The sequence below is a fragment of the Antechinus flavipes genome, chromosome 6, assembly GCF_016432865.1.
Source record: "Antechinus flavipes isolate AdamAnt ecotype Samford, QLD, Australia chromosome 6, AdamAnt_v2, whole genome shotgun sequence".
Classification (NCBI taxonomy): Eukaryota; Metazoa; Chordata; class Mammalia; order Dasyuromorphia; family Dasyuridae; genus Antechinus; species Antechinus flavipes.
The window spans coordinates 220,376,167-220,520,345 of NC_067403.1; the positions used below are offsets into that span (position 1 = coordinate 220,376,167).

The following is a 144,179-nucleotide window of genomic DNA, read 5'->3' on the forward strand; positions in this document are numbered from 1 at the left end:
ATACTGTAAGATATTGCTGAATGCTAATGCTTGGGTTCTGAACTGGTATACTATTTTATAGAAGGGTATTTCTAATGACAGCTGCCACCAGCCCAGATCCTGGAAAACTTCTATGCAGTTTAAGGGTTTTTACTGAACTGTCAAAAGTTTTGGACTTTGATTGATCCAATGGAGGAGTTCTCAGTTAAGATAGCTTCTTTCAGTGGAGAGTGGTGGTTAATAAATTCCATTAGTCTAGTGGAGTAGGAATAGCCACTAGGCTAGTCTTTATTCATACCTAATTCAGTACTCTGAATGATTTCATTAATCCAAGGAACCAAGGTGACCCCCAAATACCTACTAACATACATATAAACAACCAGGAAAGGCTTCAGGTACCATCATCAATTTCCTCAGGAGTTTCAAGTTTAAGTATGACCCGAACCAAATTAAAACATAATTGGAAGATATTTTAAAATCTGTATAAAATAGGATAAAACAAGCATAACATTAATAATAGTGTCATTCTGCAACCTACAAAATCTTTATCCAAAATTTAATGTTTCCCCTCCCCTCAATGCAATTTGACTTAGAAATCCCTGCTTTTCATGAAAACTTTTCTGCTCCTTCCCTCAAAATTTAGTGACTCCCACTACTCCTTGTCCCCCAAAAGGACACATTTTAATTTTCTGTATATTTTCTACAAATATATGTGATGACCGCATTAGCACCCTGGATACCTTAGAATCAGCTTGAGTCAGGATAAGCAAAAGTCCTTGGCCTTTATTCTGGGTCTTTAGGGGTAGGAGTGAGTTAGATAGAAGCAGAATTTCCAAGGCCTCCTTCTTCCTCATCTACTGCCAAAGTAACCCTGGCTAGTCTTACTCCACCCCCTAGTTCCTCCTACAATTCTCTATATACACCAATTATCGAGCCAGCACAGGATAGTGGGAAGGGCCATTCCCCAAGCACATGTCTATAGAGTATTATCCAATTAGTAGTTAGCCTCAAGTGCTCAAATTGACTTCAATGCATGGACTCAAGACTTTCAGCCCTCTACAGATATATCTTTTCTTTCCTCAATATAATGTATGACAATGAATCTTCCTTCATTTCATTTTAATCAAGTGACAAGGATAGTAGAGAAACAAATAAGAGTTGATCAACGGTGGTTACTGAATTATAAATTAATTTTTTAAATCCTAGCAATCTGTATTTTTCTCCCTGTCTCCTTACAAATGTTATAAAGCTAGAGGCAATAGTGATTCAAAAAAATCTGGGAGACAGCTTACAATAGGAATGAATTTAGAATTCAGGATTTCAGGGATTTTCAGGGAAATAGAATAAGTAGCTAGAGAACAGATATTTGCATAATGTCTGTGCTGAAGGCTCCAAGTGCTTTGAATCCCATTTAGTTCAACAAACATTTATTCACATTAAGAAAAATCTTTTGGACAATTTTATGAAGTGGGTGAGGGTCAATTTCTAACCCCATTTTTTTTTAAATAAGTAAAAAATATTTTCCCTCTTCTAAGCCACAGGGATCTTGCTTTTTTACATAACACTGAATAGATAAATGTTCCCACATGTGATTTCAAAGCCAGCCCAGGGGAATGTCAGGCATGTTTCTGCTACCAACTAGGCAGATGGAATATAGTCCTGGCTGATGAAAAGAATGTGATAGAGGTTGCACTGAAATTGGTTTTTTCAAAAGTTCTATCTGAAAAGAAAAGTAAGTAGAGTTTTTCTGTGCTGTGAAAGTCCAGCTTGGCTCTTTTGTAACTGTTGAAAACAGTTTGCCCTTTGGTGAAATTCTTCTGAATTGTTAATGGAAGGATAGAGGGGAAATTTGGCATGTGCAAAATGTAACTCAAAGCTACTTCTCTCTTGTTGTTATTTTTTCTTAGAGTTATGTGTAGTACAGCCAGGTATATGAGTTAGGAGATTATAGGACAATGACCTTGACTTCATCCCTCAGATTTGCTTCTTGTTCAACTTTATTTATTTCTACCAATCAAGAACTTATTATGGCCAAGGTTTTTTTTAATAATATTTTTCTATATTACTACGATCATGTCATCCTTCTCATTTGAAAGTCTACTGCTTGTTGAATAAAGTATAAACTCCTTAAGCTATCCTGCTGTGCCCTGAAAAATTTCGCTTGAGTCTATCTTTCTAGACTTAAATCACTTGACAATATTTTCAATATGTTTCAGGAAATTTCTTTTACTAACATTTCTAAGCTTTCTTTTTTCTTTTCTCCAAACTCTTTGCCTTTGCTCATGGCTTCCCCCATATGTATGTATGTATCCCCAAACTCATCTTCTTCTTTAAAAGTTTTCTTTCTTCTGATAGAGGGTCTAACCTCCATGCAGATGTTGTGGATTTTACTTTCTGGAGTATCAGAGCCCCTGAAATGGGATTTAGGGCTAGAGATGCTTGTAGGGAATAAGTAGAAGTTATAAATAATCTTTAATCTTAAATAACTGAGAAACAAAAGAGTCCTTGGGAGAGAGAGCTGATATCTTCAGAGAAGGGATCCAGGTTCTGTATGAGACACATATTGGCTTTGTAGCTCTAGGCAAATCATTTGATCTTTCAGTACTATTGAAAAATTTGTACCACTCCAAGTTGTACAGCACTTGCTGATTTGAAACAGTAATGAGAATTTCCTCACTGAGAATTTCTGAATCAATGATATATCAAAAAACATTGAAGGGCTCTAAATGCCAAATATAGAAGTTTATATTTTATCTTAGAGACAATAGGTAGCCTTTGAATTTTCTTGATCAGGGCAACAATAGGGTCAGATCAGTGCGAGGAAGATCAACTTGGTAGATTTGTATAAGATGGACTAATGAGAGGAAGATTTGAGAAAGGGAAAATATTTTCCTTCAATAGTATTTTAATTTCCCAAACAAACATAAAGATAATTTGTTACATTCACTTTGTAGAATTTTGTGTTCCAATTTTTTCTCCCTCTCTACATACCCTTTATCACCAAGAAGCAAGCAATCTGACATAGAGAAAATGTCCCTTTTAAACATATTTTTCATGTTGTACAAAAAAATTACCAAAAGGAAAAAGGAAAGATGAGAAAGAAAAAGCAAACAAAATTGAAAATACTATACTTTGATTCACTTTCATTCTCCATAGTTCTCACTCTAGATGTAGATGGCATTTTCCATCCCAAGTCTATTGGAATAGTTTTGAAGAAACTAAGAAGAACTACATTACTGAGAAAAACTAGATCCTTCATAGTTGATCATCACATAATTTTGCTGGTTGTGCTCACTTCAGTCAGCATTTGTTTATGTAAATGAAAGGGAAAATAATTGAAAGAAGATAGGTAATATAATGAAAAATTTAACTGTGTGGATTGTGGTGGGATATATTGAGAAATGAGACATATTTTAGTAATATTTGAGATAAATTTTATAAAACTTGGCAATTGATTAATTATCAGCTTCTTCATAGACTTCATTTTCTATCATTAGAAACCTTTTTTCACTAGTTTATCCTTGCACAAGATAATGACCAATCTACTAATTGTTGCCACAATCCTTACCAAGCAAGGGTTGGAAGTAGGGTGGAAAAATACTTCTCACAGAAGATAATGGGTAGCAAGATTGTATTAATTGAAACAACTACTTCCAGATCTCAATAAAATTCAAGACTAAGTTGTGACTGGGCAATCCAAGAAAAATAATCCTAGGAAACATGTTTGTTTGTTTCCAGTCCAATTTGGCACAGGGAGACAGTTTAAATCTGTTAACACTGAGAATGTTTGTAGCCAAGAATAAGTGATCCTTTTCTAATGAGGTGACTGAACAAGGTTTGCCTCAATTCAAGAGATGGACCTCCTGATGTATAGAGTATAATAATAGGTGACTCTGTTACTCATTGTCCAGTTTTAAATCACAGATCAGAGAAAAATAAGGGAGAAATCTGAGCATCAAAGTGATGCTACAAAGTAATAAATGACCATAGGCTTTATGTGAACTAATAACAAAGTACAGCAACAAGTAGCAGTTATGTGGTTCCAAGCCAGGAGTAGAGGAAAATTCTCAGTTACAAATTCCAGTCTAGTCTGAATCAGCCTTAAGAGAAAAAAAAATGAAGCAACAATTCAAGAGCAAAATAGAGAATATACCTCTGTCACTTAACCTGAACATTTGATTAAAACTTTAACCAGAGGCAAGGTCATAGATATATTTCTAAGATGCAAACCTGAGTCAGGAATTTGAAGAGTTCATAACACAAAATCTTTGAAAATTTTGCCTTAGATCTAACCATTTTGAAAGCTTTCAGTTCCAAAGCCTGAACTGTCCCTAAGGAAAAGGGAAGGGGACAAACATTTGTAAAGTATCTACTGTGTGTTAAGCATTTTCTAAATTTTATCTCAAAAATAAAAAGAAAATTTTTAAAATTTAATAAATCTTATCTCATTTAATTTTGGACTAATGCAATACTCAAGGAACAGCAATAGGACCATCCTAAACCTTCTTTAAGAAATATGGAAAGTAAAGTCCAAAGTCAGGAAATAAAATAAAATATTTTTTAAAAAGAAAAGAAAATGATTCTCAATATAAAAAATATACAATGGCAAGGAAGATAAAAATAATTCAACAGAAAAAAATGGATACAAAAAATCTAAAGCAGAATTTCAAAGATAATGACAGCATGAAGACACGTTAAAGTACAATTGCTTAAAGAGGTGGAAGAACAAATAAAATTTTAAAAGAAAAATATTTTATAAAAATGTATATATTTGTATATGTATATATAAATTTATAAAAATTTATGTATATTTTATAAAAATTATCACAAGACTTGAGAAAGAGAAAAAAATAAGAAAAATTTGAAATAGGAATTAAGTTTGGCAATTAGATGTGTAAAACTTTATCCAGTATATATATGTATGTCTGTGTATAAACACACACACACACACACAGAGAGAGAAAGAGAGTAAGTGAGAGAGCCTTGCTATCTATCTACTGTTTAGACAAAGTAGATAGTCCCCCTCCCTCTTTTCCTCCTGACTTTTTCCTTTTCACACTCTTTCTTAGCCTCTATGTCATAAAGTCTACAAATAATTTGGACTTTCAGAGTCCACTCAATTCCTGGGATCCCTTAAGAACACTGATGAATTTTCAATCTAAGATATTTAGAATTTCCCCATCATGTTGCATTTCCCAGAAACATTGTTAACAACAAATATGTATTGTATCTTTAATTTTTTTCCCAAACTCCTTTGCATTTGTGACATCATTTCATTCTTTTCACCTGTAGTAAGCTGTGCATGACAAGTTATATATACTAAAAGCACTTGCAATTAGAGAAAGAGAGAGACAGAGTTGGAGAGAGAGAGAGAGAATGGTCTGACCAGTTCAAAGCAATTATTAGGCTGGTGACATTAGACCCATTTTTCATGAAATAGTCTTTCTTTTTAAAAATTATATTTCTAAAACTTTTCAAATATTTATTTTGAATATTTGAAATTCAAATATTTGTATTTTTGTATATTGTATAGAATATATACTCTTTTCCCCCACAGCTTCCACAGAAGCTGAGTCAGCACAGTCCTGGTCCTGGCCTGGTGCCAGCAAAGCAGGAGGGGATGCTGGAACCTCTGAACCAGTGATAGTCCTGGTGGTTTCCAGACCTCTAGGACAAAGACACCAAAAAGACTTGGAATGTTGATGGGAAGTTTTATTTATGAGAGGGCCTTGGGAAAAGAGCAAAACAAGCTACTGAAATATGCAATGTTTCTATATTATATTGCATATTTCAGTAGCTTGTTTTGCAGGCTACAGAAATAAGCTTAAGCTGTTTTTTTTTTTTTAATTTATTTCTTGGTCATTTTTGTGAAAACAATTGACTGTCTCTTACCATGTACAAGTATTCAATTTGTTTTGTGTTCTAAAAGAAACTTTCTATTAATACTAAAATTTTAGTAACCAGTTTTTTTCCCCATTATTCATACTCAACTATTTCCCTTGAGATAAAAACAGTGTTATTCAATGGAAAAATATTTAAATTAATCATCAGATCTAGATTCAAATCCTAGCTTCAGCAGCTATTACCCATGTAACAGTAGATAAATCAACCTTTCTCATTCTCAGATTTTGCTTGTATAAAAGAAGAGTTTTGGGACTAAATAGCAACTACAATCTTCACCCCCTCTTGGGCCTATAATATAAAATTCAATTCTTTGTTGTTCACACCATACATAAAATTGTTATTCTACTAAAACTATTACACACAAATACAAGAAAAACCAGGGATAATATTAGCATAGTATCTCGATGTGGAGACTGCTTCTGTCCAGATAAATGAAGGAAAGAAGGAATTTTATTTCTGAAAGTTAGTAGGGTAATAAGTGTAGCAAATAGAAGACTAAACTGGATTAAAATCCCTGTCTAATTTACAAAATAACCCCTGGATAATTTCACTTCCAAATGAATAACCTCTGCCTCATTTTGTTCTAAAAACCAAACCTGAAGGAGACAAGATTATTGAGTAAAAGGAGTGTCTCAACTAAACTCTCTACTAAACCCATCCAAATTCCTTTAAATAATGCCTCTAGAGCATAGAGCATCAAAACCCAGAAAAGAGAGAGTGGAAACATTTCCCAGCTGAAGCAATTTGGAAGATCAGCTGGAAAGGTCTGTGCTGCCATAGCTCCCACAGAAGCTGAGTCAGCACAGTCCTGGGCCTGGCCTGGTGCCAGAAAAGCAGGAGGGGATGCTGGAACCTCTGAATCAGTGATAGTCCTGGTGGTTTCCAGACCTCTAGGCCAAAGACACTAAAAAGACTTGGAATGTTGATGGGAAGTTTTATTTATGAGAGGGCCTTGGGAAAAGAGCAAACCAGGACTAGGTAACAGTACTCTTAGCTTGCAGAGGTCTCAGTCCCCAAGAGTTCTCTTTACGAGCTCTGAGAAAGGACTCTAATACTTTAATACATTGGAACTTATGGACAGGATGGAGCAGAGACTCTCTTCACAGTTGCAGGGTAGAAAAGGGTGTTTGTGTTCACATCCCTATAAAAGTCTCTATCTTAAGCAGCTATACAAAACCAGTGAAGCTTGGGATGTTATGCCATCCATCCTAGAAACAAAACTCTACTTTAAAAAAAGAGTTAAAAGCAGAGTAATAGGATGGGAATATGAGCAAACAACAGAAAAAGATTCCATCTATAGAAAGTTACTGTGTTGACAAGGAAGGTCAAAATACCCACTAGAAGAAAGATAAAAAACTCAAATGTCTCCAAGAAAATTCAAAATTACTCTCAAGCTGTGGAAAAGCTTAAAAGGGATTTTGAAATTCAAATAAGAGAGGTAAAGGAAAAATTGGGAAGAGTAATGAGAGTAATACAAGAGGAAATACAAAAAGCCAATGAGGAGAAGAATGACTTAAACAGCAAAATTGGCCAAATGGAAAAGGAGCAACAGAAGTTCACTGAGGAAAATAATCTCTTAACAATTATAATTGAACAAATAGGATCTAATGAACTTATGAGGCATCAAGAAACAAAACAAAACAAAAAGAATGAAAAAATAGAAGAAAATGTGAAAACTCACTGAAAAAACAACTGATTTGAAAAACAGATCTAGAAGAGATACTTTAAAAATTATTGGACTACTTGAAAACCATGATCAAGAAAAAAGCCTGGGATATTACATTTCAAAAAATTATCAAGGAAATCTTCCCTGATATTCCAGAGAGCAGTGGAGCAAGGATTACAATCTAGAATCACCTATCCAGCAAAACTGAGGATATTCTTTCAAGGTAAAAGGTGTCTATTCAATGAAATAGAAGAATCTCAAGGATTCATGATAAAAAGACCAGAGCTAAATAGGACATTTGATTTTCAAATGCAGGATTCAGAAGAAGCGTAAGGAGATAACCAGGGAGAGGAAATCCTAAGGGACTTCATATGTTTTTTCTTTTTTTTTTTTAATAACTTTTTATTGACAGAATCCATGCCAGGGTAATTTTTTTACAGCATTATCTCTTGCACAAACTTCTGTTCCGATTTTTCCCCTCCCTCCCTCCACCCCCTCCCCTAGATGGCAATCAATCCTTTACATGTTGAATAGGTTACAGTATATCCTAGATACAATATATGTGTGCAGAACTGAACAGTTTTCTTGTTGCACAGGGAGAATTGGATTCAGAAGATATAAATAATCCAGGAAAAAAAACAAACATGCAAGAAGTTTATATTCATTTTCCAGTGTTCTTTCTTTGGGTGTAGCTGCTTCTGTCATCCTTGATCAATTGAAACTGAATTAGCTCTCTTTATCGAAGAGATCCACTTCCATCAGAATACATCTTCAAACAGTATCGTTGTTGAGGTATTCATATGTTTTTTCTATTTTCATTCCTACATGGAAAGATGATACTTGTAACCCATGAGAAGCCATTATTGTGACAGAATGAATATATATAGACATGGGACACAAGTGTTAATTGGATATTAAGGGATAATATCTTTTAAAAATTTAGTTAAGGGGTGAGAGAAGAATATGCTGGAAGAAAGAGAAAGGGAAAGTGGAGTGAATTATTTGCCATAAAAGTGATAAGAAAAAGCTTTTACAGTGAAGTGGAAAAGCAAGAGGGGAAAAGAGAGTAAACTAACCTTACTTTCATTAATTGATTCAGAGAGGAAATAACAAAGAGATCTATCTTACCCTGCAGAAAAGTAGGAGGGAAAGCGAATACTAGAAGGGAAGAGATGAAATGAATATTGGGGAAGGAGGTAGTCAGAAACAAAAAGTCTTTTGAAGAGGGGCAGGGTAAAAAGAAAGAGAATAGAATAAATGGGGAAGGAGGAATGCAGTTAACAATAGTAATTGTAAAAAGAAGTTTGAAACAAGTTTCTCTGATAAGGGCCCTTTTTTTGCACATGTAAAAAGAACTGAGTCAAATTTATAAAAAAAAAAGTCATTCCCCAACCGGTAAATTATATCAATTGATAAATTCATATCAAAAGATATGAACTATGTCCAAAAAGCTATAAATCATGGTTATCCTTTGACCTAACTATATTACTATTAGGCATTAATCCCACTAGAGATTAAAAAGGGGGGAAAGACTTTTATAAACAAAAAAAATTTATAGCAGCTCTTTTTTCAGGGCACAAGAATTGGAGGTTGAGGGGATGCCAATCAAGAGGGGAATAGCTGAATAAACTATGGTATGTAATTATAATGGAATACTATTATTCCATAAGAAATGATGAGCACTGATATAAGAAAATGCACTGTGTACAAAGTTAACTGCAATATTGTGAGATGGTCAATTGCACATAAAATCATTATTCTCAGCAATACAATGATCCAAGACAACTTTGAAGGACTATGATGAAAAGGTCTAAACATATCCAGAGAAAGAACCAATTATGTCTGAATGCAGATTGAAGCATACCTTTTAAATTTTTAAAAAATTTTTTGAGGATGTTTTTATTTTTGTTTTGTTTTGTTTTGTTTTCTGTGTGGAGATGTAATATGTTTTCTTTATCAATTTGACTATTTCAGAAATCTTTTTCATGACAATACATATATAATCTATATTGAATTACTTGCATTTTCAATGCAGGGGAGGGGAGGGAAGAAGGGAAATGATCTGGAACTCAAAGTTTTAAAATGAATGTTAATTGTTTTTACATGTAACAGGTGAAAAATAAAATACTAAGTAAATTTAATAAGATATAAAATTTAAAACAAACCCTCCCTAACTTAAAAAGGTATTGACAATGGGGACTAGCCTGAGAGAGCCCCATTCCTAACTTAGGATATTTTGAATGAGTTCATATGCTTTTAGACACTAGGTAGTGGATTCAGCTATTTCTTAATTGCCCAGGAAATAGGCATGAAATAGAATAAAATGAAACATTGAAATGGAAGACTAAAAAAATCCTCTTTTCTCACACCCATTTTAAAAAATGTATTGAATATTCCTACCTGACTAACATCATACAAAATTAGATAAGGTCCATTGTCCTCTGGTTTAAATTCTAAAGCTAAAAAGGATCAAATTACTACTTTCTTTCAATCTCACCTTTGATGACCATCATTCTCTATCTTGTATTATTTGTGTGATAATAGGTTATATTGCATGTGACAATCAGTATGCTGAAATACAGAAAAATGGCTATTGAAATTTAAAACACATTTGTTTTAGACATGCTCTAACACATATTGTATGTCTTAGATAAATCACTTCACCTCAGTGTACAGGCAACTTTAAAACTATAAACTGTAGATGAAAAAGTGATTCAGTAATTCAAGTTCTAACTATCTCTTTGACTACTAAAAGTCTCCTAATTACGCCTTGTCTCAAGGTTCTCCCCATTCCAATCCACACTCCATGTTGCACCAAAGTGATTTTCCAAAAGCAAAGTTTTGACCATGTCATTTCCCCTGATCAATAATCTCTATCAGATCTCAGGATTCAATAATGTCATTCCTTTAGCATTTAGAGCTCTCTACAATCTGGCCTCTTCCTATCTTTCCATTTTTTTTCTCCTATTTCCATAATCTGATTCAATCATCTTGTTTCTTGTGCCTAGAATTTTGTTTCCAGTCTTTGCACTGACTATCCACTAAACAGGAATGAAGAAATTTTGAATGCTGTGGGTTATCTTATCGTGACACTATACATTGCCGATATGTACACATAGATGATGGGATTGACGCACATATTCCCAGAGCTACCTCAGCATCTGGATGGGGGACTAATATATAGAAGAGAAGTGGTATTAGACACATTCCAATCTGAGGGTCTACGAGACCATTGTGCTGAGTTCATCAGCTCAATTATATACTTGTGAAACATGGACAGTCTACCAGTAGTACCATGTCAGAAAATTACTACTACTTCATTTGAATTGCATCTTCCTAAGATTCTGAAGGTCACCTGGCAAGATAAGGTACCAGACACCTGAGGTGCTTTCTCAAACTAAACTGTCAAGCATTCAAACTTTACTGTATGTTGTTCAAATACTAAATTTATATTTGCCTAAAGGGCTATTTTACAGGAACTCACACTAGGCAGACACTCACATGATGCTCAGAAGAAGTGATATAAGGATATTCTCAAGATCTCACTAAAAAAATTAATAACGATTTTGAAACATGGAAAACACTGGCACAGGACTGCCTAGCAAACTGCCTGCATCAAAGGAGGTGATGTGCTTTATGAGCAAAACAGAATTGCAGTAGCTCAAAAGAATTGTGAAAGGAACAAATTTAGAGACATCTCTTTCCTAACGGATCAGATAGACTATTTGTAACCTGACCTGTGATAGTACCTTTTGAATTTGTATTGGCGAATCAACCACAGTTGGACACACTGTACATTGACCTTGACGTCATGATGTGAGTTTGCTCCTCTTTTAGCACAAAGGACAAACAAGTTATTATTTCCCATGCCTTCAAGCTCTTCAAAACTTTGAACTCTCCAGGTCTTTTAGGAGTCATATTAAGTTTTAAGTTCTACTTTCAAAAAAAAGTTTTCTTCTTCCTCTAAGCTTTTGTTTCTATTGATTTTAAGGTAGTTTTCCATCTACTCTATTTATCTTTTATGTTCTGATGTATATATGTTGTTTATCCCATTAGGAAAATAAATTATTTGAGGGAAGGGATTGATTTTGTTTGTTCTTTATATCCTCAGTAAATGCTTAATAAATTTATTTATTGATTTGCATCAGTGGAAGGACTTTTCACAACTGGAATTTGCTACACTGTTGAAATCACAGGTTAAGATAAAAAAGAAGTTATGTCTATAGACATATTATACTTATCATGAATACCCAGTAATTTTTATAAATTACTTAGAGTTGGAGATCATGTTATTTTTTTTAACCTTTGGACCTCCAGAATACAGCATAGTTATTTTTATATAATAGGTGTATATGCTTTCTGGAGAATTGCTCAAAAGTAACCCCATGATGTTTAGTTCAAACTATATGTTCCTACATCACTATAATGAAGCTCCTGTGTTGGGACCACTTTAAATCTGTTTTAAGTTTTTGCTGTCATGATTAAATGTTTTGAAAATTGCAGTCTGTTTATAGTTTGAGATTTGGAAATTTCAAGGTCTTTCTAGGAATAGTTCAAAGCAATGGTCATGAGTTAAAGTTTCAGGATAGGAAGTAGTTAGCAAGCAAATTGTGTATGTTGAAGAAGTATTGAATAAAAAGGGACAAAAAGAAAAAAAAATTCCAAGTGAGAAAGTGGACTCACAAATAATCAAGCATGATGGAACACAAAAATGTAACAGTACCCTTTGTGAGGTCCTTACTGGAATTATTTCAGGAAGAATATGAGACTTAAAAATACTATTTGATGTAGCACTTCAAGGTTTGCAAAGCACTCTATGCATATTATTTCATTTGATTCTTTAAACAACTCTCTAATATATATGGTATTACTACCACATTGTACAAATGAAGAAACTGAACCAGAGAGGTGTTAACTGACAGTAAGTAGCTGAGGCAGGATCTGAATTCAAGTTTTCTGATGACAAATCCAATGCTCCATCCATCATTTAAATAGAAACAAATAGCTATGTCAGCTTCATATTGAGGATAGCTATTTATCAATATATCAATGAATATATCTGTTCAAGTAAGATATATATATGTAATATCTATACAGACACATCCGATGCACACATTCATTTTGTACATATATAAACAGAAATATTGTCTCCATTTCAGAGTTTAAAATATTGTAGTACAGTGTTTGGTATATATTAAGTGCCTTACAAGTTAATGTAAAATGTTTTATTGTTAATGTAGAATGTTGCTTATTTTTTATCTTAGTATGCTTTTCACTTTTTACCAAATGTTCCAACTTGCCAGACTGCTGTTTCATAAGTGGTTTCCAAATATTTGTCCAATGTTTCATTTCACTTAGATTGTAGGATTTTTTGTGTATTCTTAGCTATAAACCTATCTACCTACTTATTCCTATACTTCTTGCCCACATTTTGCTTTAACTCTCCTAATCCTGTCTTTAAGGTCTGTGTTCTTTATCCCACTAAATTCTGAACCTATCTGGGGAAAAAAAAAAGGCTTGGGGTATTTTAGCTTTCCGGAGACTAAAAAAGCCAATAAATATAGTTCAAGAAGCTAAAGATTCAATGTGAGAAATATTTTCCTGAATCCCAAGGAGAAAAGTGATTCTGTTGAACAGTAATTGAAAATAATAACTATTTTCATTAATAAGAGAAGACAAATTGAAATCTTTCTTCAGTTGCAAAAGAATTTGAGATGGCCATTTTATAATACAGTTTCAAGGTTCCAAGAAGCTCAAGCACACAGAAAAGGGAAAATTTCTGTTTTTGATCTTCAACACTAGACTTATTGGAACGTATATGTTATGAGCATATATATTCATCATATGTATGTAAATATATATTTGTGTGTCTGTGTATATACACAAAAATCAGTTCTCAGTCAAAATACAAAAGAGAAATGGACTTAGTCCTTAATGGACTAGCAGCAAGCTAGAGAAAGGGTCTCATATTTATACAAAATTCTGGTTCAGGAATAATGGACTGAGTCATTTCCCATGGAGGCAGCCAACCATATAGAACAAAGAAAGAGAATGTGATTGTCTACCTAGACAGGTGCAGGGGTTTAAGTCATGCTTTTTTTTTCTTTTTTTTTTTTTTAATTTTGTAATAACTTTTTATTGACAGAACCCATGCCAGGGTAATTTTTTTTACATTATCCCTTACACTCGCTTCTGTTCCGGTTGTTCCCCTCCCTCCCTCCACCCCCTCCCCTAGATGGCAAGCAGTCCTATATATGTTAAATATGTTGCGATATATCCTAGATACAATATATGTGTGCAGAACCGAATAGTTCTCTTGTTGCACAGGGAGAATTAGATTCAGAAGGTAAAAATAACTTAGGAAGAAAAACGAAAATGCAAATAGTTTACATTCATTTCCCAGTGTTCTTTCCTTGGGTGTAGCTGCTTCTGTCCGTCATTTATCCATTGAAACTCAGTTAGGTCTCTTTGTCAAAGAAATCCACTTCCATCAGAATACATCCTCATACAGTATCGTTGTTGAAGTGTATAATAATCTCCTGGTTCTGCTCATTTCACTTAGCATCAGTTCATGTAAGTCTCTCCAAGCCTCTCTGTATTCATCCTGCTGGTCATTTCTTACAGAACAATAATATTCCATAACATTCATGTACCACAATTTATTCAGCCATTCTCCAATTGATGGGCATCCATTCAATTTCCAGTTTCTAGCCACTACAAACAGGGCTGCCACAAACATTTTGGCACATACAGGTCCCTTTCCCTTTTTTAGTATTTGTTGGGATATAAGCCCAGAAGTAACACTGCTGGATCAAAGGATATGCACAGTTTGATAACTTTTGGGGCATAATTCCAGATTGCTCTCCAGAATGGTTGGATTCGTTCACAACTCCACCAACAATGAATCAGTGTCCCAGTTTTCCCGCATCCCCTCCAACATTCATCATTATTTTTTCCTGTCATCTTAGCCAATTTGACAGGTGTGTAGTGGTATCTCAGAGTTGTCTTAATTTGCATTTCTCTGATCAATAATGATTTGGAACACTTTTTCATATGAGTGGTAATAGTTTCAATTTCATCCTCTGAAAATTGTCTGTTCATATCCTTTGACCATTTATCAATTGGAGAATGGCTTGATTTCTTATAAATTTGAGTCAATTCTCTATATATTTTGGAAATGAGGCCTTTATCAGAACCTTTAACTGTGAAGATATTTTCCCAGTTTGTTGCTTCTGTTCTAATCTTGTTTGCATTAGTTTTATTTGTACAAAAGCTTTTTAATTTGATGTAATCAAAATTTTCTATTTTATGATCAGTAAAGGTCTCTAGTTCATCTTTGGTCACAAATTTCTTTCTCCTCCACAAGTCTGAGAGATAAACTATCCTATGTTCCTCTAATTTATTTATAATCTCGTTCTTTATGCCTAGGTCATGGACCCATTTTGATCTCATCTTGGTATATGGTGTTAAGTGTGGGTCCAAGCCTAATTTCTGCCATACTAATTTCCAATTATTCCAGCAGTTTTTAAACAAATAATGAATTCTTATCCCAAAAGTTAGGATCTTTGGCTTTGTCAAACACTAGATTGCTATAGTTGATTATTCTGTCTTGTGAACCTAACTTATTCCACTGATCAACTAATCTATTTCTTAGCCAATACCAAATGGTTTAGATGACTGCTGCTTTATAATATAATTTTAGATCAAGTAGGGCTAGGCCACCTTCATTTGATTTTTTTTTCATTAATTCCCTTGAGATTCTCGACTTTTTATTGTTCCATATGAATTTTGTTGTTATTTTTTCTAGATCATTAAAATATTTTCTTGGAAGTCTGATTGGTATAGCACTAAATAAATAGATAAGTTTAGGGAGTATTATCATCTTTATTATATTTGCTTGGCCTATCCAAGAGCACTTAATATTTCTCCAATTATTTAAGTCTGACTTTATTTGTGTGGAAACGTTTTTGTAATTTTGCTCAAATAATTCCTGACTTTCCTTTGGTAGATAGATTCCCAAATATTTTATGCTATCAACAGTTATTCTGAATGGAATTTCTCTTTGTATCTCTTGCTGTTGGATTTTGTTGGTGATGTATAAAAATGCTGAGGATTTATGGGGATTTATTTTGTATCCAGCTATTTTGCTAAAATTATGAATTATTTCTAATAGCTTTTTAGTAGAATCTCTGGGGTTTTCTAGGTATACCATCATATCATCTGCAAAGAGTGATAGTTTGGTTTCCTCATTGCCTACTCGAATTCCTTTAATATCTTTCTTGACTCTTATTGCAGAGGCTAGTGTTTCTAATACGATATTGAATAATAATGGTGATAGTGGGCAACCTTGCTTCACTTCAGATCTTACTGGGAAAGGTTCCAGTTTTTCCCCATTACATATGATGCTTACTGATGGTTTAAATATATGCTCCTGACTATTTTAAGAGAAAGTCCATTTATTCTTATGCTCTCAAGTGTTTTTATTAGAAATGGATGTTGGATTTTATCAAATGCTTTTTCTGCATCTATTGAGATGATTATGTGGTTTTTGTTTGGTTGGTTATTGATATAGTCGATTATCCTAATAGTTTTCCTAATATTAAACCAGCCCTGCATTCCTGGTATAAATCCTACTTGGTCATAGTGTATTATCCTGGGGATGATTTTCTGTAATCTTTTTGCTAATATTTTATTTAAGATTTTAGCATCAATATTCATTAGGGAGATTGGTCTATAATTTTCTTTCTCTGTTTTCAACCTACCTGATTTAGGTATTAATACAATGTCTGTATCATAAAAGGAGTTTGGTAGGACTCCTTCAATCCCTATTTTTTCAAATAGTTTATTTAGCATTGGAGTTAATTGTTCTTTAAATGTTTGGTAGAATTCACATATAAATCCACCTGGTCCTGGGGATTTTTTCTTAGGGAGTGGGTTAATAGCTTGTTCTATTTCTTTTTCTGAGATGGGACTGTTTAGGATATTTACTTCTTCCTGTTAGTTTGGGCAAACTGTATTTTTGAAGGTATTCTTCTATTTCATTTAAGTTGTCAAATTTATTGGCATAAAGTTGGGCAAAGTAACTCCTAATTATTGCTCTAATTTCCTCTTCATTAGTGGCGAGTTCTCCCTTTTCATTTTTAAGACTAACAATTTCATTATCCTCTTTCCTTTTTTAAATTAGGTTTACTAAGGGCTTTTCTATTTTGTTGGTTTTTTCATAGAACCAACTCTTAGTTTTATTAATCAATTCAATAGTTTTTTTACTTTCAATTTTATTGATCTCTCCTTTTATTTTTAGAATTTCAAGTTTAGTGTTTGACTGGGGGTTTTTAATATGTTCCTTTTCTAGCATTTTTAGTTGCAAGCCCAATTCATTGACCTTCTCTTTCTCTATTTTATGCAAATAGGTCTCTAGAGATATGAAATTTCCCCTTATTACCGCTTTGGCTGCATCCCATACATTTTGGTATGATGTCTCATTATTATCGTTTTCTTGAGTGAAATTATTAATTACTTCTATGATTTGCTGTTTCACCTATCATTCTTTAGTACGAGATTGTTTAGTTTCCAATTATTTTTTGGTCTACTTTCCCCTGGCTTTTTGTTGAATGTAATTTTCAATGCATTGTGGTCTGAAAAGGATGCATTTACTATTTCTGCCTTACTGCATTTGAGTTTGAGGTTTTTATGTCCTAATATATGGTTAATTTTTGTATAAGTTCCATGAACTGCTGAAAAGAAAGTCTACTCCTTTCTGTCTCCATTACATTTTCTCCAGAGATCTATCATATCTAACTTTTCTAGTATTCTATTTACCTCTTTGACTTCTTTCTTATTTATTTTATGGTTTGATTTATCTAATTCTGAGAGTGCAAGGTTGAGATCTCCCACTATTATAGTTTTGCTGTCTATTTCTTTTTGCAGCTCTCTTAATTTCTCTTTTAAGAATTTAGAGGCTACACCACTTGGTGCATATATGTTTAATATTGATGTTGCTTCATTATCTATGCTACCCTTTAGCAAGATATAGTGCCTTTCCTTATCTCTTTTAATTAGATCAATTTTTGCTTTAGCTTGATCTGAGATCAGGATGGCTATCCCTGCTTTTTTTACTTCACCTGAAGCATAATAGATTTTGCTCCAATCTTTTACCTTTAACCTGCATGTATCTCCCCGCTTCAGGTGTGTTTCCTGTAAACAACATATTGTAGGATTCTGGCTTTTAATCCATTCTGCTAACTGCTTCTTCTTTATGGGAGGGTTTATCCCATTCACATTTATGGTTAAAATGACCAATTCTGTATTATTTGCCATCTTGTTAACCCCTGTTTATGTTTTTTTCCCTTCTTTCCCCTTTACCCTCCTTCCCAGTATTAAGCTTATGAGCACCACTTGCTTCTCACAGCCCTCCCTTTTTAGTATCCCTCCCCCGCCTTAGAGTTCCTCCCCCGTCTTACCCCGTTCCCTCCCAGTTTCCGTATTCCTTTCCGCTTAGTTTATTCCTGCCCTTTTCACTTTTCCCTTATCACTTTTCAATGAGGTGGGAGAAGTTTCACCATAAATTGAATATGTCTAAAATTTTTCTCTTAAAGCCAAGTCTGAAGGCAGTAAGATACCCACTATATTTATCCCCCTCCATTCTTTCTCTCAGATATAATAGGTTTCCTTTGCCTCTTCATGAGATGTAGTACCCCCACTTTACCCTTTTCCTGGTACAATGTCCTTTCCACATCTAGTTTCTAGAACAAGGTATACATGTATTCTTTATACATCTTTATAGCCGAAATATAGTTCCCAAGATTTATTTTTACCTTTTTAGATTTCTCTTGAGTTCTATATTTGTAGATCAAACTTTTTGTTGAGTTCTGGTTTTTTCATCAAAAATAGGTGAAATCCGCTTATTTCGTTGAATGTCCATCTTCTTCCCTGGAAAAAGATGCTCATTCTGGCTGGCTTAGTTATTTTTGGTTGCATACCAAGTTCCTTAGCCTTTCAGAATACCAAATTCCAGGCCCTTCGATCTTTTAATGTGGATGCTGCTAGATCCTGGGTGATCCTCATTGTGGCTCCTCGATACTTGAATTGGGTTTTTCTAGCCGCTTGCAGTATTTTTTCCTTCGTCTGAGGGTTCTGGCATTTGGCCACTATATTTCTTGGTGTTTTGATTTTAGGATCCCTTTCAGTAGGTGATTGATGAATTCTTCCAATGTCTATTTTACCCTCTGTTTCTATGACTTCTTGGCAGTTCTTTTTGATAATTTCCTGGAAAATAGTGTCCAGGCTCTTTTTTTCATCATACTTTTCTGGGAGTCCAATGATTCTCAAATTGTCTCTCCTGGATCTGTTTTCCAGGTCTGTTGTTTTCCCAAGAAGGTATTTCACATTTTTTTCCATTGTTTGATTTTTTTTTTTTTTTTGCTTGACTGATTCTACTTGTCTCCTCGAGTCATTCAATTCCACTTGTTCGATTCTGATTTTCAATGAAGAATTTTCTTCACTCACTTTTTAAATATCTTTTTCTAATTGACCAATTGAGTTCTTTTGTTCTATGGAATTTTTTTCCATTTCGCCAATTTTGTTTTTCAGAGAGCTGTTTTCTGTTTCCAGTTCACTAATCCTATTTTTCAAGGATTTTATTTCTTTATCCACTCTCTCTTTAAATGAGTGGGATGACTTCTCCAGACTCTCTTGCCAAGCCTTTCTCTCCTTTTCCCATTTTTCTTCTAGCTCCCTTGTGAGAGCCTTTTTAATTTCTTCTATGAGATTCATCTGTGCTGAGGAACAGATGATCTCCTCCTTTGGGGATTCACCAGAGACAGTCTGTTTTTAGTCTCCTCAGGGTTTAGAGTCTGCTCTCTATCTGTATAGAAGCTGTCAAGGGTTAAAGTCCTCTTCAATTTTTTGCTCATTTTGTCAGAGAAGAATCAAAGACAAATTAGCAAAGAAAAAAAAGAAAAAACCCTAAATGGAGTCTGCTTTTTTGGGGGGAGGGGCTGGGTGGTGTTACCGAACTTCCTCTATAGACTGCAGGGGAAGGGCGGCGGGGGCGGGGGGGGGAGGGGGCAGCAGCGAGGCACTAGCAGGACTGTGCTGTGCCTGCGCTCTAAGATTCCAAGAGCGTGCTGAGACACTGTGGGGGAGGGGTGGCCAGCTCCTGAGAGACTCCAGCTATTTGGGGTTGTATTCTTCACCCCCGGTGTTTTTAGCTTCTCTGCTGGGCAAAGTATCCAACCCTGTAGCAAAGCTCTCCTCTCAGAGATGGCTGAGATCACACCCCACCCCCTCTCCGGTCTGCTCGACTGTGAGCTGCCTGCCGTGCTCTCACTGCTGCCACTTGCCCTCAGCCTGCACCCGATCTAAAACTGTCCCTGCCCTCGAGCAAAAACAGACCTTTCCTGGCGAATTTCAAGGATGTCTTCTCTTGGTAACTTTTTGTGTTTTTTTTTTTTTTCAGTCAAGCATTAATTCAGAGGCTTGTAATGAAATGAATTCTGAGAGAAAATGCAGAGCTTACACAGCTATGTGCCTCCTCTCTGCCATCTTGGCCAGAAGAATGCTGTATGTTTCAAAGATCTTGGAAAACAAGGTCAGTCATGTTTGTCCCCAAAACAGCTTTTGTTACTAAATAGTTTCCACAGGCAAAGGCTAACATGCACACACACACACACACACACACACACACACACACACACATATAATTTTTATAGTCACATGTAAAAAGTAGATAAAATTTCTTACACAATCTACTTCTGAGGATTAGTTTGATTCAAGACTTTTCTAAAAGGTAACATGGTATAAAAATGTGAGTCAATATTATTTAAATAGTGATAAATAATTCTTTTTACTTAATTTATTTAATAGTTTAACTTTCCCCAGTTACATTTAATTATTTTCTAGTAAATGTGTTTATTTTTAATATATATTGCTTTATGAATCATATTGGGAAAGAAAAATTGAAGCAATAGGAAAAAAATGGGGGGGGGGAACAGAAAAAAAAGAAGTGAATATAGCATGTGTTGATTTACATTTAGTCTCCTTAGTTCTTTTTCTAGATGCAGATGGAATTTTCTGTCCAAAGTCTGTTGAGATTGCTTTCAATCATAGAACCACTGAGAAGAACTAAGTCTTTCATTGCTAATCATTTCACGTTTTTGTTGTTATTGTGTACAATGTATTCCTGGTTCTGCTTTTTCACTGAGCATCAATTCATGTAAATCTTTCCAGGGATTTCTATAATCAGCTTCTTAATCCTTTTATATAAAACAATAATATTCTATCCACAACTTGTTCAGGCATAACCTAATTGATGGACATACATATTGTCATTTTACATTTCTTTGCTAATGCAAAAAGAGCTGTTACAACCATTTTTGCACAAATGGTTCCTTTTCCAACCTGTATGATTTCCTTGGAATACAGACCCAGTAATGGCACTGCTGGATCAAAGGGTATGCATAGTTTTATAATTCCTTGGGCAAAGTTCCAAATGTTCTCCAGAATGGTTGGATAATTTCACAATTCCATCAATAGTGTGTGTGTCCCAGTTTTCTCACATCCCCTCCAAAATTTATCATAATCTTTTCCTGTCATATTAGCCAAACTGAGAGGTGTGAAGTGGTTTCTCAGAGTAGTTTTAATTTGCATTTCTCTAATAAATAGCAATTTAGAGCATTTTTTCATATAACTATAGAGAGAGACTAGATTCTGTCACCTAAAAATTGTCTTTTCATATCTTTTGACCACTTATCAATTGAGGAATGACTTGTATTGATATAAAGTTCATATAGTTCTTTATATATTTTAGAAATGGGACCTTTATCAGAAATTCTGGCTATAAATATTTTATCCCAGCTTTGTACTTCTTTTTTAACTTTGTTTCTGTTGATTTTGTTTTTGCAAAAATTTTAATGTTATCAAAGTTGTCAATTTTGCCCTTTAAAATATTCTCTATTTCTTCCTTGGTCAAAAATTCCTCCCTTTTCCAAAGATGTCATAGATAAATTATCCCTTGCTCCCCTAATAGCATGCTTCAAACCTAAATCACATAAATATTTTTACCTTATTTTGGTATGACTTATGAGATTTAAATCTATGCCAAATTTCTGACATGATTTTCCAATTTTCCCAGCAATTTTTGTCAAATTGCGAGTTCTTATTCCATAAGCTGGAGTTTGGGGGATTATCAAATACTAGATTGTTGTAGATCTTGATTATTTTATCATATGTATCTAATCTATTCCTCATACACCACTCTATTTCTTAGCCATTAACAAATGGTTTTGATGATGGCTTCACAATAATATAGTTTTAGGTTTGGTACTGTCAACCCATCCTTTATGGGCATTTTTTTCCATTAGTTTCCTTGATATTCTTGAACTTTTGTTTTTACAGATGAATTTTGTTATTATTTTTCTAGTTCTATAAAATAATTTTTGGCAGTTTGATTGGGAAGACACTGAACAAGTATATCAATTTAGGCAGAGTTGTCATTTTTATTGTATTAGCTCGGCCTAGCATGAACAATTCGTATTTTTCCAATTGTTAAGAGCTGACTTTATTTGTATGAGAAATATTTTATAACTGTCTTTATATAGTTCTTGGGTTTGCCTTGGCAGGTAGATGCCCTAGTATTTTATTTTGTCTGCAATTATTTTAAATAGAATCTCTTTCTATCTCTTGCTGATGGGCTTTGTCAGTAATATATAGAAATGCCAAAGGTTTGTGTGGGTTTATTTCATATCCTGTAATTTTGCTAAACCTATGAATTGTTTGCAGTAGGTTTTTAGATGATTTCCTGGGATTCTTTAAGTATATCAGCATATCACTTGCAATAAATGATAGCTTTATTTCCTCATTGCCTGTTCTATTTCCTTTAATTTTTTCTTGTTGCTAAAGCCAACATTTCTAATAAAATGTTGAATAATAATAAGGATAATGGGCATCTTTGTTTCACCCCTGATCTTACTGGGCATGCCTCCAACATTCCCATTACAAATAATGCTTGCTCTGGTTTTAAATAGATATTGTTTATTATTTTTAGGAAAAATCATTTTATCTCTATGCTCTCTAGTCCTTTTAATAGAAATGGGTGCTGTATTTTGTCAAAAGGTTTTTCTGTATTTCTTGAGATTATCATGTGATTTCTGTTGTTTATGTTATTGATATGGTCAGCTATGCTAATAGTTTTCCTGATATTGAACCAGCTTGGAATTCAGAGTATGAATTACACTTGATCATAGTGTACTATCCTGGTGATAAGTTGTTGTAATTTCTTTGCCAATATTTTATTTATTTTTTTGAATCAAAATTCACTATGGAGATTGGTCTATAATTTTCTTTCTCTGTTTTGCTTCTTCCTGGTTTAGGTATTAGCACTTTATTTGTGTCAGAGAAGCAATTTGGCAATACTCCTTCTTTACCTAATTTTTCTAAATATTTTACATAGCATTGGAATCATTGTACTTTAAATGTTTGGTAGAATTACTTTTAAATCCATCCAGCCCTAGCAATTTTTTTCTTAAGAAGTTCATTAATAGTGGTTCAATTTCTTTTTTTTTTTTTAATTATAGCTTTTTATTTACAAAATATATGCATGGGTATTAATTCAATTTAATTAATCTCTCCTTTGAATTTCAGAATTTCTACTTTGGCATTTAATTGAGAGTTTTAATTTGTTCTTTTTTCTAGTTTTTTTTTTTTTTTAGTTGTATGCCCAATTTATTGATCTTATCTTTCTCATTTTATTTATGTAGCTATTTAAAGTTATAAAATATCCCCTAAGAACTGCTTTGGTCTCATCCGTTGGTTTAGGCATGTTGTGACATTATTGTCATTCTCATGAATTAAATTATGGATTTTGTCTGTGTTTTGCTGTTTAACCTACTTATTCTTTAAAATTAGATTATTTAATTTCCACTTGGTTTTAGTCTATCTTTCCTTGGTCCTTTACTGAATATAATTTTTATTGCACTGTGGTCTGAAAAGGAAGCATTTGCTATTTCTGCCTTTATGTATTTGATTGTGAGATTTTTGTGCCCTAATATCTGGTCAATTTTTGTATAGGTGCCATGAAATGCCAAGAAAAAGCTGTGTTCCTTTCTGACCTTATTCAGTTTTCTTCAGAGGTCTATCATATCTAGGTTTTCTAGGATACTATTAACCTCCCTACTTTCTTGTTTATGTTGTGTTTAGATTTGTCTGCTTCTGAGCGGGGAAAGTAATGTAATATAATCTTGCTCTATTTCTTCATGTAGCTGGCTTAAAATCTTCTTTAGGAATTTGGCTGCTCTACCACTTGGTGCATACACATTTAATATCCTTACTACTTTATTGTTTATGGTACTTTTTACCAAGATGCACTTTCCTTCCTTATCTATTTAAATAAGATCTATTTTTTGCTTTTACTTTATCTGAGATTAAAATTATTACCCATGTTTTTGTTTTGTTTTGTTTCGTTTTACTTCACTTCTCACAGGCTTTCCCAGAATCTATCTGAGCTGGGCTGAACAACCTTTTCACTCCAGTGAAAATTATCTTTCTTGAAGTTTTTCCAGTCTATATTGAGGTGGAAGATAGTTTTATTCTGTCAGATGCTATTCAGAGGCTTGCTTTCATGTGATTTTCAAGGGAAACTGGGAGAGCTTGAGCAGCTTCCTTGCTTCACTTCACCATTTTGGCTCCACTTCCACAGTTATATTTGAAATATTTATATATATATATATATATATATATATTTAAAAACTTTATGTTTAGTTTCTTTCCTTTATCTCTCTTATCCTGAGAAGAGAGCTACTACACACATTTTTGTACATATATGTCCTTTTTCATTTATTAAAAATCCACTTTGAGATTCATTTCTAGTGCAATATTGTTACTTCAAAGGATATGCATGATTTTATAGTCTTTTGAGCATTTATTGATCATTTATCAATTGGGCATGATTCTTATTTTTTATACATTTGGCACACTTCTCTCTACATTTGGGAAAGGAAGCCTTATCAGAGAAATATGTTTCAAAATTATTTTTACAATTACTATTGCTAACTTTATTTCCCCCATTTATCCCATTATCTTTCTTCTTTCATCCTGTCCCTCTTCAAAAGTGTTTTGCTACTGATTAGCCATTGCCCAATATTCCCTTTTTTCTTTAATCCTCCTCCTTTCCAATATTTCTTTTCCCTCCTACTTCCCTGCAGGGTAAGATAAATTTCTATATTCATATTGAGTGTGTATTTTATTTCCTCTTTGATCCAATTTCGATAAGAATAAAGTTTGCTCAGTCATTCTCTCCACCCCTTCTTCCACTCCACTGTAAAAACTTTTTCTTCCCTCTTTTCACAGCAGATAATTTATACCATTCCACATTTCCCTTCATCTTTCTCCAAATACATTCCTCTCTCACCCTTTAATTTCATCATTTTAGATGCCATACCTTCATATTTCAACTCACACCCATATCCTCTGTCTATATATTTTGCTTCTCACAGCCATAATTATGAGTAAGATCTAAAATGTTAGTAACATTGATCATCCTCCTTTATGGGAATGTAAGCAGATAAACCTTATTAAGTTCTTTATGCTATCGCTTTACTGATTACCTCCTTAATGCTTCTCCTGGGTCCTATATTTGAAAGGGACAGGATAGAAGAAATGGCAGAAAGACTAGCAAAAAAATTAAGAGAAGAGGGGAGGAGTGATGGAAGATAAAGTAGGGAGTGGGATGAGTAAAAAAACACATGAGGACAGGTTGGAAAGAAAGAACAAAAGTATATACAGGGGAGAAAATAGGATGGAGGGAAATACAGAGCTCATAATCATAATTGTCAGTGTGAATGGTATGAACTCTTCCATAAAATGTAAGCAAATAGCAGAGTGAATTTAAAAAAAGAATCCTACAATATGTGGTTTTTAAGAAATACATTTGACACAGAAATACATATATTGAGTAAAGGTAAAAGGCTGGAACAGAAATTATCCTTTGGCTAAAGTAAAAAAAAAAAAATAAATAAAAGCAGGAGTGACCATTCTGATCTTAGATAAAACAAAAGTAAAAATAGATCTTCCTAAAAGAGTTAAGGAGGGAAAGTACATCTTGATAAAGGGTACCATAAATAATGAAGTAATAAGGATATTAAATGTATATGCAGCAAGTACTAGGGCAATCAGATTCTGAGAGATTTTAAGCCAGTCCCAGGAAGAAATGATCAGAAAAACTATTCTAATGGGGGACCTCAACCTTCTCTTTTCAGAATCAGACAAATGTAACCATAAAATAAACAAGAACAAAACTAGGGAGATTTATCAGATCCTAGAAAACGTAGATATGATAGAACTCTGGAGAAAATTGAATGGGGAGAGAAAGGAATACACTTTTTTGTAGGCAGTACAAGGCACCCACGCAAAAATTTACTATGTATTAGGACATAAGAACCTCATAGTCAAATACAAAAAGACAGAAATACTAAATGCTTCCTTTTCAGACTGCAATACAATAAAAATTATATTCAATAATGGGCCAAAGAAAGATACATTAAAAACCAAATGGAAATTAAATAATCAAATTCTAAAGAATGAGTTGATCAAACAACAAATCATAGAAACAGTTCATAATTTCATCCAAGAAAATGACAATAATGAGACAATATAATACAATCTATGGACACAGCCAAAGCAGTTCTTAGGGGAAATTTTCTATCTCTAAATAGGTACATGAATAAAATAGAGAAAGAGATCAATAAATTAGGCATGCAACTAAAAAAGCTAGAAAATAAAATAAAAAGATCAATAAATTAGGCATGCAATTTAAAAAGCTAGAAAAAGAACAAATTAAAAACCCTCAATTAAATACTAAATTCAAAATTTTGAAACTCAAAAGGGAGATTAATAAAATAGAAACTAAGAAAATTGTTGAATTAATAAACAAAACTAAGAGTTTGTTTATGAAAAACCTAACAAAATAGCTAAAACTTTGGTTCATTTAATCAGAAAAAGGAAAGGAAAAAACAAATAACAATATCAAAAATAAAAGGGATGAGTTTATCACCAATGGAAAAGAAATTAAAGAAATAATTAGGAGCTATTTTGCACAACTTTACCGCAGCAAGTCTGACAATATAGTTGAAATGGTTGAATATTTACCAAAAATATAAATTGCCTAGGTTAACAGAAGAGGAAATAAAATATTTAAATAGTCCCATTTTATTTCACAAAACAAACTTAGTTTTGCTTATTAGTTCAGTCAAACTGTCAAAGGATTATTTTATAGAACTAGAAAAAAAATAACAAAATTCATCTGGAAGACCAAAAGTTCAAGAATATCAAGGGAATTAATGAAAAAAAAAACAACAACACAAAGGATGGTGGCTTAGCAGTATCGAACTTAAAACAATATTATAAAGCAGAAATGATCAAAACCATTTGGGAATGGCTGAGAAATAGAACTGTGAATCAGCTGAATAGATTAAATACAAATGACACAATAATCAAAGCCTATAGCAATCTAATATTAGACAAACTCCAGCTTCTGGAATAAGAATTCACAATTTGACAAAAATTGCTAGGAAAATTGGAAAATAATATGCTAGAAACTTGCCATAGTCTTCTATTTCACAGACTATACAAAAGTAAGGTCAAAATGGATACATGATTTAGGCATAAAGGTATGATATCTTTAAAAAATTAGGAGAACAAGGCACAATTTATCCATCAGGTCTTTGGAGAAGGGAGAAATTTATGACTAAAGAAAAACTAGAGAAAATTATGAAAAGCAAAATTGACAACTTTGATCACATTAAATTAAAAATGTTTGCAAAAACAAAACCAGCAGAAACAAGATTAAAAGGGAAGTACAAAGGTGGGGGGAAAAGTTTTCAGTCAGAATTTCTGATAAAGATCTCATTTCTAAGGAACTGTGTCAAATTTATAAGATTACAAATCATTCCCCAGTTGGTAAATAGTGAAAGGATATGAACAGACAATTTTCAGATTATGAAATTGAAGCCATTTATATTTATATGAAAAAAATGCTCTAATTCACTATTGATTAGAGAAATACACATTAAAAAAAACTCTGAGGTACCACCTCACTCCTCTCAGATTGGCTAAGATGACAGGAAAAGATAATGATCAATTTTGGAGGTGATGTGGGAAAACTGGGACAATTATGCATTGTTGGTGGAGTTGTGAAATGATCCAATCATTCTGAGAACAGTTTGGAACTATGCCCAAGGGGTTATTAAACTGTGCATATCCTGTGACCCAGCAGTGCCATTACTGAGTCTATATCCTAAGGAAATCATAAAGAAGGGAAAAGGACTCATATGTGCAAAAACGTTTGTAGCAGCTCTTTTTGTGATGGGAAAGAATTGGAAAATGAGTAGATGCCCATCAATTGGAGAATGGCTGAATAAATTGTAGTATATGAGGGTAATGGAATATTATTTTTCTATAAAAAATGATGAACAAGCTGATTTGAGAAGGACCATCAAAGATTTACATGAACTAATGCTGAGCTAAACAAGCAGAACCAGGAATATACAATAACAGCAAGAATGTGCGAAGATCAACTACGAAAGGCTTGGTTTTTCTCAGTGGTTCAATGATCCAAAGCAATCCCAATAGACTTTGGACAGAGAATGCCATCTGCATTCAGGAAAAGAACTAAAGAGACAGAATATAAATCAACACATTCTTTGTTCACTTTTTTTTGTTGTTGTTTATTTTTTTCTCTCTCCCATGGTTTTTCCCTTTGCTCTGATTTTTCTTTCCAAATATAATTCATAAAGGAATGTGTATTAAAAATAAATATACTACAACAAATACAAATAAAAAGAGAAGTAAAAAAACAAAATAAAAAAGATTTTAATAAATGTTTTGTCAAAACATCTTTAATAGTTAAAGCATGATGATTTCTTTTAGGTAATAGTAATAGCTAATATACTTGGTGACTTAATGGATAGAGTTCTGGTTCTGGAATCAGGAAGATTGAATTCAAATCTGGCTTCAAATATTTTCTAGCTGTGTGACCAGGGCTATTAAAATCTCTGTATGCTTGAACCTACTAGAGAAACAAATGTCAAACCATTTCAATATCTTTGTCAAGAAAACCTCATAAGATAGGATGATATATGGGGTCATGAAGTTAGTATGAATGAAATAATAAAATATGCATGTATGTATAGATTCATGTATATGTGAACATGTATGCATATATACACAAACACATGTATATCATATTGGTATTGTGGTGCTTTATGTTTTGGAATGTGCTTTACATATATTTTTATTTAATTTAAAATAACCTTGTGAAGAAAGGGCTATTATTGTTTCCATTTTTACTCATTGAGAAACAGGCTGAGAGGCGGTAATTTTGCCAGCGTAACAAAGCTGATAAATGTCTGCACAAGGATTAAAACTTATCTTTCTATGCTCCATCCTCTCCATGGTCTGATTACCTCATGTCATCTGGTTTGTCTTCTACATGGTAAATCTAATAGATCAGGCCTTGAGGTCACAGCCAAGCTAGATCACACTCTTCTTCCCTCTATTCCTCCCTCTCCTTCTCCCGCTCCCTCTTTCTTTCTCTTTCCTTCTCCTTCTGCCCTGCTCCTCCCCTCAGCAAGATATATAAGTTCCAAGTAAAGGAATGAGAGGAAATGAATAATCTCTTGAGTATGGCCTTTAAAGCCATACTTATAAAGCAGTCTATTTAGCTAGTGATAATTGAGCAAATTAAGAGAAGGAAAATACATAAGAATTTTCCTTTGCTTGGGGTTTCCTGAAACATTCTCATTAAGGTTACTGGGAGGTGTGAAATGTATTCAATTTTTTTCCCCTTTTAGTTGGGAAGCATGGAGGACTCACTAGCTTCAACTTTTTACGACATCTTGGGATTTTGAGGATAAAACTTGTATAGAAGATGGATCTTAGCAATTATCATTTGAGTGCAATATTCTTCCTTTCTTCATTTGCATAATTAGAAATTGTTACTTTGACCTATTCAAGGGAGTTAAGAAAAAAATGCCATTTTTGTCTTATGCTTCATAAAACTTTAATTTTTTGTTATAAGACATTTGGTTAAAATGTTTACAACATCAGGGAAGTTGAGATTATGCTTGTATAATTTCTTCTCATTTGAAATCCATATTAAAAGTGAAGATTTGTGGACATTCAAGAGATTGAAACATGCTCTCACACTTTGTTTTTAAGCATAATCCAGCAAAATGAAGTTTTTGCTAAATGATTAAAGATAGCCTTCTTTGCTTTTCCAAGAATCCATTTGAGAGATTCTTTATTCACTTATTGAATATTACTTATTGTAATGAAGTAAGTTGGTGATGAGTGCAGTCAGACAAGAGAGAGATGACAATACAGTCCTTTGAGACAAAATGAAATAGCAGCTCCTCATTTTTGAAAATGTTATCAAGATAAATCAAAATCTCTAGGGGGGAAGTAATTAATTTGCAATGAATTCATATTTTTCTCATTTTGTAATTTTGCTAACTTTAATAATTTAAAAAAATTAAAGTTTCCATTTACTGCAGATATTCTGCCCATAAAGAGCCCAAGTGGTCATTGGACCATCTCAAAGAAGAACTATCCTTGGACATAAGCAAGGTGGAAAAGCAGGGAAGAGTTTAGAGATGGGGGACAAGTGGATAATGATTCCCTAATTAACACAATTTAGGCCTTTTATTTTCACCACCTGCTTCAATGGATTTGTAATATAACTAAGCTACATTTTGTCACATGGTAGAAGGAATATTTTCCTCAGGTCAACACAGAATATGGAAGACAGAACATCAGTAAAATAACTAGGTGGAAATTATGGCCTTAGATGGGAAACTGGGACAGTAATTATGGGGAAAAGGACACATTCAGATACTTTTCTAGTTATTCAGTTCGTGCTAATTTTTTTTAATAGCTGAGTACTACAAGGTCCCAAAAGCATCACTGGGATGGTTTGCGAGTTAAGGGTGAGCATCCTTGTAACTAGAAACAATGGGATCACAACTTCCCCACGTGTTAACATGTCAAGGTTTTGGGGGGACAATATCAGATGTGGGGACTGCATTTCACACTAGAAATCCATGTGTAGGTTGTGTTGTTTTTCGTTTAGTTTGATTGCTGCCATTCATATTCGGACTTAAACAGCACAGTTTGTAAATGACCTGGAATGAAATGCAATGAGTGTGAGACTTAGTTTTCGTAAGTAGCATGGGATCTTGAACCTTGAGAGTTGAATGAATGATGTAGACAGTGCTGAATGGCTAATATATGTGACGTCATTCAAAATGGGAAAGAACCAGAGGCAGCAAGTTTCATAGGGAATTAAAGAGAACAGTTTTGTGTAGTTCAGTCTGAGTAGTTCAAACATCATGAGTACACAAGTATCACATGCTGAGGGATCTTAATGTTAGTTCTGCTTGAGAATTAGCATCAGTCCACAGTGGTCTATTTTTATAGAATATTAAATGAAACTATGAAAAATCTGTAGACTTGGTTCTCCAAATATCTAGATATTCTGTATACAGTAATATTTCATTTTTCCCCTTTTAATTTCCTTTTTGTGGAGCAAATCTAATAATAAAATTAAAAATTCCAAAAAACCCTAAAATTATCTAAATTAACTGTGGAATATGAGTGACAGGCCAGCTGCAGTGACTCTCACAGAGATCATGAAAACTAAAGAAAGACAGACACCAGTGCTTCAAAATGAAGAAGATTAAGATTTTTTATTATTACCAATTGTACTCATATATGCTTTCTAACCACAAATTTGCTAAGGAAACAAAAAGGAAAACAAAAAGTAAACAAATCAGTCAGGGTATGAAGGAACTATAAGAATATTGGGATCAAGAACTTTTAACATTCTCAGACAACCTGTGACTCCTCTGATCCAGCCTGATATTATCATTCCTGCAAATCCATTCCCATCTACTTCAAGCACATCTGTTCCTAAAATTCCCTGGCCTCCACCAGCCTGTGGGCAGATTCTAGTAGGGGTACAGTGCCAGGTCAGAATGACATGAATTCCTGCAAACTGTGCACCGACTAAGCAAGTATGAATGCCTGGGAAAGCACAGCTTGGGATCTCGCAAACTATGCACAGATTGAGCAGATGTGATTACCTGGGAAGGCACAAATAACTATCTCAAAATCAGCGTGGAATCCCACAGGTAAAACATTCTATATGATCCCATTTGATTTTTTTAAAAGAGCTTTTTTATTTTAAATGTTTTTGCAATTACATATAAAAGCAATTTTTAACATTTAAAAAAATTTCTAAATGTTCTCTTTTCTTTCTAACCCTTGACTTTCATTAAGAAGATAAGCAGATTGATACAGGTTATGCATGTATAGTCAAGCAAAAAAAAATTGGTGCCATATTAATAATATTATAAAAGAAAAAATGGCCAAAATTATGAAAATAAAATAAATTTTAAAAAGTATGATTTGATCTGCATCCTGGCTCCATCATTCCTTCTCTGTAGGTAGGTAGCATTGTTCATCATAAGACCTTTGGAATTTTCTTAGATCATTGCATTACTAAAAAATAGTTAAATTATTCACAGTTGATCATCATTATGATATTGTTTTTACTGTCTGGAACATTCTCCTTATTCTTATGACCTTGTTTTGCATAAGTTAATGTAAGGTTTCAAGCTTTTTATTTTCTTGAAAACATCCTGCTCATCATTTCTTATTGCACATAGTATTCCATTATAATCATATACTACAGATTGTTCAACCTTTCCCCAATTGATGGGAATTCCCTCAATTTTCAATGTTGCCACCATTAAAAGACTCCCAAATATTTTATAGTTTATAATTATTTTAAATGGAATTTTTATTTCTCTCTCTTGCTGTTGAGCTTTGTTAGTAATATACAGAAATTATGACTTATGAGAATTTATTTTATATCATGAAACTTTACTAAAGTTGTTAAGTGTTTTAAAAGGTCTTTTAGTTAATTCTCTAGCAACTCTAGTATATGTTCATATCATCTGCAAAGAGTAACATTTTCTTTCCTCATTGCCTATTCTAATTTCTTCAATTACTTTTTCTTCTGTTGTTGCTATATCTAACATCTCTAGTACAATACTGAGTGATAATAGTGATGATGGGCATTCTTGCATTACCCTGATTTTATTGGTAAAATTGGCAAAATAAAATAAAATAAAAAATAAAAAAGGTCTTATTGATAAGACCTCTAGCTTATTCCCATTATAGATAATGTTTTCTGCTAGTTTTAGATAGATGCTAGTATCATTTATAGAAAGCTCCTTTTGCTCATACTTTTTAATGTTTTTAATAGGAATGGGTGTTGTATTTTGTCAAGCTTTTTCTTTGGCATCTACTGAAATACTCAGAAAACTTCTATCGGCTTTGTTATCAATATGGTCAATTATACTTATTGTTTTCCTAATTTTAAACCAATCTTGAATTTCTGGCATAAATCCCACCTAGTCACGTGTTATATTGCTGCAGTCCTTTTGCTAATATTTTATTTAAAAGTTTTGCTTTAGTATTCATCAGGAAAAGTGGTCTGTAGTTTTCTTTCTCTATTTTTCTTCTTGTTGTTTTAGGTATCAGCACCATGTTTGTAGCATAAAAGGAATTTGGTAGGTTTCTTTCTTTGACTATTTTTCCAACTACTTTATATGGTATCAGAAATAATTATTCTTTAAATGTTCAGCAGAATTCACTTGTGAACCCATCTAGCCCTGGTAATTTTTCCTAGGGACCTCATTGATTGCTTGTTCAATTTCGTTTTGTAAGAGAAGATTGATCTGGGCATTTAAAAAATTCATTTTCAGTGATAGTGACTGTTCCTGACCCTTTTAAGGTATTTTTGGCAAACATACTTGGATGGTTTTCTATTTCCTATTCCATATATTTTTATAAGTGAAAAAACTGACAAAATCAGTATTAGTTGATTTGCCCAAGGTCACCCAGCTATTGAGTACCAGAGGCCAGATTTGAACTCATGAAGATGAGTATTATTGAATTTAAGCCCAGCACTCTACATATTGCATCTGTACATTTATAATTTTGTATTATATTCATCCATTTAGCTTAGCTTATCAGATGTATTGGCATATAATTAAGCAAAATAGCTTCTAATGATTGCTTTAATTTCCTCTTATTGGTGCTGAAATCACCCTTTTCATTTTTGATACTGGTAAATAGGTTTTCTTTTTTAAATCAAATTAATAATTTTTGTATTTTATTGCTTTATTCACAAACCACCTGCTAGTTTAATTTATTAGTTCAATGCTTTTATTACTTTTGATTTTAATAATATCTTCTTTGATTTGGGGGGACTTTCAATTTGATATTTAATTGAAAAATTTAAATTTTTTTTCTAGATTCTCTTAGTTACATGCCAAATTCAATGTTCTGCTCTTTCCCTAAGTATGACTTTAATTGCATCCCATAAATTTTTGTATGTTTTCTCTCTGTTATCATTCTCTTTAATGGAATTATTGATGTTACTTTGATTTATTTGATCACACGTTCTTTAGGATTAGATTCTTTTGTTTAGGTGAATTTTAAATTAATGTTCTCATGATCCTTTATTGAATGTCATCTTGCATTATTATGAAAAAAAGAATGTATTTAATATTTCTGGTTTTAACTTTTTTTTGCATTTGGTTGTAAAGTTTTTAATGCCTTAATTCATGGAATTTGGGATATATGTGTGAGTGACCCATAATGCTGAGAAAAGGTGTTTTCCTTTCTATTCCTATTCATCTTTCTACACTTGTTAATAATAACTCACTTTCCAAAATTTTACTCATCTCTTTAATATCTTTATTTTTTTAGCTAGTTCTAGAGAGGAAAATTAAGGTACCTCATTAGTATAGTTTTACTGTTTATTTCCTCCTATAACTTTTTTTTTAGAATTTGGATGCTACATCATTTGGTGCATATATATTTAATGCTGATATTGCTTCATTTTCTATGGTATCATTTAGAAAAAATGTAATTTCCCTTTTTCTCTTTTATTAGATTTATTGTTGGTTTCTCTTTGTCTGAGATGATTGTTATTCATGTTTTTTTTTATTTTTTTTTTAAATTTTAGCTGAAACGTTAGAGATTCAGCTATGTCCCAAAACATCTTAAACTGTGGGTCACAACTCCATATAGGATTATATAACTGAATGTAAGAGTCATGAAAAATTTGACAACAGTATAATATTTTTGAATGCCCTACGCCTAAGAAAATAATTCAAAATCAAAAGTGTGGTGAATCCAAGGTGTTTCTGGGCAGCATTTGCCCAGTGATTTCACTGCAGGGTTGGTTTTGAACACACAAGTGCATTTTGCACTGTACATAAAATGCTAATGACTACTGCCAGAAACACCTTGGCTCATGTTCAAGACTATCATATGTTATGAATTGCAGTGTTTTTTTCTGTACATAACAAAGTTTTCTTTTCTTATAGAAATACAATAGTTTAATTATAAGGGAAAATACTTGTAATATTTTCTTACTATCATTTGTCAGTATGCAAGTATCAAACTAGTATATCTCTGGATTGTATTATGTTAAAAGGTTTTTAAATTTCGGTTATCACCTTCTTTTATAGAAACATAAGTGTTTAATTGCAGCAAATAAAGACAAAAATCTTGTAATAATATTTCTTCACCACCCTTCTATATGTGTGAACATCATTTAAAAATTAAGCAAAACAATTACAATTTCATAAACTAAAGCTAGTATTTATTTGAGAAATTATTAGCAATATCATATCTATTTTAGGACAAAATATTTTTGATTGTGGTTAAGTCTAAATTGAGACAGAAGAGGTGAAAATAGTGAATACAATGTGGCAGAATCTTGGTTACCAGACTGTAGTACACTAACATTGACAAGAAAAAAGAAAATATTTCAAATTATTTTTGCAAGTTGGATTTATTTTTAATAATGATGACAATGTGGAAAAATATTTTTGCTTGATTTGTAATGAATTTTTGCTGCAGAGAGCATAAAACCAATCAAACTAAAATAGATATCTTAATACCTAACATTCAGTGTCTTGCAATAAACCCAAAAAATATATATTTTAATGACTTTTAAAATCTTCAAATAAAGAAAAACAATGTTTTGAGAAATTTGTTACTGTCCATAAAAATATTTACTTACATCTTATGAAACTTCTTATTTAATTGCATGGGTTTTGGGTTTTCTCTCACCCTGTCTTCTCACTCTATCTCCATATCTACAATGAGCTCTCAAATGTCCAATTTTTCCACACTGAAAACATCGACGAGTTTCTCTAGAATTCCTCTGCCAAGAAGGACCTTGTCTTTCCATGTTCATCATAGTCGGGGCATAATAAGCTTTTGTGCCCACTGTGGCACAGCGTCTTATGATTTCTTCTAAAGGAGCATCTTTGTCTAGCCCCGATATAATTCTTTTGCAAACCTCATTGGCATTTTCCTTAACTCTTCTAACAAAATTTCTTTGTTGTACTCACTCTAATTTCTGGGTCAAGAAGACTTTTCCACTGGATCAGGATCAGAGGCTTTTCCACTGGAATCAGGATCGTAGCTTTTCCACTGAAATCCACTGAGGGGGGTCTGTCAGCCCCACGTTGGGCGCCAAAATGTTGTGATCTTTTTCTTCTCAAAGCGCAGCCAGGTGATCAAAGTTCAGATCTTTTATTATCTCCAATATAGCCCGGTTAGCTTAGAGGCCTATCTCTCTGCTTGGTTCCAAGAGCTCTCTCCAAATGTCTTTAAATCCAAAGATCTGGTCCTTCAGCCTCTGCCTCTGCTTTCTTCAGCCTCTAGCCAGCTCCAGTCTTCATGTCATTCCGGTGAAATCTCGACTTGTAGCGTCTTCCTCTCTCTAGAACTCTCCGACTGGCCCATTGGCCTATTTATGCTCCTTCCAGAGAGAGGGATTATGGGTAGTTCTACTTAGTACCTTGTTTCAGGTTCTGCCCAAAACATCTTCTTGTAAGATTAGATCAACTCTAATTACTTAGCAGTTAGTAAGGATTTCAACAGTATTTTGTCAAGCTTTTTCTTTGGCATCTACTGAAATACTCAGAAAACTTCTATCGGCTTTGTTGTCAATATGGTCAATTATACTTATTGTTTTCCTAATTTTAAACCAATCTTGAATTTCTGGCATAAATCCCACCTAGTCACGTGTTATATTGCTGCAGTCCCTTTGCTAATATTTTATTTAAAAGTTTTGCTTTAGTATTCATCAGGAAAAGTGGTTTGTAGTTTTCTTTCTCTATTTTTCTTCTTGTTGTTTTAGGTATCAGCACCATGTTTGTAGCATAAAAGGAATTTGGTAGGTTTCTTTCTTTGACTATTTTTCCAACTACTTTATATGGTATCAGAAATAATTATTCTTTAAATGTTCAGCAGAATTCACTTGTGAACCCATCTAGCCCTGGTAATTTTTCCTAGGGACCTCATTGATGGCTTGTTCAATTTCGTTTTGTAAGAGAAGATTGATCTGGGCATTTAAAAAATTCATTTTCAGTGATAGTGACTGTTCCTGACCCTTTTAAGGTATTTTTGGCAAACATACTTGGATGGTTTTCTATTTCCTATTCCATATATTTTTATAAGTGAAAAAACTGACAAAATCAGTATTAGTTGATTTGCCCAAGGTCACCCAGCTATTGAGTACCAGAGGCCAGATTTGAACTCATGAAGATGAGTATTATTGAATTTAAGCCCAGCACTCTACATATTGCATCTGTACATTTATAATTTTGTATTATATTCATCCATTTAGCTTAGCTTATCAGATGTATTGGCATATAATTAAGCAAAATAGCTTCTAATGATTGCTTTAATTTCCTCTTATTGGTGCTGAAATCACCCTTTTCATTTTTGATATTGGTAAATAGGTTTTCTTTTTTAAATCAAATTAATAATTTTTGTATTTTATTGCTTTATTCACAAACCACCTGCTAGTTTAATTTATTAGTTCAATGCTTTTATTACTTTCGATTTTAATAATATCTTCTTTGATTTGGGGGGACTTTCAATTTGATATTTAATTGAAAAATTTAAATTTTTTTTTCTAGATTCTCTTAGTTACATGCCAAATTCAATGTTCTGCTCTTTCCCTAAGTATGACTTTAATTGCATCCCATAAATTTTTGTATGTTTTCTCTCTGTTATCATTCTCTTTAATGGAATTATTGATGTTACTTTGATTTATTTGATCACACGTTCTTTAGGATTAGATTCTTTTGTTTAGGTGAATTTTAAATTAATGTTCTCGTGATCCTTTATTGAATGTCATCTTGCATTATTATGAAAAAAAGAATGTATTTAATATTTCTGGGTTTTAACTTTTTTTTGCATTTGGTTGTAAAGTTTTTAATGCCTTAATTCATGGAATTTGGGATATATGTGTGAGTGACCCATAATGCTGAGAAAAGGTGTTTTCCTTTCTATTCCTATTCATCTTTCTACACTTGTTAATAATAACTCACTTTCCAAAATTTTACTCATCTCTTTAATATCTTTATTTTTTTAGCTAGTTCTAGAGAGGAAAATTAAGGTACCTCATTAGTATAGTTTTACTGTTTATTTCCTCCTATAACTTTTTTTTTAGAATTTGGATGCTACATCATTTGGTGCATATATATTTAATGCTGATATTGCTTCATTTTCTATGGTATCATTTAGAAAAAATGTAATTTCCCTGTTTTCTCTTTTATTAGATTTATTGTTGGTTTCTCTTTGTCTGAGATGATTGTTATTCATGTTTTTTTTTTTTTTTAATTTTAGCTGAAACGTTAGAGATTCAGCTATGTCCCAAAACATCTTAAACTGTGGGTCACAACTCCATATAGGATTATATAACTGAATGTAAGAGTCATGAAAAATTTGACAACAGTATAATATTTTTGAATGCCCTACGCCTAAGAAAATAATTCAAAATCAAAAGTGTGGTGAATCCAAGGTGTTTCTGGGCAGCATTTGCCCAGTGATTTCACTGCAGGGTTGGTTTTGAACACACAAGTGCATTTTGCACTGTACATAAAATGCTAATGACTACTGCCAGAAACACCTTGGCTCATGTTCAAGACTATCATATGTTATGAATTGCAGTGTTTTTTTCTGTACATAACAAAGTTTTCTTTTCTTATAGAAATACAATAGTTTAATTATAAGGGAAAATACTTGTAATATTTTCTACTATCATTTGTCAGTATGCAAGTATCAAACTAGTATATCTCTGGATTGTATTATGTTAAAAGGTTTTTAAATTTTGGTTATCACCTTCTTTTATAGAAACATAAGTGTTTAATTGCAGCAAATAAAGACAAAAATCTTGTAATAATATTTCTTCACCACCCTTCTATATGTGTGAACATGATTTAAAAATTAAGCAAAACAATTACAATTTCATAAACTAAAGCTAGTATTTATTTGAGAAATTATTAGCAATATTATATCTATTTTAGGACAAAATATTTTTGATTGTGGTTAAGTCTAAATTGAGACAGAAGAGGTGAAAATAGTGAATACAATGTGGCAGAATCTTGGTTACCAGACTGTAGTACACTAACATTGACAAGAAAAAAGAAAATATTTCAAATTATTTTTGCAAGTTGGATTTATTTTTAATAATGATGACAATGTGGAAAAATATTTTTGCTTGATTTGTAATGAATTTTTGCTGCAGAGAGCATAAAACCAATCAAACTAAAATAGATATCTTAATACCTAACATTCAGTGTCTTGCAATAAACCCAAAAATATATATATTTTAATGACTTTTAAAATCTTCAAATAAAGAAAAACAATGTTTTGAGAAATTTGTTACTGTCCATAAAAATATTTACTTACATCTTATGAAACTTCTTATTTAATTGCAAAAATTAAAAAAAAATGTGACAGAAGAAGCTCTTATGTTACCTGGTGCTATTATATTGTCAGAAATGGTTCATGAGAAAATGTATGAGAAATAAATATATAAATTTTTATTCAAATGATACTGTTTCCAAAAGAATTTCTGAAATTAGTGATGACCAATTATAGCTGCTTATTAGCAGCCTTAAAGGCTACCTGAAGCTGGCCATTCAGTTAGATAAAACAACAGATATTTCTAACATGGCACAGTTGTTGCATTATGCGAGATATGTTTATGAAGGAAGTATACATGAGGAATTATTGCCTTGTTGCCATTTGGAAAAGCACAAAAGGTAGGATGATAGATATCTTAAAGCTAATTAATTTTTCACAAATGAAGGTTTACAGTGGGAAAATTGCATTGGAATCTGTACAGAACCTGCTAGAGCAATGATGAGTAAGAATGCTTTGGATTTGTAACAAATTAAAGATAGTGGCAATGAACAAACTTTTACTCATTGCATGATACATCAGCATGCACTTGTAGATGAAATAAACAGCAACAACAACAACAACAAATATCTCCAGCTAGATGTTGTGTTTCTGGATACTATAAAATTATTAATTTCATTAAAAGTACTGCCCGTTAAGTTGTTTGTTTAAAAATGGTTACTGATGACAGAAGCTTATTACATGCAAGGTAAGGTGGTCCCCAAAAGGAGAAAGTTTAAATAGATTATTGAAAATGTAACACTTTTGACTGAGTAAAAATTTGATGTGTTAATTATTTTAATAATGATTTTTGGTTTTTAAAATGTTATGTCAGATATTTTCAAAAAATCAATTATTTAAACATGATGTTTCAAGGGAAAATGTAACATGTTTATTTTAAAAGATAACATTCAAAGTTTTACTAGAAAAGTTAACTTCTGGAAGAATAGGGTGAGAAAATGGTTCCTAAGAAATGTTTGTAGCTATAAATGATTTAATAATTGAAAATAATATTCCTAAAGATTTAATTGTAAAAGTTATAATTGACCATCTGAAGTGCCTGAAGACAGTTTCAGGTATACTTCCCTTCAAAATTTGATTTTAAAAAATTAAAATTTAATCATTCCTAAACTATATTAAATTATTTTTTAAGTCAGTCATCTGACATTAAAAGTACAAGAAGAATTTGCCACCTTCTCAAGCAACACAAGTTTAAAACGTGTTTCCTAAAAGAATATCATGAAGTGAATTTTAGATTGGGATTAGGACAAATTTTCCAACAATTTCTGAAATGGTCTTAAACATACTTCTGCCATTTTGTACTACAAATTTATGTAAAATGGCATTCTCAGCATTGATAATTATAAAATAAAAAAAATCAGGCAATTCTGAAAAACAATGAAGATACTGTACATTCTGCAGAATCAAACATTAGGCCAAGATTTAATTATTTATGTAAAAATAAATAAGGACATCAATTTCATCAGTATGTAAATTTGCTTTCATATTTAATAAATGAGAAAATTATATGTGTACCAACTGTTTTAAAACAAATTCCTTTATGATTTAACATAAATAGATATTTGATTGCCATACCTATTTTGTATACCCATATATCTGCAGTCTTGTAAAAATTTCTCAAGCAAAATAGAATTGAACAGAAAAAGGTTAAGAAGCCCTTCTTTAGCATCTTACATTTACATTTGTTCTCTATGTATCTGTCTGCTTTAACATCTTGTAGGATTTTTATTTTTAATTCATTCTGCTATCCCTATCTATTTTATGGGTTAGTTCAGACCATTCACATTCACAAATATGATTTCTGTGTATTTCCCACCACCCCACTTTCCCTGTTTATCATTTTCTCTCTCTTCTGTCACCAAGTCTCTCTCACCAGTATTTTCTTCTGACCACTCCCTGGTTTGCTCTCCCTTTTCTTATCCCCTCTCTTATCTGTCTTACCTCCTTCTTCCATATATGATAAGGTAGATGACTATATCCAAATGAGTTTGTATATTATTCTCTCTTTAAACCAATTTTGATGCAAATTGTCTGCTAATGCAGTCCGTGCATCTTCCCCTACATTGTAATTTAGCCCATTCTATCTTTCCCTTCTCCTACTGGATCCTTCCTTCTTACCCATTAATTTTATTTTTTTTAATATCACCCTATCACAATCAACTGACAACCGTGTATGCTGTTATCTTCCCATGCACATAGTTAAAGCTTATTGAACCCAGTGTGATTTCTAGTTCCTCTTTACCTTCTTATTTTTCTTGAGTCTTGTATTTGAAAGCCAAATTTCTTTTCAGCTTGTATTTTTTCATCAGGAATATTTGAAATTCCATAATTTAATGAAATATTCATTTCCCCTGAAGGATTATACTCAATTTTGGGGGTAAGTGATTCTTGGTTGTAATCCTAGAACCTTTTCTCATCAGAATACACATTTAATAGAGATGCTGCTAAATCTTATGTAATTCTGACTATGCCTTTAAAATATTTGAATTGTTTCTTTTTGACTGTACAATATTTTCTAATTGACCTGGTATCTCTGGAATTTCTGGAATATTCCTGCGAGTTTTTTATTTGGGTATTTTTTTAAAGAGCTGGTCATTAGATTCTTTCCATTTTTATTTTACCCTTTGATTCTAAGATATCAGGGAAATTTTCATTAATCATTTCTTGAAATATGGTATATGGATTCTTTTTTATCATGATTTTTCAAGTACCCTGATAATTCTAAAATTATCTCTATTAGATCTATTTTCCAGGACAGTTATTTTTAGATGATATATTTCACATTTTCTCTTATTTTTTTTCATCCTTTTCATTATATTTGATTACTTCTTGATATCTTCTGGAGTCCTTAGCTTCCAGCCACCTAGTTCTAAAATTTAAGAGTTAAGTCACTATAATCTTCAGTGAATGTTTGTGCTTCTTTTGTATTTCCATTTGGCCAATTAAGATATTTTTTTCCTTTTGTAGGTGTTTTTCCATTTGGCCAATTGTGTTTTTAAGCAGTTCTCCTCACAAAATTTTTGTGCCTCTTTTACATTTGGACTATTATATTTTAATCTGTCATTTTCTTCAGTATTTTTAATTTTTAATTATTTTATTTTTTATGGTTACATGTATATTAACTTTTTAATACACATTTCCTTATAAATTATGTTGGGAGGAAAAATCAGAAGAAAAAAAAATCATTAGGAAAAAAAAACAGTAAAAAAGAAGTGAACACAGCATGTGTTGATTTGTGTTCAGTCCCTTTAGTTTTCTTTCTAGATGCAGATAGCATTTTTTTTCCTCATAATCCATTGGCTTTTGCCTCACTGAACCACTGAGAAGAATCAAGTCGTCCGTAGTTGATCATCACACACTCTTGCTGTTACTGTGTACAATATATTCCTGGTTCTATTTGTTTCGCTCAACATCAGTTCATGAAAATCTTTCCCAACCTTTCTAAAATCAGCTTGTTCATCATTTTTTATCTTGTTTTGTCTACAGTTATTTTAAATAGAATTTCTCTTTTGATCTTCTGATTTCTTGCTTCATATTTTCCTTTGACACTTTACATGTAGCTGTTTTGTTATGATAATTTTTCTGAGTTTGTGTTTTGAATTTCCCTGTCATCATTGTAACTTTATGTAATCAGATTTTTCCCCCATTGTTTGCTCATTTTCCAAGCCTATTTTTTTCCCCATTTTCACTTCATGTTAAAAATGAGGGTTGTTCTCTTGGGATGGAAGGGTTACTGTCTCAGCTTCAAAGTTTTCATGCTGATGTTTAAATTTATTTACATTTTACTCGACTCAGATAAGTGTGTGTAGTAGAAAGTATTGAAAATCGTGAGAGAAGATGATTTAGGGCAGTGGTTCTCAAACTTTTGTTTTTAGTATCTTTATCCTATTAAAATTATTGAGAAACTCTCCAAAGAGTTTTGGTTTATCTGGATTATATTTATAGACATTTACCATATTGGAAATAATAACTTTTTTTGAATTTGTAGACCCTCTAAAAGGGTTTCAGAGATCCCCAAGATTCTCTAGACCATACTTTGAGAACCACTGATTTAGGATCAACTAATAGCTTACTGTATAGATTGCTGGTGCTGGAACAAATTCAGCCTCTGGCATTGCCCTAAGCAAGTCACTTAACTGCTATTTGCTTCAGTTTCCTTAAGTATAAAATCAGAGTTGTAAGGGGAAAAATGGCACATTTTTACATGCCATATGTATATGAATATCTGTTATGTATGTATATACATAAATACCTATATATACACATACATATAACACAGTGCTTAAATAGAGCAAAAACCTTATCAGTGTTTTTTTTTTTCCTTCTTTCCCTCTTACTTCCTGGTTATAATTCCTGAATTTACATATTATCAGGTTTATTACACTGGAAATTTATTTTTACTTTTCTGCGCCTTAGTTATATCATCCTTAAAACAAGAAATTAGGGCTAAGATTATTTCCAGTTCTAAATCTATGACCCTAAATATTTCAAACTTAATTGGTTAAAAAAAAAGTTTTGCTCCATAAAGGGGAAAGCTTTTGTGCCAGGAAAAATATGTACATTTTAAACATATGTGTACTAGTTCATTTTTCATGCATAATGGTAGATATGTGAAGTGACCCTGTAAATTCATTTCTAAATGGGTTCTTTGCAAAAGAGTAGCACTCGATTTCCTCCCTGATCCCTGACTTGTACAATGAGTCTAGCATAACAACCTTCTTTGAAAGAACAGTACTTACTCTAAAGGAATAAGTACAGTAATCTGTCAAGATTAATGTTGCCCTTTAAAACAAAGACAGGACAATTCCCAGGATGGTTAATGGTGGCATTGGCTTGAAATAAAGTAGATGAGAGGACTCTTAAGATTTCTAATGGAATTCTGGTTGATTATTTTCTTCTAAAACAAGAGATCTTAATCTATTTATTTATTTTATTTTTATGCCATTGACTTTTGTGGCAATCTAGTGAAGCGATGGACACCACCTTAGGAAAAAAATTGGTTTTTAATGTTTAAAATGAAATACCTAGGATTAAAAAGCAAACCAATTTAATGAAATACTAACATATAAATAAATGTAGATGTTTAGATAGATAAAAAAGATAAATAGGTAGATAGAAAGATAGACAACAGATGCATAGATAGGCACATATAGATGGATGGATGAATAGATAGAAAGGTAGATGGATTGATAGAAAGACAAATAACTGATACACAGATAGGTGTAGATAGATAGATGGATAGATGGATTAATAAGAAAAATAGAGAGAGAGATGGATAGATAGATGATAACTAGATGGATGGATGAATGGATAGATAAATGACTCCAAGTTAATGAATATCAGATAATGACTCTAATTATCTAAAATGAAAGATGAATTTAGAATTTGAGACTGATGGTAGTACAGATTCGGTAGACTTCACAATTTTACCTTGAAAATATGTGTCATATAGCACAGTTCTATTCAGGTGAAGCCATATATCAGAGACTTTTTTTATTTTAGTCAGTCAAATGCCACCCTCCCACACCTTCCCCATTTCCTATGCTGCTCAATATGGAATTAGAATTGTTGCTGTCCATTTCCTTCAAACCATTAAAATAGCATCTGCGGAGGACACTAAGGGCAGTTAATTTTCAAGATGCCTAGTGATCACTCTCTACTTGTCTTCAGCAAATGCTTGTATCTCTTAACAAGCGGCAAAGCATGACATCAGCAGCTGTTGTTGAGTGAGATCCGGAAGCTCACTGGCCCGACTCCAGTTCTACTCTCATGACCTGAAGGTTCAGTGAGTTTTAATTTCAAGATGTCACTTAACCTCCACTAAAGTCTTACTCCAGTGCTCACCCTGGCAGGGATGTAATAGAGGAGTGCACTCTCCAGGGTCCTTAAGGGAGAAAGACTTTCAGTTCAAATTTGATAACAATCATCTGAGATACACACATGCACATACACACATTTACACACACACACTTGAACATAAGTAGATGTGTGTCTGTTTATGCATTTTTCTATAGATTCACATAGATACTACAACATAGATATCTCAGTGATAATGAAAAGGCCTCAAAGCCAGGAAAATTTTAATTCAAGTCCCACATCTGACACATACTCATTCTGTGATTCTGGACAAATTAATTAATCTTTCAGTGCCCTATAAAACTTGCAAAAATAAAAAAAGCAATTACAGAGAAAGAACTGCCCTTCATAGAAAGAGGAAGTTTCCTCATCAGTGTTCCATGTATTAATGATATCACATGATGAATTACTAATATATTATGGGAGAAGGAAGCTAAATTTTGTTGCCTCTAAAAATTTTAGGCTTTTTTCACATCAGGGATTCTTATTCTGTCTTTATAACCTCAGGATCTAGCAAAATTTCTGGCATATAGCAACTACTTAATAATGATTGCTAAATTGAAATGAAATGAACCGAATCTTGGATCATTGTCTCATTACAGACTCCTTCCACATTTTTATGAACTTGCTTAGATCAGCCCAATCTCTTAAAAAAATAATATTTATTTATTTCTATCCCCTCAGCTTATAATTGTACATCTCTTTCTTCATCAACCTACTAAAAAGAATTGTCTATGCATCCTCATGCATGTTCTCCCCCTTCTTAATTCTCTTATAATCCGATTTATGAACCCACTATTTGTCTAAAATGGTTCTCTCCAACATTACTACAAATAAATGTTGCCCCTTAGAGATTTGAAGATTTTCTTACTGTCCTCATCCTCCTTTACATCTCAGTAGTTTTTCACACAGCTGACCATTTTATCCACATGGAGCCTCTCACTTCTTTTAGCTTCCATGACAAAGCTTTCTCACAATTTTCCTCCTCCTTCCTTTTATAAGAAACATTTCCTGGTTCTTCCTAATGCTACTGATTTCCTTGTATTCTGTACATTTCTTGTTTGTACATCATTGTTCACATGAGCTTTTCACCAATGAAATAAGATGTCTTTGAGAACAAAGATTTTCTTTGACTGTTCTTTGTATTTCTAACATTTAGCACAGTGCATGGGAAATAGTAGGTATTTAATTGGTGCTTATTTATTGACTGGCTAGATTACTGATTTTCATTTGTTGCTATTGCTGGATTTTCACCCAAATCCTATGTCCTCTTCTCTATCATAAAATTCAACCTATTGGTTTCATCTGTTCTCATGGGTTTGATTATCCCTTCTATTCCTATAAGTCTAAATTTTCTCTATGAACTCCAGTCACTTTCCTGAACTCAAGTCCTATATGGTCATGTCATTTGTATATTTCCTTGAGACTCCATCTTTTCAAGTTTAGTGTAGGAAATGAGACTTATCTCCTTTCTCTATACCTTAATTTTATCCAAGCTTCCTTGTTTATATATCCCAGTGTCCCATTCACTGAAATTCACAATCCCAGAGTCCTCCTTTACTTTTTTCTCCCTCAGCCTACTCTTATAATTAATGAGTTTCTATGCCTTATCATTTCTGACTTTGTAACTTTTCTGACATTACTTCCATCTTTTCAGCATAAGTCTATCTACCTAATTTACAATGAACATAATTGACAGTGTAGGCAGAGCAGTGGGCTTGGAGTCAGAGGAAACATGAGTTCAAATCCTCTAATATTTAATATAATACTTAATGGAAGAAGAGAAGAAAGGGAATGAGTGTTTATTAAATGTCTCCTCTTACCAGGTATTGCCCTAATTGCTTTCCAAATATTGTCTCATTTGATCATGGTCAAAATATTTACCTTTCTGAACTTTGGCTTTATCATCTTTGAAATAAGATTACCAGGGGGGTTTTCTAGGTGGCGCAATGCCAGCCTAGAGTACCAGCCTGAAGTCAGGAGGACCTGAATTCAAATGTGATCTCAGACACTTAACACTTCCTAGCTGTGTGACTTTGGACAAGTCACTTAACCCCAACTACCTCAGTAAAACACTTAAAAAAAAAGAAAGAAGATTACCAGTGGTAAATTCTATTGTATATTTGGACCAAATGAAGCAATATGTATAAAGTGTTTTACAAAATTGCAAATACTATGTAAATATCAATTATTATTTTTTTTCTTATCACCCATGGTCTAGATAACTCTAATAGTTTTCTAATAATTCACCTTGCTTCTAGTCTGTTCCCTATTGAATCTCTTTTTTAAAACAGGTATCAAATTATTTCCTCAGTAACAAGACTCTGAGTCTTTAGTAATCACAATATAGGTAGCTCATTGGGCTTGGGCTCATGAGAATAATTGGTTCAAATATATGTATATAGGGTTATGTCATTCCCTAGCTTCAAAATATTTAGCCATGTCCTAAATCTAAAGGATAAAATACAAAATATTGAATTAGGCATTAAATCTGCTATATTTAACTCCACAATATTTATATGCATTTTTATGGCCATTTCATAAAATTCCTCTTCAGGAATTTTATGCCTTGGAGATATAAAAATATAGCTAAGCTGGACAACCACCTATTCCCTGAATTTAATTTCCCCACCATCTCCCTTTTCCTGTATTTGCATAAATGATTCCCTTATACCTGGAATGTTCTCCTCTCTCTTCTCCTTTGAAACTGTAAGCTTTCCTTAGGGATTGTTAGGAATTATTTCCATTATAAATATATTCCTAATTCCAACAACTGTTAGTGCTTCTCTCCCTCAACTTCCTTTTATGATATTTATTTATAAGAGAGGCATTGGGGCAGAATCAATAGGGAAATCACCTCAGAGTCAAGAAGACTTCAGTTCAAATCCTGCTCTGATCATTTTTAACTGTGGTCTTGGGAAAGCCATTCAATTTTCAATGTCCTATATTTTCTTCTAATGTGAGAATATGCAAAAGAGTCACCAATCTCGATTAGTAGATGCAAACTCATTGAAACAATGAAATCACAAATTCAGAAGCCTGTCTCCAAATCTTAATAAATGTTACTACTACTAGTAGTAATAAAATGTCAGTTTCTTGAGAAGGAACTCATTTTTTTTTATTAGTAGATCTTAGCACAATGCTTACTCGAGTGTAAATGTAATAAATATTTGTTGAATATATGGCATATTTTATATAAGTTTATATAGCATATGTGTGTGCTTTAATATACATGGTCAAAATATAGATTATATATGTAGATTAGGTGTGTGTATTTATGGGTATGAATATTTGTATATATGTTTGGATATGTATCTATACATTTTCAAACCATACACATGTATATATGTTCATCTTATGTCTAAGATATAGATATATTTCACACAGATGTAAGATGAACAAATTGGTAAGTTACTCCTTTTCTGACACTCCCCATTCTTAATGTGATGTTTCTCATTTAATCAATGACTATTGTCCTGTTTAAGGGATATAAGCACATCATTAACTGCTTTAGTCCCTGGGGAGCCACTTACTGCAACCAAGTAAGGAAGTATAAATGTTCCCTAATGATCTGAAAGAATTAATGAACATCTCAATGTGCTCAACTACATTCAATCAATAAGATGCATGCCAGTCAACATGAAGTACTTTGAAGACTTTGGCTAAGTTGCATAAGTCCCAGCTCAGTCAATAATGATCTGAATGACCTAAGTAAGTCATACCACCTATATGGGCTTCCAAATCCTTTCAACACTAAGATTTTCTGATTCTTTGCTTCTAAGATTATTGATTTTGTTTCTAATTGAACCATATTTTAGATCAGGAAAAAAGCCTTTCTTCTGCCTTTCTTCATATTGTTAAGCACTGGAATTTACTGAGATTTCTGGTTATTTTGTCTATGTCCCTTGATGCACACATTTATTTCTTTCTTGAATGTAAATGAAAAACTCAAGAATATGATCAGATATTAGTAGGTCAGTTTCTGCCTCAGAGACATTTGTTAAATAGTACAAGAGTAGGGAAGAAGGAATACTTCTAACCTCAAAATCAGGAGAGAATAAAGGAATGAATGAGCAGTTATTAAGCACTTATCACTTGCAAAGCTCTTTGTTAAATGTGATACATACACAAATTAAAACAAGACCACCCCTGAACTTGACAAGCTCTTTCTAAGAAAACACACAAGGGAGTTTCAGCTTCAAGTCTTATGAAAAAGCTTCATGGTCCTTAGGGTACATGGCAAAGCATCTGGTAATTAATGCATCTTCATTAAATTGTTTCCATTTATGAAAACATATTGGTTGCTGATGTTAATATGACAGTTGCAGGGATTTGGATGGGAAGAGCTTTCTTTTTTCCATCTCAGTAGATATGATTACTGAGGACTTGGAGGTTGCAGCATCTACAAGGAAAATTGTCAAGTCTCATCAGAGTTGCTTCCCTGAGCTGTGGCTGAGGAGGTTTTGAGATGCTGCTCTTTCCAGAGAGTGGGACATGTCTCTTCTCACCAGCTTTTGTTTGTGATTACTTTTGATGGTGGCAAGCCTTTTGTCTTCAAGACTTGCTTCCCCTAGGAATGACTGCAGGAGCATAATAGTTGTTCATCCTTCATTCTCAAAGAGAACCAGTGAGAATGATATCTTCACCTGCAAGTGGGATCGAGATGTGCAAAGTCATCAGCTCAACTCTTTCCTCCAGGATCATCAGAGTCCAATAGCAAGACATAGATCAGGGTGACTGGCAGTGGTCTAGGATGCAATGGGAGACTTCTTTAAGCTAAAATCTTTCTTAAGTCGTGATAATGTCAGGCAACAATTGTTCAGTAGTTCAAGAGCCTAGATGGATCAGAGCAGATAGAAGTACAAGTCTTCTCTTAATGCTAATTAGTTCTATGCTCAGGGAAGTTTCTTGGTTTAAATTTCCTCTTCTAGGTGATTTTTGGCAATTGTTTTAGTCTCATTTCCCTTTTTTTGTAAAACAGAAATAACAACACTCTAGTGCCTAACTATATGGTTATGGTGAAATTCTGAAATTTGTGTGTACATACATATGTATGCATGTGTGCTGTGTGTATAAATGAGAATATATACATGAACCTACATACATGTCAGAACTTTCTCACAAACCTGAAGGTAGATATGATAGGTATTAACTATCTGATCAATCCATATAGATGTACATATGTGTATGATTATATAAATGCATACAAATTGATATATATGTATTCATCTATGTCTCTGAATATGTATAAATGCTTATTATGTGAATATATATATACAGACCAACACATTTGCATAAAGTATTAAATGATAATAGAGTTAATATTAGACTAAATACTTTAAACAAGAGTCTATATACTATATCACATTCAATAACTTAAAGATATTAAATATCTTAAGTTTTACATATATACATGAATAAAATATAGACATAGGCATTAAACCTGCATGGTAAAAAGTGCATAGGTACTTATACCCATGTGAATCTAAATGATAACAAAATACAGTAGTGTTTATGCTACATACACACAAGTGAATATATATACTTATGTACATGAATATTGTGCACATGTAGATTTATGCACATTTATTTACATAAGATTACACAAATACACATCTGTGTATTTACATAAATATGTAGATGCATATGAATGTATACTTATGTAAACACAAATATATTAATATATTTGCATTGCAAGCATATACATGTATATATATGTACTCTCTGTTCATCCAAATGGGCATTAGCTCAATTTTAAAAAACCTCCTTTTACCATAGGCAAATCCCTTTACCCCTCAGTATTTCAACTTGCTCTTCCATAGAAGGTGGGACTTGATTCTTCAATCTCTGAGGTCCCCTCCAAATCTAAATGCCATAACCTTAAATGGAAAAAAATGTTTTATATTGTTGTGTTTTTTTTTAGGAGTTTTCTGTTATTTTGTTTTCTTTACTGCTCAAATATTCTATCTTTTATTCTAGACACTGGATAAAATAATAATAAGTTAATGCTTTGTTTTATTGATAGTTTCTCTTATTTTTAATAAAAATAATATCTTGATTTTTACAAATGATTCCTGGAAGATTCACTATATTTGTATTTTTCAGTGGTTGATTTATTTTTCATTCCCCTTATATTGGTAACAGGGAGTTAATATAGTGAAGATAATCGTATTTTCATATATTTTCAAAATGAAAATCTCTCTATTCATATATATATATATATATATATATAGAGAGAGAGAGAGAGAGAGAGAGGGAGAGAGAGAAAGAGAGAGAGAGAGAGAGAGAGAGAGAGAGAGAGAGATCTTCTCTCCCTTTCTCTGTCTCTCTCTGCATCTCTTTGTCTCTGTCTTGGTCTCTGTCTCTGTCTCTGTTCTGGAATTCATTGAAATTATAGCTTAAACAGAATGAATAAAAGAATCCCTGAGCTTTCTCATCATCAGAAAAAGAAAAAGCTAGCAAAAAGTCAGAGAACGTTTCTTCTAAGAAAAACTCAAGAGAATAAGCTTCCCAAGAGGCCACAACTAAGTCACCTGCAGTGAGAATGAGAAAGTAAATGTTTTCTGAGAACTTCTCCACCTTAGACAGCTTTAAAAATTGGATTACTCCTATTAAGCCCAGTCTTTTTTTCAACTACAAAATTTATGTTCTATACTTCTCCACAATATGTAAATAAAGCATTATTCACACGATTATATTTTTTCCTGGTAAATATTTGTCTTTTCTTTATAAAGAAATGTGCTAGTGTGGGGCAGTTAGGTGGCAGAGTGGATAGAACACCAGCCCTGAAATCAGGAAGATCTGAGTTCAAATCTGGTCTCAGACACTTAACACTTCCTAACTGTGTGACCCTGAGCAAGTCACTTAACCCCAAATGCCAAAGCAAGCAAGATAAGAAGGAAGTAAGAAAAAGAGAGTTTGGAAACTATATAGTACCAAATTTTAATCTAAATTACAAGCTGGCTTACATAATTTTTCTATTGCTATTGTTCATTCATTTTGGTCATATCTTATTCTTTGCAACCCCATTTGGAGTTTTCTTGGCAAAGATATTGAAGTAGTTTGACTTTTCCTTCGCCAGAATAATTTTTCTAGGGGCATTTTATTTTAATTCTTTTTTGGTCCCACGTAGAGTTTAATTTTATGTCAGTACCAACAGGATATCTTCAAGCTATCCAAAGGGTTTAATAGTCAGGACTATTTATTAGCAAACAAACTGTCCTCATAAGAAAGGAAATAACTGATTTTCAGATAAATCCTGCTTTCATATTCCCCTTTCCAATCCCAACTGCATTGCTTTTAACCTACCTAGGACTGAATTCAGTTAAAATATTTGGGTCCAAGATATAGGCTGGATCATAGATAAAGAAATATCATCCAAACTTTTTATTTTACAAATGAGAAAATATATAAGTAATGTCTGTCAGGATTCAGGATTTAAAGAGAATTCCTAGTATTCCAGAACTTGGAAACTTTACCTAGCATTATCCTTAGAACCATTATCATCTTTGGAATGTTTTATATGATGTGTCCCAAGAAACTCTATGAGAGTACATACACTCTATGAGAATATAAATTGCAAATTATCTGCCATTCTGAATTTTGTCATGGACCTTCAATATTGGAAAATCCCAATATCAGTGACATAAGAGATCCAGGGGTGAGATTTGGTGGAGTAAAGTCATTTAGGAACACCTCAGGAAACATTCTACCCCATTTTTTGTAGAAACAATAGAAGGGATATTACTTATACCACAATGCTATGGTGAAATCTGTTTTGCTTGACTTTTTCTTTGTTAATAGCGGTGGTTCAGTGGGGACAAAAGGAAAGGCAGGGGAAAAAACATGATATTAAAAGAAATCAAATATAAAAAAGTCAATAAGGAAACTATTGGACACTGTTGGTCTTTTTCCTCTTTATTCAATGTTCAAGTCCTCTAAAAAATTGCATTTATGAAAATTTGCTAAGACAAGGCAAAAAGCTGAATATAAATGAAAGGAAAAATGTGATTTTTGTATGATGTGATATTAAATAAAATAGCTCAAATTTACCAATTAGAGCACTGGGTGAAAAAAATAGACGGCATATATGTGCTTTACATTGACAACACAAATGTGGGTTCCAATTAATATGATGAATTGATCTTATTTTTAAAATATTTCACTGAGGGAGAAAAAGCATCAATGTGTGAATACACACCACACACACACACACACACACACACACACACAACACACACACATATATATATATATATATATTACTGAGTATATGTATATAAGCAAACATGGATATACACAAAGACTCAACCTCATTATTTTTGCATGGAATTGCAAAAACTTGTCAAGTGCAATACACCTATGCTACCTGAACTGTTCTCCAGCAGTGACAGAATCATAAAAATTCATATATTATCATAGAAATTTGAGCAGATAGATTCACTTAAATTAGAAAAAATAAACTGATTTTTGCAAAAGTTTTTCACTGTATCTGTTATAACATGACCTGGATATTCCATTAGACATCAGTTACAGATGCCTGACCTACTGCAAATCTATCAACTTTTATTTGCCTAGTGCAAATCTATCAACTTCTGCTTTCTCAAAACTTAGCAGCCAATGTTCTTACATATTGAAACTGTTTGCTGAGAAATTCCCAATCGTGCAAATTTTATGACTGAATTGAATTTGATTCCTTAAAACCCTTTGAAATCAATCTTCTAAATCAGCTGTAACAATCACCCAAGCTACTCAATCATTATTATTTTTACAATGTTATTTTCCTGGTAGTTTCCCTTTATCCAGGGAGGAACACAAATGAGTTAGCCTAACAATCTTTTTCTCCCTCAGGTTTCATCTCCATAGTTTGTTTGCCTCAAATGATGGACAAGGGGCTATTACCACAGTTGTGGCAGTATTAGTTTTCAATGGATACATTACACGTTTCCACCAAATTTCATAAGCACAAAAATTTAGATTTAGAAGGGAGCTTAAAAGTAAATCTGGTGCAATTCATAACTGAAAGAGAAGTCTATTTAGAATAGACATGATGAATAGTCATTTGGTCCTTTTTAGGTAAGCATTCAAAACCTCTGTTTCTTTGAGATTGCTGCTGTGGACAACTCTATTCTTTCTCACTTAGAATTTTTCAGATGATGAGCCTATTAGCCTTGAGGGAGACATTTGGGTGGAGCAAAGAGATCAGAGAATGAAAGCAAATAGGGACTTCAGGGATGATCTGGGTCTGGGCAACCCTTTCTTTTCATATATGAGAAAACTAAGACTCCAAAAAATTAAGTTACTTGCCCAAATTACTTGTCACATATCTGTCTTCTCGAGTGTATGGAAAAGGAAACTAAAGCATGGAGAGGCATTATATCGTAATGGAAAGAACAGTTAACATGGAGTTAGGGTTTCCCATAGTTCCAATCCTTCCTCCAGTTCTTGGATCTGTAAATCAATGGGAGCCTTGATTTCTTCTGAAAGGATAATACATAAAAAGAATTCTAGGAAGATGGAAAGGCCAGAAACTCCTAAAGGTATAGCCACAGGACAAATGTTAAGAACTTTGGGTCCTACTATTGCAACGTTAAGTCCCATAACAATGTCCAGGGTTGCTGAGGGTGGGGGCAGGAGGGAAAAGAAGTACATACTATAGTGCAGTATAGTGGACTTAGTTTATATTGGGAAAGGAGTCAATAAGGATTGGTTAGCCTTCATCTCTCAGAAAGAGTTATTGTTGTTCAGCCATTCAGTCATGTATGATGATTGTTTGTAACTCCATGGACTTTAGCATACCAGAGCCTTTTATCTTCAACTATCCCCCAAAGTACATCCACATTCATGTTCTTTGTTCCCATGATACTACCTATCCACCTTATCCTCTGCCATCCCTTTTTCCTTTTGCCTTCAATTCCAAATATCAGAATATCTGAATCATCTGGATATCAGGATCTTTTACAACAAGTCCTACCTTTTCATTATGTGGCTGAAGCATTTAAGCTTCACCTTTAGTATTTGACTTTTTGGTGAATTACCTGAATTAATTTCTTGAAGTATTGACTGATTTGATCTCCTTGCTGTCCAATGGACTCTCAAAAGTCTTCTCCAGAATGACAATGACCAGGGTCATTTCTGGATCAATTCTGCAGCATTGAGTTTTCCTTCCAGTCCAACTCTCGCAACCATATTTCTACTGGTGAAAAAACATAGCATTGACTAACCAGATCTTCGATGACAATATGTGATGTCTCTGCTTTTAAGTATGCTATATAGATTTGCCATATCTTTCCTTCCAAGGAGCAAGAGTTGTTGTTGTTGCTTTTTTTTTTTTAATTTCATGACTTGAGTTACTACACAGCGATCTTTGAACCTTTCTCAAACCCTCTAAGGATTTCAGAAGTATAAAAGTTGACACTGCTTCCATTTCTTTTCCTTCTATTTGCCAAGAAGTGAGGAGAACAGTTTCCAAAAACTTATTTTTTTGATGTATAACTTCAAGTCAAATTTTATATGCCGATTTGTTTTTTACCCTCATCAAAAGGCCTCTTAATTCTTCTTTACTTTCTGTCATCAAAGAGCTATTATCTGCCTGAGATTTTTTAGAATACTTCCGTCAAGAAGTAAGGAATCATGTTACTCTTTCCAATTTGCTATTCCTTTGGGATGCAGATGATTCCCCCAAAAGGGAACATATTGAAAAAGGATATTTGTTAAATTTCTATTAAATGATTTATCTAAATTGACTCAGAGTCAGCACAGTGGACAGAGCATGGGGCTTGAGTTGAAATCTGGACTTAGATTACTTACTTACTTACTAGCTATGGGACAGGGAAGTCACTTAACCCTGTGTGCCTCAGTTTCCTCATCTGTAAAATGTGTAAAAGAAGGAAATGGCAAACCATGCCAGTATCTTTGCCAAGAAAACCCCAAATAAGATCACAAAACATCAGACATTCCTGAAAGACTGAACAACAAAAAGTTCATTCGAAGAAAACATTGGCAGATTTGTGGCCCTGACATTCTTTGCACCACTCCATGCTGCTAGCCTTGATTTGCTGTGAACATTTTTCTAAACATAGACTGATTTCTCTCACCTGCGAGGTTCTGATTCAGAGAATTATAATGAAGGGTAACATCAATATTGCATCTGCTGTTGACAAGTCATCATACAAAATTGATGAGTCCTGGTGATCCTTTTAGAGGTTTCGAGACTCTGGAAAACAAATGTGCTACCTCTCCACAGTAGATTACGAATGCATACTCCTGATTTAGTTGAAATATATGTGGCTACATCTATGACTCGACAGCCAATGACTCCCTGTTGGTTGCATTTCTGAATAAGGCTCAAGGCAATACCCCGGGTTTTTCTTTTCTGATGTCAATGGCAATTTGTGCTCATCAAAAAACACAGTTCCTCTCAAATCTGCTTTCTGGATTTCTAGTCCAAATTCTAAATTAGGCATGGGGATGGCTGTCAACACCGATGAGAAGTTCTTTCCTTTTTCCTGGCAAATCCTTACCAGCTTGCTTGGTCTGGGTTTCTGGATGCCAGATTCCTCAGGGTATAGTCTGAGCTGTTTGATCTCCAAAGGAAGGGCTCTATCCCAAGTTGTGAAATATCTCTTGCCCTTTTCCATTTGGTTATAGAGCTACGGTAATTCAAGAAGAATCCAAGTGTGTTCCATTGTCTTATAAGCTGTAATAACTAATATTGAATGGACAGGCAACCTGAAAGATTCCTAAAGTATATTCTACTCTGCACCAAAGGGGTTCCATAGCTGTTTGGGATATTGATGAGGACTTCAGGAATTCAATTCATCCCTTAGAATATCATTAGAACTAATATAAGTTACATCCTTATTATGTGTTATATTATATCCCTACTATGTATTTTACATAAAATTTATGTAAAATTTATATTAGTATATTATCTAATGTATAATAGTTCCATTAATTATATATATATGAAGAAAATGAAGCCCAAGGAGGTAAGGCAAAGTATCCAAGATAGTCCTTTCCAATATAACTCTAGCCTATTTCTACAAGAAAATGGGGCATAATTCTCATCTACTTCTTGCTGCAAATAAAGTAGCCTAAACTAGCTATATATATATATATATATATATTTTCAACATTCCATCATTTTATATCTTTATGAGCCTTTGAACTTATTGACATTAAATTTTAATTAATTTTATCTAGATTCCCTTTAAGAGATAGGATTTCAGAGGCAAGAAAACATAGATTCAAATTCTTTCTCTTACATATGCTACTTGTGGGACCCTTGAGTAGTCAAGTAACCAACCAATGGTTTGGGAAATCCTTGAAGACCATAAATAGCAAAGCCAAAGAAAATGTAGCATTCTGTGAATTTCTGTTGGCCTAGACCAGGTCATAAGTAGCAAAAAAGTTAATAATTTCTTTGACCTATGATTTATAAAGTGCATTTATACCTCAAATATCTACCTAATCTTGGACATTTCTATTTTTTTTAATTTTTTATTTAATAATTACATTATATTGACACTCGTTTCTGTTCCGATTTTTTTCCCCCTCCCTCCCTCCACCCCCTCCCCTAGATGGCAAGCAGTCCTTTATATGTTGGATATGTTGCAGTATATCCTAGATACAATATATGTTTGCAGAACCGAACAGTTCTCTTGTTGCGTAGGGAGAATTGGATTCAGAAGGTATAAATAATCCGGGAAGAAAAACAAAAATGCAGATAGTTTACATTCGTTTCCCAGTGTTCTTTCTTTGGGTGTAGCTGCTTTTGTCCGTCATTTATCAATTGAAACTCAGGTCTCTTTGTCAAAGAAATCCACTTCCATCAAAATATGTCCTCATACAATATCGTTGTCGAAGTGTATAATGATCTCCTGGTTCTGCTCATTTCACTTAGCATCAGTTCATGTAAGTCTCGCCAGTCCTCTCTGTATTCATCCTGCTGGTCATTTCTTACAGAACAATAATATTCCATAACATTCATATACCACAATTTACCCAGCCATTCTCCAATTGATGGGCATCCATTCATTTTCCAGTTTCTAGCCACTACAAACAGGGCTGCTACAAACATTTTGGCACATACAGGTCCCTTTCCCTTCTTTAGTATTTCTTTGGGATATAAGCCCAATAGAAACACTGCTGGATCAAAGGGTATGCACAATTTGATAATTTTTTGGGCATAATTCCAGATTGCTCTCCAGAATGGTTGGATTCGTTCACAACTCCACCAACAATGCATTAGTGTCCCAGTTTTCCCGCATCCCCTCCAACATTCATCATTATTTTTTCCTGTCATCTTAGCCAATCTGACAGGTGTGTAGTGGTATCTCAGAGTTGTCTTAATTTGCATTTCTCTGATCAATAATGATTTGGAACACTCTTTCATATGAGTGGTAATAGTTTCAATCTCATCCTCTGAAAATTGTCTGTTCATATCCTTTGACCATTTATCAATTGGAGAATGGCTTGATTTCTTATAAATTTGAGTCAGTTCTCTATATATTTTGGAAATGAGGCCTTTATCAGAACCTTTAACTGTGAAAATGTTTTCCCAGTTTGTTGCTTCCCTTCTAATCTTGTTTGCATTAGTTTTATTTGTACAAAGGCTTTTTAATTTGATGTAATCGAAATTTTCTATTCTGTGATCAGTAATGGTCTCTAGTTCATCTTTGGTCACAAATTTCTTTCTCCTCCACAAGTCTGAGAGATAAACTATTCTATGTTCCTCTAATTTATTTATAGTCTCGTTCTTTATGCCTAGGTCATAGACCCATTTTGATCTTATCTTGGTATATGGTGTTAAGTGTGGGTCCATGCCTAATTTCTGCCATACTAATTTCCAATTATCCCAGCAGTTTTTATCAAATAATGAATTCTTTTCCCAGAAGTTAGGGGCTTTGGGTTTGTCAAACACTAGATTGCTATAATTGACTATTCTGTCTTGTGAACCTAGCCTTTTCCACTGATCCACTAATCTATTTCTTAGCCAATACCAAATGGTTTTGGTGACTGCTGCTTTATAATATAATTTTAGATCAGGTACAGCTAGGCCACCTTCATTTGATTTTTTTTTCATTAATTCCCTTGAGATTCTCGACTTTTTATTGTTCCATATGAATTTTGTTGTTATTTTTTCTAGATCAATAAAATATTTTCTTGGAAGTCTGATTGGTATAGCACTAAATAAATAGATTAGTTTAGGGAGTATTGTCATCTTTATTATGTTCGCTCGGCCGATCCAAGAGCACTTAATATTTTTCCAATTATTTAAGTCTGACTTTATTTGTGTGGAGACTTTTTTATAATTTTGCTCATATAATTCCTGACTTTCCTTTGGTAGATAGATTCCCAAATATTTTATGGTATCAACAGTTATTCTGAATGGAATTTCTCTTTGTATCTCTTGCTGTTGGGTTTTGTTGGTGATGTATAAAAATGCTGAGGATTTATGGGGATTTATTTTGTAGCCAGCTACTTTGCTAAAATTATGAATTATTTCCAATAGCTTTTTGGTAGAATCTCTGGGGTTCTCTAGGTATACCATCATATCATCTGCAAAGAGTGATAGTTTGGTTTCCTCATTGCCTACTCTAATTCCTTTTATATCTTTCTCGACTCTTATTGCCGAGGCTAGTGTTTCTAATATGATATTAAATAATAATGGTGATAGTGGGCAACCTTGCTTCACTCCAGATCTTACTGGGAAAGGTTCCAGTTTTTCCCCATTGCATATGATGCTTACTGATGGTTTTAAATATATGCTCCTGACTATTTTAAGGAAAAGTCCATTTATTCCTATGCTCTCAAGTGTTTTTATTAGGAATGGATGTTGGATTTTATCAAATGCTTTTTCTGCATCTATTGAGATGATCATGTGGTTTTTGTTTGTTTGGTTATTGATATAGTCAATTATGCTAATAGTTTTCCTAATATTGAACCAGCCCTGCATTCCTGGTATAAATCCTACTTGGTCATAGTGTATTATCCTGGTGACAATTTTCTGTAATCTTTTTGCTAATATTTTATTTAAGATTTTAGCATCAATATTCATTAGGGAGATTGGTCTATAATTTTCTTTCTCTGTTTTCAGCCTACCTGGTTTAGGTATCAGTACCATATCTGTGTCATAAAAGGAGTTTGGTAGGACTCCTTCAATCCCTATTTTTTCAAATAGTTTATATAACATTGGAGTTAATTGTTCTTTAAATGTTTGGTAGAATTCACATGTAAATCCATCTGGTCCTGGGGATTTTTTCTTAGGGAGTTGATTGATAGTTTGTTCTATTTCTTTTTCTGAGATGGGACTGTTTAGGATATTTACTTCTTCCTCTGTTAGTTTGGGCAAGCTGTATTTTTGGAGGTATTTTTCTATTTCATTTAAGTTGTCGAATTTATTGGCATAAAGTTGGGCAAAGTAACTCCTAATTATTGCTCTAATTTCCTCTTCGTTAGTGGTGAGTTCTCCCTTTTCATTTTTAAGACTAACAATTTGATTTTCCTCTTTCCTTTTTTTAATCAGATTTACTAAGGGTTTGTCTATTTTGTTGGTTTTTTCATAGAACCAACTCTTAGTTTTATTAATCAATTCAATAGTTTTTTTACTTTCAATTTTATTGATCTCACCTTTTACTTTTAGAATTTCAAGTTTAGTGTTTGACTGGGGGTTTTTAATTTGTTCCTTTTCTAGCATTTTTAATTGCAAACCCAATTCATTGACCTTCTCTTTCTCTATTTTATACAAATAGGCCTCTAGAGATATGAAATTTCCCCTTATTACCGCTTTGGCTGCATCCCATACATTTTGGTATGATGTCTCATTATTATCGTTTTCTTGGGTGAAGTTATTAATTATGTCTATGATTTGCTGTTTCACCCAATCATTCTTTAGTATGAGATTATTTAGTTTCCAATTATTTTTTGGTCTACTTCCCCCTGCTTTTTTGTTGAATGTAATTTTCATTGCATCGTGGTCTGAAAAGGATGCATTTACTATTTCTGCCTTACTACATTTGAGTTTGAGGTTTTTATGTCCTAATATATGGTCAATTTTTGTATAGGTTCCATGAACTGCTGAAAAGAAAGTGTATTCCTTTCTGTCTCCATTACATTTTCTCCAGAGATCTATCATATCTAACTTTTCTAGTATTCTATTTACCTCTTTGACTTCTTTCTTATTTATTTTGTGGTTTGATTTATCTAATTCTGAGAGTGCAAGGTTAAGATCTCCCACTATTATAGTTTTACTGTCTATTTCTTCTTGCAGCTCTCTTAGTTTCTCTTTTAAGAATTTAGATGCTACCCCACTTGGTGCATATATGTTTAATATAGATAGTGCTTCATTATCCATGCTACCCTTTAGCAAGATATAGTGTCCTTCCTTATCTCTTTTAATTAGGTCAATTTTTGCTTTAGCTTGATCTGAGATCAGGATGGCTACCCCTGCTTTTTTGACTTCACCTGAAGCATAGTAGATTTTGCTCCAACCTTTTACCTTTAACCTGCATGTATCTCCCCGCTTCAGGTGTGTTTCCTGTAAACAACATATTGTAGGATTCTGGCTTTTAATCCATTCTGCTAACCGCTTCCTCTTTATGGGGGAGTTTACCCCGTTCACGTTTATGGTTAGAATGACCAATTCTGTATTACTTGCCATCTTGTTAACCCCGGTTTATGCTTTCCTCCCTTCTTTCCCCTTTCCCCCCCTTCCAAGTATTAAGCTTGTGAGCACCCCTTGCTTCTCACAGCCCTCCCTTTTTAGTGTCCCTCCCCCCGCCTTAGAGTTCCTCCCCCTATCTTACCCCTTTCCCTCCCAGTTCCCGTATTCCCTTCCGCTTAGCTTATTCCTTCCCTTTCCACTTTTCCCTTCTCACTTTTCAATGAGATGGGAGAAGTTTCACCATAGATTGAATATGTCTTAAGATTTTTCACTTAAAGCCAATTCTGAAGGCAGTAAGATACCCACTATATTCATCCCCCTCCATTCTTTCTCTCAGATATAATAGGTTTCCTATGCCTCTTCATGAGATGTACTACCCCCACTTTACCCTTTTTCTGGTACAATGTCCTTTCCACATCAATTTCTAGAACAAGGTATACATGTATTCTTTATACATCTATATAGTCAAAATATAGTTCCCAAGATTAATCTTTACCTTTTTAGATTTCTCTTGAGTTCTATATTTGTAGATCAAACTTTTTGTTAAGTTCTGGTTTTTTCATCAGAAATAGATGAAATTCGCTTACTTCGTTGAATGTCCATCTTCTTCCCTGGAAAAAGATGATCATTCTCGCTGGGTAAGTTATTTTTGGTTGCATACCAAGTTCCTTAGCCTTTCGGAATATCATATTCCAGGCCCTTCGATCCTTTAATGTGGATGCTGCCAGATCCTGGGTGATCCTTATTGTGGCTCCTTGATACTTGAATTGGGTTTTTCTAGCCGCTTGCAATATTTTTTCTTTCATCTGAGGGTTCTGGCATTTGGCCACTATATTCCTTGGTGTTTTGATTTTAGGATCCCTTTCAGTGGGTGATCGATGAATCCTTTCAATGTTTATTTTTTCCTCTGTTCCTATGACTTCTGGGCAGTTCTCTTTGATAATTTCCTGGAAGACAGTGTCCAGGCTCTTTTTTTCATCATGTTTTTCTGGGAGTCCAATGATTCTCAGATTGTCTCTTCTGGATCTGTTTTCCAGGTCTGTTGTCTTCCCCAGAAGGTATTTCACATTTTTCTCCATTGTTTGATTTTTTTGGGTTTGCTTGACTGATTCTTCTTGTCTCCTCGAGTCATTCAATTCCACTTGTTCAATTCTGATTTTCAGTGAAGTATTCTCTTCACTCACTTTTTTAAAATCTTTTTCTAATTGTCCAATTGAGTTCTTTTGTTCTGTGGAATTTTTTTCCATTTCGCCAATTTTGTTTTTTAGAGAGCTATTTTCTGTTTCCTGTTCACTAATCCTATTTTTCAAGGATTTTACTTCTTTATCCACTCTCTCTTTAACTTTCTCCAGGCTCTTTTGCCAAGCCTCCCTCTCCTTTTCCCAAGCCTCACTCTGCTTTCCCCATTTTTCTTCTAGCTCCCTTGTGAGAGCCTTTTTAATCACTTCTATGAGGTTCATCTGTGCTGAGGAACAGACGATCTCCTACTTTGGGGATTCACCTGGGGACTGCCTGTTTTTAGTCTCCTCAGGATTTAGAGTCTGCTCTCTATCTGTATAGAAGCTGTCAAGGGTTAAAGTCCTCTTCAGCTTCTTGCTCATTCTGTCTATTAATCAGAGACAAACTACCAAAGAAAAACAGAAAAAACTGGAGTCTTTCTTTGGGGGGGGGGGGGGGGGGGCTGGGTGTGTTATCGAGCTTCCTCTACAGACTGCAGGTGGCAGCAGTGAGGCACTAGCAGGACTGTGCTGCGCCTGCGCTCTGAGATCCCAAAGCGTGCTGAGTCACTGAGGGGGGGGAAGGGGGAGACGGCCAGGTCCTGAGAGACTCCAGCTGTTTGGGGTTGTATTCTTCAGCCCCGGTGTTTTTTAGCTTCTCTGCTGGGCTGTTGACTTGCTGCCGGAGGAAAGTATCCAAACCTGTAGCGAAGCTCTCCCCGCAGAGACGGCTACAATCACTCTCCACCCCCTCTCCAGTCTGCTCCTGTGCCCTCACTGCCGCTGCCCGCCGCCTGCGCCCGATCTAAAACCGCCCCAGCCCTCCAGTAAAGACAGACCTTTCTTGGCAGATCTCAAGGATGGCTTCTCTTGGTAACTATTTGTGGGTTTTTTTCAGTCAAGCATTGATTCAGAGGCTTGTAATGAAATGGATAGTGAGAGAAAGCGTGGAGCTTATGCAGCTGTGAGCCTCCTCTCCGCCATCTTAACCGGAAGTCCAGATCGACATTTCTACTCTAAAATTAAATTGTTTGGAAGAAGGAGTTAATTCTGTTAAATAACATTGACCAGATACTCTCAGAGGTAGAGCTGTGACAGCATCCCCCTCCAATTACTCCCTGTTATCTAAAAGATCAACTAGAAAATCCTCTGGCTTTTAAAGCTCTTTATTACTTAGCCCCTTTCTATCTTTCTATTCTTATACCTCACTCCCCTTAATCCAATGTAACTGTTCATCTAACAAGTCAATCCATCTCCAAACTCCTTGCATTTTCAATAACTGTCCCGCATTTTTAAAATGGAAACTTTAGCCTCGTATTAGTAAGAAAAACAGTAGGGAGTTCACTGTAGTGGTAAAAAAGGGAATTAGCGCAGATGTGAGTTTCAAGGTTTCAAACCTTTCTTTCCACACTTATTCACTTTATGACCAATAGATAATTCCTAGTTTTATTTTTAGTTACCTCAAATTGACCAAAATGTTACTGCCATTGTAGATGGAGCTTTAAAAGGATAATGTGAAAAATGGGAATAGATAGAATGTTTGGGAACAATTTCTGATCACTTTTGTTTAGCAGTTGTATTTTACTTCAAGAAAGGCACAAAGTCAAAAGCACGTTAATTTTATTTGCACCAGCCTTTTCAGATTCATTTTATTTAAGACTATATTGTGTGTGTGTGTGAGAGAGAGAGAGAGACACCTCTAAGGCTGTCAGAAAACAAAAGATAGTTACTGGGGGAAAAAAAGACATCATGTTGAAAAGAAGAATGGACAGGAGTTTCAAAAGATGTCTGGAAAATTAACTTGGATTGGGAATTGGTATCATTGTCTTATCTCAAATGCAAATTGCATTTGCATTCAGTAAAGATGCATATTTTACAGCCTGTAACTCTATGTCATACAGATATCGAAAATTTGATCCAATATTATTGAAGATAACCATGGTGGAATACATGTTCAAGGGTATAATAATAATAATACCCTCCTACTTCCCAGAGGAACATTATCTCTGCATGTTTGTGCACAAATAGGTACTAGACATCAAAGGTCATGAACAGACCCTGTGTTCTTTAGCCTACAACTGTGTTTAGCCATTACAAATAATAGAGATTGATCTAAGGGAATTGATTTATGAAGACATAACATCTATCTCAGCTTCCCCTGAGAGTTGCATATATGAATATGCTTGCTAAGTACACTACTCAAGATTAAATAGTATACCCAGTGTGGGGGTTAGGGAGGAGCCCTTGTCTATGACAGGGCTTGAGGAAGTGGAAGAAAAGGTAAAAAAATGCAAATAATGATATAGAACCCTCCAGGTAAGCTGTTCTAACAACTTAGGAGCCAATCCATTGCTCTCACTTTCAGATTTGAGGTTCCTTGCATGACAACACCATTGGGTTCAAATGACTGTTTGTTTTCATTAATTAGTCTTTGTTGAGACAGCTCATGCTCTGTGCAGTAGCTTGTAAATCAAAATTAGTTAGGGCTCCTCTCATTAATTCTGTGCATATCTGGAGAGGATTGAATTAGAATACTATAACTTAAAGGATATAACTTAAGATTAAAATAACATTAGCTACAACAATTACACAGTATTTGAGATTTTTGTATGTATTTTGTTTATTTTTGTAATGATAGAAGGTAATACTTTGGTGACCTGAAAGCTACAGGAATTGCTCTTATGCTAGAAATAGAAAACTTAGACATTTCTGACTCTGCCACATACAATCCCAGTGGACATGTTCCTTAACCATGGGAAATGGGAAAGCCCATTTCAAGTAGTTCACTCTAAAAGTTTTGTTAATAGCATTTCAGTTTCATTGGGGTTTTACAAACACAGATGACTAGCTCTTCATTGGAAATCTTTAGTAAGGAATTATCTATGATGATAGCCAATGGCAATGATACCAATGCAAAAAGGATAAAGAAGACACATAGTTATGTTATCAACATAAAAGATTGCTGGATTTTGTAGAGAAGCTTTATGAAAACTATTATTTACTGTTACCTATACATCTTCCTTTGTAGTGAGTTCTGCATCTTATTTCACTTAGACTTCCAATCTGGCTCTTTACCTATTGCTCTAGGCTTTTGTTTGATTCTTGTAGATACGTTACAAAGGGATTGCAGTGTCACAAAGATATTTGATTTACACATTGAGATTATGTTTGTCCTATCCTGGAGGATACTATAGGTCATGTTAGTATCTCCTAATTTCCAACACATTTTGGCTTTCCAAAGGGATCAGGGGATTTTCTTTATCAATGGAACAAAAGCAATCTCCTCTAATTAATAGCTAAGGTTATATCTGAATTTCTTGCTGCTTTGTAGGCTTTCCATTTGAAGTACTAGAATTAGGAGTCCACATGGAGTCACTCTAAGAGTATTTGGAACAAACCTCTTTAGACTTGGCTATGCTCCTGGATGCTTTAGGAAATCCATACCACGTATGTATACATATAAACAGAAGTCAAACATCCCAGCATTGTTTCAGAAGAGTGGATGATTATATCATGATAGGGCTTGTGCTTCATTTTGAATCATTGTGATTCAATTCAAGAAAAATCAAGTAATACTATCATCAGTCATTGATATCAAAGGAAAAGGAAATGTTCTATATTCTCAAAAATGGAAATAGCAATTTTTTATTTAGACCAAAAAAAAAAAAAATCAGAGGTCATTCATCTATTTTTGCAAGACTGAACAAACTGATATGTAAATTTCATGTCTGAAAGAATCCCCAAATAATTTCTTATTATCAAGCTTCATTATTCATAGCCTAAACATAAAAATCTATCTTTCCCTTGATATCACTCCAGTGCTCTAAATTATTATTTACTAGAAAAATACAGACTAAGAAAACTTTTGAGATATCATTTTATACCCACCAGATTGGCTAAAATGATAGAAGAGGAAAGTGACAAATGTTAAAGAAGATGTGTAAAAATTGGGACACTAATTCATTGTTTGTGGAATTGTAAAATGATCCAAACATTTTGGAACACAATCTGGAATTATGTCCAAAGAGTTATTAAACTTCTTATACCCTTTAATCCAGAAATACCACTATTTCTCCTATTTAGAAAGATAATTAGGGAAGCGGTAAAAAGCACATATGTTATAAAATGTATAAAGGACTGGAAATTTTAGGGTTATCCATCAAGTAGGGAATGGCTGCTATACACATTTTATAACATATATAATGATCTCCTGGTCCTGCTCACTTCATTTAGCATCAGTTCATGTAAATCTCTTCAGGCCTCTGTATTCATCCTGCTGAATGTTTCTTTTAGAACAATAATATTCCATAACATTCATATACCATAATTTATTCAGCCATTCTCCAACTGATGGGCATCCACTCAGTTTCCAGTTTCTAGTCACTACAAAGAGAGCTGCCACAAACAGTTTTGCATCTATGGGTCCTTTTCCCACCTTTGAGATCTCTTGGAGATATAAGGAGATAGTAACACTGTTGAGACAAAGGGTATGCACAGTTTGATAACTCTTTGGGCATAGTTCCAAATTGCTCTCCAGAATAGTTGGATCCATTCACAGTTCCACCAGCAATGTATTAGTGTCCCAGTTTTCCCACATCCCCTCCAACATCAGTCATTATCTTTTCCTGTTATCTTAGCCAATCTAAGAGCTGTGTAATGGTATCTCAGAGTTGTTTTAATTTGCATTTCTCTGATCAATAATGATTTCATATGATTTCACCTTTTCATATGACTAAAAATGGTTTCAATTTCTTCATCTAAAAATTGTTCATATCCTTTGACCATTTATCAATAAATTGTCTTTTTTAGGAGTTATTTTCTTTTTCCATTTCACAAATTCTGCTTTTAGAGGGTTGTTTTCTTTCCCCCATTTTATCAAATCTATTTTGTAAGGAATTATATGCTTTTTTCCATTTTATTAAGTCTATTTTGTATGGAGTTTTCTTTCAATAATTTCTGTTTCCTTTTCCAAACCCTCTTGCAAAGTTTACATTTCCTTTCCCTGTTTTTCTTCTGGCTTTCTTTTAACCTTCTTTTTAATTTCTTCCAAGAGAGCCTTATGAGATGGGGATCAATTTATATCACCTTTTGGGGCTTCATCTGGACATATTTATGTCTTTTAGTGACATAAGGGTTTGAAATCTGTTCTCTTTCACTGTAAAAACTATGATCCAAGTTCTTTTTTCTTTTCTTTTCTTTTTTTTTTTTTGCTCATCTTTTTTTTTTTTAATTGAGATCTGCTTTTAGGACAAGGCGTAGTTTGTCCAAGCTTCTTCTACAAGAGGTAATGTCTGCTGCTGGATCCCTGCTGACTGACTTTCAGTGCTGAGTGGGTGTGGCCAGATCCAGAGAGATTCTGGCATTTATGGGTTTACTCTTTACATTTTTGGGTTTTTGGGTTTGTGTTGGATGTTTTATAATTTCTCTGCTTATCTACTGGCTTGCAACCAGGGCAAAGTGACCAACATTGCTGTAGATTCCTCCCCACAGATTGAGTCCTAGGACCATGCACTGCCTGTACTCTGTGTCTGCACTCACCTACTTGAGTTTGGCCCGTCTCCCTCCCTGCACAATTGAAACAGATCTTTTCTGGAGATCTTCAAAACTATCTTCTGCTGGTAATTTGTTACATACTAATATTCATGGGCTCTGTTGCTCCAAAACCAGTTCTGGATTTGCTGTTAGTATGAGGGTCGTGAGGAGAAAAAGATGTGTCTCCTCTCCCCAATCTTGACTCTGTCCCCTTGGTAGGATATCAGTGGATGGATGGATGGATGGATGGATGGATGGATGGAAGGAAGGATGGGTGGATGGATGGATGGGTGAGTGGATAGATGAATGGATAAATGAATGGATAGATGGATGAATGAGTGAATGAATGGATAGATTAATAGATGGATGTATGACTTGTCACATTTGGAGCATGGTTGACTTCATTTGCTAGAACCCAGAGCCACTTCTACTCAAAAAGATGTCTTGATATAGGGCTTGAATGGGGGGAATACATGAATGGATGAAGAGGTGATAGGATTATAACTGGAAAGGCTACCCAAGGCCATCTGGTTTCATCTCTTCATTTTGGATGTGAGGAAACTGAGAGGCAGATAAACTAAAAGACATGTTGAAGATCACATGATTAGTTCATAGAAAAACTAAGTTTTGAATGCAACATTTCTGATTCTGAACTTGCATTCTTTCCACTGCACTAGTGTTTACCTTGTATTTAGACTGCCTACTTGCCCATGAATTTTGTTCAATGAAACTTTCTCAGCTAGCTTTCATTCTTGCAGATTTGTTGTCAGTTTGCTCTCCTAATTCTCCATTCCACTCACTTCATCCTGATTTATCATTAATATTTTACACTAAAACTGTAATTTACAATGATAAATAATAGCATACTTTTTATATAACTCTGTATAAATAGTTTTGTTTCATCCTAAAAACAGTCTGTGAAAAAGGCAAATAAAGTTCTCTTATCTCCATAGAACAGATGGAATTATAGAAGAGTGGATAAAGGAGAAGTCTCAAAGTTGGATTTAGAAAAATCTGGATTCCAGTCATACTTTTGCCAATTATCAGTTGTTTTACCCTAGACAAGTCTCTTAATTTCCTGGCACACCTACACATAATTCCATATTGTTTTTTCTTTCCTGAAGTCATCTATTTTTGAGCACTTCTACACCATAGGAATGGGTTCTCCAGTCTATCTCCAGGGATTTAGGGGACTGGGACTTTGATTATTTCACTGAATAAAAATTGAGAATCATGTGACCATTTAAGATTTAAGAAGTAGCTCAAATAATCCCCTGATAATTGGCAGTTTATTAAATTTTAATTCCTCCCAAACTCTGCTTTGTAGGCTTTCTATTTGAAGAAACTTGATTTCCTCAGCTATTCAGGACCTAAATTGTTTTTGCTAAAAAAAAAAAATATGCTTTTGACAGACCATCTCACCCTTCTCAGACATCTCCTTATATAGGGGTTATTTGTGACAAGTCTCCTCCAGGAACAGATGAAGAGATAGATGAGATAACAAGACTCCATTTATTTACAAGAATATTTTTTACAGTGATTGACATCCAAACCCAGAGGAAATATGGTTTCATTTTCCCCAAAAAAGGTGAATCGAGTCTTGCTGTCAACCTCTATTCCCTTTATCAGCCATTTATTCTCACATTCTAGAAGGGGAAATGGAAGAGTTCATTTTACTATTAGCTCTAGCGTAAGACTTGAAACTTAAACTCATTTTTCCTATTCATCATGATTTGCTATGTAATTTGGAACAAGCCAATTAATTTGTTTTTCTTCATTGGCTTGCTACTAATTAGCAGACCCATTGGTAACCTCTGTCAAAGACTGCAAATGTTACTTACTTGCACTTTCCCTTTCTGCTTTCTTGAGCTGATCATTATAAAGACCTCTTTTAACTTGATGAGAACTCTTTACCAGGATTTTAGCATTATGTGCTCGAAATGAATAACATAATTATATACATACACATACTATATATATAATATTTGCATCACCATAAATTTTTACAGCTTTACAGTAATAAGAACTTTCATTTTTTGTTTTATACTTCTAAGACATTTTCACAAATATTACCCTTACTATAAACTCTGAAATTAACATTTAAAGTGTCTATATCACAATCTTACAGAAAAATAGGGTTTGAAAATAAAGTGGCTTTGCTAAAGTCACACATGTAGAAAGTGGCAAAATCTTGATTTAAGTTTACTCATTCTAAGCTAACAGATGGAATAAGGTGTGAGCATTATGCCTGGACTGTGAGTAGTTTTTAAAATGTTTTAACATGTATAATTCTCCCTCCTCAACAAACACAAATTAACCTAAAAGAGATTTTTAGAAGTCTTTTAAAAAAGGAAATTAATTTTCACCATCCTGTAGCCAAAGCATTTCATCTTTACAGACAGGATTTAATTGTGGTCCAACTATGTAAGACTAAGAATATCCCATATGTTAAAGAAGATATATAGCTAAGGCATTATAGTCCAGATTTATACATTGGAGTCCCCATCCTTCTATTTTATAGCCCACTAACTGAAGGATTAATTGCTTTCCATTACAGTGAGACCATAAAAGGAATAAAATCACAACAAAAGTCTTCTGATGCTTGGTGGTGTTTCAGCTTTGTACCTGCTACATTTAATTTGCCAGGATCCATACAGCAATTAAACATGACACTGCTGCAAGCATCAGATAAAATCAGTCCATTTCAAATTGAAGAAAGTAATGGTGTAAAATAACAAAACAAAATATGATGCTAATATGTTGATGTTTCTGGGCACACCTCCTGCTCCACAATACCCCTTTCTGTATACAGAAGGTTTAATTTTACAATTAATTTTAATCTTTACAGAAACCCCGACCTACAAAGCAAGGTAATATTGGTGAAGGAGCTATTGAAAAACATTAGGCAGACAAAGGGCTTATGTGCAGTCAAAGATCAGGCAAAATTAATTGCTGGGAGCTACTAAGTCAGAAAGGAGTCTCATCACTTAACACAGTCTTAATCCTTCATAGCAGCATATTTATTGTTGGTCAGTCATTTCAGTTGTATCTGTCTGACTTCCTGATTTCATTTGGGTCTTTTTTTTTTTTTTTTTGGCCAAAGATATTAGAGTGGTTTGCAATTTCCTTCTCCACCTCAACTTACAGATGAGGAAACTGAGGCAACCAGGATTAAGTGACATGCTCTGAATCACACAGCTAATAAGTCTGAGACTATATTTGAATTTAGGAAGATGGCCAGTACTATATCCCTTGTCCCAGCATATAATTCACTCCCATTCAATCAGCATTTGGGCAGCTAGGTGGTACAGTGGGTAGAGTGCTGGGCACTAAAAAAGTTCCAAGACCTGAGGTAACCCCCCAAAAGGGGGTCACAAAGAATTGAACATGACTGAAAATGACTGGATAACAATAAAGCACCTACTATGTGCCAGGTACTGTGTTAATTGCTGGGAATGCATATAAGAATGAGACAGTCCCTGCTTTAAGAAGCTTACAGTTTAATGAGGAAAGACCATTAATAGGCACAGTGTGGTACTGGTGATCTGGCTTCTGATCACTGGAGGCAAATAACCATTGAGAAAAAAAAATTGATAGACATCCCATCAAAGTGCTTGAACAAAGGATGTCATCATCACCTGCAGTGTTGGAGAACTCCTTCAGGTCTTATCATCTACTGTACAAACTTGTGCATCTCTGTCACAATCTGAGTCTCTGTAATCATGACATATCTCCTAGGAGAGGAAATTTTTTACCATTTCTGATCTCACAGATAGAAGGAAAAAACTGGAACTATGCCCTCAGATAGTAAGAAGGGAATTTTCTCACAATAAGAATAGGCACTTAGCCAGACTGGCTTCTCTTTTGTCTAAGAAACCCCAATGGCCATTATAACAGTAAAAATCCCGGAGAAGAAATAATGTCTTGCTGCAATAATTGTCTTAATTTTTAAAAATGTTCTAATAACTAAGTAGCCAGAAGTTTCATCAGTAGAGCTAGAAACAAGATAGATGAGTTAGATACAAATGCTACGTTATGGATTTATTCTTTATGAAACCGCATTTCCTGGCTCTCCCCCACATGAGGCAGTCCGAAGATCCTGGCTTTCTCTAGCTAGGTTGAAGAGTGATTTAGGGCTGGGCCAAAGCCATATCATACCAGTTCATGAAACCAGATTGTGAAATTTCCATTTTGAGCATGGACCTTCAGAAACTGATATATGCTAAAAAGCAGGGCTGTAGCTGCTATTTTGATTGTCTAGTCTTTGAAAGTGAGAGAGAAAATGTTAAGAATACAAGTCCAACTAAAAAACTCAATCTTGGGGACATGTTCCACCAAAACCAAGCATTATATATTTAAAAATAGATCCCTGGGAGTGCTTCTGCCTGTCTTTGTTTGACTTTGTTTGACCCATGAATACCAGTAATCACAGTATTGATAAACAGGTTGAAAGGGCAAGGGCCAAATTAAGATCAAACATTGGATTAGGAGCCAAGAAAATATAAATTGAAAAGCAGCTTCAGACATATATTAAATGTAATATATGTGGACAATATAATATGTAATTATATATAATGTGTAATGTAAGTAGACAAGCCCCTTTTGAGGTTTTTGGGTTTTTTTGAGACTCGGTTTCTTAAACTATAAAGCAAGAGGATTAGACTCATTGGTCTCTAACTTCCATTCTACTTGAAATCTATGATTATTTGATCCTCAGACCATAGTTACCACACCTGTGCCTAATTCCTCTCTAATTCTTTCCCCATGGCGCACAATCTGCACACTTTTCTGACATTTCTACTACTAGTATAGGTCAGTTTGATAGCTTTATTTTATTGCATATGTTTACTATCTGACTACTTTAAGTAGTATGTTGGATATTTTAGTACAACCTGGCACTTGTAAACCCAGCAATTTCCTGCGTTCCTTGCAGAAGCAAACCTGAGGTATACCTTACACACTGTACAATAAAAACAAACAAAAAAAAATCAGAAAGCATTTGTGTGTGTGTGTGTGTGTGTGTGTGTGTGTGTGTGTGTGTGTGTGTTTGTTGAAAAAAAGAGAGAAAGAGAGAGACTGGTGAGAGAGAGAGAGAAAGAGACAGAGACAGAGAGGCAGAGACAGAGACAGAGAGAGACAGACACAGAGACAGAGACAGAGAGACAGAGATAGAGAAACAGAGAGAGAGAGACAGAGACAGAGAGAGACAGAGAGAGAGACACAGAGACAGAGAGATAGAGACAGAGAGAAACAGAGAAACAGAGATGGAGACAGAGAGAGAGAGAGAGAGGTGAGAGAGACAGAGAGAGACAGAGAGACAGAGAGAGAGACAGAGAGAGAGAAGCAGAGAGACAAAGACAGAAAGAGAAAGACGAGGGACAGAGAGGGACAGAGAGAGAGAGAGAGAGACAGAGAGAGAGAGAGAGAGAGAGAGAGAGAGCAAGCGCACAAGCAGAGAGTATGAGAGGTCACTTGAGAGTGTATTCTTTAGTAGCTTGGGGGGGCTAGGATAGTGCCATAACTGGAAAAAAATGTAACTTTATAAATTAAGATGAAATATAAATTAAATCAGGTATTTTTCGAGGTAGAGGTAAGGAAGGAAAACATTCCAGACTCACAGGAAAGCCAGTGTTAAGGTATAAAGACATCTTGTGCAGGGAACAGCAGTGGGGCCCATGAGATTGGGCCATTGACAGCATGTTGGAGATTCAAGTATAAAAAGACAGAAAAATAGGAAAGGGCTGTATCAATGTCCTACAGCCCCATATCTGCCCTAAGCTATTGACATTTACTTTACGTATCTCCTAGCAAAAGGAGTGTTTTCTATGTGCTTGCGGCAAAGCGGTGTACCCTCCTGTAGAAGACAGTCACCTGCTTTGAGAGAACATCGCCAAGATTAATATAAGAAGCTCACCATCTCTTGACTCTTTTCTCTTTTTTTCATTTTCTTTGTAATTATTCTATAGCCAACAGGCATCAGAATCCCAGGAAAGATTCTAACCAGCATAAATCTGTGATGATCCATTTCTCTTTTCAGCCTGTCACTGCTGTAAGTCATGCTCCAATTGTCCCTGTTGGTTGATAAATGAGAGGATTCAGAAGTAGCGAAAAGGAAAAATGCAGCTTTGTATTTGAGGGAAGAGGAAGGGGAGGGGAGAATTGACAAATGCTGATACAATAGCATTTGATGTCACATGCACAAAAATAGTGTTCAGTATTGGAATGGAAGCTGAGATATCTGAGGTCAAAATCATTTGTGACATGAATACTATTCTGTTGAGCAAAGCCCTTAGACTTTGAGTCTTAGCTTTTCTATCTATAAAATAGGGATAATGACACCGGCCTCACTTGCCCACTAGGTTGTTAGAAAAGCCCCATCAAACTGAACCCGTACCATGATACAAGTTATATGAGCTGTGACTCAAGATGGATTGATTCTGATTTCATTAATGAGCCTCTCATACTTCTTTCATTTACCAGGATCACTGATTTCAACAATGCCCAACTAGTTTTACAGCTGAGGAAAACAAGGCCCCAAACAGTTAACAAGTTACTTGGCTCAAACAACTAGAAAGCCTCTGGGATGAGAATTGAGCCCAAGTATTTTTTTTTTAATTAAAGCTTTTTATTTACAAAAGCTATGCATGGGTAATTTTCCAACAATGACCCTTGTAAAACCTTCTGTTCCAAATTTTCCCCTTCTTCCCCCCACCGTCTCCCCTAGATGGCAGGTAATCCAGTAGATGTTAAATATGTTAAAATATATGTTACGTCCCATATATGTATACATATTTATGTAGTTATCTTGCTGCATGAGAAAAATTGGATAAGAGGGAAAAAACTGAGAAAGAGGACAAAATGCAAACAAACAACAGAAAGAGTGAGAATGCTATGTTGTGATCCACAATCAACTCCCACAGGCCTCTCTCTGAGTCATAGATGGCTCTTTTCATCACTGAACAATTGGAATTGGTTTGCATCATCTCACTGTTGAAGGTGGCCAGGTCCATCAGAATTGATCATCATATAGTGTTATTGAAGTATATAATGATCTCCTGGTTCTGCTCATTTCACTCAGTATCAGTTCATGTAAGTCTCTCCAGGCCTTTCTGAAATCATCCTGTTGGTCATTTCTTACAGAACAATAATATTCCATAATGTTCATAGACTACAATTTATTCAGCCATTCTCCAATTGATGGGCATCCACTCAGTTTCTTGCCACTACAAAAGGAAGCCCAAGTATTTTTAATTCCAGGTAGAAAGCTCTATCATTCCTCCATCCCAGAACACACATACAGACAGAGCTAATGTTCTCGATGCTGTCTTAAAATTAGGATTCTCTTTTAAGAAAATAGTAAAATAGTTTTGTATCAATGGATTGAAACAAAGGATCATAGAGCTCATTGTGGAAGGTTCTCAAAAGCTACTTACTTATATAAAGGAAGAATCTGAGCCATAATATTACAAGGTAGTTAGGATAAAAGGTAGGAATTAAAGCCTTCTTCTCCAAACCTAGAATCAATATTTTATCTATTATACTACAGGCTTGTGTCTAGCCAGGATTGAATGCAATATGTCGTCACTGCATATGGATGGACTTCCCTATCCTTTTCCCTCTTAGAATTCTAAGTTTTTTTCGAAGTGTGGCTCATATTCTGATCCAGAAGAAAGTTCTCTAGATTTTCATTTATGTCTATACTCTCCCTCTTTTCAAAATACCTTGCATTCACTTATCACTTAGCTTATTCTATTCTTGGGGAAGAATGCAGACTCCTTAAGCCTTTTTATTCCCAGCATAGTACTTGACAAATCACCGGTCAGAATACGACAAATTTGTGCAATTATGGAGCTAGAATCATCAGGGGACCATCAGGGGGATCCATAGCTTATCTATTACTTAGTGGATAATTCTTAGACACTGGCCTGGATGTGACATAATCACAAGTCTAGGAGATGTCAAATATAGGACATAAACTGAAATCTCCCTTGCATTAAGTCTGGCACATAGAATGGGCTACATACATACACATATACACCCCTACATTATACATGAACACATATATACATGTATATCTGTACACACATATACTTATGACCATATATACCCATGTATATGTGTGTGTGTATATATATGTGTGTGTGTGTGTGTGTGTGTGTGTAACAACATGCAAGTGTATATGTATACATGGACATGCATATATATATATATTTTATAAATTTAATATATAAAATTATATATAATATATAAATATTATATATATAAAATATAAAAATAATATATAATATATAAATATATATAATAATATTTTATATAAAAATATATATATTTATATATATTTATATATTAAATATATAAAATATATATAAATATATAAATATTATATATAATATATAATATATAAAATATAATATATAAAAATATAAAATATATATATAATATATAAATATATATATAATATAATAATATTTTATATATAAAATATATATATATTTTAATATTTGCTTCCTAACTGCAGAAAATCCATGATATATTTATTAGCCCAGACCTTTTGTGTATCTAAATATATACGTGTGTGTGTGTGTGTGTGTGTGTGTGTATAAATTCTTTGAACAAAGTAGATACTTAAAACTCTTACTGAATTGAATTTCATTCAAATTCTGCTTGCAATAATTATCAATCACTGTGGTCTCATGGGCAAGCCATGAAGCTTTATAGTCCTTTCTTCCCTCACAGGTGAATGATGATAAAAATGATAGGAATGACTTGAGGATTCTGGAATGTGGCAGATTAAGTTAGTAAATTTCAAGTTCTTCAGATTTCCTTCACAAAGAGAATAAATTTGTACCTCAGGGCAAAAAGAGGCAAGTGAAATACAAAGAAAATTTGAGGCAGAATATCAGTCCTCCTGGGACAACTTAAAAAAAAAAAAAGTCCCCTGGCCGGGATTAACCAGTGTGGAATACAAACATCTCCAGGCATGCTAAGTGAAATGAGCAGAACCAGGAGATCATTGTATACCTCAACAACAATACTGTTTGAGGAAATATTCTGATGGAAATGGATCTCTTCAATAAAGAGAGTTAATTCAGTTTCAACTGATCAAGAATGGACAGAAGCAGCTACACCCAAAGAAAGAACACTGGGAAATGAATATAAACTGCTTGCATTTTTGTTTTTCTCCCCGGATTATTTATACCTTCTGAATCCAATTCTCCCTGTGCAACAAGAAAACTGTTCAGTTCTGCACACATATATTGTATCTAGGATATACCATAACCTATTTAACATGTATAGGACTTCTTGCCATCTTGGGGGGGGGGGGTGAAGGGAGGGAGGGGAAAAATCGGAACAGAAGTGAGTGCAAGGATAATGTTGTAAAAAATTACCCTGGCATGGGTTCTGTCAATAAAAAGTTATTAAAAAAACATCTCCAGGCTAGCTGCACAGAAACACCAAGGGAGGACCCCTGGGCTAGCTGGGTTTGGCTAGAGCTTTAGCAGGAACCATGGGAATTTTCACCTCCTAGACAACTTTTCAAGTCTGGATCAGATTCTGGGCAGACTGAGGGAACCTCTGCTGATCAGGAAAGCCAGGCCCAGAGAGATACAGCCCTGAATTAGAAGGAACCAGAACAAAGGGAGTGCAGAGGCAACAGGGCAGGGATGTGCTGACTTGGGAACGCTTCCAGGTTTGGGATTCCAGGTCAAAGTGGAGAGCTAAAGTGAAGCCAGAGGCACTACCCCCAATTACAGCTACTTACACTATTAAGTTCTCAATTAAAAAAAAAAAAAAAAGAGCAGACCAAAGAGAAAGAATCTAACTATATAAATTACTGTAGGAATAAGGAAGACCAGAGTTCATTTTCAAAAGAGGACATTGAAGTAAAAAAAAAAAAAAAAAAAGCCTTTCCCATAACAAAGAGTAACATTAAATGACTCTCTGCCCAGGAAGAATTTATAGAACTCAAAAAAGACTTTTAAAATCAAATGAGAGAGATTGAGGGGGAAGCAAAAAGAGGAACTATTCAAGAAAACAAAAATTATGAAAAGAAAGTCAATCAACTAGAAAAAGAGATCCAGAATCCTAAAAAAGAAAAGTATTATTTAAAAATTAGAATTGAGCAAGAGGAAGCCAGTGAAGCTATAAGAGACCAAGAAATAACAAAAGAGAATATAAAGAATTTAAAAATAGAACAGAATGTGAAACATTTTGATGTGTTATAGTTCCTGGGAAGGATGTAACAATAACCCTAAGACCCCAGTCTTGGGAGTAATGCAGTTAGAAATGATATAATTCTTCCCTTGAGATATCCTGCCCCAGTTTATTCTATCTGATCAGAATTTGCCACAAATATTCCTGATGGTCAAGTAACAGCCTGTTGGGCTGTAATAACAGGTTTCTGAAACTAATAAGCAACAATAATGAGATGCTTAAAGTTAACATAGAGAAAAAAATTGGGTGTCTGAAAATTGATTCAGTGACATTTCTAGCATAAAAACACACCTCTGCAAGATTCAGTGGTGTTATAATAAACTCTGTCCATTGGCTTGCAGATGGGTGAGAGCCTGAAAATTCTTTTGAGTCACTTCATAATGCTGGTCTGAAACCCCAACATTTTGGGGTTCCCCTTGGGTCCCAACAATCTTATTAGAAAAACAAGTGATCTGGAGGACAGATCAGGAAGAAAAAATATAAAAACAATTGGACTAGCTGAAATCTGTGGCCAAAAAAAAAGAACCATAACACAATAATGCAAGAAATATCCAAGAAAATAATAGGATGATAGAGCATGAGGAAAAAGTAGAGGCAAGAAAAAATCCACTGCTCACTACTTCAAAGAGATCCTCTGTGGAAAACGTTAAGAATTTTATTGCCAAATTTTGAAACTCCAGGCCAAAGAGAAAATTTTGCAAGAAGCAAGAAATTCAAATATGCTGGACCTATAATTAGAATTGTACAGGATTTAGCAGCCACAATAAAAGACCACATATCCTGGAATTATATATACTGGCAGTCAAAAGAATAGGCCTTTGTCCAGAAATATATTATCCAGGAAAATTATCCATAATATTGAATTAAAAAAAACTGGACATTGAATATACTTACAGATTTTCAGGATTTTCTCTTAAACCCAAACTTAATAGAAAATTTGACATATAAGAAACAATATCGAAGATTAATTTCAAAGTATTTAAAAATTATTTAAAGTTTTTATATGGAAATATATATCAAATGTTTATACCAAATGCTGTTTGATATCAGTAATTATATAGCTCAGAAAAAAAAAAAAAGATTGGGGCAGAGTTGAGTATGAGCTGACTCTAAAAAGCAAAACTGTCTAGGAAAAGGTAAAATTATTAATTGTTATACAAATGAAGTTCAGAGGAAGAATAGACACAGAGTCATTAGAAGGAAGGAAGGCTTATAGTGTTGAAAACCTACATTTGGAATGAATTAAATAGGCAACATTATTTATATGTATATATATATATGTATAAAGAAATAAGAGGGGAGGGAGGGAGGAAGGAAATAGGATAAGGAGAGGGATACAAAAAGGTGTATAGAGTAATAGTAGTGAGACAAGTTGCGTAGATTAATGGGAAAGGGATAAAGGGGAGAAAGGGATAAAGAGGGGGATAAAGATAATAAGATAAAATGGGGGTACAGAAGGGTGTTTAGATTAATTGGAGAGGGAAAAGGTATATACATTAGTAGGAATGGGATAAAGAAGGAAGGAAAGAGAAAAAGAAGAAGATAAGGGAAAGATCCATGGGTGGAGAAAGTTAAATAACAGCAAGGCAAGTTCAGGAACAGAATTAAAGTAGAAGAGTTATCAGGGATAGGAAATAAGAGATTTATGAAAAAAAAAAAAAACTACAACAAGGATCAAGAGTAGAATTTACTAAGGAAAAAAGTAGGGTTCGTTATCATTGATCTTAGACAAAGTCAAATTTAAAGATTCAATAAAGAAAGAAATCTACATTATTTGTCAGCCACATTATTATAGTTTTAGATGCATGTTTACATATAGATAAATGTATATACATATGTTTGTGTCTCAGTATATGTATGTATATATGCATATAAGTTTATACATGTATATATGTACATGTGTGTGTATATATATTCATTTTCTACAATCTACAAAAGAACAAAGAAAAAGATAAACAACTCATGAATATAATTTCTTTTGTTATGTTTCTTGAAATGTAAATTTATTATTATATATTTGAATCCTCCCTGATGTTCTTTTGAGCACCTAACAATGTTGTTGTTGTGGGTTTTTCTCCTTTTTCTGGCTTTCTTTTTTTTATTCTGTTTTATTCTTATCTTGTATTTAGTTCAATTAAAAAAAATAATTATAGTAATGTCCATCACATTGATTTCCTAGTGTTGATTGATTATCTCATATGAGATAATATATCTAAACTGCTTTAAGCCTTCAAATGTTTTTTAAATATCAACTTTTATTATTAACATAGTATTTAGAGGGAGGAAGACCTCAAAGATCATTTAGTCCAACCCCCTATTTTACAGATGTGAAGTCTGAGGCCCCAAAAAGCTGAAGTTAACCTCACCACTCAATGTGAGTTTGCAGCAATTTTTAAGTGGCACAATGGGATGAGTTTTGCATTGGACGCTAAAATCCTTGGCGTAGAATCCTGGTCCTTCTCCTTGTGATATTCAACAAGTCCCTTTGACCCTGGGCCAGGTTCCTCATTTGTAGAATGAAGGTGTTAGACTAGATGCCCTCAGAAACAAGTTCTCTTGTTCTTATCATCCTGGGATCCAGATGAAATCTAAAATTCCTTTGTTTTCTCAGGTAAAGCCAAATCGTGTCTGGGAAGACTTTCTTTTCATTGGACAACTCTATGGTTGAAATTTGGTCCCAAATCACTCACTGCCAATTCCCTTCTGGAAGGGAAGCCAAGGACAGAAGCCTCCTGTTTAACAATTGGCCACAGGCCAACCCAATTAAAACTTTCAATGCATTAAGTTAAATGGTGGCAGCATTCATTCCCAAGGTGCCTAAGATGTCTTATCTTCCTAGAAAGGATGCTCAGAGAAATTATAGGGAAAATGCTGTGCTGGATAAGCAGCCCCCAATGGCTACTGTCAGATGACAGCCAGGGGCAATGCTTCTTGGCTGTTGGATTTCATTTAAAAGAAAGGGATTATCTGATTTTTGCCAGAAATTGGAAACTTTATGAATATATATTTGAGGAAGTTTATATTTGTAAAGATAGATTGATGTTTGGAAATATATTGAGAAGGAAGATGCTTTTTAATAGCATAATTTTTTCTTGCTGTTCTTGGGAATATTATTACCAGGTGTAGAAATGAGAAAGGATGTTTTCTCTGTGGCTTCTCTGTCCCTGAGTTTTCTCTAACCATATATCCCTGAAAGTATCGGACAGAGGAAGGTACAACCTTATCCAGGAGGAGAAAGTCATGTCCTCTATGTCATGATGCAATTGGAGGTAACTGTGCAAAGTAGACTTTTGAATTCTGCCTGGTTTTTAATCTCGTTTGAAGTCATTGGCACTTTCTGCAATGTCACCCCCACTTATTTCATCCATTATATGAAAACCAGCTTATATTGATAGAGTGAAAAGAATGAAAAGAGAGTTGCTTTTTGGAGTTAAAGGAAGCTTATTCAAATTCTAGTCCTGTCATGACAAATGTGACTTTAAAAAAGTCACTTAACCTCTCTGGGGCTTAGTTTCCTACTTCAAAAAATGAGCATATTAGAATAAGATGGCCTTTAAGGTCACATCCAGCATTATGTCTGTGTTCCTGTGCCACTTAGGGTCTTGTTCAGGAAATAAAATGAAAAAAAAAACTATATTAATATACTTAAAAACTAGTCTCTTGCTAATAGTCAAGGCTTCCCCTTGAGAGTAAATAGCTTATTGGCCTAGGGCAGTGGTTCTCAAAGTATGGTCTAGAGAATCCTGGGGATCTCTGAAACCCTTTTAGAGGGTTTACAAATTCAAAAATAGTTTTTATTTCCAATATGGTAAATGTCTATAAATATAATCCAGATAAACAAAAACGCTTTGGAGAGCTCCTCAATAATTTTTAATGGGATAAAGATACTGAAAATAAAAGTTTGAGAACCACTGGGCTAGGGTATGTATCCATGGCTTTGTGGGAGAGAAGGGGATCATGGCAAAGTGAAGGAGGGAGGTGGAGGAAGTGTGGGCCAAAAATTTAGACAGTCACCAAAACAGAAGGAAATCCCTTCTAGAAACCAGGAGCTGAAGTTTTTCATTTAAACTACAGTTCAAGACTCTGAAGGGAAAGTGGGAAAGCAAAGACTAATAAGGATTTTTCAAACCAGGAAAGTTTGAAAAGGTTGAGAACTCAGAGAGCCATGCTACCAATAATGCTGATGATCATTTGTGAAATATAAGGTGACTTTCCAAAAATTTGACCTTTAATAGAAACAGAATTTGTTCTTCTCCCATAACTGTCCTTTTCTGATACAAACATATTAACAAATAAAATCTACTATGTCCCATCTTGACTAGGCCATGCTCAAAAGTTTGGTGGACCCAGGCTATAGGGAAACACCATTTATCTGTTTTCTCAATTAACAAATATTGGTTCAGACTATAGGGAAACACCATTTATCTGCTTCCTCAATCAACAAATGTTGGTTAAGTAGCTTTTGGTGCCCAAAATGAATCATCCCCTAGTTTTTGTGGTTGTTGAGTTATTTCTGACTTCCTTTTCTTGGAAGCCTTTTCTACCCATACTGGAATGGGTTGCCATTTCCCTCTCCATTTGATTTAGACTTAAATTACTTGATTATGTGACTTGTTGAAGGCTACAACTAGTAAGCTCAATTTTGAATTCAGGTCTTTCTAACTGCAGACCGGGGTTTCCCTCCAATGAGCCTCTTAGTTGTCAGTTGAATTGGTCCTGACTATTTGGTGGATATAAACCAATAATAGGGCAGATAGAGTCACTTCAGCCTTACTTGTTATTGTAACCTTCTGATTTCTGGACTCTCTGACATTTTATCCAGAAGTCACTGTTTCTGAGGTTCCCATATAAGCTTTTTGTTTTCTGCCTCATCTCTGAAATAGCTTCAGCAGGTTTTAATTTTTAATTGTCAGAGCTGAAAGTGAATCTTGTAACAGTCAGGTTATGTAGTTTACAAGAGTTGTAGCACAGGGGAGAGGGGAGGTAGGTACAGCACTGGGCCTAGAGTCAGGAAGATGGGAGTTCAAATTCACTTTCAGAAACTACTGACTTGGGTGACTCTAGGCAAGTCATTTAGTCAGTTTGTCTTAGTTTCCTCATATGTAAAATGAGGATAGTAATAGTGATGTGGTCAGGGTAACAATTGCGAGTTCTAAATAAACATGGGGCAAAAATCACAATGGCCATTTTCTTTGGCAAAAGGCAGATTTATTTAGGAGAATAAGTTTCAGACAAAATGAAGGGATACGATGGACAACAGGAATGGTAAGTATGAAATAGAGTGGGAGAGCATGTGAAAGACAAGTACTCCAGGGAGACTCACAACTAGCTGGGAGAAAAGAAATACTTAGAAAGGTGGAACTAAGCCACTGACTGGCAGGTTAGATTCATAGAGGAGTTTAGCAGACTTAGCAGAGTTAGCTAGAGTAAGGAGAAAGATGCCATTAAAAGGAAGGCACTATGAGGAGACAGAGAGAGAGAGAGGAGAGAGAGAGAGAAGAGAGAGAGAGAGAGAGAGAGAGAGAGAGAGAGAGAGAGAGAGAGAGAGAGAGAGAGAGGAGAGAGAGGAGAGAGGAGAGAGAGAGAGAGAGAGAGAGAGAGGAGAGAGAGAGAGAGAGAGAGAGAGAGAGAGAGAGAGAGAGAAGAGAGAGAGAGAGAGGAGAGAGAGAGAGGAGAGAGAGAGAGAGAGGAGAGAGAGAGAGGAGAGAGGAGAGAGGAGAGAGAGAGAGAGACAGAGAGAGACAGAGAGAGAGACAAAGACAGAGAGAGAGACAGAGAAAGAGAGACAGAGAGAGACAGAGAGAGAGAGAGAGACAGAGACAGACAGAGAGACAGAGAGTGAGACAGAGAGAGAGACAGAGACAGAGAGACAGAGACAGAGAGAGACAGACAGAGACAAAGAGACAGAGACAGAGACAGAGACAGAGAGACAGAGAGACAGACAGAGACAAAGACAGAGAGACAGAGAGAGAAACAGAGAGACAAAGACAGAGACAGAGACAGAGACAGAGAGAGACAGAGACAGAGACAGAGACAGAGACAGAGAATGAGAATGAATAACCTTATAGTGGGTTTAGTTCTGCAAAGAACTTAGCAGAGATCTTCATCATAACCAAATCTTTCATAGAGGAAATACATCCTTGGGGGGTTTTCTCAGGAAAGCTAAAAAAGTGAAGGCAGAACTCAGAGAGAGGATCAAGAAGCCAGATGGAATGCACCTGTCTAAATCTATGCTAATCAGTCTCTTAAAGGGTGTTTATGGAAGCCCAGAGTTTGAGGGATAGACAAGAGCTCCATCCTTACATCCCTCTACACCAACAGGATTGACTGGGAATTAGTTATGCCTGATAATAACCCAGTGGGCTTTTTTCCTGTCAGGGGAAGAGCCACAGTCACAGCAATGGCCTTGATCCTCCAGGGCAGTGGTGAGGATTAAATGAGATAATACTTGTAACTTGTTTAGCCTGGGACACAGTAAAGCCATACAAATGTTAGCTGCCCTTGCTTGTTGTTGCCATAGAAAAACAGGGTGTTTGGGGAGTCAGAGGACTTCAGTTCAAAGAGCACCTTCCTTACCAGCGAATAGTGTGATCTTGGGCTAGTCACTGAACTCCACTGAGGATTGGATATTCTCATCAGTATTAAGTGCTGGTGGGGCTCTAGAGTCTATGAAGTCCCTTCCCGCTATAATCCATGATCCGAATAATTGGAGATCTTACCTCTAACATTACGGTTTTCTGGAGATAAGATTTCCTGTGAGCTACCCAAAAGGAATCTCAAGGAGGCCACTTACATCAACACTCAGAAATAGAAATTGAGGAGGATTCTGGGAAAATGACAGGCAGGTCAGAAAATCCCAAACTCTCCAGATTTCTCCTAAAACAAAACAAAATTGTACCTTGGGGCAAATGTAAAGCTGTGAAAAACAGATAAGACTGGAAGCAGAGCAGGAGTCCTCCTCAGGACAAGCTAAGAGAAGTGAAAAGGTCTCAGAACCCCAATTCAACTGGTGTGAAGTGCAAACACTTCTGGGCTAGCTCCACAGAAACAGCCAGCTGAACTCCTGGGCCCAGTGTGGTTCTGAGGGAGCCTCAAGACAAACCACAGGAACTTTCACCTCCTGCACATCTTGTAGAGTTGGGGATCTCAAGCCTGAGGGTGCCTGTGCTCATTAGGAATGCAAGCCCAGCTGTGCTGGGGAGATGCGGCCCTGGGGCAAGTGGGAACCAGCACACCAGATGTGTGCCGGGGCAGGGATGCTGCTGACTGCAGACACTGGAAGAAAGGTAGAGCTTTTGGTTTGGGGTTTGGGGTCAGAAGAGAAAGCTGAAATGAAGTCAGAGACAATATCCTCCCACCTCATAATTAAAGGTGTTTACACTAACAAGTTCTCATATTTAAAAATGAGTAAGCAAAGAAGAAGAAATATCATAGAAAGTTACTGTGGGGATAAGAAAAACTGTTAATCTGCAGAGGATGGTAAAATGAAAAAAAAAAAAAAAAAGCCTTTTCTACCCAAAGAATACCATTAAATGGCTGCCTGTCCAGAAAGAATTCAAAGAACAATAACAAGAAAAATCTATTATAAATCTATTGAAGAAAAATAAGAAGAAATATAATAATATCTATAAAATAGTGATAAATAATAATGATAATAACTATGCTAAAAAAAAAAACATGAAATTTATGAAAAAAAGGTCAACCAACTAGAAAAGGATATCCAGAGTCTTAAAGAAGAAAATGATTCCTTGAAAATTAGAAGTGGGTAAGGACAAACTGATGAAGTTAAAAGAGACTAAGAAATACCAAAAAAAAAAAAAAAAAAAAATGAAAAATAGAAGAAAATGTGAAACATCGTATTTAAAAAAAATAAACAGGTCTGCAGGCAGATCAAGAAGAGAAAACGCAAGAACTGGACTACCTGAAAGCAAAATAATTTTGACATAGTAATATAAGAAATAATTAAAGGAAACTGTCCTGAAGTGATAGAACAAGAGGAGAAAATAGAAACAGACATCATATCAAAGAAATCCTACATTAAAAATATAGGAATATCACTGCTAAATGTTGACATCCTCAGGTCAAGAGAAAATTTTAAAAGCAAAAACAACAGATAAAGAAACAAAAAATAATATAAGCTGGAGCTACAATTAGAATTGTACTGAATTTATGAGCAGCTACAGTAAAAAAATGCAGGTCCTGGAATATTGTGTATTGATAATCAAAAGTAGTAGAGTTGTGGCCAAAAATATTATATCCAGAAAAATTAAGTTTCATATAGAAGGGGGAAGGAAATTGGATAAAATCTCAGGATTTTGTCTCACCAGAACTAACTAGAAAATTTAACATATAAGAGCCAAACTCAAAAACTAATTATAAGAGACTCATTAAGCAAACTACAAACAAAACAAAATTGTACCCCAAGGTACAAGGAAGACCTGTGAAAAACAGATAAGGCTTGAAGCAGAGCAGGAGTCTTCCTTAGAACAACCTGACAAGAGTTGAAAAGACCTCAGAACCAGAACCCAGATTCAACTGGTAAGAAGTGCAAATACTTTCAGGCTAGCTCCACAGAAACAGTTTTGTGTTTTATACATGGAAATATAAACACTATTTTTATTGCTTTATGTTTTATACATGGAAACTGTTTTATGTTTTATACATATAAACAATATGTCTAAGATTGACATAAGAGGGGAAGGAATAGAATAAAGAGGGCTACAGAAGGGTGTGTGTATTAATTGAAGTAGGATAAGGTGTATAGATTTAATGGCAAAAGGATAAAGAGGGAGGAAAAGGGTGACCCAAGATAAAGTAGGATATTTAGATAAATTGAAGTGGGATAAAGTATTTGATTAATGGGATAAAGAGGGAAGGGAAAAGTGAGTAGAGAACACAAAGAAGGTGTCCATGGTGGGGGAGGGATAGGAGGTTAAGCAATAACAAGGCAAGTTAAAGAGTAGAACTAAATAGAAAAGATATCAGGGATGATAAAAAAAAAATTATTTTCTAGTAAATTTATTTATTTTAATTCACATTACTTTATGAATCATGTTGAAAGAGAAAAGTAAGAGCAAAATGGAAAAACTTTGGAAGAGATTAAAAAAAAAAAAAAAAAAAAAAAAAAAGAAGTAAATATAGCATGTGTTGATTTACATCTAGTTTCCTTAGTTCTTTTTCTGGATGCAGATAGCATTTTCTATCCAAAGTTTTTTTGGGATTGCTTTGGAACACTAAACCACTGAGAAGAACCAAGTTATTCATAGTTGATCATCAAACATTCTTGGTACACATTACTGTATATAGTGTATTCTTGGTTCTACTTGTTTTGCTCAGCATCAGTTCATGTAAATCTTTCCAGGCCAGGAATAAGAAATAAGAGATATATACAAACACAATAATGATCAGAAGAATTTATTAGAAAAAAAAAAGTAGCGGTAGTAGTCAATGATCTCAGATAAAATCAAAGATATATTAATCATATTAATATTATTTTAGATGTATATGTATGTATATGCAAATACCTGCATATGTGTGTATGTGCATGTAGATATATGTGCGTTTATGTGTGTGAGCACACGTGGATATACATGTGTATATAGAGATAAATGCATATATATATGCATATATACATAAATACATCCATGTGTAACTGTAGCCTCCTTGGAGAAGGAAAGGAGAGAAAAGGATAAAGTAAAAAAGATCTAGCAGAAAATAAAAGCAATCCTATAAGGAAGCAAAGAAAAGATGGACAATCATAAATACAATGTCTTGTGTTATTTTATATGCTTTTTTTTGAAATAGAAATCTATAGTTACATATTTTGAGTCCTCCCTTAAGTGCTGCTGAGCATATAACAATGTTTTTGTTGTTATTGTTTGTTTGGTTGGTTTTGTTTTTATTTGTCTTTTTCTATTTTGCTTTTTTCTTATTTTGCTTTTGTTTTTAATAAATACATTTGTTAAAAAAAAAAAAAAAGAAATATAAGCTTGTCTATTCCCATTACTGTAGATTTCAAATAACTCTCCTATTCACTAAGGTTTATTTTTGCCTTTATTTCTTTAAGGGACTTCACATGTATCTGCCCTTTTTTATCTATATTATCTCATGGAGGAGTTATTCATTCAGGTAAGTGTATACTAATCTTTTCAATAGACTCATTCTTTGAAGCTAATGAGAGGGGGCGAGTGAGAGACAGAGAGAGAGAGAGAGAGAGAGAGAGAGAGAGAGAGAGGAAGAAGGATAGGAAAAAGGGAGTGTTATGCCATGAAAGGAAGGAAGGAAGGAAGGAAGGAAGGAAGGAAGGAAGGAAGGAAGGAAAAGAGGAAGGAAGGAAGGAAGGAAAGAAGGAAAGAAGGAAAGAAAGAAGGATGAATGGGAGGAAAGGAAGGAAGGAAGGAAGAATGGGAAGGAAAAAGGAAGGAAGGAAGGGAGAGAGAGGAAAGGACTCTCAGTATGTATAATGTGTTTATATACATGTGTATATATAGTGTTTCATGACTATATAGCCCTTGTGTATATTATTTTATGAAGTGTTTAAAACATCACTCTATGGCAACAAATGTATGCATTATTCCCATTATAAAGCTAAGGGGCCTGAGTCTCCAGGAGATTAAGTGACTTTCTCATCACAAAGCAGCTCAGTGTCAGGGTCAGATCACTAAGCTAGATCATTTTTCACTTACTACAGTGTTCTTCATATTGTGATATAGTGCTCCTTATTAAACACACACACACACACACACACACACACACACACACACACAAATACTATTAGCAAACATTCACTACTTTATTTACAAATTTCTTTACAACTCAACTCCATTTATCCTAACAATTCTGAGCTGTAGGTGTTTTAACTATCCCCATGTTTTTCACATGAAGAAACTGAGTCTATAAGTTAAGTACTTGGCCACAATCACACATTTAGTGTTTGTGGTTCCCTGTCCAAGACTCTTATCTGCTGTGCCCATGAGCTGCTAACCTCGTCTAGACAAAGACTTCCTAAGCTTTTAGAACTTTCAAGAAAGCACTGTGTGGTAATTTGGTTTTCAGTATGGTCCAAATATGAGATTGAATGCTGAATGCTACATATAATATGTATCAAGTTGGCATCAAGTATACCAAAACATCTTCATGTCTTGATCATCTAGGGTCTTGTCCTCTCTAATGTTAAAAAAAATTTTAAAAACATAGGAAATTATGATTATCACTAAATGTATTTTATTTTATCAAAATAAAGAAGTCAAATAATTTTTTTGTCAAAAACTGCATCAGAATTGAGATGGAAACAGGATATTATTTGTACTACTGACAGATGGGTAATATAATATTTCTTGAAGATTTAATCAGATTACTTGATGTATTTGAAATTTAGGATATATGGGAAACTTTACAAATGAATGCAGTTTCCATAGAGATTGTAATCTGGGAAATGAGTAACCTTCATACAGAGCTTTCCCTTTTTTTCCCCCCCAAGACAATATCTTGGGGAGAGTGGGTAGACTTTTAAACTCTTTTTTTTTAATTCCAGAGAAACAAGAGACATTATAATATCCTAACTAGAGTGAAGGTAGAACTGCATCAAGTGGATTTGTACAGATTAGAAGCACTCCAAAGCAGAGCCTTAAAGAAAGATTAAAGCCATTCTTAGAGATCAGCTAATTCTCCTTGTATAGCAACTCTCAGCTAGCTTAACCAGGAAAATTACTTGTGAGAGTATATTTGTTTGATATTAAGGATTTTGAAAATCAGATTATAAACACAAATCTTCTCTTCATGCTTTTTTGTATAACAGCCATATGTGTTTTTAATCTCTAGTTCCTATTAAAAAAAAAGATTTTTGGGAAAGGGGAGGAAAGGTAATGATTGCATCTGCTCCTAGTGATTTGTCACCTCTATGTGTGTGTGTGTGTGTGTGTGTGTGTGTGTGTGTGTGTGTGTAAAACCCTAGATTTCCTGTGTGACTACAAACAAGTTATTTGATTACTCTAGATCTTAGTTTCCACATTTGTTAAAAATGAATAACACTACAACCTTTCTAAGTTGAATGCTATCATTCCATGACTTCCAAATCTTTTTTGTGAATTCTCAGTTTTTCACCAGAATTCAAAATCGATATCTATAACATCATGGATTTCAAATCATATCTTCAGTTCAAGTTGTACAAAATTTAAATCATTGATTTTTTTCTTAAAACAGTCATTCCTTCAATTTCCCTATATATGTTAAATACAGTATTATTAAGGTAATCACTCAAATTCCTGACTGTTAAAGTCTTCATAGGCTCTTCTGTTTCATTGTACCATCACTTAATCCTAACAATGGCTAGATCTTCTCAATTCTACCAAGAGAACATTTACCATCTATCCCTCTTCTTGTTAAGATCCTTAATTTACCTCTCAAACTGACTTTTTAGAGCATAATTTTATATATTTTCCCAATTGTAAAGCTGTCATTTTCTTCTTCCCCTTTATCTTTTCTGACAGAAATAAAGGAAATAAGAACTCTTTTCACATAAATAAAATCAAGCAAAACAAATTCCTACAGTGGTTATAGCCAAAAATGAATTTTTTAAAAAGTCGTTATGTAACCCATCATCTCTGTTTATGAGGTAGAAACTTTCTTTTTTATCAGTGCTCTGGAATCATGTTTGAGTATTTAAGCTGAACAGAATTTTTAAGCCTTGCAGTTTTTATTTTTATTTTTATAATATTGTTGCTTCTATCTATTGTACATAGATAGATACAAATATATTATATGTAGGACATTTTGCTTTTTTGGGGTTGGGTTAGAGATAGATAGAGATGGAGATCTGGGTGTAAAGTCAGAAAGACATGTTCAAATCCAGCTTCAAACTCTGACTGTGACTTGACAAATAATGTAAACTTCATTTGCCTCAAGGTGTCTCATCTATAAAATGGAGATGATAATGGTATTTACCTCCCAGAGTTGTAACGATCAAATAAAATAGGATCTGTAAAGCATTTGGCACAATTCCTGGCACATAGGTGCTTGATAAGTGCTTGTTTCTTCCTTTACTTTTTGTTCCATTGTTTCTTTTCTTCTTTCCTTCCTTCCTTCTTTCCTTCCTTCCTTCCTTCCTTCCTTCTTTCCTTCCTTCCTTCCTTCCATAGGTCTAGCTATGGTATTGTTGGATCAAAAAGCATGCACTATTTAGTATTGTAATGTGATCTTCCTAATTGCACTCTAGCCTCTAAGTCTGTTTCCACTCCAGATTCTCTTCTCTCTGATGAATCCTTCACAAAGCTATCCAAAGAATCTCCCAAAATGTTTTGGACAGATAGAGTCCATTCTTTCTCAAAAGCCTTTATTGATTTTCCCATTGCTTCTAAATTGTTGCATAGATACCTTTGACTGTCACTCAGGAAGCATGCTATGGCCAGATTTTTCAGTTTCAAGCATGAATCTGATGAAGTCCTTATATCCCTTCTCAGAATATTTTTAATCCAGTCTCTACCATTCACTTACTACTTAAGCAAGTAATTTCACTTGTCTGACCTTCACAGACAAATATAAAGATTTGACTAGGTGGCTTTACAGGTCCCTTCCAGAACTAAAACTGATAATCCACCTTAAAAATAATTTACGGTTTTCAGCTGAAAAAGAGAGGCCTAGAGTAGAGTGGCAATATGGATGTAGTTCACTATGTATTTGAAGGTTTGTCCAATGAAAGAAGAATTATATTTGCCTCATATTGCTTTGGGAAAAATTGATGGAGAAAACTTGCATGGAAGCTCAGTTCAGCTAAAAATATATATATATATATATATTCATTTGTAGGACCTTTTATATCAATATTATGTAATGACAAGGGTATAGGATTTGGGGTCAAAGAAATTAGGTTGGAAGACCATCTTATCTACCTACTGTGTAATTTCAGATAGTTAAACTCTCTGGATATTAATTTTCTCATCTACAAATTGAATGAGTTAAGGTAAATAATGTCTAATGTCCCTTTCAACTCCAAATCTATTAGTGACATAGGAGGTCTCTTTCTACTATGAGATTATATTATAAATAATTTCATCCTTCAAAAGGAGAAGGAAATGACAAGGAAACTACTATTTTGGACTTGATTCTAATCCCCCTGACAGGAACTAATTGCTGAAGAAGAAAGGACTTGAGGAAAGGACTACTGAAGATTAAAATTTGTGAGAGATCACAGAAAACCTTGGTGTTAGCTGTGAATCCTAAATTTTGGAAGGACAGATGTCAAAGGAAGAAAAGAAAGGAAGAATATGTGTATTGAAATTTCACAGAAGCAGAGAGGGGAGTTCTGAAGTGGGAATTCCTGAAGACATAAACAGAAGCTATTCTTAAAATTTGGCTTTTAACAAATCCCTGAACTAACACTGCTCTAAGTTCGGCAATTGTCTCTTAATTGTTAATTCTACAGGACTTTTCTTGTTCATTGTCTTCTTGATCTCTCTGCAGCATTTGACATTACCTTCCTCTCAGATATTCTCTTCTCCTTTGGCTTTTAAGTCATTACACTCTCGTTGCTCTTCCTTTATTTGTCTGAGAATTCCTTTCCAGCCTTATCTGCTGATCAGTTTTCTTCCTACTATACATCTAAAGCCAATGCCTCTCAAATTAAATTAATTATGCTTCCCCTAAACCCATTCTCTTTCCCTATCTTCGCTATTTATTTTGAGAGCTCCATTATCTTTTTTATTATTAATCTAGGTTTTCAACCTATGAATAATTATTGATTCTTTTCCATCAATCCTTTTATTCAATTAGTTATCATATCTAGTTGAATTTACCTCCATAATTCCTTCTGATTCTCTCCCAGCTGCAACCTCCTCCCAAGGTTTGTCCTGTACCCAAACTGTTTCAAAATGTTTCCATCACCTATCACAGATCCCCATCCTCATACCCTATCCTCATCATTTCCTGGAACAACCATAGATAGAATCAGGACAGACATTCTCCTGTGACAATCTCCTTTCTGATTTCCTTTTCCCCATTTTTTGTTTTCCATCATAAGCTGTGTAAAGGTATTGTACTACAACCAATTGAAAAGAATGAATTTACCTCCAAGTACCAAAATTCTGATCTGTTACTCTGAGTATCATCTTCCCTATTTTATTATTGAAAATTCTTTCCACCCTACAAATTTGAATCTATTAAGACAACTATATGTACTACAAAATAAAAGAAGGGCATTTTCCCAAGCAAGGAAAACATTTCAAATGATACCTTCAATTTCTATTGTTTGTTCATTAGATTTTTTTTTTAACTTTTTATTGACAGAACTCATGCCAGGGTAATTTTTTACAACATTATCCCTTGCACTCACTTCTGTTCCTATTTTTTCCTCTCCTTCCTTCCATCCCCTCCCGCCGATGGCAAGCAGTCCTTTACATGTTAAATAGGTTACAGTATATCCTAGATACAATATACGTGTGCAGAACTGAACAGTTCTCTTGTTGCACAGGGAGAATTGGATTCAGAAGGTATAAATAACCCGGGAAGAAAAACAGAAATGCAAGCAGTTTATATTCATTTCCCAGTGTTCTTTCTTTGGGTGTAGCTACTTCTGTCCATTCTTAATCAATTGAAACTGAATTAGCTCTCTTTATCAAAGAGATCCACTTCCATCAGAATACATCCTCAAACAGTATCGTTGTTGAGGTATATAATGATCTTCTGGTTCTGCTCATTTCACTCAGCATCAGTTCATGTAAGTCTCACCAGTCCTCTCTGTATTCATCCTGCTGGTCATTCCTTACAGAACAATAATATTCCATAACATTCTTATACCACAATTTACTCAACCATTCTCCAATTGATGGGCATCCATTCATTTTCCAGCTTCTAGCTGCTACAAACAGGGCTGCCACAAACAGTTTGGCACATATAGGTCCCTTTCCCTTCTTTAGTATCTCTTTGGGGTATAAGTGTTTGTTCATTAGTTAAGACTGTTCAGTTATTTTAGTCATGTCTGACTTTTTGTGATTTCTTTTGGGGGTATTCTTGAAAAAAAAAAAAGGAAATAGTTTGCCTTTACTTTCTGTATCTCATTTTATAGATGGAAGAACTGAGGCAAATTAGGTTAAGTATCTTGCCCAGAGTCACATAGCTAATAAGTGTCTGAGGTTGGATTTGAAATCAAGAAAACCATTTTCTTGACTCCAGGTGCAGTACTTTAACCACTGTGACAACTAGCTGCCCCCATTAAGAGTATAGGATAATAGATTTTGAACTGAAATGCACCTTTCCAGTCATCTGGACCAACATCCTCATTAGAGATGAACTCTAATTAGAACAAGTCCAAAATTGAATATGATGCCTTTAGAGAAAATGGGTTCTTATTTGTGGTTTTCATGTGAAACTTGTTGGAGGTTATATAGAGGAGTTTCATGTTTAAATATATGGTTTCTTAGATTTTGCTTAATTATAATACAATATTCCTTATAATCCCTATTATATGCTATTATCTAGCATATCATAAATGTGTGTGTATGTATGTGTGTATTTATTTCATTTTTAATACCAACCTTATAAGCACAAAGGTCAAGTTGACTGCCCAAGTCCATATAGCAATTGATTTTCTATGCGAGTTTGGACAAATCACAATACTATAATAAATGAACAACTTAGTTTCAAATAATGACTTAAACTACCTGTTCCTTAGGCTCACTATCTGCAAATATATGTTAAGATTTACATTTCCAATGTATCTTTCCTTCTTCCACTTCAGGAATCTCAATAAGGTAAAACGCAGCTATTTGAGTAAAACAAAGGTCCTGTTTATATAGAAAAGCACTCATCTGCCTTGAGTAAATGCATTTTTTTCCTGCCATGGGAAACAATCTTCCCCCTTGCCCTACAACATGGAGTGTTATAAATCCCATTTTGGTTGTGCCTGCCTTATGCATATAAGGAATATATGATGATTTCATACTCATTGTTTGGTTAACTGTAATAACTTTCTATACATGGATGATTTTATCACTAAGAAAAATGACTTCTTCTTGATTAGTTTTTATAATTGACTATCAGCTCTGAAAACAGAAATTAGGCACCTGCCAGGATGCTCCTCAATTGCAGTGTCCAATATGTGCTCAAATACATTTTGTATATATAACACATGTGCAAATGTAGTATACTTGCACAATATGTGCATATGTGTATTATAAGTATGTCTATATAATGCAATGTTTTCTACACAATGTTTTCAAAGCTCAGAAACAGTTCAATTTCTATTTTCTTGAAGCTCATTTCCATTTCAGGTCCCCATGGATTCCATAAGCCACCCAGCCAGTTGGCCCAAGTGATCTCCTCATTTAGGCCATCACTTTCAAATCCTGGGAGCAAATGAATGTTGTCTTTCTTTTTTATGTGCAACTGGAAATGGAAGAAAGAGAAAATTGCCAAATTAATTGAAAGATGTGTCTGTCTAACCTTGAATGTCATGGGACATGCTGAAAGCTAGTACAATCCTTTTGAAATACTTCCAAGAATCTCAAGCCAGATCATCAAAAAGTCAATTCAGATTTGGGCACAAAAAAATATTTCTTAGTAAACAGAAAGGCAGAACGGGTCAAATGACAGTTTGAGTTCATCTTTACCCATTTTTTAAACTTTAAGAATCAGAATATCCTTCTCATTTACATCTTAAATGCATAGATAACTTGTCCACTGGTAAATCCTTTTAATGTAATCCCATGTTGATATTCTGTTTCAAAGTCAGTCACAGGAGGGATAATCATGGATGATTAATTACTGAATCTAGAAGGCCATAGGGCATTAAGTGACTAGCTCACACTGGTCTACTTTGGATTATTCTCAGTAATATAATGAAAGCAATTTACATAGTAGCTGTAACTAGAAATAATATTATTGAGAGATTAGATGTACTCTCCAACAAAAGAAAACAAACCAGTATTTGTTTGAGAAGTCATACAGGATAGACAATAAGGATCCATATTTTTACTCTATAAAAATAAACATAATTTACTTAATAAATATCACCCATCATGACAGAAGATAGCTTCTTTGTCATGGAATAAATTCCTCTAGGAAATGGCCTTTCAGTTAGAGTACACTATTTCATTTTCTTTCCATATTATTTAGTTACTAACCAACATGAAGATAATTTAGTAGGCTCTCTCACTCCCTAGCTTTGTTACTGAAAATAAATCAGGTCCCTGAGGCTCAGTTTTCTCATCTGTGAAATGTGGTCAATGTTACTTGTATTCTCTGTGTCACAGAGTTATTATTAAATGTGCTGTAACCTTTGGTCCAGGACCGAAATTCTGGGTTTCTATAGTCCAAGTACAATCTTGGGGCCTTCTTGCAAAGCGATTGGCTCATGTCTCCACTAAAAAATTCTCATGGTATTAATATTTGACTCATTTTGTCTCTTCCCCAAGTTTTGACTGTGAATATTAGAACACATGTCCACATATCCATGTAAGTTAAAAAAGCATAGTCCCTGTGAACTCTTAAATTTTGTGTAAAATCACAAAAACCATGTCCCCTTTGATCTAGAAAGACCTAGGCTCCAAATATTCTCACATCTTCTCAAAGGTAGATAAGCAGTGGCATTGAGGAGCAAATCAAAGTCCTATTGATGTTTTAGGAAGTCACATCCTGAGAAAAAACTTCACATTCAATTGAGAAATCCTGGTCTGATTATCAAACCTCCCCCAGAATTTCTCATAAAATAAAGTCTTTTGCCAAACATTCCTTGCAGATTTTCTCCATTAAGAGAATAGGGATTAAGAGAAAAACTTCTTCGTGTAAAATAAACCTACTTTTGCCATAGAACTTGGGGTTAGCGAATTCTTTGGCTTCTGAACCTGCATATTCGAGCAGAAGGGCTCTCATTCATTCATTCATACACCTTATCACCTGTTCCCATGTAAGTATCCAGGTTCATATTATAATAAATACAGAACAGCATTTATTGTGCTCAACTGAAAGCATAAAATAGGACTTAGATCCCAGTCCATAAGCAATATAAATGACTGCTGAACAGACTAGAGTTTATATATCTTATACAATCCACTCATTTCTCTGCACTTCATATGTAAAAATGTTAATTTGGTGTTTAAGTTCAAAGGAAAAGAACTGATGTTTAAACTTTTTATTGAAATGTTATAACCTTTTAAAATATTTATTCAATTCACAGGAAGATCCTCTCAAGAGAGAAAATGAGACAAAATTCTTAGAAATGACCCTCAAAACCACACAAGGCAGCTCAGCCTTTGAAGGGACTTTAGAGAAGACTAAAAGAAGGCTGGCATTTCAGTGAAGATTGTTGGGTTTTGTTTTTTGTATTAAAATCATTCTTCTTTTTCCTACTCAGCACCATTTTCTTGGCAGAAGCTAGGGAGAGACAGGAGTAACAAATAGCACATCAATGCACTGCTACTCAGAAGTTTCAGTGGAGACCTACCCAAATACACTGGTTCTTAGAACTTTCATTCACAGCTGATAAATTTTATTTTAAAAAAAAAACTAATTATTAGGTGAGTTTCCACCTCAAACAGCAATAAATATGCTCAAAAGATTATTCTCAGCGAAGGTCTAAGCAATCAGCCTGCCTAGTGACCAAAGTCAATGACTTCAGGCACTACCTAAGAACCTAAAGACTGGGGAAAGTCCAGCAACCTTGCAACCCCAGAGGATCTCAGCAAGCAAGGATTTGGCAGTCAGAGATCTGCACGGGATTTAGTCAGACCAGCCTCTGCAGATTTAAGACAAAGCAACCATTGTGACAGGAATGGAATAAGTAATATTAATCTGACATTTATGGAATGCTTTAAGGCATTTAAAGCACTTTCATAAATATTATGTCATTTTGATCCTCACAACCCCATGAGGTAGATACTTTTAAGTATTATTAATCTCATCAAATCACACCGAGAGAAATTATATGACTCTCCTAGAGTCACATAGCTATTAAGTGTCAGAGGTGGGGAAAAGGCACTCCCAAGTTTTTCAGCATGTGTGTGTAAGAACTAGGAAAAGTTAGTCTGGAGATTTTTCCACTGCCCCTCTCAGTCAAGTAAAAGTCTCCGATCCAGGAGACAGGAATTCCACAGGACCAGCCTCCATTATCTTGAAAACACCCTAAGGCACTTCCTCAATCGCCTTTACCCACACCATTTTCCCTAAGGGACCCGAGTAAAGGCTGACTATGTGCCTGAGGGACAGCATGAAGTTTGGGGGAGGGGAGCCCTCAGAGCTGGTCCCTCAGTTTGGGCTTCTATCCCTCACTATGCTGTTCTTTCCTTTAGCAGCCCACGGGGGAAGAGCCGGGCTTGGGAGTAGATGGAATCTTGTCCACCCCCCAATTCTCCACGGGCAAGGGCGGGAGGGGTGTGTGACAGGGAGCTTTGAGAGCCTGGGGGTCCAGGAGACGAGAGGAGGCAGTTCAGAGGCCTTTGTTGAAGTAGACGAAAGTTATGTCTCCACGCTTCGCCCTGACGGCCTCTTGGAGCTCGTCTTCCAGATGCGAGACCAACATCTCGCACCTCTGCGGAAAGAGGGCACAGGCCACGGGGACCATGACGACGAGGAAGCCCCCTGCCAGCAGCACCTGCAGAGGGGCGTGCAGCACCTGAATCTTCTTCATGAAGTCCAGCCGCTCCAGCCTTTGCATGAGAATCGGGAGCAGGATCATCCCGGGAGCCGCCATGGTGATGCGGGAGATGACCACCTGGGAGATGCCCACGGCCGCGGCTCGGCGGGACTGGCCCAGCTCCCGGGAATCGGCGTCGGTCACCACGATGCCGTTGATGAGCTCCTGCTGCCTCATCATGGGGATGTTCACGCAGTTGGCGGCGGCGACGGCGGCGAAGGGGATCCACCTGGCCACCAGCCGCGGGGCCTTCTTGGTGTACAGGGTCAGCCCCAGGGCGGTGCCCAGGGCGGTGCTGGTGGCGGTGACGTAGGCTACTGCCATCTGCCGGACCGAGATGGGGCTGGCCGCGTTGCGGTTGGTGTAATTGACGAGCGCGTTGAAGGACTGGTTGACCCACTGCCAGAAAACCACGGCGGGCAGCGTTCTGTGGAAGTGCAGCAGGCAGCCCGTGAGGGCCATGCCTCCCGGCAGCTGGAAGGACATCCGCCCGATCAAGTTCATCTTTTCCCCGGTGTCCGGGTGGAAGGCTGAGTCGTAGAGCTTCTTGGCGTACAGCAGCTGCTCCAGGTTGGTGCCCGGAGGCACGGTCCCGCGCCGGCTATTTTCAACCATTATCTTGGCCCAATCGAGCATCTGCTCCGAAGCGAAAATCGTCCGAGGATCCGTGATGTTGAAGAAATGTTTCAGGCGGCCCATGAAGGTGGTCTGGTCCCACCGGGGAGCGTCAATGTCGAAACTGTTCAAATGTGACTCCATCTTCCGCTCATCTCGGATACCGGAGTACGCCTGCGCACTGGAGGGCTTGGCCACGTGATCAGGCTGAGCCCATCTCTGCGCTTGCGCTCTTTGGGGAACGGACCCCCTGGAAGCCATACACTTTTCTCTTCTTCCTCCTTGTCAACGTCCCGGCCAAGAACAACTTTTTATAGTATAGAAAACACTTTCTCACCAAAAGATATCAAAACAACCCCAAATTCTCAATAATTTAATACGGCTAACAAGTCCTATCTTTCTTTACCAATGAATCACCATTTCACTGGCTGGGACTTTGATCAAGACCCTTTACCCTTCCCTTTCTTTTTCTTACCAGCTAAGTGAGATTAATAAAAGATTCATTCAGACTCATGGGAAATCACTTTGATAAACCAGGTCCAAGATCTGCACAAAAATAGAGGACTTTTTCCATCTCAGATGGACTTGTTCTTAGTTTCCTGTACTAGTTCCATTCCAATTCATCAAATCTTCATTTATCCATTGTTAGACTGGATTGTCTAGAACACTCATAACAAAGTGGATAGCATTTTGCATGTGGAGCAGAAGGGCTTGAATTCAGATCCCATATCCTAGCTTTTTTTTTTTTTTTTTAATTTCACCAAGCAGTTTTACTTCTATGAGCCACAACTAAGAATCCTTTAAGTCATTTTTGGTTTCTCAATCTCACTTGATGAAATTTTAAATCTTTGGTGTGTTCATCACATTCTTGGGACAGGAGTATGACATGATTTGAATTGATGATCAAATTTGATCCATTCTTAGAAGCATCAATGGTCATATAGAATTTGTGAAAACTCCCTAGCTGCTAACATGTCAGTGTTAGGAAGAATGATGGAGAGGCAAGAAAAATGACCCAGAGCTCAGGAGACCAGAATTATAACTCTTATTTCTTTCACCAGCTTCCTTTGTGCTTCTGTAAAATTTCTGTGAAATTCTCTTTCCTTCTCCGAGCCTTATTCTTTTAACTTGTACAATTTAAGGGTTAGACTAGATTCATCCTTCCCTAAGAATCTAAAATGAAAACAAAACTAAACTAGACTAAGACATCTTCATGGCTAGATGATGCCCTAATAGATCACTGGGCTTAGAATTAGAAAGACTCATCTTCATGAGTTCAATTGGCCTTAAAAGCTACAAGCTGTGTGACCGTGAGCAAATCATTAAAAAAAAAAAAAAAAAAAGTTTAGGCTTCCTATCATATTTAAGGTCATCTCTAGTTATCCTGATCTATATCTGGCAACTGGACCCAGATGGCTTTGGAGGGAAAGTAAGGCAGGTGACCTTGCACAACCCTCCCTTGCTTAAATCCAACTCACTTGCATGTCATGGATTTCCCCACCCCCACCCCCATGTCATGGTCCTCTTCAAGAAGGACAAAAAACAACAACATTTAACTCCATTTGCCTCAGTTTCCTCATCTGTAAAATGAGCTGAAGATATAAATTGCAAATCCCTCCAGTATCTTTGGCAAGAAAACCTCAAATGGGATCACAAAGGATTGGACAGGATGCACCAATGACACAAGGCCTCTGAGGGACCACACCAACCTTTTATATGTACTTGGAGAGCTCTTGTTTGATTAGGGGAATAACAGGAATTGAAGGATATCTTTACCAAGAAGAAGGAGGTCTTAAAACCAGGGCAAAGGTAAGTGCTTCTTGAACTTCTATGTCCTTTAAAGACTCTCATATATTGTCCCCAATCCCTTGGTTCTGACTCTAGTCTCTCCTTGTTCTTCCCTGCCTGGGTTAAACCCTGGATATCACTCATACTCCAACTTAGACTGCATTATATTGTCATATTGTTATATTGGATATCTGGACAATTCTTGCCTTTTCTATCATGGTAAAAATTTTTGTATTTTCGCCTTAACTTTCTTGGTTGTTATGTATGTCAATCATCTTGGGCAAATTCACCTATTATTTCTGAATCCGTATCTTCATCTGTATGAAGGAAATAGTGCATTTTATAAAGGCTTAAACACATGGTTCCTACACACTGGGAGCTTACATTCTAGTTGGGTAAAATATCACAAAAAAGTGAGTTAGAGAAGGGGGAAGAATAAAGAAGGGCAAGACAGGTAACTAGTGTAAATAGAAAATGCCAGAGATTTAGGAGTCACCCAAAGACAGAAATGAATATAGATGCCTGAGCTCCTCATGAAATGATGGTCCTATGCAAGTACCCACCAGCCAGAAAAACAGACTTAGGGATAGCTGCTTTATTTACTGGGTTAGAATTTCATGGTAATAAAATGAAAAAGAAACATTTTGAAGACTCCCAAGTACTACCATTTAAAAAATAGTTTATTTCAACCTGACCACGATATAGAGTAACTTCTATTTATGTTACCTCTCTCTGTGTGGAGGCCTTGTATTTTGACTTAAAATTTGCATACTTGGGATTCAAATGCTTCCTTTTTTTTTTCTCCCCAAAATGAACTTATTTCCTCAGTAGTAAACTACAGATTGTTCTCTTGCTCAATCAATCTCTCTCTCTCTCTCTCTCTCTCTCTCTCTCTCTCTCTCTCTCTCTCTCTCTCTCTCTCTCTCTCTCTCTCCTTCTTTCCCACCTCTTTCTCTCTGATATGCATTAGCTCCCCAAAATCTGACAAGGTTTCTCCTTTAAGAAAAATTGTGGGAAGTGTGGGTCAGTCTATGGGTTTTCAATTCCTGTAGTGAAAACATTACAATTGACTCCCAGTTGTCAATCTATTCTGCCTTTGACTGGTTTATATTCTAGGCATCTGAGTCTGCTCTCTTTGAGTCATTATGATAGCTCTGTGAATTGGGCAATTGTCTCTTATTCCAAATTCTATGTATTTGACACATCACTCACCTTTGCACTCCAATTAGTGTTACCTTCTAGGGCAACACTGTGGAAATTGGTGATTCTTCAGGTTACATACTCTATATTGTTAATCTTATTAAATTATAGTCTATTCATTCTGTTGGACATGATTTCTTTCTCTGACATTTTGAATCAAAACCAGAGTTCTCTTCGTGTGTGTGTGCATGTGTGTGTGAAAGAGAGACAGAGAGAGAGAGAGAGAGAGAGAGAGAGAGAAATAGACAGACCGACTGACTGACCTCCTTGGTAATTTTGTGAGGCCTATGGACTATTTCTCAAAATATATTTTTTATTAACAACTTTCATAATTAAAAAATGCCAAATTTCAATTAAGAGTTAGTGAAACAGAAATCTTTTTTTTTTCCATTTGAATTTATAAACTCACTGAAATCTCTCCATGGAATATACATTGAGAACTCTTGCCATTACCTAATATATTTTTCCAGAGTTGCTTTCTAAAGTATTTTGAGTGCAAGGATTGATGAAGGCAGCCAGCATTTTAGGAAATTGCTGCTGCTGGAAAGATTTAGTCATTTTTTTGCTTTTCTGTATCATAATATAATCTGTATGCATGTGTGTGAGTGTGTGTATGTTTCCCCACATGGGTATTGTAAATTCTCTGAGCCCTTTGGAGAAAAGATATCATCTCAATTACTATCCTCATCCAGAGAATTAATGCTGTGCCTATCAGTCCATGTGGTGCATATATAGTAGTAGTGCATTGGGCTAAGAATGTTGGATGTTCTACAAGGCATATTAACTTTCTAGCTCCTAGGGAGTTTAGTCTGATGGAAAAGACTGATAGAGAAAAATACCATGGAGCAGCATTTAAACAAGCACTGAGCCAGAACATGAACTACTATAAAGCATGCTGTACTAGTCAAGGGAAGCTATATATCCACAGAATAACCAAATCTCATAGTTGGAAGAGTCCTCAGAGACCATCTAGCTTGACCTGTACTGGAATAAGGTATGTTCTCTCCAGCAGGGGTTCTTTATCTAGGATATATGATATCCAAAAAGTCCATGAATAGATTTCATGTAGCCTGTAAATTCAAATTAGGAAATTGTGGATAGATATAGATATAAATATATATATAGATACGATATCTTTATTTTCACTAAACTCTTACTAAAATAAAACTTTCAGTTATGATTTTGAAAAAAAAAGTTTAAGACGTGATTGTTAGCCATATTTCAGTATAATTGGTTTATTTCTTAAATAAATATCTGTAGGTATGTATGTATATAAATATAATGTGTATGTACACATGCTTATTAGATTGTAAGCTTCTTGAAGGTAGAAACTGTCTTTCTTAATTGTTTCCTTAGCTCTTAGCATGGTGCTTGTCATGTAATAGATTGGATGTTGATTGGATTAGATTGGCTATCTTTATGCATTTTAAACCTTATTTTGAGAAAAGATTCATAAGCAATACCATATTCCTGTGAACAAGGTCAAGAATATAAAGGCTAAATATTTATTCTGCTGTATCATCAACAGCTCACATTCCAACCAACATTTGATAGGGAACACACTCCAGGAAGGTGGATCTTCCAGTCCTACATTCTATAGATATTCCAAGGACAGCTTGAAGAGGCTCATAACACTCAATTGTTAAGTTGTTAATATGAACATTTAAACCTTGGAGATCCAGCAACAGTGCAAAGCAAGGTTTGCTTTACTGTTTGTTGTTTACTGAGACTTAAGAAAATGACTGAGAAAATGTTCATAATATATATTAAATATAAAAGTGTATAATGAGTAGATTTTTTTCAAAGAACTCACCATACCCCTACAGCCATATCTTTGACCAACTGATACTTGTCCTTCCTTCTAAAGATAAGCAGAACCAATCTAATCCCATTTCCACATAAGAGATATTTTTAAATACCTATCCACCCTATGTTTTTATTTTTCTGTCAAAACATCCCTAGTTCTTTCAGGCAAATGTTGAAGGATTTGGAACTATGAAAAAGGCAAATTCAAACAAAATTTAGTACTTGCATATTTGGGTGGAAAAGAAGCAAATATTGTGATGTAGGTTCAGGATCATTGCTTCTTTTAGACAGATACCATTAAGAACTTACTGAGCCTCATATCAACATATATTAGTAGCTTAGGTATATTTCAGAATCAGTTTAAAATTGGGAAAATTCTAATGGTTATTTACAGATTTTAATTCAGTTAACACCATTCAATTAAAATCATAAATGTATAAATTTAGTTCAGGAACAATGAAAACACCAACAAAAACAATGACAATAATAATTGCCAGGATCCATGTAGCATTTTAAAGTGTGCTAATTATTTTACAAATATTGGTATGGGGATTCTTAACTTTTCATATATCCTCTTTGGCAATCTGATAAAGTCTATGTGCGCTTTCCCTACTTTTATTGCATAAAGATACATGCAGTTAAAAAAGAAGCCAATTACACTGAATTAAAATTAGCAAATATTTTAAATGCTCTTAGACCCTCTGAAATCAAGCATACTCACTAGATCAAGAGTCATTGATTTCATGGGGCTAGAAATCATCAGTAAAACAATGAAAGCAACATGCACAAATGAGTACAATACCCTTCTGTTTATGTGAGAAATGAGCTCCCTAATGGCCTCAACATGGGGAGATAGTCTCAGAGTGCAATAGTGATCTTTCCAGTTGGCCCTGGGTCTGAAGGTTGTAGTGAAGGGCCATTTGAATCTTACATTTCTGGCTTGTGCTATTCATCTTTTCTAAACATCCCCTATGCCTTTCCATGTATCAGCCACCTCAGCCTGCCTCAAGTACTTTTTGTGATTGTTATTGTGGCATCTTTTTGAAAGAGACTGATTATGAAGATCATGAAGCCAGTTGCCTCCATTTCTACTTACAACTGAATTAAGGAGAAAACAAGCTCCTTCTCCACATGGTCATCTAATCAAGCAGAGGCTCAAGAATGGTTTATCTCATCCCAAGAAGGAAATTCTTCTTCTCCCTCAAATATGTGCCAGCAATCTCTTTACTTTTATGGGAAGAACAGGGTAGGAAGGAAGAAAGACTACAGAGGAAAAGGATAATTCCAGGAAAAGGCCATTCCAGTGCTTTGCTTCTTATTCTTAAAACTCTACTTTCATTTGAGACATGAAATGAAGGCTTAATACCCTTTGATCCTGCAGTGTTTCTACTGGATCTATATCCCAAAGAGATTCTAAAAAGAAAGAAAAGAACCTGCATATGCAAAATGTTTGTAGCAACTCTTTTTGTAGTGGCAAGGAACTGGAAACTGAGTGGATGCCCATCAGTTGGAGAATGGCGAGAGGAGGATTCTGGGAAGATGGAGTAGGTTGTTATATTTCAAGCTCTCTAGAGTTCCCTCACAAATAGAATGGATTTACTCCTCAGGGCAAACATAGATTGAAATTTGAAAAATCAAAATAGGGCAGAATAGGAGTCCTCCTGATACAACCTGAAAACCTGGAGAAAGACCCTAAACTGAGGATTAACCTATCTGAAGAGCAAATATCTCTGAGCTAGCTCTATAGAAACACCAAATGGGAGCTCTGGGGCTAGCTAGGTGTGGCTGGAGCCTCAGCAGGAACCACAGAAACTTTCACCTCCTGGACATTTTGTGGAATCAGGTCCTGGAAGACTGAGGGAACCTAAGCTGATTGGGAACATCAAGCCTAGCTGTGCTGCAGGGATTCCACACTGAGCAAGAAGGAATCAGCACCTGGTGAGTGCAGAAGATGCTGGCTGTGGGCATTTGCAAGAGCCAGCAGCTCTCAGTTTGGTCTTCCAGGTGAAAATGGAGAGCTGAAGTGAGGCTATAGAGCCACCATCCCCCCATCATCATGATTAGTGGTGCTTACATAAATGCCTCTTATTAAAACACACAAAGAAAAAAAATGTCAAAGAAGATAACTAACAGAGAAAGAAGAAGGAACCCCATTATATAAACTTACTATGGAACAGGGAAGGCCTGGGTTCAGAGGAGTTCACAGAAGTAAAAAGAGCTTCTACCTCAAAGAGTAATGTGAATGTCCTTTTACTAAGAGAGAATTTATAGAAGATCTCAAAAAAGAATTTAAAAAGCAAATGAGAGACATTGAGGAAAAATAACAAATAAAAACAAACAAGAAAATAAGATGATTATGAAAAAAAATTAACTAACTAGAAAAGGAGATACCAAAAGTCAAAGATAAAAATAACTCTTTGAAAACTAGAATTGTTTAAGGAAAATCACTGAAGCTATGAGAGGCCAAGAAATAACAAAATAGATTCTAAAGAATAAAAAAATAGAACAGAGTGTGAAACATAAGAAAAACAACAGATCTGAAGGACAGATCAAGAAGATGAAATATAAAAATACTTGGACTGCCTGAAATTTTTGACCAAAAAAAGAACCTTGACATAATAATGCAAGAAAATAAATTTTTTAAAAAGTCCTATAGTGATAGAACATGAGAAGAAAGTAGAATTAGAAAAAATCCACTGATCACTCCTCAATGAGATCCTTTGTGGAAAATACATAGGAACATTATTGCCAAATTTCAAAAACCCCAGATAAAAGAAAAAATTTTGCATGAAACAAACAAAAAACAATTCAAATATGCTAGAACTACAATTAGAATCATACAGAAATTATCAGCAGCCACAATAAAAGAACATAGGTCCTATCTACTGACAATCAAAAGAACTAGATCTGTGGCCAAAAATATAACATCTAGCAGAATTGTCTATAATATTGAATGAGAAAAAAATGGACATTCAATGAACTTGCAGATTTTTCAGGACTTTCTACAAACTAAATCTGAAAATAGAAAATTTAACACATAAGAACCAATATCAAATATTAATTTTAAAGAACTCAACATGGACAAAGAGTTGATGTTTGTTTGTTTGTTTTAAACATGGGAAATGTATATCATATGTTTAAGATGGACATCAAAATGTGGTAGCTCAAAAGGAAAATTGGGACACAGTTAATGTAAAAGTAGTAATTATACAAATGGTGTACAGAGAAAGAATAGACACAAAGGCATTAGAGGGGGGAGAAAGGCTCATAATTCTGAAAACTTATTCACATCAGGAATGGATTAAATAGGTAAGACTATATATATACCATGAAGGGCATAATATACTCCAAAATAGATAAATTAATAAGAGGTGAGGGATGGGCAGATAGGGAAGCAAGGGGTGAGGGAAGAAAATAATGGAGGGATCCATGGGTAGGAAGAAGTTAAGTAATAAGAAGGCAAGTTAAGGGGCAGAATTAAAGCAGAGTAAGCAGACATAGAAAATATATATGTATGTGTGTGAGGGGGAGCGTGCATATATGTGTATGTATAAATGTATATGTAAATATATTCTTTCTTAACTATAGCCTACTGAGGGGTGGGGGGGAATGAAAAGAGGGAAAGAGTAAAGTAAAAAAGGTGCATAGCAGAAAATCAAGAACAATTTACAAGGAAGTAAAGAAAAGATGGACTATCTTGAATATATTTTCTTTTCTTATGTTAAACATGCAGTTCTTCTATACATATTTGTACAATTATGCTGAACAAGAAAAATCAGATCAAAAAAGAAAAAAATAATAAAATAAAACAGGCAAACAACAACAAAAAAATTGACTATGCTATGTTGTGATCTAATTGGAATTGGCTTGAATCACGTCATTGTTGACAAGAGCTACTTCTATCAGAATTGATCATCAAATAATCTTGTTGGTGTGCACAATGTTTTCTTGTTTCAACTCACTTCACTTAGAATCAGTTCATGCAAGTCTCACTAGGCCTTACTAAAATCATCCTGCTGATCATTTCTTATAGAACAATAATAATGAATATAATTTCTTCTACTAACACGCACACACTTTCTTGAACTTGTAATTTGCTGATATACATTTTGTATTCTCCTTGAAGTTCTGCAATGTTTTGGGCACATGACAATATGCTCTTTTCTTTTTTTTTCTTTTGTTTTGTATTCCTTTTCTAATTTCTTTTTTTTTCTATTCTGTTTTATAATGAAATAAATTAAATATAAAAATTAGGGAATGACTGAATAAAATTATATATATTTGAATACTATTGTTCCTTAAAAAAATGATGAACAGACTAATTTCAGAAACCATGGAAAGACATATATGAACTGATATTGAATGATCAAATATGATAGACTTAACTCTTCTCAGCAATTAGTGATATAAGACAATTCCAATTAATTGGGGATGAAAAATATCATCCACATCCATAGTGAGAACTATGGAGTTTGAATGTATCAAAGCATAGTATTTTCATTTTTTTTATTTGCTTTTTATTTCTCATGCTTTTTCCCTTTGTTCTGATTTTTTTTTCCTTTTAAACATGACAAAAACGAGAATATCTTTAAATTATTGTACATATATAAGCTATATCAGATTTCTTGATAAGTTAGGGAGAGAGTAGGAAAGGGAGGGAGGGAGAGAAAAATTTGAACTCAAATTCTTACAAAAATGAATGTTGGTGGGGTGGAGCCAAGATGGCAGAGAGAACACATGTATCTTTCTAAGCTCTCCTCTACTCTCAAACTATTTTTATAAAACTCAGTCTCTGAATTAGTGCTTGATTGTCAGAACCCACAAATATTGGGAGAACAGCACATTATCAAGAGAAGATAATCTCAAAATTGCCCAGAAAGGGTCTGTTTTTGCTTGCATGTGGGGATGGAACAGGGCTAGGCCAGGCACAGACTCAGGCAGATAAACAGTGAGAGCACAAAGAACAGTTCATACTGAGCAGATTGGAGTGGGGCTGGTCTTTGCCAGTGGAAAATCTGTGGGGAGAACTCTAACACAGTGTTGGCTACTCTTCCCTGGCAGCAAGCCAGTAGATCAGCAGAGAGGCTATAAATTCAGAGGTGACCCCAAAATGCCAGTCTCTCAGGAGGGGACCACACCCACTCAGCACCCAGAGGGATCTCAGCAAGCAACTGCTAATCCCAGCACAGCTGCTGATCCCAGCATAGCTGCTTTGCTGCCACTTCCTGTTGTCTGTTGAGAAAGCTTGGTAATCCCCTCATTGCCCCCAAATAGACTGCAGCTTTTTTGGGGGGGAAGGAAGGGTTAAAATGAGTAAAAAGACAAAATGGATTCTAACTATAGATAGCTTCTATACTGAAAGAGAGCAGATTTAAAACCCGGAAGAGACTAAAAACAGTTTGTCTCTAGATGAAAGCCCAAAGGTGGATATGAGCGGGTCCCTTCCAAATAAGGCTCTCATAGAAGAAATTTAAAAGGCTCTTAAAAGAGAGCTAGAAGAAAAATGGGGAAAGGAAAGGGAAGCTTTGCAAGACGGTCTGAATAAGGCATATAATTCATTAAAAGATAGAGTGGAAAAAGAAAACACTCCCTGAAAAACAGAATTTCTGAAATGGAAAAAAGAAAATGACTCCTTAAAAAATAAAATTGGCAAAATGGAAAAAAATCCCATAGAACAAAACAACTCATTTAAAAACTCGATTGCACAATTACAAAAAGGAATAAAAAAGTAAATGAAGAAAATAATTAAAAATCAGACCTGAACAAATGGAAATGAATGACTTGAGAAAACACTAAGGATCAGTCAAACAAAACCAAAAAAATGAAAAAATAGAAAAAAAAATTAAACACCTAATTGAGAAAACAACAGAACTGGAAAATAGATCTAGGAGAGAATATATAAGGATTATTGGACTCCCTGAACATCATGATTAAAAAAAGAGCCTAGACATCATTTTTCAGAAAATCATCAAAGAGAACTGTCCAGATATCATAGAATCAGAAAGTAAAATAGACATTGAAAGAATTCATCAATCACCTACTGAAAGAGATCCCAAAATTAAAACTCCAAGAAATATTGTGGCTAAATTCCAAAACTATCAAACCAAGGCAAAAATACTATAAGCAGCCAGAAAAAAAAAAATTCAAATACCAAGGAACCACACTAAGGATTATTCAGGATCTAGCAGTGTCCATATTAAAGGATCGAAGAGCCTGGTATCTGATATTCCAAAAGGCAAAGGAACTTGATATACAGCCAAGAATAATTTGTCCAGCCAAACTGAGCATTTTCTTCCAGGGAAGAAGATTCCATTTATTTCTGATGAAAAACCCAGAGCTAAACAAAAAATTTGACTTTCAAATAGAGAACTCAAGAGAAGCATAAAAAGGTTAACAGAACTATTGAGAACTGTATTTCTGTTATAGGTATACATAAAGAGTTCATGTATAATTTGGTTTTACTATTATAATATAAAAAAAAGGATCTCGAGGTGGAAAGGAAATTGTACCTGAAAAAGGGAAAAGTGGAGGTACTACATCTCACCAAGAGGCAAAGGAAACCTATTATATCTGAGGAAAAGAAGGGAGAAGGATGAACATAGTATGAATCTTACTCTCATCAGAATTGGCTCAAAGAGAAAATTAATAGACAATGAGAGGCTCCAAATCAGTTCCAATTGATCAGTAATGAACAGAATTGTTATGGGCCAGAACTTGAAACAAGGTGCTAAGTCACTGGAGTTGATAGAGACAATGCTTATATACTCAGCTCACTCTAATATGTGAGTTGTGAACACAATTAGAGTTCACACTTTTAAGAAAGTTCACACATTAGTTCACACATTAGAGTTCATATATAAGGAAAAGTTCCCACAAGTCCATTAGAGACTCTAGGAAATTCATAAGTCAGAATTCACTTCGGGAGATTCACAAGTCAGAAGCCCACAAGACCACTACAGACTCTGGCAGATTCACAAATCAGAAGCCCACAATCCCACTCTCAGAGGAGTCAAGATTCATTCCAACTTCCACCTTTGTGTTGGCTGAAGGCTTTGGATTCAGAGAGAGCTAGAGGCTGAAGCTGGAAGAGACAAAGGACTAGCAGCAAGAGCTCTCGGAACCAATGAGAGAGATAGGCTTCTAAGAAAGCTAACCGGGCTATTTTGAAGGAGACAATAAAGGATCTGGGCTTTAACTCTTGGATGCATTTGAGGTGATGATTGCACAGAACTGAAACTAAGGCTGCCTCCAGAAGTCCCCCAAGAAACCTGCTCCCAGAGAACCATTATATTTTAAAGAGAACACTCCGTAGAACCAACTACACCCAGCAAAAGAACACTTGAAAATGAGTGTGGACCACAACATAGCATTTAAACTCTTTTATTTTTGGTTGCTTGCATTTTTGTTTTTCTTCCTAGGTTATTTTTACCTTCTTTCCAAATCAGATTTTTTTTGTGCAGCAAGATAACTGTATAAATATGTATACATATATTATATTTAACATATACTTTAACATATTTAACATGTATGGGGCTACCTATCATTTAGGGGAGGGAATAGAGGGAAGGATGGAAAAAGTTGGAACAGAAGTTTTTGCAAGGATCAGTGTTGAAAAATTACCCATGTATATGTTTTGTCAATAAAAAACTATAATAAAAAAAGAAAATGATAAAAAATATAAAAACTTAATGTTGAAAACTATCTTTACATGTAATTGTAAAAATAAAATACTATTAAGAAGAAATGGTTAAAAAAGGAAATGAAGTTTTATTTCACATGGATTAATAAAACTCTTCTGAAATCTCATCATGATAATCTCTTAAATCTTATGATCATAAGATCTTACGATAATAAATCTTAAAATTGTAAGATCTGGGTTTGATTTCTAAAGCCATAAATCACTAGCAATATGACCTAAGACAAACAATTTTTTGAATATCCTTTCTTCATCATTAAAATGGAAGTTGTATTACTATGACTGTTTACTACACATGGTATCAGAAAGTGAGTTGAAGGATGGTCATTTGTTAGAATGGGGCTTCTGATTCTAGATTTCTGTGGTTGCTCAGCTGTCTTAAGCACATCTTTTAGGAAATACCTTTAGCTCAGCATCTATGAGTCTTTCTCACAGAATAATTTGCAGCAACTTATAATTCCAGTCTAAGGAAGAACCAACTGGTCCATCATCTGATATTTAACATTAAATCACTAGAGATCCCCTACTTAGCTAAGACTCATAGGGAATTTACTCTTTTTTACCCCTTTGGAAAGAGTTACAACATTCTGGCAGATATAATCAGTTGATTAATTAGCATTTATTAATTAGTTACCTAGAACATTAGCCTTTTACCTAGATAAATGCTGATTATCAGCAATTACTTAAGTTTAATTGCTTAAGTTTAATGATTGGCAAATATGGAGAGTGTTTATTCTGCACACAAATGTGGTTTTGTATTTGGCGATTATCCCAGAGGCTTCAGAGCATCCATCTAAGTGTTCAAACAATTGACACATTATTTGGGGGACTGAAGAACTGCATTTATTACTAACTAGAAATGGATACTTCACTTAGTCTTTAGTTTTTCTAAATTGTTTATATATTTTTGATTGTTTGGGAATGAGAGGAAGATGTTTCAAGCTTGCCAGTTACTTCCTTTTTCTAGAATTTCTTTCATACTCTATATTTTACTGGCAAAAGTGATGATAATTTTCTCTCTTTTCCATTCTTGGGACCTCTTCCCATTTTATGCAGAATCACAAATAAAAATCTCTTAGGTCTGCTATATTTCATTAAATTTGTCTTAAGAGATGCCAACTTTCCCCAAAAGAATATTATTTTAACATGAGGTCAAAAGAAGTCATGTATTATTTCTTTTCAAGGTTGCAGAAAAATACATGCATAACTGTCCACAAGTTCAGGTGAAAAGAGATCTGGGCTTATTAGTATACCAAGGTTAATATGGGTCAGAGGAATGAAATAGTCATCATAAAATTAAATGAACAAACAAACAAGCAAATTCAGTCTAAGGTTCTGTAAATAGGAGCAAAGTATGAGATCCCATATTCCTACTGTATAAAAAAAGATTAAATGTTTTTCAATACATTTTGTTTCCATGAATATTTCCCAATTACATGTAAAAATTAACATTTAAAAAACTGAGTTCCAAATTCTCTTCCTTCCTCTTACCCCTTTAGAAGGCAATCTGCTATTAATTATATATGTGAAGTCATACAAAACATATTTTCATCTTACCCATGTTGTAAAAGAAAACACATACCCCAAAACAATAACAACAAGAACATAAATAAGAAAGTTCTAAAATATGCTTCCAATCTATATTTAGAGTTCGTCAGTTCTCTCTTCTAGAAGTAGACAGCATTTTTCAAAGTGATTTCTTTGGAATTTTCTTGTTTTGATCAGAGTAGATAAGTTTTTCACAATTGATCATTGTACAATGTTATTGTTACTGTGTACGTTGTTCTTTGATTCTATTCTTTGAATCTGCTCTATTTACTTTTCTTCATTTCATATAAATCTTCCCAAGTTTTTCTGAAATCTTTGTGGTCACCCTTTCTTATATGACAGTAGTATTCTATCACATTTATATATATATAATGTATATTCCCCAGTTGATAAATACTTATATACCATAATACCATTCCCCAGTTGATGGACATGCTCTTAATTTCCAATTCTTTCTTTACACTAAAAGAAATGCTATAAATACTTTGTATAAATATATCATTTTCCATTGTCTTTGATCACTTTGGGATACAAACCTAGAATTGATATTGCTGGGTAAAAAGGAATGAAATTTTATAGACGTTGGGCAATAGTTCCAAAACATTTTCCAAGATGATTGAACTAGCTCATCAACATGTGTTTGTCAATTTTTCCATATATCTTCCTCTATTTCTCATTTTCCCTCTCATTATGTTAGCCAATCTGTTATGTGTGAGGTAGTAAAAGATAATATTTACAAAGTACTTAGAACAACATCTGCAGTTAGGTCCTTAATAAATATTTTCTCCCTTCCTCCCACCCCATTATACTGTCCTCTCAACAGGGCACATTTGGCCTTTTCAGTTCATGTTTGACTGCCTCATTTTAGGAAAGTCACCAATTAATACTATAGAGTTTGTCTAAAGGGGAGAGTCTAGGATGCTGAGAGGACTGGAAACTATGACAAAACTTGTTCAATTAATGAAGGAAGTGGGAATAATTCATAGAGAAAAGAGTATAAATAGAGTCAGGATGGAGATTTTCAAGTATTTGGAGGAATATCTTGAAGAATTGAGATTCAACTGATTTTTATTATCTTGCAAAAGGTATATTATTATTATCCCCATAAGGCAATATCCATGATAGATGAGCTTCTATTGGTTCTTTTTTTTAGTAGAATTAAATACAAAATGAGAAAAAAATAAATAGAAAAAGAAAGTAAAGGAAAATAAAAACAAAACAGTGTCATGTGCTCAGCAGAACATCAGGGAGGATTCAAAATATATAAAAATGAATTTCCATTTTAAGAAAGCATATATGATAATAGAAGAAATTATATTCATGAATATCCAACTTCTCTTCACTTCTTTATAGGTAATTCTTTATTTCTCTGCTGAGCACTTTTTACTTTATAACTTTTCCCCCTTTCATCACGCCTCCCTCCACTAGTCTATAATTAAGCACAGATATATTTATATACACATACATCCATATAAGTAAAGACAAAAGTTGGTGCTTATATGTTAAATTTCCTATTAATTTTGGGTTTGTCTGAGACAAAATCCTGAATGTCTGCAATTTGGTTAAATGTCTTTTTTTTCATTCAACATTACAGATGATTTTGCTGGATATGATATTTTTGGCTGCAGGACTAATTCTTTTGATTGCATATATATGTGATTCGAGAATCTGTGGTCTTTTATTGTAGCTACTGATACAATTTAATTGTAGCTCCAGCATATTTGAATTTCTTTTCCTTGTTTCTCAAAATTTTTTCTCTTTGATCTGGGGTTTTTGAAATTTGGCAAAAATATTCCTAAATGTTTTCCACAGAGGATTTATTTGTGGTGGTGATCAGTGGATTGTTTTCTATTTGTTTTCTATTTCAACTTTTCCCTCATATTTATCATTCTAGAATAATTTTCTTGGATTTTTTTCTTGTATTATTGTGTCAAGGTTATTTTTTTGCTCACTGTTTTCAAGTAATCCAGTTATTCTTGTATATTTCTTTTCTTGCTCTGTTCTCCAGACCTCTTGTTTTTCTTATATGATGTTTCATATTCTGTTCTGTTTTTCATTCTTTATATTTTGTTTTGTTATTTCTTGGTCTCTTATAGCTTCACTGCTTCCCTTTGTCCAATTGTAATTTTCAAAGAATTATTTTCTTCTTTAATATTGTATCTATCTCCTTTTCTAGTGGTCAACTTTTTTCATAATCTTCTTGTTTTTCTCAAATGGCTTTTACTTTTATTTTATTTATTTATTTATTTTTAGTTTTTCCTCAGTGTCTTTCATTTGCTTTTTAAAGTCTTTTTTGAGTTTTTTTAATAAGTTCTCTTTGGTCAGGGAGTTATTTAATGTTATTCTTTGAAGTAAAGAAGTTTTTTTTTTTTTTTAACTTCAGTTAAAAACCCTAATCTTCCCTATTCCCATAGTAAGTTGCTATGGTTGGTTCTTTCCTGTTTTTTGGTGTTCTTGTTTTTATTTTTGATGCAAAATATTTGTGTCAGCACCTCTAATCATGGGGTGGAAGCTGGTACCTCTGGCTTCTCTTTAGCTGTCTTTGAGAGCCAAGAGCACCTCCTTCCTTCAAGTGTTGCCAGTAAGAATCATCCCTGTCTCACTGCCTCTGCACTCACTGGATGTACTGGCTCTTTTCCACCTAAGGTCTAGTTTCAGCAACACAGCCAGTCCTAGCATTCCTTATCAACTGAGATCAGTCTGCTGGAACTTAGACCCCAACTGCCCAAGCTGTCTGGGAGATGATGGGTCCTATGGTTCTTGCTGAGACTTCAGCCCAATCCAGCTAGTCTTGAGGGCTCTCCATTTTATTTCTGAGGTTGTAGTCTGGAGATGTTTATACTTCACACTGGATAATTCTGGCCTAGGGACTTTCTTTGGAACTTCTTGGGTTGTACCAGGATAGCCCTGTTCTGCCCAAAGTACTTTTGTTTTCATCAGTTTACGTTTATCCTAAGGCAAAAATGTATTCTGTTTTGAGGGAGAAATTTGGAGAGTTTGAAATTTAGTGACCTATTGGACCATGTTCCCAGAATCCTACTCTTATTGGTTCTTTGTAACAAGCATAGGAGGGATCCTGGTCAGGAGTAAAAGGGAGAAGGCACATAGACCTTCGACTTGGTATTAGGAAAGAGGTCCTGAATGGTGGGTCTGTTGGGCAGAGAGAAACAGATGAAGTAATAAAAATTATTCCCTGAGGCAGGCAGGAAGAAGACTTTGATGATTGAGATCAATTTAGTTCAGTGGTCCCATCCTTTGGAGGTTAGTCAGTCAGAAATCCAAGTTATATCAAGTCTCTGAGATTAAATTTTCCTTATAAATTTATTTATGGCCCATCCCATAGCCACTGTCCTCCTTTGGATCATAGATAGTGAATTCCTCTTCTTGGATGCCTTAAAATGAAAGTTGGATGACCACAAGTTTGAGATATTGTACAAGTGATTCCTGTACTTTCTAACTCTGAAATTATGTAAATTTGCTATATTTAATTATTCAATTGATTTCCTAATACTGATCCAGTCATTAAGATTTTGTCAAACCAAGTAGTGTAGAAGCACATAATTCAGTTGACTAAGCAGCTGTTTTTTCTTATTAAATAAAGAATTGAATTCTTCATTGAATTCTAACTGAATTGTAGATAGAATCTTAGGGATGCTGCAGACATTACTGAAAAGGCTTCAGTCTCAATAGATCTTCTCATCTACCGAGTGAGTTTTCAAGCTACTATGGACAAAAAGAGATAATCATGCTTCTGTACTGGTCACAATTCTGTGGGAAAATAATTTGGAAGATGTTGCTTTGAGAGAAAATAGGATGTTATATGAAAGATTTTTGAACTTGGGAGTCTTAGCCACTTGATGAATGTAACTTTTGATATGTCGTTTTATTTCTCTGAGATGGAGTTTCCTCTAAATGGAGAGGCAAGATTGGCAGAATCTGTTACTGTTGTTTATCCTTCATTTTTGAAGAGGACCACTGATATCTTGGGGGATTTCTGTGAGGCAGAATTGCACAAGATTTTCAGCTTCAATCTTTCTTTGAGGGACAAAAGTCAAAAACAATTGTCGAATACTCACGATACAATGGGTGACCTTGGCATTTCTGGTGTCTAACCAAGCTCTAAGATATTTCACAGCATCTGCCTCAACTACTTTCATGAGTGTTGCACCAAATTGATTTCATCACCTATTCCACTGAGGAAAGTCTTCACATGCTTGGGGTAGATAACCCTTAATATACCGACAGGTTTGAGGTTGTTATTCTCTTCTTAGTTTAGCCCATCTTCCTAAATAATTTTACCGGGTTATGGTTATGGTAAATGCTGTAACTTCTTGGAATGATTAATGAGAGTTGGATGTCAGGTGGACACCATAGGTGGATTAGCAGTCCTGCAAAGAGCTAAGCAAGTCCTCCCACCAGAGATGCTAGTCTTCATTGAACATGCCATATTGCTTAACTAGATGGCACACTAGATAAAGTACCAGGGCTGGGATCAAGAAGACCTGAATTCAAATCCATCTTCAGATGGACAAGTCACCATTCACCTGATTTCCTCATATGAAAAAGTAAGGTAGGGAATGAAATGGCAAACCATTCCAGCATCTTTGTCAAGAAAACCTCAAAAGGGGTCAGGAAGAGTTAGACACAAGTAAAAAGGATTAAACAATAACAAGTTAAACAAGTAGCATAAACAACAAGGAAGTTAGGGCAATAAGTACGTAGACCAGGAAGGCAACAGCTGTTGCCAATATGTCTAAGGTGATCATCAGTCTTTCTCCCATGCTGAGGCTTCCTGTAGTTTGTAGTTAAAATTCAGAGGAGACAGATCTCTGGGCTGGTGATCCCTAAATTCTTTTTCAGTGTTATCAGAGAGCTGAATGTATTAAACAGAAGGAGATCAAAAGGACAAGATAAGGCAGTGTGGTGAAGCTTTTCTACATGTTAGGTAGCTTTTCTTGTTTATATGTGCTATATATGTCCTTGAAGAAGTCGTTTCTGAGCAAGCCTGTACAACAATCAGCCTGAGGTTTTAGCACAGAAAACAAAAAAGACTCTGTCAAAAATTCATAAGTAAAGCTACGTAGGTTGTTTTGACCCCTCCTGCTTTTCATACTTTCTTGGAAGCATGAGAGGTGATAGATACAAGTAATAGATCATTAACATTAAGGTAAGGTAGAAATGAAGAAATTGTAAAATTACAAATGGGAAGGATGTTCATTATATAACAAGAACGGGACTTTTGTTGAGACAAATTTCATAAACAAATTCATCATTATGAGCCACAATCAGAAAAAAAAAAAAAAAAAAAGGAAAGTTTTTTGGTCTGTTTTTAAATAGTTTTCTAGATAATTTGGAAAGAAATATGAGGAAGTACTCTCTCTTCCACACAATCATTTTAACTTTTTTTTAATGTATTGCCTTCCCCCATTTTAATCTAAGCTCCTTGAGGGAAGGGACTATATTTCTTTCTACTTTGGATTCCCAGTGCACAATACCAGGCCCATATTAAGCAATTAATCAATAATTGTTTACTGCTGTCTGAAATAGCAGATAATCCTATAAACCTATTGACCCACCTTTCCCAAAGTTACCATTGTTGAAACTTGGAAAATATCAGTTTTCATAAACATTTTCTTATATGTTCAATAAGAGGCTTCCTTCAATCTTCTGATTCAGTCAGACCTCTTTAATGGCAAAGGCTATCTTACTGACAGCTCTGCTAAGACTGCATGCATTTTTAGAGACTGCCTATAGATTTCTCAGCTCTCTAACACTTAAGCAATAAGAAAAGGCCACCGGAATCCCAGCCATGGTGCATTGTCGACAAGCTGTATGGCTTGGTGTGATTATACTTTACGAGGGTAATTTTGGCTTGTCTTCTCATATGATTTGACATTTAAAACCAGATGGGCCAGTATACTATAAAGCAGAATAGAGAACAATTGTGCACCAGCTGAGAAATGGACTGGCTGACCCGTAGGTCATTCCCATCTCAAATTTATGTGATTCTTCTATTCTTCTTTGGGCCCAAGTAAGCCAGGAAGGTATAACTGCTTGGAATCTCATTTCACTTGAGTCACTTTCTCGGAGAGTTGGAAGCCTTTTTCTTCCTTATTTTTCCATAATAGAAATGTTCCTTTTCCTTTTCCCACACTATTATTTCCATGAAATTGACAGTGAATTGTTTTATTTTTGTTTTTGATTTTTGAATCTTCTATTCATATTCAAAGAAATAGTGCAACTTCATCCAATTTCTAAGCACTTATACACTCAGCATTTTTCATTTGCCTGGTCCTTGAGCTACTAAAGGGTGGACATTATGGATGACTGAGTACACCTGGATAGGCTTGATGGTATATCATTTCTATCCAGCTGATCTAAAGATAGAGTTGTGTCAATATATCAAGCTAGCTCTGGTATGTTATTGAAAAATAAAATTTTCTTCCTTACCATGAAGAAAGTTTAGTAATGATTTGTCAAAACTGTCTTTATATTTCCTGATGAGTGTTGATTAGTATGTAAAAGATATCTCTTCCTACTGGCTTAAATTTGTTCTAGAAAAATAGGATTCTAGATAAATCTAGGTGAAGCTAGCTCTGTAGGAATAATATTTTTTAAAATATTTTAAAAGTATAATTGTACATATCTAGGGTGGGGAGGAAAGGAAGCAAAGAAGAAATGTACAATACAATTTTATTGTATATTTGAAAGAAATAGTAAATTATGCATAGTAGATTTGCAGTTTCTTGTATGCTCATCTTTTTAATATATTATGTTATGGAAATGTTTGTTGTATTCCATAAATTGAAAAGGAAAGGAAAGTTAAAAAAAAATGATTGTCATTACCTCTATAAATGGCGGGAAAAAAAACCCTTTCCAACAAAATGAGTTTTAATCCACTTACTAATTACAAAAACTGATCCTATTCATAATCCTCTTGTGTGATAGATAATCCCAAATCAAGAACACAAGCACTGTGATGAATGTATGAATTACAGAACTTTGGAATAAAATATGAGATTTAAAACAGACCTCAGAAATTACATAATATAACTTCTTTTTTTCCATTGTCAAAAATATTTATTAAGTATCTCATTATTTTATGTTCTTCACAAAATTTTAAGCAGCAGTTAAGTCTTCCCTCACTATATACAAAGGGTTATAAACTGTGAATATCCTTTGATCCAGCAATGTTACCACTAGATCTGTATTCCAAAGATACAAGGAAAAAGGTAAGGAAAATGACTATAATATAACTTCTTACATAAGTGTAGAGAACTTCTCTATGTTTTCTCAGAAATATGATCTCAATTATACTTTAATTTTTTTCTTGTTCAAGCTTTGCTTGAAAACATTTAGCAATGTGGTGCTTATTACTGTATCAAGCAATATATTCCTCTTCTAGTCAACAGTCTGATAATAATGTGTTAGTACGTTTTATATATATATATATTTCTATGTATATACACACATATATATTTTCTAGTTTATATCTTTACTATGCCCTGCCCAGAAACCATTCTCTTAAATTAAGAAAGAAAGAGAGAAAAAGAAGGAAGGAAGAAAAGAAGCGAAAGACGGGAGGGAAGGAAGGAAGGAAGAAAGAGAAAGAAGAGAGGGAGGAAGAAAGGAAGGAAGGAAGAAGGGGGAAAATCAGTATAGCAAATTTGTCCACATAAATCAAATCCAATATTTTATGGAATGTTCCATAGGTGTGATCCTTCATCTCTACAAAAGAGGAAGGTGGTAATTTGTCATGTCTTGTTCTTAAGGAATAAATGTAGGTCTTTAGGATTGTACAATATTCACTTTGGACTTGTTGTTGAATTAGTTCTTTTGATTTATGTTTCTTTAGTCATAACTGAATAGTTTGTCTGATTTCTCTTATTTTATGTCACATCGGTTCATATACATCTTTTGATGTGCCTCTGGATTTTTTTTCATTATTTCTTACAGGGAATATATTCATGTATATAGTTTGTTCAGTCATTCCCTTTATCAAATAGCATCTACTTTGTTTCCAATTCTTTGCTTCTATAAACAGTTCTGTTGTAAATTGGCAATTAAACCAATATATGGGAATTTTTTTCCTTAATGAAATGAAGTAGGGAATTGTAGGAATTGACTAATCTTGGTATTGATCTGGGAGTGTGAAGTCTACAGATAGAATAGATATCTGATAGAAATTCATCTTGAATGCTTCCCTACATCAAAATGATTAAAAAATGAAATGGTAGGCCCTACCTTCCATTTTGGAATATATGTAGGTGGTATTCTGTGACTATTTCTGATCCTTACTCCATGGTAACAGAACTCCATTTAATCCCTTAAACCTCATGGCCAACAGGAAGGAAAAAATATGGTACATTGGTGCTTTTTATATTCACATTCTATTTTGACTCTGCAGTTAATTAAAAGGATTTTGATTATCACACTGAGAGGAAATAGTGGTAGGTTGCCTACAAATAGTCAGGGCCCTCAATACATATGCCTTGAAACAGGGTCCCCTGAGCATCCATATGAGTTGTCACCAAAGATTTTGCATGCTTCCAAGACTACAGATTCATTGATCATCTCCCCCTGCCCCAATTATACTATTCTTTGAATTTTACACATAAGAGCAGAATCTTTCATGAAAGGAAAGAAAGTTCTCCCATATCCTGAGCAGAAAGAAGCCTTCCTCTCATTGGCAAAAGAAACAACTAACCCTTTCTCCAAGTTATTTACAATTTAGTTGAGGGAACACAAAGTAACACAGAGGAAATAGCCAGAGAATAGTTTAGATATTAAATTGTATAATCCTGCTTGGGAATTTAAAGAAAAAACAGAGAAATGTGGGCTAGAGTCAGAGCTATATACAATAATTTTGTGTTAGGGACAATAAAGACTAGAACAAGTCATTTGAGAATTCAGTAAAAGACGGAGAGAATTCCAAAACATATATGGTTGCATGGGGAAGATAATTTAAATGGTACTGCACAGTGGAAAGACATAAGTATCAAGGTTCTTTTCAACTCCAGCTTTACTGACTCTGAATTTCTCTTTACAGCACTGGATATATCACCCACCTAGATCAGTCTTCTTACTGCTGAGTCTCTAGCCTGTATCACTGTTCTGTAAGGTTACTTACCTTCCCATGCTCATTTTTCTCTAGATTTTTACCCCCTTGCTATCAGCCTTTAGATATCCACTGCTGTTCTCTGGTTCCTCTTTAGGTAGTTTTCTCCTATAACTATAGAAGTTCTTAAAGGGAAGAAACTGCCTTTGGGCTTGTATTTTTGTCTGGAGCACTTTGTAAGATCCTGCCCAAAATAAGCATTTCACAAGTTCCCTGGCAATCAGTGTAGCTTTCCAGAGGGGCACGTTAGAAAACAAAGCACTTGGGGAGAAAAGAGAGAAGTAGCTAAGGGTGGGAAAAGTGAGTAGCAAAGGAGGAAGCAGTAAAAAGGAACTTCTTTACTTTTCTGTTTAGCTGTAGGTCTTATCTGAGGTATCAATCAAAAGACAAGAAATGATAAGGAGTGGAGTAGGGAGCTAAAATTGACAATCACTGACACAACTTTTAGACATAACCGTGGTTTCTGGCTAAACCTGAAGTGTTTTGCAGGACACTCACTTACTTGGTAGAGAGAAGACTGACTTGATACTGCGTGTGTGTGTGTATGTGTGTGTGTGAAATCAATTTTTAACATGAAGTTTCCAAGGCAAATCTATAATCTTAGAATAGCTTCCCTTGCTGATGATTTTATTTTGGCTTGGTTTGAGTTGTATTGTTGTGAGTGTTATGAACCAACTACTTCCCTAGTCTAACAATTTTTGATGAGGTAGGTTGAAATAGATATAATTTACATTAATATAGAGGAGAATAAAGTGTCCTGCTTCATAGTCCCTTCAACTCCCCTCCTCAAGGCACATTTCACAATCTTTCTTGGAGAGGGACAGGCAAAATTCCAATAACATCAATACCTCTCCCTTGAGCCTTCTCTCTCTCTCTATTTAAGCATACCATGTGGATGTCTATGCATCTCACATGGGCAACATATACCATATTTCCATATCCATGAAGAAATATGATCAAGTGCCTTGCTCTGATCAAAGAATTATATTAAGTGCTGCAAGCAACATATGTTCTTCTGAGATTGGGGTGTGGTTATTAGAAATACAATTACTAACATATTTTTAATCAAAGACTGTGACATATGAGTATAAAGGGGGAACATAGAAAATAATTTTAAGGGAAAAAAGCTTTTAAGACTATTTGAAAAGTGAAAGAATACTTTTAGCTGGGGAAATATGGAGGGTTACACTTCAAATAAAAGGTGGCATCTGAACTAAATCTTGTAGGAAGCATAAGGATTCTGAATGTTTTATTTGGAGGCTTGGCCTTCCAGGAATAGAAAATAAATGTATAAATACTTAAAAATAGTGAGAAAATAGTTTGCTTTTGGAGGAAGAGTTATTGTTCAGTCAATGAGCTTTTATTAAGCATACTATTATATGTCAAGCACTGTACTTAGGCCTCTGTTCAAAGAAAAGGGGAAAGTAGTCCCTACTCTCAAGATGCTGGCAATTTATAGAGGAAACAGCATGCAAATAACCAGATAAAAATAAGCTTTATACAGAAATACCTGGCAGAGAAGTACTAGTATTAAATGATGTCATAAATAATGAAAGACTTCTTGTAGAAGCTAGGATTTTATCTGAGACTTTAAAGAAAATAGAAAAAAACAGATAAAATGTTTGAAATCAAGAGATTAAAGTATCTTGCTCGGGAGGTCAATATCAACTGGATCACAAAGTATATGGGAAGAATATGTGTAGGAAAAATGGAAAGAGAGGTGTTGGCCAGATTATGAAGGATTCTGAACACCAGATTTTTTTTTTCATTTTATGATGATCTGATTAAATCCTAATCCAGTTTGAACAAAGTAGAAAATAATTTAGACTATCTCTAATAGGAATAAGAAATATATAGTCTCATTCCAAAAAAAAGAATGAAGGAAAAAAGCATTCTAGTAATTGCATGACGCTTCATATAATCGATGTAATGTCCCAGAAGCTTCTGTTCCTTTGAAACTGTATTACATAGTAACTGAACATAAGCAATCATTTCCCATTTGAACAGATTTAATTAAAGTGACTATCGCTTGAGAATTGTCTGGTCCTTTGCAAAAACCTGAAATGTAATGCTTGTTACTCTGCTAGCTTGAGGTCCTGGGACTTTTCCTGACCATTTATCCTTTTTTCCCTTGCCTTGATCAATACTCTATTAGATGCAACAGTTCCGTAGCAGTCATCCATGAAATGATATGACCAGGCTTCCCATCCTCTGGCTTTATTATAGAATGAGCGGCCCCTCTGTGAGTGCCATTGCTAGCAAACCATGGCCAATGGCACAGTTTAATGAAGACAGTTGATGAAGCTAATATTGTAACATATCCAAAGTAATGAAAAGCAATCCTTGTAGTCATTCATAGATCACTTGGGATCTGTTACTGGTTAAGTAACAGGAGGGGCTCTCAGTTATTGCAGGAGGGGCTCTCAGCATAGAATAAATGGTTGAATTGGGGAAGAAGGTGGAATTGAAGCAAATAAATTATATGCTAAAATTCAGAGATGTATAACCTGCCCACAATGCATGGAGAAAGGCAGGCGATGTGTTGCCAAAGGCAGCTGAGCAAGAAAATCCCAACAAATTGTCCTTGATTTTATGAGAAATACACAGTAGGTTTTATGTGGTCCACAGAGTTATGAAGGTTGCTGTAACACTATGTGTACACTTATATCTTAAGCATATAAAAAGCTCCAAAAAATCTTGAGTAATGGAAATGCCATATTCACGAGACAATATGACACAGGAAGATGAAGGCAAGGCTGGTAATTAGATAATTAGTAATTAGTAATTTTAGCTATTTCTTCACCACCTTCACATTGTTTATGACTTTAATGAAAAATATACAGTCTCTTTGGGTCTGCAATTGTTCATCTTAAACATAGGGAAACGTTTCTCTTGTGTTGAAATGACAATAGGTTTAGAATATAAGTACATATACATGTACGGGATATATGAGTACAAATCTTGGTTCTGACCCATACTAACTGGGTCACTTTGGACAAATTATTCAATTTTTCTGGGCCTAACTTTAATCATCTAGACTGAAAATAGTATTAATGTGGCAATCTCCTTATGAAGATCCAACATCGTAAGGCAAATAAGAGTTTTTTAAAATCTTAAATTCTATATATGTACAGATTTTTTTTTTTTTTGCAAGGAGTAAGGTTGGACTAAATGAATTAACATGATCCTTATAGCTCAAAATGCAAAGATTATATGATTCCTTGACCTAAACCTATGTTATAAGGAAGATCAAAAACATCAGGAATTAAATTTTCAATAAGGAATCCATTGTTATACTAAAATTACTTACGTATCAATGTGGCTGATGAATGGGATAGTGAAAAAGAAGGAGATCTTCAATGAGTAACCAATACTTTCATGTATTAGGCAAAATTTGAAGAAAGTGAGTTGTCAATGTATCTTCCCTTTAAATAATAATGTTTATATGTTATGGAAGCACATGACCTGCAGTGGTATCACAGCAAGTAATCTGGACAGCTCAGCAAAACATAAGGAAAGATTTTGGTATTAGAAACATTGACTTCTGAGGGAGGGAAATGTATTTCCATAAATTTCTGTGACTGCTGGTTAATGGCATTGTTTCCCCTCCCTACACCATCTGTCTGGCCCCATGCAAATCAATCTGTGTTAAATTATGTTACATAGCAGGATTAAAATGAGAAAAGGAAAAATCCAAATGAAAGCTATTCTCTACTCTACCTTCCTTTGGCTCATTCTATTATGATTATAATTCTTTCAAGTGTTTAGAATCTGTTCCAAATTAAACGTAGATTCTGGTAAAGCTGATTAAGCAGATTCTATTTTTGGGACTTGGACTAGGTGATAAGAAAGAGACATACAATCATAAGACATAGTTCTTATACTCATGGAATTTGTACACTTGTGGATTAAATGCAGCAGATAAGCAAATAAGCATAGGATAAAAAGGAATATATGTTTACTTCTTAACATAAATATCAGTATGGTGTTATGGAAATCTGAAAAAAGGGGGGCTTTCCAACTAGAGAAACCATGGAAGAACTCATTAAGAGGGCATTTGGGGTGAGCTCAAAAGACAGGCAACAAAGTGGCACAAAAATCTAGCACTGAACTTGAAGCAGGAAGACCTAATTTTAAATCCCACCTTAGTACCTACCTGGACAATTAACTTGATCTTTGCCTATAACAATTTCCTTATCTGTAAAATGGGTTTAATAAAAGTATGTGACAGGATTAATGTGAATATAAAATAAGATTATATTTGTATAAAGTGTTTTACAAAGCTTAACATTTTATAGATATTATTTCTTGTTGTTGGATTGCATATGACACTATAAGATGATAATAGGATGATGGGGTATAATGATCTTTCGGTAATAGCAAGTAATATCTTGAAATGTGGGAAAATGCATAGGAAATAGTGAGTAATCCAGTTTGACTAAAATATAGAGGATACAATAAGAAGTAATAAAATAAAATGTTTTAAATCCCCATTTCAAAGGAAAAGCCTTCCCCCAATCCCTTTTAATTACAGTAGTTTTCTTCTTTTAATGTCACTACCTTTGTATATACATATCTGCAAGTTGTTTCCCTAAAGAAATTATTAATTCCTTGAGGACAACAATTGTATTTTGCTTCTTTTTATATCGCCAACATTTAGCACTATATTTGGCACATTATAGACATTTAATAAATGTTTAGAAATGAAGAAAATTACAGAAATAAGGTTACAAAAACAAGTAATCATTTACATTTTCGGGGTCTCATTTTCATATTAAAAATCAGAAACTTGACTCAGTGATCTCTAAAGTCTCTTTCAACTATAAAGAGATTGTCTATATGATCCTGTGATCCATTTCCCAGTTTATTAAACTATGGATTGCACCCCATATGGGCTTTCATAACTGGAAATGAGAATCACAAAATTCTGGTTTATTATCTGTAAGTTTTCCATTTTCTACCTATTTTGAATACTTATATGCCCAAGGTAATGTAAAAAAGGAAGAGTTATAAGTGGAAAAAATGTAAGAAACCCTGATTAGACCATACCAGAATCAGAATCCCCTGTACAATATCTCTGGCAAGTGGTCATCTCAATTTTACTACAAGTCTCTCCCCAAGATTGGTAAATTAGCCATCACATAAGGCAAACCATTGATGATTCTAAGTGTTAGGGAAGCTTATCCTTATATCAAATCTAAATCTTACTTCTCCTAGTTCTTCCCCCTGGAGCCAAACAGAGCCAAAACTAATCTCCCTTTCCCTTGACTTCAAACAACAAAGTTTAATATGAAGAAATTTCAAAGGGATGTCATTATGAATTTGAAATTGATTATTTCAATCATGATTCCTTGCCATGTTTTTGAAGGAAGACACTTTTATGTTTCAAAGTTCAAAAGTGAATAAGGAATTTCTCTTGGAAGTATTGACACTTGTAAAACAGCGTGGGGTGCCCCAAGAAGGGAAATCAGAGTTGAAGTTAAGGGCATCTTAGATTTGATTTTATTGCTAAAAACTTTCCTCTGGGACCTTTTGCTTCTTGAAATTGAAGAAACTGCAGAAGGCAGAGATATAGCAAGTATACTTTAGTCTGGGGTGGTGTAGAGCAGGGCTTCTAAAACTTTTCCCACACACAACTTTTTTATCTGAGAAATTTTTATGTGATATATAGATGTCTAAAAATAAAATATATATATATAGACATCTAAAATACAAATCCAACATTTATTGGTAATAAATTCTAATTTCATGATCCCCACATTCAGTTCTATGACCCCATATAGAGTCATGACCCACAGTATAAGAAGCTGCGGTGTAGAGGCAAATGTCTCTAAGCAACTCAGGAACTCTAGCAAGTACCACCATTTCATGGCACAGCATCTGCATTGATGGTTATGTGTTGGAGCCATCCATTCTTAGTTGGTTGTGATGAACCACAGGGGTCATGTGTATTCCTGTACACAAGGGGGGAAATTGTTGATTAGAAACAAGATATTAAATGCAAATTCCTGAAAAATTATCATTGTTCAATGTGGACTCCAAGGGAAGTTAGGATAATTGATTTTGCCCAGTAGTATGCCCTTGCTTTATCACTAAAAAGTAGTACCTATTGCAGATCTCATTATTTCATTGATCATTTTCCCTCATGGACTGATTATCATGTATAAGTGAGAAATACATAATTATGGAGTAGAAGGAAGGATATTTTGGGTTTATTGTCTTAGTGACCTCTTTTGAAAATATTTTCTGACTTAGAAAAATGATTGTGTTATGCAAAGGGTTATTTTTTTCTATGGGTAAAAAAAAAAAAAAGAAATCCTTTGGTGGAGGTTATCTGCAGTGTGTGTGTGTGTGTGTGTGTGTGTGTGTGTGTGTGTGTGAGTGAATGTGTGTGCGCGCATGCGCCCCTGCAATGCATCTGCATGCATATATGCCAAAAGATATTCCTTTCACCAATTCCAAATCACTAGACTCTTAAGTTTTTACTTCTTCACCCCCATAACAAAAGTTGTGTGGGAGTTTCTCTCTCCCTCCAAGTCCTGTATTCTAAAGTTCCTCTGTCTCTGTTTCCATCTTCCCTGTTGTAATCTATTCTTTGGTCTTTCATTTGCCAAAAAGTTTGAAAATTGTGCTCTTTCCCTAGGAGGTGAAACTTTTAAAGAACAAGAGCTCTGCCTGCAAGTTCAAGTATAGGAGGCAGATGGGAGAAGACTTTTAAGACCATTAAGCTTTGCATTGTACAAAGAAAAGAAGGCTGAATCTTGAGTCAGGGGGACCTGCAATGGAATCCAGACTCAACTTCCTACAATGTGGGTAAGTTTGAGCAAAGATTTTCCATTTAATCAACAGGAAGACAACAGGAACTTCCATGAGAGCTCTCTAATTACCTGTCTAGAAACTGTGGCATAGTGATAGAGAGCCAGACCTGGACTTAGAAGGATCTGAGTTCAAATGTGAATTTAAGATACTAATTGGGATTCTAGGAAACTCTCCTTCAATTTGCTTCAGTTTTTTCAATTGTAAATAGCAATAGTAACTACATTTACCTTCTAGAGAGGCTACAAATAGTCAAATGAGATCAAAATTGGTAAAGCACCATGTTTGGTAGATAGTTGGCACTATATAAATGCCTACTTCCTTCCCTTCTCCCAATCTAGCTCTAAATCTATGATTCTAAGTTCAACTGTATGTTTGTGTTTATGTGCTCAGAAACATTAGGAGGGGAATGGCCCCTTCAAAACTTTTTGTTTCTGAGGGACATATTTTCTTGCTTTTCATGTCTTCATTGGTATCATTCCCCAGCAATGACTAATATAAATCACTTCACAATCTAAACTTTCTTTTGGTGCTCAGGTTCTTTCAAAATGATATATATATATGTGCATACTGGGGAATGCAAGATGATATCTTGATAAAATGAATGTACTTGGAGTCAGGAGGATGTGAGTTTGAACTGTACAGTATATACTTAGGATCAAAGATTTTAAATTAGGAGGCTCCATAGAGGCATTGAATTCAACCCTATTATTATTTAATTAAAGTAACTAAAGCACAGAAAATTTATGTTCATTATTCTAGTAAGTATCTGAGGTCACATTTGAACACAAAACTTCATGACTTTCTATACTGTGTTTCATATTTACTAGTCATATTTTAATAGCACCTATCTTAGAAGATTTTCATGAAGTTCTAATATAGTATGTGTAAAGTGTTTTGTAGCCCTTAAATGTTATATGCATTTACTATTATTACTATTCACTTCAAAAGTGAATAAATGTAGAACTTACTTCATTTAGAAGTACTGATATTTGTAAAACAGCATGGAGAACTTGAGAAGAAAAATCAAAGAGTTGGGATTATGATCATCTCAGATTTGTTCTGATTGCTAAAAACTTTACCCTAAAGTTTTGCTTCATGATTCTAGAGACTGCATTATAGTATTGTTGTTATTATTATTATTAATGGTTGTCCTTTTGTGAAGGTAATCAGAGCAGATTCCCTTGAACTCAGGAAATTTATATGGAGGGGGGAGTGTTGGACAGAATAGATCATGTACACACTTGTGTGATTGTGGTACGAGACTTAAAGTAGTCTGACTGTTGGTATCTTTACAAACTGCTGACTCATTAGAGTTGATAGATTATTGATCTGATTTTACAAGAAGATGTTTTGGGCCAGAACCTGAAACAAGGTACTAAGTAGAACTAATTAGTACAATGCTTGTGTTTACACCTTTACTCATTGGAGTTCACAAGTATGCCAGATTCACAAAGTAAACTTTGTAACTTTGTGAATTCACACCTCCCTTAAAGCTCTTTGGGCCAGAGAGCACTATGGGAGAAAACCCATAATCCCATTCTCTCAGAAGAGTCATATATAAGGCCAGTGAAGAGAGTTCTATTCCAGAATATATTCCACTTGGCTGGCTGGTGGTGGAAGAGAATTCAGCTGGATTGGAGAGGAGCACTCTGGTGGAGAGCCAGAAGCCCTCTCTCGGAGGCAAGGCAGATTCAACTTGGAGCTGGATTGAAGGCTGAAGAAAGCAGAGGCAGAAACTGAAGGACAAAATCTTTGGATTTGGAGACATTCAGAGGGCTCGAAGCTAACCGGGCTATATTAGAGATAATAAAAGATCTGAACTTTTATCACCTGGCTGCGTTTTGGGTGATTATTACTTTCAACTGCAACTAAGACTGCCTCCAGAAAAACCTTACCCGAGAAACCTACCCTCTTCCCTAGAGAGAACTATTCTACTTATTTTAGAAGAAAAAGAAACACCACATCTGACCAAAAAAATAAAGCAGTAGACTTCCCACATACTTTTACCTGAGGTGAGGGAGGGAACACATTTTAGTATACATTATACCTCAGCTAGGCTCTGTAGGAAGAGAGAGATTCTGAAAAGCAGATGAGAAACAAGAGCATTTCAGTCTAGGCATACCAATTAATCTGGGTAAATGCCCTGAGGCAGGAGACTTTCTGTAAAGTTTAAGAAGTAGATAATAATCCAGCTAGGTTTTTACAACATATCATTGCCAAAGTGCCTAGGGGTGACCAATCTCAACAGGGACCATTCACAGGAATGAGTTGAAGAGTTCTATCCATACCTATTCCCAAAGAGATACATATTTAAATTAATTTGCACTGCCTACAGGGCAGCTGAGTCCTAGCCAAATCAGCCCTTCTTGTGCAGGAATTATACCTCATTTAGTATGTGTGAGAAAATGGGGGAACACATAACAGGTAAAGTTCTGAAAAATTCCCAGTGACTCATTTGTGGTGGCCAGCTTTCCCTCCTAATCATTTTTATTGGATTTTTCCCCTGTATTATTATTATTATTATTATTATTTGTATTCTGTGTTTCTAACTTATCCACCTTAAGAGAACATACTAAGTACCTTAAGTGGTTCTGTTTTGCAAAGGATGTAACATGTACCCATGGTCAATACTGTAGGTAGTGTAGTACAGGAAAGGGCAATGAAAATGTACCCAAAGGAATGGTTGTCTACAAGCTCTATCAGTTACTATATGTGCTTCCTTGGGCAAATAATTTCAACTATTTGGGCCTAGATTTCTCTTCTGTAAAGTAGTGCCTTGTATTTGATGGTCCCAAAGTTCCTTTCCAGTTCCTAATCTATAATTCTATTTCTTAAAAGGGAATTTGGCCAATTATGTATTCCAAATAAAATCAGCCTAGATATTATTAATGTCTGGCCCCAATGATCAGTCTCTGGTTAAGATTGCCTAGAAAAAGACATCACTTACTAAAACTTATTTTCTTTTGAACCAGAGCTATGATTTCCTTGATATACCACTCCAGATACTCATCTGTTGATCTTAGACTTGTAAAATATAAACTTTTATCTTTTATAAATTCTTCAAGAGTATTTACTATCAATCTGCTAATTGGTTTAAACTGGTCTTTGGGTTCAAAAAGCACCTGTGAAACATTGACTGGATAACACCAGATAAGTTATTAGCCCAAGAGTTATCCTACTTAGCTCTCTAAGATCAACAGATGAATATCTGGAATACTCACAATCTAAGGAAATAGAGAATCCTCAAAATATCCTTCAGTTTTCTGACTCCTACTTCAGTTTTTTATTGACAATGATGCAAATGCTTCTCTGTTCGCATTTAACAAAAAAAGAAACTGGGACATAGGTTAATAAAGTTTCCTGATGTTAAAAAGGGTAATATATGGCAGAGAAAGGACTTAAATTAAAATGTTCTTTAAGTCCTAAACTCCCTTAAAAATCCATCTCTCTAGGTCACAATTTTTAGCTTCCAACCATCATATCTACCTACATTTTTTAATCATTTGTATTAGGTGTATGTGGTGAAGTACTTGAAAAATCTAGCCCTCCATTAATTGAATCAGTCAAAGTCTTCTTAAATAATATTTCACCAGTCTCTTGTCTTACCTTGGAGGATACTTTTAGCATCAAATTCTACCATCTGTAGCTTGATATTTTGAGGATTCTCAATTTCCTTAGATTGTGAATACTTTAGGCTCACTAAAAAATTGTGAAACTTTTATATTTTACCAATTCTTCAAGGGTGAATACAGAAATGATATCCACCAGTCTGCTAATTTATTCAAAGTGGTGCTTGTCTGGCAGAAGTATGATGTGTTGCCTCATCTGTATTCAAATCCTTTTGAATGTGGTAGGAAGAAGACTTGGCAGAACTTGTACTCCACTGGAACTCAGATATAGTAAAGCCAAATTGAGGAACTTGACTGGAATGCTGCTCTATCTTAGGTGTTTGAAAGTCTCATCTGAAGTCACCTTAATGTTGACCTATAGGTCAACAAGAATAGATGGTGATTTTTAACTTGAGCAGCATACCTTTAAGTTATTTGAAAATGGTCCTTTAGGATAAAGAAGGCAAGTGAGAGTCACAGTGGCTTATATATTAGAGAAAGAATACTGGCAGACTCCATCCAGATCACTGAAATCCCGACCTTTCAAGAAGTCTTTCATGATACCTCCAGTTGTTAGTACCCTTCCCTAATTCACCAAGTCATGTAAATACTTAAATGTATTTGATTATGGATACACTGTATTCCTCAGAAAAGACCGTAAGAAGCTGGATTTATTTTTCTTTGTCAATTCCTAAAATAGTGTTTGATATAATGTGACCTAGAGAGTAATTAGAACCCTGAATGAATTAATATAAAGAAATCCTTGTGAGGCAACTTTTTTTTTTTTTTTTTTTTTTGGCCAGTGAAGATTGACAGTTTCTCTGAAAGTTTGATAGGCTTAGTGATTAAACTAGAGCAGTGGTGTCATATAGTCAGTATGACTGACCAGTAATACTCTTGATTCCAACCCAAATCAGATTTAAATGCCATTTGAAAATACTTAACAAGATATATAAAAGTAATGTACAAAAGGCAACAAAACTGTGAATACCCTTTGATCCATCAGTACCACTATTAGGGCTGTATTCCAAAGAGATCATAAAAGAGGGAAAAGGAAAAAAAAATTATAGCTTCTCTTCTTGTAGTATCACAAAACTGGAAATTAAGGAGATGCCCATCCTTAGGGGAATGTTTGAATAAGTAATGATATATGAATATCATTGTTCTATAAGAAATGATGAACAGGCTTATTTCAAAAAAGGTTGAAAGACATATGAATAGATGCTGAATAAAGTGATCAGAATCAGGAAATCATTGAACACAGCAACAGCAAGATCGTGTGATGATCAACTATGATAAACTTACCTCTTTCTGGTAATTCAATGATCCAAGGCAATTCCAATAAATTGGATGAAAAATGCCACCCACAATCCAAGAGACAATTATGGACATTGAATGTCGATTAAAGCCATATTATTTTCACCTTTTTCTTTCTTTCTTTTTTTATTCTCATGTATTTCCCTTTTGTTCTGATTTTTCTTTCCCAATGGGACTCATATGGAAATATGTTAAAACTGTATGTCCACATATAAGTTATATCAAATTGCTTACTAATATGGAGAAGAGGAAAGAAAGGAGAAAAAATGGAAATCAAAATCTGTAATTACAAAGCTGATAGTTGAAAATCATTTTACATGTAATTGGGGAAATAATATATTGTTAAAATAAAATTTTAAAAATTGAAAAAATGAAATGATGAACAGATTTTGGGAAAACCTGTAAATTCTTACATGGACAGAAGCAGAGTGAAATGAGCAAAACTGGGAGAAAAATGGTTTGATCATCATCTATGATAATCTTAGCTATTCTTATCATTATAATGATCCAAAACAATTCCAAAGGACTTGTGTTGAAAAATGCTGACTGTATCCAAAGAAAGAACTATGGAGTCTGAATGCAGATTGAAGAACACTATAATCCCTTTGTTTTTTCTTTCTCAAGGTTTTTTTTTTTTCATTTTAAGTCTTCTTTCTTAGTATGACTAATGTGGAAATACATTTAACATGATTATTCATGCATAAGTTATATCAGATTGCTTACTTTCTAGTGATGGGTAGGAAGAGAAGGGAAAGAGGGAGAAAAAATTGGAGCTCAAAATCTTATAAAGATGAATGTTTAAAATTATCTTTACATGTAATTGGAAAATTTAAAATGCTATTAGGTTAGTGTATACATACACACACACACACACACACAGATATAGTAGATACCATTATGTGTGTATACACATAATATATACAGACACATATAATGTATAATATATACTCTTTCTACTTCCTTTAGCTGAAATCTCTGTATTCTACGTTTTGTCCAAAAAGTCATTGCTTACAGAATAAAAATAATTCTTACTTCTTTAGTACTTTGTGACTTGTGAAGCACTTTTCTAGCTACAACTTTTTGTGAAGTTGTTAAAGTGAGTATGAATCACATTTTATAAGAGGAATAGTGTATCGAGCATTAAATGATGTATCTTAGATCACCCAGTACTTTTGGATTTATAAAGCCTGGTCAATTTCATGAAAATTAGGAGTAAATACAGTGTTAAGGAAAAGGCCCAGTAATCTGGGGTCAGATCATCCTCATTCCAGTCTGATCTTTTCTACTAATTGATTTTGGGCAGTTCACTTCATTGGACTAATCTTTAAATGAATTGCTTTTCAGTAGAGGGTATTCCAGTTTTTTTATTTGGTATCCCTGATGTTTAGCATAGTACTTGATACAAAATAAGTGGACCTAGTGAATACTTTTTTTTTCTTTTCACATTAAATTCACTTATTTCCCAGAATTCAATTTTATCTTCTGTAAAATAAGGATCTTTCACTGGATGATCTTTAGAACCTATTCCTATCTTTATCATTTTATACATTACTCTGTGATTTTATGTCACTTGCTCAAGTACCTCAAATAGTTTTCTACTGTTTATCATCCTTCCTAATTCTATGACCCTATTATTGAGCCTAGAATTTGATGATGTCTTTAATATATTCCTAACCTTTCTTTTCTGCCATATAATTGACTTATGCTGTAGCATAGTGAGCCTATCAATTAACTCCTAAGCATCCAGTGTCAGTGCTGTACTATCTTTCAGTCTGCTTTGTCCTCTCCCAAATTATCCTGTTGAAATATTATTTGGCCTCCAGAGCCCAGGTTAGACATGATCTCTTAAGCCTTATCTGATCCCAGAAATTAAGCATGACCTCTCCCTCCTCTGATTTTCCCACAACACTTGAGTTTGCCTTCTCCTTATGGCATTGGTCACATTCTATCTGATATACCTAATTATTTTTCTTCTTGTCTTCTCACATTTTGTAGCTCATTCTGACCAAAAAGCATGAATCACTTAGTTTTCTATTCTCCACAGGAAACCCAGTAGCTTTCATGGAAATGCCAGGTGAATATTAGCTGAATTGCATTGAATTAGCTGTTTCATTTCCTAATAGAGAAAAAAGAAGAAAGCAGTGAATAAACCCATTAAATAAAAAGTCACATTCAAATGAAAACAGCAAAGACTTGAAATTTTCACAAGATAGTTAGCAGTTTTCTTTTATAAAATGTGTAGATTAAGCAAAAGAATTCTAATGCCAAATGGAGAATCATAGTCTTTCTTAGGCTACTTGTTTTTCTTATGTTCTAGAGTTGGAATACACTATAAGTAGAATGGTTTCCCTTTAGTTTTATAAGACAGAGTAATAAAAAATAAAAATCCTTTATGCTTTATGTCTATATTATTTATAACATTTTAGCATATATTCTTCAACTTAATATAGCCTTTCTGGAAAGTAGGCTAATCCAAGAATTAATGTTCTTAGTCTGTAAGTAAAAACAGAGAAACATCCAAATTCATGTAACTTTTGAATCATAATCACTTAATATCATACCCAAGAAGTACCTTAGAATCATCTAGGCTGGACAGTCTCTAAACATGAATTTGTTCTACAATATACCTGACAAATACTTATCAGTTTTCATTGAAGAATTCCAATAAGAGAGTTTCTAACGTTACTCATTCTTATCTATTTAATTCTATATGTTAAATTTATAGAAAATCCCCTTTTTTTTTCTCTCTTCCCACTGCTTTGGTTCTGGCCATTAGAATCAAAATGAAGAAATCTGATTTATCTCATAAAAGGCTACCCTTCAAATACTAAAAGACAACTATCATACTTCCAAATTAATCTTCTCTTTTCCAAGATAAACATCTCTCAGTTAGTACAATGCAAAGCAAAATTGTATTTGGATACAGAGGATTTGGATTCAGAACCTGCCTCAGTCATTTTTACATTCTCTAACTTTTTAAGAAAGTCATTTAATTTCTCTGGGCCTTAGTTTTCTTTTATGTAAATTGTGGGAGTTGGAGTAAAGTAGCCTTTAAGATATTATGAGCTATAAATCTATGATTCTGTGCACATACCCTAATATTTATGATACCTAATACTATTGCTATTTTGATTGATATTTGATATTGATGGTTTACTATGCCAATCAATTTCCTCTAGATAATCTGTAGCCTATCATTGACATTACTATGATCTAATGCATAGAATTGAGCAAAGTAATTTTTGGAGTTTAGAACCCAAACGAGAAGTCAATATCCTGACTCTCAGCTAGCCATCATATCCTTTATACCACATTGCTTCATTAAAGTGGCCTTTTTTGTTTATACCTTCTCAGTTCACCTTATTAAAGACAATATGTTCAGCTGCCAGGTAATGTAATTAGTTACCTCTTTTTAAGTCTTTTGCAAATTATTGACAATGACATGTTTGGAAAACATTTTATTAAATTTAGAGGTGGTGATTAAGTCATGTTGAATTAAATCATTTTGCTTTGTTCAAATCAATTTCCTATTTTATTAATAAACTTTTTCAAATTAATAGCATACTGCTGAAATTCATTTGATGTGATTATAGCCATTCACGGAATGTTCATAATTTTGCTGTAAAAGCATAAAAATGAGTATCAAGTTTAGATTCCTTCATATTATGCAATAAATGCAAGGTGACATAGTCAACTATATTAAAAGTCAAGTCAAAAGGCTAAGAGAGCCAAGGAATTAGTTTTAAAACAGGTGTTTTTATTCTTAACACAATTCTGCTTTGAATAATTAAAGCTACATTTACCCTGAATTTAAAATTATTTTTAAGAAACATACCTTGCCTTTAAGACTGAAAATTTTCATCTAGTCACAGAAAGCAATCTTCAAGTTTAGAAGTGTTCGTAGAGAGCTGCCAAAGTCCCAAGGTATCTGGACAGTGGCTGAGAGAGCCCTATGGCTCTATATGTATCTGTAGTACTTGTAAATTAAGTGCACACCTTTCCTATATGAAAATCATAGTTATAAATTAGTGCACAGGATCAAAGGCATGCACCAGCAGTAAAAGAATATGAACTGGCATGTGTAAAAACTTTATAAAGATTATTTTTCCTGAGCTTAAAGATATTAATTTTAACCATCTGTGCCTACCATGGAGGACTCTTAGGTTCACTGACTACTCTTTAATGTAAGAGCAGAAATATTCTTCATAAAAGTAAATTTGGGCATATGCCATGCAAGTCCTAGATCTTTTCACAAGGAAATTTCTCTCTCAACATCGGCTAGTCGTTCTTTTTCTTTTCTGATTTTGTTCTTCCAAGACTTCAGCTATTTATTAGAACATTTGTTTAGCTTATGGAAATAAAACAGTTTTGCATTGATCTCATTGAGTGGCAAAATGGATATAGCATCAAGTCTAGAGTCAGAAAGACTTGATTGCAAATCCAGACTCAGATACTTTTTTGTTGTGTGACCCTGGGCAAATCACTTAATTCTATTTGCCTCCCTTTCCTCATCTGTAAAAGGAGCTGGGGAAGAAAATGGCAAATTATTTCACTATCTTTGTAAAGACAACCCCGAATGGATTCACAAATGGATTATTGCAAAAGAAACTAAGGAAAAAATGTCTGCAAAGTTGAAGGTAGGACTGGAGCTTCTCTAGATACTAGGATTCATACCTTAATAATAGTAACTGAGGAATCCACCTACAAGTAACAGTGGAGAAAGCAATTTGAGATACTTAAGATTTTTAAAAGTATATTTAATTTTGGCATATCAAAACCAGAAGTGGGGTTAAAATCACCTTTGTTGAAAGCAATCACTTATTCAAATTTTCAAATGTTATTGTTTGTTAATGGGGTTTGTTACTTTTTGGTTTTGTTTTTTGTTGTTTTGGATTTTTTGTTTGTTTGTTTTGTTGATACCCTTGTGCCATGGCTATTAGCCTTCACCTTGTTAACTACTTCTTTCATTAAGTCTTACTTTCAGGGCCATAGATCTAGTAGTAAAACTAGCAACAAAGTTATTCTAGGCCAGGACCCTCACTTTACATAAAAATAAGGAACTAGAGCCTAGGAAGGTTGTTACTTTCCAGATGTCTCATGGACAGTATGCTCCCTAGTTAGAATTTTAACTCTGGTCCTCAGATTCCAGAATTAGGTGATTAGATAGCTATGAATCAATATTATACATTTAATAAGCAAATAATTATGCAAAGTCAATCAATATCAATGCCACAGCCACACCTGATGTTTTCTTCAGTGGATAAGCCCCTTTCTCACACCCATTTGTTCACTTATCTTCCATCTCTCTCATTTTAATTATTGCATCCCTGCAACGTTGCATACAAGCACTTTCATATCTCTTTCATCCTTTAAAAAATACTTCACTTGATCCATTCATCACAATCGTCTTTAGTCATATATCACTTCTCCCTTTTGTGACTATTCTAGAGAAAATTGTCTAAAATGGATATCTCTATTTTCTTCCCTCTTGCTGTTTTACAAATCTGTTGTCTGTTTACCAATCTTGTTATTTAGTTGAAAATACCTTCTCCAAAGTTAACAGTGATATTTTAATTGACAAATCTAGTGACCTTTTCTTCATCTTTTTTCTTCTGGAACTCTCAGTGACATTTTATATTGTAGTTTAGATCAACTTCTCCTGGGGTACTTATTCTTGTTTCTCTAGGATTTTTGTGATTTGTCTTTTCTGATCTAGGCTATCTTCAATCTTCTTTGTTGGATATTCACCCAGATCATGGCTATTAGCCATTAGTGAGCCTCAAAGTTCTGTCCTAGACCCTCTTCTCTTTTTATACTATCTCATAGGATAATCTCATTAACTTTTATGGTTCAATTAGCATCTCTCTGCAAATGATTGCCAGATCTTTGTATCCTGTACTAAACTTGTTATTTACTAGAAGTTTTGTCTATTGGACATTTAAAACTGAATATCCTATAAACTTTTTAAATGGTGATATCATAAATTGATCATTGTGAATGTATGTTGACTTATAAAATGACAAAATAACATTGTTATTTTATGCTTTTTTTGTTAAACATTTACCAGTTATATCTGAATTTTATGTGACCACTCACAGTTTTGTAGTTGTCATATTTGCCAATTTTGTTTTTTTTAACTCAACATGTCCAAAACAGAACTCATCTCTCTCCTTCAAGTTTCCCCATATTCCCAACTTTTCTATTATTGTCAAGCACCCCAATATTCTCCTAAACATCCTGAATCACAAATTAATGTCATCCTCAATTCCTCACTTATATTCATCCCATGTGTTTAGTCTTTTGTCAAGTCCCTTTGTTACATCTCTTCTCTGTATCTCCTCTCACTTCACTATTCTGCCACCCTGGTATAAATTCTTATCACCTCATTCCTGGAATACTGAAATACTTTCTTGATTGGTCTTCTTATTTCAAGTCTCTCCCTCAAACCATCCTGTACTCAGTTGCTAAAGTGAGTGCTTATACCACATCATTCCCCTTCTCAACCTATATCAGTGGCTTTCCGTTATATATCGGTTTTAATATGAAAACCTATGTTAAGTCCATGAAAATATGTCTTCTTTCCATTTTTCTTGTTTTCTAATACTTTACTTCCCTCTGTGTACTCTGAGAAGTCCCTGAAAATTGATGCACCATCTATCTCCCCAGTCTACACAGTTTGATTGGCTGTGCCCCTTACTGGTATACCTGCCTTCATATATGGTCCTCAAATCTAATCTTATCCAAGAGACATTTTTGTGTCTTCTCCCTTTACTACTACTATCTTCCTTCTGAGATTGCAACCAGTTAGAATTCCATATTTTCTGGTATGAAGATAATTGTTTGTATATTGTGTACCCCATTAAGATGAAAATATGGGAGCAAGGCCTGTTTTCTCACTTTTTAAAATCTCTTCTGTTTAGAACAAAAATCAAATCACAATGAATGCTTAATGAATATTTCTTGACTTGACTTTATGATATATTCCATTCTACATCTATAGCCTTCCTCTTCCTTGTTAAGAAGAGGGATTTCTTATCTACTCTGTGCTTTGAGATCATTTCTTTTAGTTTATCAAAGTCAGGCTGCTTTTTGGTAATGCTAATAACACCATAACTTCATCATATAAATTTCTGAATATTATTTTTTCACTTTATAACTTGTCATTGTCATTCTTTTTTTCCTAAATTCTGTGTATCTCACTATTTATTTTGTTATTTCATCATAATATTCCATAATATTACTCCTAAAATTTGTTTGGCCATTCTCCAGTCAGGGGCACTAATATTTCTTAAATATGTTTGTTTTGCTCAATCCTACTCTGAATATTGTATCTGACCCCCTTATAAAAAACTTAAGCTGGGAGAATATGACTGATCAGGAAAGAACACAAGTCTCCTTACTCAAACCCCAGTATACTTTCTATCATACTACAGCATCTTTTTCCATATATGTTTGTCCTTTCGCGCTATGGAGACTGTGTATCATAATGATTAAAGAAATGAACTAGCATTTAAGAAGACATGAATTTGGATAATGCTTCTTAGTAGATGTGTGAGCCTGGAAAAATAACTTAACAACTCTATTTCAATTGCCTCATCAATGCAGATAATAAAAACATTAGCAACTGTACCACAGGGCTGTTATAATGAACAATTGAAATAATTATATATAAACCACTTTTTAAGCCTTAAGGTATAGGAGTTATTATTGTTAGTATTATTAGTTTGATAGTTAAAAATTATGTGAGAGAGGTATATTTGAGATCTAAAAGAAAAATGAGGAAGGAGGCTTCCTCTCACTTGGCATTTCTCTTGCAAAAGGTGTTCATCCATAAAAAAAAAATGTTAACCTATGACAGTCTACAGTGATATTTGCCAGGGGACTGAGAATTTGAGAACCAAACTCTGGAAAACATTGACAGTTATCATGTATGCCAGATGTTCTTGTCCTAAAGTTGCTGAGAGGTTAGGTTTACCATGACTAAAAGGCAAAAATAAAAAAGAAAGGGGGGGAGGATATTAGCATTAGCATTTGAAAGGCAAAGTTGAGAAACTAAATAGGTTACATTCCCCTTGAAATAGCATTATAGAAGACAGACTATAATTCTCCTGATGTATATTGTGAAAATAGCTTAGACATTTCTAAAGTATAATTGATGGTATTATTTATGGGAAAATATAAATCAGGCAGCTAGGAAAACCCTAGGGAAAACTCTGAAGAAATAAAAAGCAAGAGATCCTGATGGGAGGATGATGAAAAGGAAATATCAGCTGTGGTGGAAATTATGGACCATTTTTTGAAATTTCCTGATTGTTCTATCATGAAAAGTGATTGCTCAGGTGATTAAATGCTGGGCCTGGTATTGATGAATGGCCTATTTAAACAAGGCTTTCCTGCATTTTTTAACAACCCCCAAACATTTATTTGGTTCTATTCAGACATATCTTTCTACTGTTTAAAATGTTAAGGGGCTATTATTTCTGCTTTTGGCAGAGACTGGGGAAATGAGGGGAGAGTGCAAATATCACAGGGTTGGTATTTCAGGAGATATAATTTCAAAATGCAGACAGTGGAATGACTGTCAAAGTCACAGTTGCTAAGTACTCAATCAACAATTATTGAGTGCCTAATATATGCCATATACAGTGCTAACTACTATGGCTACAAAAGAAAAAAAAAACAAGTATAATCTCTGCCTAAAGGAGCTGATATTTTAAAAAAGAAAAACAGATACAAAAATGAATACATACAAGACAAAGAATTCAAGGAAATTGATCTTGAAGGGAAGACACTAGCAGTGTGAGTTAGCAGATGGGAGGAAAGACCAGAAAGACCCTTCTGCAGAATGTGATCTTGATAGATCCTTTAGTTTAAGACTTTTTTAAATTGAGAAAAACAGTTAATTTTTTCTTTAAAAAACAGTTTTACTTATATAAGCTTCTATAATTTGTTTTTCTACTGCTCATTCAAATAAGCAAAAGTAAAAAAAGAATGACATGCTATACATGGATAGTTCTTCAAAAGAAATGTCGACTTTGATAACTGACAAAATTGAATATATAGCCTTCTGTATTTTATTTTTAATTTTTCTTGCATATGTGACAGGTGTGTTTCATTTTTATTTTTCTTATGATTTCAACATTTCTTATTGC

At 34.5% G+C, this 144,179-nt stretch overlaps 1 protein-coding gene across 1 annotated transcript; it reads right to left on the reverse strand.

Moving 5' to 3' along the window:
* Positions 1-99,253: 99,253 nt before the first annotated feature.
* LOC127541802 (sideroflexin-2-like) lies at positions 99,254-100,271 on the reverse strand. The gene has a single exon (XM_051967048.1). It carries the CDS (start codon positions 100,269-100,271, stop codon positions 99,306-99,308), a length of 966 nt encoding a protein of 321 aa, XP_051823008.1. The 3' UTR covers positions 99,254-99,305.
* Between the last annotated feature and the right edge of the window lie 43,908 nt (positions 100,272-144,179).

Excerpts from the sequence above, each read along its gene's own strand:
- LOC127541802 (XM_051967048.1), bottom strand. The coding sequence starts at position 100,271 with ATGGAGTCACATTTGAACAGTTTCGACATTGACGCTCCCCGGTGGGAC.